This window comes from Schistocerca serialis, chromosome 3, assembly GCF_023864345.2.
Source record: "Schistocerca serialis cubense isolate TAMUIC-IGC-003099 chromosome 3, iqSchSeri2.2, whole genome shotgun sequence".
NCBI classification, from domain to species: domain Eukaryota; kingdom Metazoa; phylum Arthropoda; class Insecta; order Orthoptera; family Acrididae; genus Schistocerca; species Schistocerca serialis.
Genome location: NC_064640.1, coordinates 460,501,232 through 460,645,410, shown reverse-complemented (window position 1 = coordinate 460,645,410; position 144,179 = coordinate 460,501,232). Strand labels below are relative to the sequence as shown.

The 144,179-nt window shown below is 42.2% G+C and overlaps 1 protein-coding gene across 1 annotated transcript; it reads right to left on the bottom strand.

Moving 5' to 3' along the window:
* Positions 1 to 42,989: 42,989 nt before the first annotated feature.
* On the bottom strand, positions 42,990 to 141,224 carry LOC126470362 (U-scoloptoxin(01)-Er1a-like). Its single transcript, XM_050098160.1, has 3 exons — positions 141,089 to 141,224; positions 74,086 to 74,270; positions 42,990 to 43,916 (listed from the first exon to the last, which is right to left on the bottom strand). The coding sequence occupies exons 1-3, from the start codon at positions 141,120 to 141,122 to the stop codon at positions 43,782 to 43,784; spliced, it is 354 nt and encodes a 117-aa protein (XP_049954117.1). The 5' UTR covers positions 141,123 to 141,224; the 3' UTR covers positions 42,990 to 43,781.
* Between the last annotated feature and the right edge of the window lie 2,955 nt (positions 141,225 to 144,179).

Below are 144,179 nucleotides of genomic sequence, written 5' to 3'. Positions count from 1 at the left end.
AGCGAGCTGAGGCGTGGCCCATCGCTGGCTGGCTGCGGACCCCGCGTTGGCCTCAGAGGGTCGAACCAGCGACCTACCGTGGACTGGAACGCTGGCGCCCCATCTGCTGCTGCATGTAGCTGGTGGTGTGACGCGGCCCGCCGTCCAGGAGAGCTGTCACACTTGAATCCCCTTGTTAGAAATCCGGCACCTATTTATACACGGTTGTATGCCTCTGTTTTGCTAACACGCCGCTCTGAGTCATGCATCCATAACACCTGAGTTGGGCCAGTGGGCCCCTACTGCCTGTACCTTGCGCCATGCAAACCGTTGCATTTACTCTTTTCAGCGGTTCTACCGCCCTGTGGCTTCCATTCTACTTCGCAACCGCTGGTAGCGTAACTTACCGTCAACAGGCCCGCGCCTGGCTGTAATTTGTGCACTCAGAAATATTGCACCGAAGCTAACCTTTTCCTATTCTGAAACAGTGGTGCCGCTACACGGTATAGAGCACTTTCCTTCTTAGGTCATTTGCACGTGTGAATTGATATTTCTGTAACATGAATATTGTTAGTAACTTCTTTATGAACATGCAAAATGACCAAGCCATTGAATCTATTTTGTGTCATTGTTGACCGCAAAAACGTTTTCAGGAGTCTAAGTACTGAAAATGACCGCTGGAGCCGGCCGAAGTGGCCGTGCGGTTAAAGGCGCTGCAGTCTGGAACCGCAAGACCGCTACGGTCGCAGATTCGAATCCTGCCTCGGGCATGGATGTTTGTGATGTCCTTAGGTTAGTTAGGTTTAACTAGTTCTAAGTTCTAGGGGACTAATGACCTCAGCAGTTGAGTCCCATAGTGCTCAGAGCCATTTTTTTTTTTGACCGCTGGAAGGTTCAAAAAGTAACAGGTATAGTTAAAATCATCCAAACAATCTTCACAAATTCTGTATTTTACGCGTAGGACCACTGTTTTCTCTACTTAAAATATTTGTAATGTCTGACACGTTGGCCACTTCCTCTGCCTTCGTTCTGCACACATATAGAAATATGTCTCTAAGCAATGTTAACTTCCTTTATCAAAGTCTGCCCCATAGAACTGGAAGATTTGATCACCACCAATTTAACCGATAGCAAAAGCTTCAGATTGCGAAATAAGTTCCAAAACCTTTGAGTCAAATCTACGATTTAGCGAATCCACAGCCACATCAATTATTTCAAAGAAATGTTTGTCTGTACACCCCCACCGGCGTTTGATACGTATGAGGATGACTACCTTCGTCATAGTATTTTAGCACCTTCATTTTTCTAGGCGAAACTGGTTTATCAATGTTAAGTTGTTCCGCTTTCATAATGGTTTCATTCCACAACTCAAAAAAAACATACCCCTTTGAGAAGCTAAACATTCGGAGAAACTTTCCAGCAATGTTTTGATTTCTCGATATGTCAATGATTTATTCTGGAAAGAAGAATGAAATAGCTCAGTCCCGCAGAAAAATGAAATTAACATTTTCAGGGAAATAAGAAATCTGAATTGATGCAGGTTTGAAAGATATCCGCTAACCTTCCCACAGTCTTCACTTTTTTCCTCTGACAGATCTTCCAACAATTTCAACAGAACGTCATAATTACTTTCCACATACTTTAGTGATTGTACCTTGATACACCACTTCATAGGACAGAATGGTCGCAAAAACAGTCTGTGAACGTTTTTTACAACACCATCTTCGTTGTCTTCTTGTAGCGGTTGAACACCACTAGCCTCTTTGACGAATGTCTTACAATGATATTAATTCGCGAAGAATCACCAGAAAGTCTCGCACATAACAAATACCTTGCATCGCATCTTGTGCTACCAAATTCAGATTGTTCGCTAAACAATAAACAAATATAGCTCTCGGCTCCAAGTAGTTAATTCTACTTTGTAATTCACTTAAATGTCCACTGACATTGCTCGCGCCATAATAACGTTGACCATTACAGTATTTTATGTCGAGAGATGAACGTCTTATGACGTCCTGGACGATTTCAAACGATGTCCTAGTACTTGCTGAAGTTGCTTTATAGGAACCCATAAAAACTTCAACCTGAAGATTTTTATTGAAATATCTGAAACATAAAGATAGTTGTTTCTTCACTGATATGCTAGAAGTCTCATCTACAATAAGAGAAAAATGTAGTGCCTCCTTAATAGATTTCACAATATTTTGCTGTACGTCTCTGGATAATAACGAGACTATTCATTCAATATAGCTTGAGAAACCCACTAATATGAAGTTCGCTGCAGCCAGGATTTCAAGTCAGGAGCACCTTCTGCTCTAGGCAGCGGTAAAAGATGAATATTTGTTGCGTCATCGGTTTGACCACTAATTGCTACTCCTTGCTGACTATAAAAACTGGAGGGACTTTATTATCTTTAAAACCGTCTTGCATACATTTTTCATACCTTCCAATTTGTGTGTTGAGATAAAGGACGACAGACTGATACCTTGTTTCCTAGTTTGCCAGAGCGATCACGGAAGAACGGCGAAGTGTACATTTATCATGAAATCTGAAACGTTCAGTTGCCTTTCGGCACTGGGAAAATCCATTTCGAACAAACGCAGTATACGAATCCCTGTCTGCAGAAGTAGCAGTTGCCTACGGCAACACTATACTGGAACGAAAAGCGTTTTTACACACACCACGGACCACTTTCTCCAATTCTTTGTCGTAGTAAATCCAAGGAAATATGTTTTTCCATCCTTCGTGGTATGACTTGCCTAGCTATTTCGTAACACTTCATGCTGATGTACTACAAGAACTGACAGAAGACACATCCTCAGGTTCCTTATTTTTGGCTGCACATGCTTTTCACTATTGTCGGTGTTAGTAATATCCACCTGTTCAAAAATGGTTCAAATGGCTCTGAGCACTATGGGACTCAACATCTTAGGTCATAAGTCCCCTAGAACTTAGAACTACTTAAACCTAACTAACCTAAGGACATCACACACACCCATGCCCGAGGCAGGATTCGAACCTGCGACCGTAGCAGTCCCGCGGTTCCTGACTGCAGCGCCAGAACCGCTAGACCACCGCGGCCGGCTATCCACCTGTGATGATGACGATAAACATATGAAGGATGTGTCCATAGCGACTAGGAAACTATTCGAATTCGAAAGTATGTGAAGAAGCAATACTGAGTATTATGTTTCAGCTTTTCAAACGCGTCCAGTAATCGCGCAAAGTTTGAAAACTGCAAAAATTTTTGCCGGTGAAGAGCTTTCGCTCCCGCATCCCATCAACAGACCCTCTTCTTTGTACTAGCTACTAACTATACAACACACCTTAAGTCTACAGTAGAAGCTCCCGCGTCCTTCACAGCTGTTTTCTCAACAAACAGAACGGTAAGAGTCCAGATAACGTGAAAACAATTTCACTGAAATTTTAAACCAGAGCGCTTTATCTTTAGAAAAAAACAAAAAAAAAACATGACTTGAGGTAATCCGTAGTAATTGGCTTTCTTGTACCTCGAATTATTCTTTATTATTGCTCAATATTGGCAAGCAGATATTTTAAAACAATTGTTGATGAACGGAGTGAGCGGATTGTAGCGTGTCACTAGTAAGGAAACATGAAAGCAACCCAAAAACATGGGATTCCATTCACAATATAGTACGACTGTTGTTCTGGGAAGTTCCTTGACATGGACAGAGAGAGGGCAGGACGAGAGAGCTTGCTGCTTGGTTGCCTTAGCGCAAAGACATTTGAAACAAACAGATACGTTTTAGAGGTCATAAATTTTAATTTTCATTTAGTTGTTTTAATAGTTTATTTCATTTTGATAAATACGTGTGAAACGTATTTATTTTACTTTGTTTTTATCAAACTAAAAATTTTGTGGGTGCTTGATCCCCGGCACGAATGAGTAGCAGTATGTAACCTGCCTCACCAATGGAATTTCGCCTGCGCTCTCCTGCATAATGCTTTCCAGTTCTTTGTGATTTTGGAGATGTAACTTTCATCATATAAAATTTCTCTTCAGGCGACTGTCAACAGCATCAATATACTTGGAGAAATGCATGATACACACTGTGCTATCTTACTCACATCCGATTCCGATCACGGATCATCTTCACAGTGGAAAAATTTATATTGCAACAAGTTTACATGTTATATATGCTACTTAACCAGAAAATTATACGCCATTGCTGACATGAAACCGTTAAAATGATACTTAACGCCGTAATACAGGCTTAAGCAACCAGAAAGCATGGAAAACAGGAAAACTTGTAACAGTAGTAAATGCACAACACCATTGCTCAGGCACAACTATCAATAAAAGAGCCTGTGATAGTGTTCCATTTCGTTCGGTACTCTGTAAACTTTATTTTCTGCTTTCGCCAGATAGAATACTGGGATACTCCCACATTCTAATCTGTCTTCTTTGTAATTACAATACGGCTCAGAATTACTTAAAGGTAGACCTCAGTTGAAGACCTAAACTACAATGGTAAAGCTCAGTGCACAAAAACATGCATTTATGTAATTTTTCTCTCACGAATAATACACCGACATTCCAGATTTCACTTAGAATGATCATTCGTAAAATACTTCAGATGATATTACTCCCTGAGCTTCCTTTTCACCCTGTCTTTTAGCTTTCACAGCTATAATTCTCATTTTGCTTCCTTTCGATCGCTCTTCCATGGGTAAATAGTGCGCAGTCATGAAATTAGCACCATACTGTGAGCTACAAGATGAAAATATCAGGAACAGCCAACAAAAGAATGGGCTAATAACAAGGTTGGGAAACAGTCTCGAATGTGATGCGTCTTGAGCTGTTGGCTGCAGTATACATATTACAGCTTGATTCAACTCATGTTTTTCAGCACTATATTACTCTGAGAAAGAATAAGAAATGATCCAATCTGACCCTACAACGTTAAATAACAGGTAGTTGGGTGAAAAAGCAGAAGATTTATTTTGATCTCAGCTGAATTTAATATGTTTTGAAGCGACGATCCTTATATAACCACAACGGAATCATACTGCGTTGCATATATGCTACAGCAACGATCATAGACGGATACTTTTTCATCGCTCCTTGTATGCCCATCATAAAATGTTCAGTGTATAATTGATTCTCGTATCTTTAAATGATATAGATGTCTGACACTGTATTTTTCGATAATACAGAATATTACGCAAAGGAAAACTGCACTATATGTTCTCTGAACCGATTATGAAATGAGAAAGGAACATTATTTGAAAAAACAAAAAAGTTGCAGTGTCTGACAACATAAAAAAACATAAGATTTTGTGCTCATTGCACTGTTCAATAACGTGTAGGTCCTCCTCGAACCCACAGGCACTCTTTAATGCGACGGGCCACGCTCAGTACCGAGTCATTGCAGTCCTCTTGAGACATATTGTCCCACTCCTCAATGGAAGCATTCCTTAAGGCTTCAATTGTTAATGGAAGATGTTGACCACTAGAATTCGCTCTTTTGAGCAAGCTCCATGCATGTTCTACGCAGTTCATATCCGGTGAGCATGCTGGCCGTCCATTTTTAGGATCCCTCGTCCTGTCAGATGCGAGCACGATGAGGTCGGGCGTTATCATCCTTTAGAGTGAACCCTTCCACTACAGTCCCTGCAAAACCACTGACTATGGCTCGGAGACTATTGTTCTCATGCAATGCAACAATCATGTTGCCTTCATTTGGAACGAGTGGTGTGCGTTGGCCATACATGTTACCTGCCCAGAATAATACTAAGCCACCGTTTTGTTGGTGTCGTTCCACAGTCATTGAGAGATGACTGAGTTCCCCTGTTCGGCTCCATATGCGAACAGAGTTGTCATCAGGGTGCAAGCCTATTCGCATTTCATCTGTTAACAGCGTTTTGGTCCATTGGTCTCGTGTCCAATGTTCATGTGCTCTAGCCCATCTTACAGAGCACCCTTGTGCTGTGGACTGAGTGGTGGTGTCTTGAGAGGTCTTGGCTGTACAACCTCCCATCATGAAGCCTGTTGTGGAGATTTTAGGTACTTACGGTATCAACGAACGATATCGCATTATGTACAGAACTCCTTCCTACATAAACACAGAAGGAATGTCCATAGTGACTATTAGTAGATAATTTGGAAATATGCTTGACTTCTTTTTATGAGTGTATTTGGAGAGATGACCATATTTATAATGTAACTATTACAGCCCATGCATTCATAATAATTTTCTTTGTAGTAATAACTATTATAACTGGTGAGTTCGGTTTTGACTTGGACCATTAATAATATGTGCTTCACATACAGCATTTTCTCAACAAATTTCCTATTTTTGCCTTTATTATTGAGTCTCGGTCTTACAACCTCTCTAGTAAATAATTGAGCTGCTACTGAATCAATAGTTTATCTCCCCTAGCATGAGCTATTGCCCACAGTGGAGCTTTAGCGGATTAAGCTATTTTCTCATTAAACTTAGCAGGCATTTTATCTATTCTAGGAGTAGTAAATTTTGTTAAAGCTGCAATTAATATATGAGCAGAATGAATAGCTTCATATCAACACCGTCATTTGTATGATCATTCGGCACTGCAGCTCTCCTTGTAATTTTATCTCTTCCACTTATAACAGGTGCTATTATTATATTATTAACAACACTGGACTCGCATTCTGGAGGACGACGGTTCAATCCCGCGTCCGGCCATCCTGATTTAGGTTTTCCATGCTTTCCCCAAATCGCTCCGGGCAAATACCGGGATGGTTCCTTTGAAATGGCACGGCCGACTTCCTTCCCTAATCCTATGAGACCGATGACCTCGCTGCCTGGTCTCCTCCCCCAAAACAAACCAATTATATTATTAACAGACCAAAACTTCAATACTTCCATCTTTGAATTTGAAGCAGAAGGTAATCCTGTTCTATACCAACATCTGTTTTAATTCTTTGGTCAATCAGAGGTTTACATTTTAATTTCACCAGAATACAGTATTATCTCTCGTATTGTACGTCAAGAATGTGGAAAAATCGTTTGGAATATTAAGTATATTCTACATTGTATTACCAATTGGATTAATAAGATTTATCATGCAGGAACGCCATATATTTACAGTAGGAATGGACATGAGCATGTTTCACATCAACAACAGTAGTTATTGCTGTACCAACATCATTTAAGGTATTTAGACGATTTGCAACGTTATATGGAACAAAGTTCAAGTTGAATCCTTCATTATTATGAAGTCTTGGGTTTATTTTCTCATTCACAACTGGAGGATTAACAGGACTAGTATCAATGAATTCAGCACTTGATGTTGTTCCTTATTAGACTTACAATGTGGTTGCACATCCTGATTGTGTATTATCTATAGGAGCAGTATCTGATATCATCGAAGGTATTGTTCAACAATATCCTTTATTCACAGGATTAACTGTAAATGACAAATGCTTAAAAATTGAATTTCCAGTTATATTTACTGGAGTTAATCTTTTCTTTCCTCAGCACTTCCTAGGATTAACAGGTATACCACAACAATACTCTTGACTGTCTATATGCATATACAACATGAAATGTATTATCCAGAACTGGATATTATATGAAAAAATAATTACAAACTGAGTTATCACATTTTGACCTAATATGGGTTGATCAACAAAATGATTACGATATAGCTGTGCTGCAGAATACAATCATTCAGAATCACCATTAATTTCCGGAACCTAATATGGAAAAATAGTGGAATAGGTTTAAGCTCTCACAAATCGAAATATATATCATGGGCACTTAATTGAAACTACCTGAGAAGCCCTTCCTGTTACTGACTTAATTTTTATTGTGCTACCATACTACAACTACTTTATCTACTTGATGTCTCAGTAGATGCAGTAACTGCAATTAATACAGCATCCACATATTGTGGATGCTGAAATTGAGATTTACATAACGCCAAAAAGAGATTTATAAGTTGAGATATGTTGAGTATTAGATGCAGGTAATTAAACAATTTTACCTATAAATACATAAAATCATGTATTCACTAGAGCATCAGATATCCTACATTCATGAACAGTACTTGCATGTGGAGTCAAAACTTGTACTACAGCTGGACGACTAAAACAAGGACCATTCACACTAAACACACCTGGATAATTCTTTGGTCAATGTTCAGCATGACATGGGGCAAATCACATATTTATATCAAGTATAATTGAAAGAACTTCAGTAAATAAATCATTAAGCGATCATTTAAGGTAATCTAAGGAGTTACTCCCAATATAATGTAAGTGTGTCAAAATAAGTAAACCTTTAGTACAGCTTGAATATCAGATGACCAAAAGTATGTAAGGTTCTCTTAAACCAAAAAATAGTAAGTTAGGACCTCGTTCTGATGGGGAATAATTAATCCAAAGGCCTCAAATATCAACACTCATATGATTTTTACCTATTTAATATACTTTCCATTGTATTCGTTTTATTTAATCAAATGACCTTTTTTCATTTATACCAAATTATAAAAGAAGAACAGAGAAAGGAAATAAGAATATAACACAAATGTGATAACAAACCTACTTTCAACATTTGAACTATCAGTGGACATCTTCTGATTATCATTAAATTGAATTAAAACAGTGCTAAAACTAGTATTAATCTCTTCATTATTTTGACTAACCCCAGTATTATCTGAAATCAATTAAACTTAACTTTACTTACTATACGCAAAAACGTATTAGAGTGAAAATCATTTAGTGGTACAACATTTATCTTCAATAATTTTTTATTATAATGGTATTTAGAAACTTCATTGCATTATTTCCTAATATTTTTGCAAGAACTAGTCATCTCGGAATAACATTCACAACTGTTACCTATATGACTAAGATTTACATAATCAATGTAATATTTTGTGTCTTGTAGGTACATTCAGACCCTAACCCAGAATTAACCCAGAATTACTATGGGTAGATCCACACTAGAAGCCTATCCCGGATTTAAGGCCAGCTGATCCATGATGGACCCTACGCCTCATGTATTACATATGGATCCTCACCTAACCTAATGAATGTGGATCTACACGTGGGCAATACTCTGGACCCTGGACCAGTGATGTCTCTTTCCTTGTTTGGCCACATCATTTTAAAGACAGAAGCACCTCCATAGCACTTATTATCTCATTCGTCCAGTATAACTTGTCGAACTTTCAGCTTCCTAGGTTCAGCGCTGTTGATTCTGTGACAAAAAAGGAAAGCTTCTGTCAGTAGTTACCTGTTTGACAATTATTGCGAGAGACCAGGAGGAAGAAGTCTTTGGTTTTGTTTATGGCGTTAATACAATATCTGTAACATACTGCTCAGTTCAAATCTCAAACGCCACTGATTCCTTACCTAATATCTTGTAACAGATCGGAGATTGAGGCGGCAAAATTTCTAAACCTTTATTAATCGCAATTTCTTTTTGGGACAGTGTGTGGCAAACATAGCCTAGTGTAATTTTGTAAGTGGCTTCATTATGTTTGAACACCACGAATTATATCTTGCAAGTAACTAACCACTAATATTATTAAGGATTTTCTTACATACATGTCTACAGTGAGGTCTCTGTCACAGAAAATTTACTCAGACTGTATAAGGGCGGGAATTAGAAGAATCCTTTGCAGCTCCGACTTGCTAGCATTTGCTGATAACCCTAAGACGCCATGTGGACTGTAACGTAAGAAACGATAGCAGTAGCAATAAAAACCGAGTGGGATTTTTCTGTATAAATACAGGCAATTTCACTGAAATTATTCTTATGATGACACTTCATAATTATATCTACAAAGATTCGTTCGTTTGTAACATGAAGCAAAGTTGATATTGGCGGCAAATTATTGTAGCGTAAACAATTTGGATCTTTCTACTGTCAAATGCAAACATTCTTATATGGAGTTCTTTATGTGCTCCCTGTGAGTATCTCGGTCTGTGTTATAAGAGAGATGACATAGAAGCTCAAGTTGCTGACGAGGCATCACACTGCCACAGTTAGCTTGTTGTTTCGTTTAGACAGCTGAGCTTGTTGGCATACTTTTGCTCATGATGCCAAGATTGTGGCTCTGGGGTGGCTGTTTCGATTAAACAATACAGGTATCTCAGGTACTTTTAAACACGACATTAATTTACACCAAATTCAGGTCTTTCGCATACTTCTGAACATTTCGCTGTTTTACATAAAATTCAATTTGTTTGAATGCTTTTGAACACTGTACAAAATTCGGATCGTTTTAGTACTTTGAACTTCCTCAAGATGTGGCTGCATACTGATTGCTCATTTCATTTTAATGGCCGGCACAATACTGTGCTGTGATTGACTGTTTCATTTAATATTGGGATATAATTGGGAGATCAAAATGTGTGTGTGTGTGTGTGTGTGTGTGTGTGTGTGTGTGTGTGTGTGTGTGTGTGTGCACATATGGCAGCCCAGTCACCAAGAGCATAAGTTACGTCTGAAGTGTGTCGATAGTGCTGGGAACGTGCCTGGTGGGCGCGGACCTAATACGGAACGCATTGGCATGGCGGCCACCGGGGAAAACAGAGAAAACGGACGCGAACGGAAGACTGAACCCCTATAGATAAATAGCACCACCAGAAACGCCACTCACGCACCGTTAGTATTGATTTGACCGATAGATAGGTGTCGACCATCGTAAACCACCAATGGTGATACCTACTGTTGTTCGTCTTTATGTTACCTCTTGCCTGTAACCCAAGCTTCCACCGTCGGAGGGTGGTATGGGGCTTTAAGTCCCACCGCCACACCTTCAGAGTGAACTCCAGTGATGTCTTTGGAATGGCATCGTCGTATGGGACAGGTTTACCATCCACCAACACAGTAAGAACGTGATCAACCGGTGACGCTGTATTTCAACCTTCATTTTTGGAACATAGCCTTCGACCAGCTTAGAGACAGAATTTAACACCCCGTCGACGACGATGTCATTAGAGGTGGAAAGTAAACTCGGATGGAAGAAGGATGGGTAAGGAAATCGGTCATATTTTCTTCAAAGGAGCCATCCCGGCATTTTACTCAAGCGATTTGATCGGAAATCATGGGAAACAACAACCTGGATAGGGGGTAGCGATTTGAACTACCGTCTTCCCGAATGCGAGTTCAGTGTCTTACCACTTCCACATATCACTCCGTTTCTCTCTGAAACATGATCATGCGACGAACTATTTGACGAAATGAACATCTATGAAATATGGATCATTGAGTGTAAATTGCCTGACAAATGTATTAAGGTAGTAGAGAAACACTTACAAGGGAATATCACCAACCTGACATATATTAAGGAGGAAAAAGCACCAGCAATCAATTTCGGGGGGAAAACTTCGGCCATAATTCTGATATACACAGATATAACCTTTTGGATGTACAGCTTTTAAAGTTTCGCGCGCACCAGTTGTTTGTCACTCGCTCCGCCTCACTGCAGCCTCTTAATGCTCTAGCGGGGTGGTTTTAATTAAACTTTCACTACGTGAGAGAGCCCACATGAAAAACGAGTGATAAGTCGGCAATGAAACTATTTGGAAATGTTTTTAAGGACATGCGGAAGAGAAATATCGAATACGCCATTGAATGGAACACATTTTAATTTCCACATAAGAAGGTTCAAATGGTTCAAATGGCTCTGAGCACTATGGGACTCAACTGCTGTGGTCATTAGTCCCCTAGAACTTAGAACTACTTAAACCTAACTAACCTAAGGACATCACAAATATCCATGCCCGAGGCAGGATTCGAACCTGCGACCGTAGCAGTCGCACGGTTCCGGACTGCGCGCCTAGAACCGCGAGACCACCGCGGCCGGCACACATAAGAAGGTAACATTTGTTAACCGCATACCATGTTTCTGTTCCAGGTGACAAATGTTGCTCAATGTGACGATCATCTGCATCCACGACAGGCTGGAACGGCACTAGGTATACCATTCCACAGTTGTTCGAAGCACTTTTCGAACGGTACACACGAAATATTCACCTATCGTGACACGTCTCGTACATTGCGTCCAGAATTCTCAGCCAGGCCAACAGTGACTTCTTCAACAATTTGTGGCGCAATTGGCCGTCGGCCTCTCCCATGAGCAATTTCCAAATCACCAGTTAATTCGAACGTCCGAATCGTGTTCTTCAACGCCGGTTCTGAAAGAGAACCTCTCCATATTCCTTTAATGCGTAGTTTTGGTAAAACAGGCTTACGAGTTTTCCCAGAGCCATTTGACTGTATGCAATTGTAATGCGCACTGATACTTGAGTTGCAACGCCATGTCGCCGTACCAGTACTGGCTCCTAACAAGAAGCCATGACACTGCACTACTAAAACCGCAAATCCTGCAGCGCACCGAGCGAGGTGGCGCAGTGGTTAGACACTGGACTCGCATTCGGGAGGACGACGGTTCAATCCCACGTCCGGCCATCCTGATTTAGGTTTTCCGTGATTTCCCTAAATCACTCCAGGCAAATGCCGGGATGGTTCCTCTGAAAGGGCACGGCCGACATCCTTCCCTAATCCGATGAGACCGATGACCACGCTGTCTGGTCTCCTTCCCCAAAACAACCAACCAACCAACCTGCAGCGCACGGTCTGAACGTCATTCTTATAAACATGGGCACCCATACGGGAAATAGTTTCCGTCTACACCGGCTCAAGTAGCGAAAGTTTAATTTAACCACCCTGTGTTACACAGTGGAGAACGAGATTTGTGAATTACTATTTCGTAATTGTTAACATGTTTTGTTCATTGTTTAAAGAGTGGAGTTCGTAGCCTGCAGCTGATGCCAGAGATCTCTTTGCTTAGAAGAAGTTTGTAGTGCAATTCACAAATGTGGAGGAAATGAATGAAACGAATTATTTTGTAATTAAGGAAGTAGCATAGCGAAACATAATTATTGAATTTTTTTGGGCGCTATCTTCTTTTGATTTTAGAGTTGGAACTGTTAAAGTGAAGTACATTTTGAGAAGATGTGCTATTCTTCAACACGATTGGCATTATTAAATTGAAAATTGAAAAACATTAACTTCGTCTCGTAACAATTGTCATTTTCAGATATGTACAATAATACTGAATGTATACGTGCGTGAGGTTGTGTATTACTCTCTCATATTACTTACTATTTTTCGCGGAGGATAACATGTATTCTCGAACCGGATATTATCAAACCACTTTGGGCAGATGTGTCCGCCTCCCCTCCTCTTCTTCCGTCGCCATCAACATCCTGTGACCAGGAGGCCACTGTTGGTCACTCCGCTGTACAGTACTTCTCGCTCTGCCATTTGGCAGTTCCAAGGGGGCCGAGCGTGTGGCAAACAACCGGTGCGCGCGAAGTTCAAAAGTTATACTTTCAGAAGGTCGTGGCTGGCTACCATCAGAATTGTGGTCCAAATTTTCGATAGGAGACAGCTGTTGAGACTGCTATCTTTCAAGAGTGCTTTTTTCTCCTTGAAATATGAGGTCAAGTTGATGTTTCCTTGTTATACGTCCGGCCGGAGTGGCCGTGCGGTTCTAGGCGCTATGGTCTGGAACCGGGCGACCGCTACGGTCGCAGGTTCGAACCCTGCCTCGGGCATGGATGTGTTTGATGTCCTTAGGTTAGTTAGGTTTAAGTAGTTCTAAGTTCTAGGCGACTGATGACCTCAGAAGTTAAGTCGCATAGTGCTCAGAGCCATTTGAACCAAGCCTTGTTATACGATCTTTCCGAGGAAGAGAGGTTGAAAAAGTGCGTAACTGTGGTTAAAATAACACTTTTTTTATCCAATAATTGACAATAGTTATTGGTAACTAAGAAATTGGTTTCAATAAATGAAGTATGTTATAGACACACACGTAGAAATATAGTTTATCGAAATTCTGACGCCGATGACGAATATCTTAAAATTGAAGCATTTCAAATTTTCCATGACATTTTCTCATGACATTCCTCTTCTGTTTTCAAGAAATTCACTGTTGATAAGAATATTACTTAAAGACGTCTTCTTGTATAGACGTAACCCACGTTTGTTTCAAACGTTGAACTTTCTTTTTCTAAAATAAACATACACTGTTGTGCAAAACTTAAGGACTACAGTAACCTTCGCATGATGTATGTCTGCCAAGTAATATAGCTCAATGATACTTGGACTATTCATGTTTTTAAGATCTATTGCCACACTTTGTTACATATCTTACACTAACGAAGTATGTTCGTCAGAGCTTTGTGAACGTGAACGAATCTATAAGCGTATGTATGTTTCTTATCTGTCAGCCCACCACGTTGATTTAGTTGTCTTTAGTGTTACTATATCTTCACTGTTCATGCAGTAAAGCCGCCGCTTTAGGCATGACTTTTATGTTATTACTTCCTTACTACTCAGAAAGTTTGCAGACAGTATTCACATGCACCACTGAATGTACGTCGAAAATTATATCATTGTGCGACGCATAGTTCAGCAGATTTGACATCATAAACATTGAGGTTTGTGAAAACGAAACTGCAGGACGAAATTCGCTAGAGGGGTGAAATATGTATAGAAGCATCTGTGAAATATATTTAGTATATGTGATATATATGTGACATGTGCGTAGGCGGACACAACGGCAGGTAAAAATCTTTTCCTAAACTCCTTGACCGATTTCAGCCAAACTTGGTATATATATTACTTGTATCTGGAAAGAAATGCTGTGGGGCTAGGATAGTAGTCGAAAGACGATCTTCGGACTGATATTCACTTGTTTCAGGTCACTAACAACCTTATTTTTCAGTGTTTTGCGCAACACATATCAGTCTGCTTTTCTTAACGAATACGTAGGTGCACTGAACACAGTATCATCTTGTAGCTAAATCTGTCTAAATGACTGGCATATCTTTGTGTCAGAATGATTTCCAAAAGCGACTGTGATGATTTTAATGCAGGTAAAGACGTCACTTGACTGAGCTGTTCTACTAATTCTTTCTTTTTAGTTTTTCCTTGTTTCTCTTTTTCATTTCTTTCTTTCGGGCGACAGGGGTCCTTCATTCTTGGTGCTCCAGCCTAGTTATGCCCCTGGGTTATTTACTGAATAAGACGTTGTGCATGAATCGTTTTCAGGTACGTGAACATTGTACTGTCACGTGCTTTTGCTGAACCCGGATGCATCCCTATACGAGGTCTTTGGAGAATACTTCGTGAGTTTACTGTCACGTATCACTGCTTGATATTGATTCATTTTTGCCACCGTTTTGTGGTTAATTTTATTTATAGTGTACTGGGCATATTTGATAGGAGGAAGGCTTTCCGTTTTTCTCACAAGGAAGGTGTTTTGGCCGGCCACTGTGGCCGACCGGTTCTAGGTGCTTCAGTGCGAAATCGCGCGACCGCTACGGTCGCAGGTTCAAATCCTACCTCGGGCATGGATGTGTGTGATGTCCTTAGTTAGGTTTAAGTAATTCTAAGTCTAGGAGACTGATGATCTCAGATGTTAAGTCCCATAGTGCTCAGAGTCATTTGAACCATTCGAAGGCGTTTTCCTTGCGTGATCACTGGGTCCTCTTTGCTGGCAGGCGGCAGTCAGTGAATCTCATTAGGATAGACGAAGGTCTCTCAGAGCAGGGTTGATTTTATGGAAGTAAAGCTGCAGCCTTCTTTCTGCTTTTGTTGCCAGAGCTGGCACCTCTCCTAACCCCGAGTGGAGGAGGAGATTATGTTTTAACGTCCCGTCGACAACGAGGTCATTAGAGACGGAGCACAAGCTCGGATTAGGGAAGGATGGGGAAGGAAATCGGCCGTACCCTTTCACACGAACCATCCCGGCATTTGCCTGAAGCGATTTAGGGAAATCACGGAAAACCTTAATCAGGATGGCCGGACTTGGGTTTGAACCATCATCCTCCCGAATGCGAGTCCAGTGTTCTAACCACTGCGCACCTCGTTCGGTCCTAGCCCCGATCAGAAGGCCAATTCGTTTCGGACATCAAAAGGTGAGATGGTACATTGCTTTCGCTGCGAACTTTGGTGTACCCAATAGAACTGAGACGCCCTGCCACCATGTTTCGCGCGAAAATGCCAACCAATGGATGTGACGCTCCTGTATCCTAGTACCAACCACTTAATTGTTAAGGTGCTTTTGTTACACTATTAGTGGGAACAACATTGAGTCGTCCCCTCCATATAGAGATTTTTTTTAAAGTAGAGAGTTTTGGAGGGACATTTATGTTTCATGGCCATTTGATCGCCTCCCGCCCTGAGTGTCACTCGTGTTCCAGCCGCCGTTTGGTGCTGATGGGCACATGGTTTGCTGATTTTGGGGAAATATAACATTCGCAGTTGCAGTGGCATGATCAAAATTCTGAGCAGCTCGTTACTTGCTTACTTTGCCATGAAACTTGTCTTGTTCGGTTTCCGTATAATTTGTGGCGTCTTGTTGTGTCGTTAACTTTGATTTCATGAGCTACTCGGATGAGCAGGTCTTCTTGCGCTTCCTACATACAGTCTTCACATCTTTTGGTACCTCCGTAAAGTGTTAGCATTATTTTGTAAATTTATTTAAGCTTTAGAGAACTTTTTTTCTTTTAATGTTTACTGTGATTTTTCTCAGTCGTTAGAGCAAATAACTACCTTTTATTCTCAGTCTCTCCTTAGAGTCTAAGATTCTTTACGTTTTCCTACAACTCAAGTGTTTGGGATCCGCATCAGGTCGGATTAAAGTAAGACATCGAAGCAGTTCAGAGAAGGTCTACCAGATTTCTTACTGGTAGGTTTGAACGACATGAAAGTATTACAGAGCTGCTTTGGAAACTCATATGGGAAACTGTGTGGGGAAGGCGAAGTTCTGTTCAAGGAACACTATCGAGAATCGCTATCTGAAGCACTATGGAATTATTCTACTGCTGCCAATATGTATTTCGCGTAAGGACAACGAGGATAAGATAATAGAAATTAAGGCTTGTACGGAGGAAAACAGTCCTCTTTCCCTTCGTTTTTGCCTGTGACTGAAGAAATAATATTGATTACGAGCAAGTTCTGCGTAAGAATAATTCATAAGTACTAAATCTTGGATTGCGCTTTAGACGATGTCACCACGAGCGCAATGCTTTGGCATGATATTTTCACCATACTGGACTTGGTACGATATTTTCTAGATCGAGAAATACATTGTTCTACAAAGAGCAAGAAAAATACTGTTGAGGAATCTGAGACAGTAACGGCAGATATTTAACACAAAGCATAGAATTGTAGACTGTGTAACGTTAATGAACACTTGATATCCGGGAACAAGGTCATAGCACAAAGCCACCGGTGATTAAAGACTAAGTTTTAGGGATTTTATTTATTACAGCACTGTTTAATAAAAGCAAGTTGTTACGTATAGCTGTTTGGGTGTCCAGGCAAGGGCTTTCTTTCGGTCGCAATGCGCTCTGCCCGGGGGAAGGTCAGAAAGAACCAGATTATAGTCCACTGCAAGTTGTCAGCCGGCTGCCCTCTACGCAGGACACTGCCCCTGATAAATTATATGGCAGCTTCCCGAGTGTTAACACTCAGGGTCGACACAACAGGTTCCTGCTTAGCGTGAGTAATCTGTTGGCTGCTTGCTTCTGCGAGTTCGTAACTGTCATTCGGCGAGCGCTCGGCGATTTTTATCAACACAGATCGGGCTCTGAAAATTATTTATGAGACACTAATAAACGAACCAGCCATCACCGTTTAGTGGTGTCCGTGAAGATTTATGATTAGAGGTCGTCTGATATCTCAGAGACGTAGTACTTGTTGCTTTGGTAGTGACATCTTGTCCTCCTGGTAACATGGGAATTACTTGCGTGGCACTGTACCTGATCTGCATTTGGAACGAATCAGCGTTCCTACCTGGCCACTTAGATAAGTCTTTCTCCAAGTATTGAGGGATATTCCTGATAGTAGAGAAGGAAAGAAAACTTATTTTCCCTGGCACGGCAGATAATACGACCCTAATGGCTTCATTGTCAACATAGTGATAAACACCATTCTTCGTTCACATGAATTCATTCAGGAAAGCCTCGGAAATAGCAAATCAGGATAACGGCAGCTTTAATGACATAGAGAAACCTTAGTTCTTCCATATAGTGCTTAAACTGTTCTGAGTGTTATTCGTTTCGTCTAGTCTGATGAAAATTGTTTTGAAGAAAAACAACGGCAGATATTTAGACTTATGTGAACTTGATTTTTGTGGACCAGAAAGGAGCAAAAATCCACTGATGAATACTTCAAAAACTGAATAAGGTTGTTAGTCGTGCCATTAGGCCAATGGCGCTGTCTTTTTACCGTATGCTTCGAAGAATCCTATCTTCCCTTTTCTTGCATTAAACTAGGCGACTTAACAATTAATGTGCAGTGCCGAATAAATAGCAGCAAGAAACACCCAATAGCAGAAAATATGACAATTTCGCAGAACCCTGAGAGATGGAAGTCGTGTGAGCGCCAATTTCGACATATTGCCGTCATGATACTACGGAATTACACTGTACTCGCTTCATACTGTACTCACTTCATACAACGTCCTGTCAGATTATCAGGAGGTGATTGGTCACACATTTTGATAGCAAACATACAAAAATATTATCAGATTTTCCAGAAAGTCGTGTTTTGGAAACCTCTAGATTCGTTTCTAAAAGAGCCCTTTTTATTTAGTTTTCAGTTTTCTAACCTCACTTCGATAGAATTTCTTAGTTGTATAATGGAAGATTTTACTACCTTTCGGTCTCATTTGTACAGTTGCATAAGCTGTACACGTTAGGAAGTGAAAAGGTGAAGGGGTCTGATATTTTTTCGTTAAATTAATTTTAAAAATATTTGTATGTGCTCCTTTCATTCATTTTGTATGTGCTAGTAGTAGATTTTTATTCTGCAACACTACTTTATAGTAATTGCTGGGACTTGGGAAGAATACATAAAAGACCATTCACAATAATCTAGAATTTCATGAGAATTATTCGCATGCTTCTTAACAAACGGCAAAAGGAATTATGTTTTGTAGAGATCCTGTTATCAAAATCGTATAATTTTCGACCGGCAGCTAGAATGCCAGTGTTCCTTTTAGAACTTCCCTATTCTGGATATACTTTGCGATCTATAGCGTCGTCGTTTCTATGTCTGCCTATGCCTTTCTAAACTAAGCTTGGTTCTTCGGACATGATAGACTGGTCGTTCCAAACGCGCGTTAGGGCACACCGTAAATGTAAATGCATTGCTTTCCTGAAAACTGCCTGGTATCATTCACCTATCCTTTACTTACAATTACTAAACGAGTTAACATTAATGGGTAAGACACAGGATACTTATTCGGGAGGATTGCATTTAAATCGCCTTCCAGTCATCCAGATTCAATTTTTTTGTTTTTACACAAAATCTAAAGCCGCGAACTGTTGGTTAAAAACCAATGTTCCTTCTATGCACTCGAAGATAAATTTAGAGAACATCTTCTGTATTACGGATAGATGGGGGATAGACTTATGGTTCTTTAGGTCTCGCATGTCTCTTTCCTTGTCGAATGCTATAATTTAAATACGGTTCCAGGTTTGGGAAATCGTCATCTCCCGCAGACTTTTGTGAATAATTTTTCAGATTACTTTTGTGTAATTTTTCTTCCAGCTTTAATAATTTCTGTAGAAGCACCATCTCAGGCATCTTACCTTTCTTCTCACCTAGAATCACTCCATATTCGTCACCTGGTACTATTCTGGATTATCACCATCTTCCTTATTAATTCAGAGCCTTTTTTCCCTTTCACATTAGGCTATACAAAAGTTTAAAGAAAGCTTTGAATGCTTTTCACTCTTTTGCTGATTACTGTGCCTTAACTGGCACTTCGCTAATTATTCAACGTACGTTTCTAAGTGGTTTTCTGCTTACTCTTATTATTTTCAGTTCTTTCTCTTACAAAATTTTCATAGTGTATTACCACATCCTCTCTATGACATATCCTAATTGTTTTGTTTCATTAAGTTATATGGACTATTACAGTTATTTCGTTTTCCTTACCTTCTACCTATTTGCAGCATCTGCTGCTTTCATTGGTATCTTGTCTAAATACTAGCCCTTTCCCTCTACGTCTGCACAAGTTTCTTTTTATAAGTACTAGAACTTTCTGTTTACTGTACAGAACGAGACTAAGGCTTAAACACAGTTAGCAGGTTCAAATGGAAGTAGGTTGTAGTAGTCATGCAAAGGTGAAAAGGCGTGCACAAGACAGACTAGCGCAGAGATCTGCATCAAAGCAATCTTCGAACTGAGGATCAAAACAACCAAAGTCTATATTTATGATTTCTTTTCTGATAATTTTGCTTCTTTCTAGTCTATGATCACTCAGAATTTTAAATTGTTTTAGGATAGTCACATTTATACAATTTACTTCTTGTTTAATAAAATACTTTCAATGTCATATTTGGTTCCTTTGGTCCTTACTAAATCCCTTTTTCTATTTGTTTTTCTTCCTGGAAGAATACGTTAATGAAAAACATGCCGTTATTATCTGTAAATTCTTCCAATATGTGACCTCCATCATTTCTGATGTCATAGATAAAGTTTCTCATTGAAGAAACGTTTTTGTATTTTTTATTCTACATTTGCATAAAATTCTCTGTTATCATCTTGTACTGGAACTTGCTGTCATACGTCAGTTTCTTTAACTCATGACAGAGATCTACTTGCTGATCAGAATGTGAGAAAACTGCTGCATAAAATTTAATGCCCTCCGTGGAATTTTTTTGCTTGTTTTTAAAACAAATCTTGGTACGTGGATCAAGATTACTTCAGTTTCTGAAATATTGTTTGCTGGTACTGAATAAAACTCATGAAATATCTCATAAATTCACTGGAGAAATGTATCTGATGTGGTGGAAGGCATCGTACTTGATATGTTCTACGATACAGAGTAAAAGAAGTTACAACAAAGATAATTCGTGAAACTGTATGAAGTCAAAATTATGTCTCTTTGTCTGACAGTTCTCAAGTCTGGATTTGTTTTTTATCCGTAAGTAGGGAAAACCGAGGCAAGAAGAAGAGAGGGGTCAGAGGAATAATCACTTGATTTAGGTTATGTCAGCCCCAGTGCAAACAAATGAAAACTTAGACGGCTTGAGGGGTGAGGAGCAATGCGGGGGAACAAGCCCTATCTGCCACTCGCAGGGCTAGGAGTATATACTCGTGTTCTATGCTTCTGCAAAACAGAACGGACAAATTGTCGTAAGGGTCACCCAAAGGTGTAACTTGATTGGGTCCCTACTACTTGGGTCCACAAGGAGCCCAGACGAAAGAAGGAAAAATTAAAGGAGAAAGGAAACGTGGAAAAGTAGAAAATACGACATGCATCGAAATACACTGATGAGCGAAAACATTACGATCACATGTTTAATAGCTTGTTGGTCCACCACTGGAACGCAATGCAGCACCGATTCCGCGTAACATGGAATCGACTAGTCCTAGGTACGTATATGATACCAGATGTCTGTGATGGATACATACCACCGTCTTCGCGAAAGACATTCATGAAGTGATGCAGATGGTCTACAATAATGTTCTCATGGACTATAACTATCCTGGTGACTTCGATTACTACCACAGGTCATGTGGAACCCCAGGTGTATTTGCCCCATGGCATGATACTGACCCAACCAGCCTGTGTCGGTGTCACCCTGCATATTTCGAACAGCCGTCCGCCTCGATTGGGCTGTAACAAGAAGTACATTTCATCTGACTAGGCGGCAATTTTACGTTGATACTTGATCGAATCTCGATGATCCTGTGCCCACTGGAGTTGTAGTTGACGACGTCGTTGGGTTCACATAGTAAGAAGTAGATGTCGCTTTCTGTGGAGCCCTGTGTTCAACGACATGCGCAGAAACGGTGTGTTTCGAAACGTGTGCCTGCAACAGTACTGCACTCTGTCATCAGATCTGCCACAGATTGCCGCCTATCCCACTTTACAGAGTGGGCAAGCCTCCGTCTTCACCGTTCTGGGATGAGGCGTGGACGTCCAACACCTAGTCGGATACTCGCGGTTTCACAAGCCTTCAACCACTTTCCACAGATGCTCATGAGAATAGCATGCGAACAGTCGACCAGTTACGCCATTTTCGAGATGTTACTTCCCAGTTGCCGGTCGATAACTGTTTGCCCCTTGTCAAAGTTCCTTATGTCAGTGGATTTCCCGTGCGCGGTACGTATCGTCGCTAGGATGATTTTTCATTCGTCTCTGCTCAGCTTATATACTTCCATTGCCACGTTATGTGCCCGCATCGTCACTTCGTTAAGTCTCGCGATGGGCAGGGATCATGTCCACAAACTTCCATAGTTCATTGTTGGGAAACTGCTGTGTTCTGTTAACTAACCCGTTGAGTGCTTGCTAAATCGGTCAGATCAACTTGCGATGTAGCTCACAAATAACTGACAGGTACACGGGGCTTGACTTCCGCCAGTGCTCTGCCTCAGGAGATCAAAAATGGTTCAAATGGCTCTGAGCACTATGGGACTTAACTTCTGAGGTCATCAGTCCCCTAGAACTTAGAACTACTTAAACCTAACTAACCTAAGGACATCACACACATCCATGCCCGAGGCAGCATTCGAACCTGCGACCGTAGCGGTCGCACGGTTCCAGACTGTAGCGCCTAGAACCGCTCGGCCACTCCGGCCAGCTGCCTCAGGAGAAAAGAAGTACTCCGCCTCATGGAGGGGAAGTAAGTTCCCTGACGAAACGACTGTACTCGGCAACTACTGCAGTAGTTGGCGAGGGAGACTTGAAACAGAAGAGTGTTGTTAGTTTTGGACCGTGTGCTTAATAGGTGAGCTGCACTGCATCATACACCGCTTTCTATGGGAGATGCGCAGATGATGATGAATTTAAAAATGTACATGGAAACAAATTTAACTAGCGCGTTAGCAAAATATGCACGACTTATTATCATCAGGTGTCAAAACTAGACTTTCAGTAAAGTCTGTAGAGAGTCAGGCCAATCCAAGAGATTGTCCATGGACAGGGGGGGAGGGATGGGGGCTGTGAGAGACGAGTGTGGGTGACATCTTGGTGAGACTGGAAAGGAAGAGAGAGCGGTCATGATGGAAATGGAGGAGGCTCCACATTAGATATTTGCTCTGGGGCCTCCTTGACTGTTTTTATGCCTCTGATCGCCGATCACTTGTGGTGTTGTGAGAGTTGTACTCGACTCCAGTGATGGACCAGCGTTAGTCTCTCCATTTACCTCAAAAAAGATAAAAGAGTAAACAAAACAAACAGCCAAAAGCAAAGTAAAACAGAGAACACAAAGAATTTCGTAAAACCTACTGCGCAATCGCTCGCTGAAGGTGGCAGTGCCGTGAACAGGGTAGTTATGTCAACTTCTACCGTTATCTCACACAGCAAGTGTTCAAAACACCCCGCACGAAAACTGCCTCGTTGAAGTGTCCACATAAGAATTGGTCACGTACTGTTATATATGACTGACTTAGACAATATACGGTTCATGATCCCGATTATACATTGATCTGCCGGAATATTATGACCACCTACCTAATGGCCGGGTGTGTCCACTTCTGGTACGAATAACAGCGGCGACGCGTCGTAGCATGGGAGTAATGAGGCCTTGGTAGTTCGCTGGAGGGAGGTGAAACCACACCTGCAAGCACAAGTCACCCAGTTTCCTCAAATTCCGGGGATGGGAGCGATGAGCACCCAGATGTCACATCCCAGGTATCTGTTCGACTGGGTTCATATCTGGCGAACTGGGGGGGGGGGGGGCAGCACATCAATTGGTACTGGCAATTGTGTTCCTTCGTTCCTTGAATCACTTCATCAAATTCCTGTCCTTGTGACATGGCGCGTTATCTTTTTGAAAAATGCCCATACTGTCGGGAAACGTGATTGTCATGAAAGGGTGTACGTAGTCTGCAACCAGTCTACTATACTCCTTGACCGTCAAGCTGCCTTGTACGAGCCCCATTGGACCCATGGATCGCCACGTAAATGTTCCCCAGAGAATAATGGAGACGCCGGCAGCTTGTCGCCGTTCCGCAGTACAAGCGTCAAGGAGCTGTTCCCCTGGAAGACGACTGATTCGCGCCCTTACATCGGCATGATGAGAAAGGTATCGCGAGCTATCAGACCATGCAACGCTCTGCTACTGCGCCAACGTCCAGAGACGATGGTCACGAACCCATTTCAGTTGTAGTTGCCGATGTCGTGGTGTTAGCCTTAGGACATGTTTGTGTCGTCGGCTGAGGAGGACCATTGTTAGGAGTGTTCGGTGCACAGTACGTTGAGACACACTTGTACTTTGCCCGGCGTTAAAGCCTGATGTTAGTTCCGCCACAGTTCGCCGCCTGTCCTGTTTTACCTGTCTGCCCAGTCTACGATGTCCGAAACCTGCAATGAGGGCTGGCCGCCCAATCCTACAACGTCTGGACGTGGTTTCACCTCGGTTTCGTCACGTGTTGAAGACACTCACCACAGCCCTCGTCGAACATCTGATAAGTCGTGCAGTTTCCGAAATGCTCGTTCTGAGTCTCCGGGCCGTCACAAGCTGCCCTCAGTCAAACTCTGACAGATCGCGCGCCTTTCCAATTGTACACACGGACAGCACGCTCACTGATAACAGCATGCATCGTGCGTGTGTCAGACTAGCAGTTACTCCTCGCCAGGTGATGCTGCTGTCGCCTGGACGGGTTAATATCGACAGTAGGACGGTGGTCATAATATTCTGGCTGATAAGTGTGTATTTGTTATTCTTGTTGATTCTGCTTAAAAAAATTAAAGACTTTTGAGATAACCGATTTGAGCAAGTTGACGGTCACGTCGTCTGCATATTTCAAAGTAGTTACACCTGGTAATGCAGCTCATTGGTTCAAAGAACGTGAGATTTAATCTTATAAACCCCTTTGTCAAACGAACTTGATTTTACGGCGGCGAAAACCACATATTATGTCCTTGGTGCGGATCATGCCGAAACTAAAAATGTTCCTGCTCAGCCTGCTGCACCTAAATGTCCACTCACAGAATTTCCTGACGAATCTCCTGATGAACATGAGGGAGACCAAAATGAAGAACAGGACTTTCAAGGAATGGTGCTCCTATTTAGTCTAACCAGTGCTTAAGTATTTTTGAGTTTAAACTATTGCCTAAAGAAACACCATGTGCGAAAAAGAAAGTTATAGTATGCAAAGTGCCAGTGTTTCAGCAAGCTCACCTATGAGACGTTTGACAGTTGATAAGCAAATGCACAAGAAAGTTTAACGTAGCAACGAAATACTTGCAAGAATGATTAATACAATGTCCTTGATGTGATGAGATCGACTTTGACAATCAGGATAGGTACAGTGCTGCAAATGACACATATGGTGTTATGAGAACTGTTAAGACTTGGAAGAAGAAAAATCTGTGTGTGATTTATGTTAATGATAAACAATGAGTTTGAGTTATATTAATTTTCGATGCAATTTCATTAGGCCCTCCTCAAGAAGATATACATAACAATTTTTAATTATTTACTGCTTCACACTACACTTTATACAAATGAAAATGTTTTCAACTATTATCAGTATTTTTATATTTCCCTAGCATGATAAAACTAGTTTTTGAAAGTGGCAAAGAAACTTTGACCACATTACAATAAAAATTTGCACAACTATATATAGTACAATAAAAATCCAGTCAGTGAATACATATATAAATGAGTATATTAAAAACTGATGACTGTTAACGTCATCATCTTACCCCAGTACAACTATATATAGTACAATAAAAGATCACAATGAATACATATATAAATGAGTATATTAAAAATTTTTAACCCTTAAGGTCATCATCCTGCCCCAGTCTCCTCTAAGTCAGAAGCTAATAAGAGGAGAAATTAGCTAAATAATCACCAGTGATGATTCCTTTTGTGCAGTACGTAGGTTACCGTCAAAAACAGTCACTCGTAGCATAGTATTATAGTGGGTATTAAATGAAATTGCGATGTAGCTCCAGGGCAGCCATCTTGACTGTGCTCAAAAGCATCCAAATGATCTGAGCTTTTTTCCTCATCTTCAAAAGTATTTACCCAGAAAATTACTTAATGGTGTACCTTCTAGTATTTCCACATCTAACACACACACACACACACACACACACACACACACACACACACAGGCACACGTGCATGCACGCACACATGTACACAGAATAAGCAAGAGTTATTATAAGTCTCTGATCCCAAACAAAAATTTGAACTTATTTCTCAAAATGTGGAAGATTTCCTGCACAATATGCATGTGGCACTACTGTTCTAATTTAATTGTTCTGTAAGACTAAGAAAATACACACGGCTTTCATATTGGTACCACTGACAAATCTAGTACATTATGTAGCACTTGTGGTCGACCAAAGTTTGCTTTTTGTACCACACTTTGCAAGCACAATGGACTTTCAAAGTAAATTTTCCACATCTAAGTCGTCTATAATACTTATTAATTGTTGTACCGCACTCTGCAAGCACAATGAGCTTTCAAAGGGAATTGATGAATGGTGCGGACTCCTGCAGTTGACCCTGGACGTAAATAAATGTAACATATTGCGCATACATAGGAAAAGATATCCTCTACTGCACAGCTGCACTATTGATGACAAACAGCTGGAGACAGCGTCTGCCGTAAAATATCTAGGCGTAACTATCCAGAGCAACCTTAAGTGGAATGACCATATAAGACAGGTAGTGGGAAAAGCAGACACAAGACTCAGATTTATCGGAAGAATCTTAAGGAAACGTAACTCATCCACGAAAGAAGTGGCTTATAAGGCGCTTGTTCGCCCGATTCTTGAATATTGTTCATCTATCTGGGAACCCCATCAGGTAGGACTGATAGAGGAGATCCAACGAAGAGCGGCGCGTTTAATCACGGGATCGTTTAGCTGGCGAGAGATCATTACGGAGATGCTAAACAAACCCCACTGGCAGAAGTTACAAGAGAGACATTGTGCATCACGGAGAGATTTACTATTGAAATTTCGGGACAGCACTTTTCAAGAGAAGTCAGACAACATATTACTTCCCCCCACATACATCTCGCATATTGACCACGAGGAGAAAATTCCAGAAATTAGAGCCAGTACAGAGGGTTACCGACAATGATTCTTCCCACGCACTATTCGCGAGTGGAACAGGGTTGGAGGGATCAGATAGTGGTACTGAAAGTACCCTCCGCCACACACCATTAGATGGCTTGCGGAGTGTGATGTAGGTGTAGATTTTCACATCTAAGTCGTCTATATTACTTATTAAAATGCACGTGGCACGCTTATTGGTACTATTGAAATGCATAAAAATTAATTCTATAGCATTGTACATTACACATTAACAATACTGCTGATCTAACTTGCAACTTAAAATGTTTTTGTTGGTGAGTATTACCGAAGTAAACAGTGTTATTGCCATGCCTAAATTAGTCAGAAACAAGTCTCTAAAACCGGTATCAGAGTCATCTAAACATTAAAGTGCTCTCAGGCTAGGGAATTAACTATATACTGCAGTTCATAACGTTTGTCAGCTTCTGCTGTTACACAGTAGGAACTAAATGAAACAGCATACTGAATAGTAGTAAAACAAATTTCCTGGCAGATTAAAACTGAAGACCTTTGCCTTTCATGGGAAAGTGCTCTACCAACTGAACTCTCCAAGCACAACTCAAAGTATCCAAGCACAGTTTGCCCTGTGCCTGTATCAACTTGATCTGACACTCCCCCCCCCCCCCCCCAAAAAAAAAAACTGTAGTCTGTAGCAACTGGCTCCTAAAACTGTATGAACTTGCCCCCTGAAACTCTATCAACTTTCGTCAAAGCTGTAACAACTCGCCCTGAAACTTTATCTACATCTAGATCCATATTCTGCAAACCACCATGACGTGCGTCGAAGAGTCGTATACTCTGTATTGTACCAGCTATTAGCGCTTTTTCCTGGTCCACTGACTTTTTGAGTACGGAAAGATAATCGAATCTTGTCTTCTATCCCTACTGGAGCAATATGAAGGTTGTTCAAGTATATTCTTGGAGTCATTATTTAAAACCAGTTCTTGAAACTTTGGAAGCAGGCTTTCTTGGGATAATTCACATTTCTCTTCAAGAGTCTGCCAGTTCAGGTCTTTCAACATCTCTCTGACACTCTCCCATGGATGAAAAAGACTTGTAACCATTCGGTATACCCTGTTAGAACTATTTGGTACGAGACCCACACACTTTAGCAGTATTATAGGATGGATCTAGTAAGTGATCTGTAAGTAATCTCCGTTGCAGGCTGGCTGCAATTTCCCTAGTAATCTGCCAATAAATCAAAGGCTACTATCTGCTTTACCCATGACTGAGCTATGTCATCACCCCTTTTCATGTCCCTACAGTGTGCTACACCCAGGCATTTGTTTGAGTTTACTGATTCCACTTGTGAAACACTGATATTATAATCATAGGATACCATGTTTTTTCCGTTTCATGAAGTACATAATTTTACATTTCTGAATATTTAACGGAAGATACCAATCTTTGCGAAGCCCACGTCTATAGCAGTAGTACAGGTTGATATGCCAACTAGCTCTACAGATGACGAAGAGATTGAAGAAATGTATGGTGAGATAAAATAAATTATTTAGATAGTGAAGGGACACGAAAATTTAACAGTCATGGGGGAATGGAATTCGATAGTAGGAACAGGAAGAGAAGGAAAAGTAGTAGGTGAATATGGAATAGGGGTAAGGAATGAAAGAGGAAGCTGCCCGGTAGAATTCAGTAAAGAGCATTAGTTAATCACAGCTAACACTTGGCTTAAGAATCATGAAAGAATCCTGTATACATGGAAGAGGCCTGGAGTCACTGGAAGGTTTCAGATAGATTATATAATGGTAAGACAGATATTTAGGAACCAGATTTTAAATTGTAATACATTTCAAGGGGCAGATGTGGACTCTGTCCACAAGATATTGGTTATGAACTGCAGAATAAAACTGAAGAAACTGCAAGAACGTGGGAATTTAAGGAGATGGGGCCTGGATAAACTGAAAGAACTAGAGGTTGTAGAGAGTTTCAGAGAGATGATTAGGGAACAATTGACAAAAACGGGGGAAAGAAATGCATTAGATGAAAATGGGTAACTTTGAGAGATAAAGTAGTGAAGGCGGCAGAGGATCAAGTAGGTAAAAAGACGAAGGCTAGTAGAAAATCTTGGGTAACAGAAGAGATATGGAATTTAATTGATGAAAGGAGAAAATATAAAAATGCAGTAAACGGAGCAGGCAAAAAGGAATACAAATGTCTCAAAAATGAGATCGACAGGAAGTCCAAAATGGCTAAGCAGGGATGGCTAGAGGACAAATGTAAAGATGTAGAGACATATGTTACTAGGGGTAAGATAGAAACTGCCTAAAGGAAAATGGAAGATACGTTTGGAGAAAAGAGAACCACTTGCATGAATATCAAGAGCTCAGATGGAAAACCAGCAAAGAAGGCAGAAAGGTGGAAGGAATATATAGAGGGTCTATACAAGGGCGATGTACTTGAGGGCAGTATTATGGAAATGGTAGAGGACGTAGATGAAGATGAGATGGGAGATATGATACTGCGTGAAGAGTTCGATAGAGTACTGAACGACCTAAGTCGAAACAAGGCTCCGGGAGAAGACAACATTCCATGCGAACTACTGACAGCCTTGGGAGAGTGAGCCCTGACAAAACTCTACCATTTGGTGAGCAAGATGTGTGAGACAGGCGAAATACCCTGAGACTTCAAGAAGAGTACAATAATTCCAATCCTAAGGAAAGCAAGTATTGACAGCTGTGAAAATTACCGAACTATCAGTTTAATAAGTCACGGCTGCAAAATACTAATTCGAATTCTTTACAGACGAATGGAAATACGGGTAGAAGCCGGCCTAGGGGAAGATCAGTTTTGATTCCGTAGAAATGTTGGACCACATACTCGATGTCAAAGAAATAAGTACAAAAGCTCATACAATGTCCACGGTTAGCCATGCAATGCCTAAGAAAAACAGATGGATCATCACAGCTGAAGCAAAAACGCTGTGAAAGAAAAACATTTAGACCAGAAATAAGATATAGCTTATGAAATTGCCCAGCGAGATCAATGTCTACAGCCCTGAAAGATTCGTACACAGTGCCAATGTGCCGCAAACGGCGGCGATGGAAACTTCGACCAGGCATTGCAACGGTACGTTAACACACAGTGAATACTGACCCTATGACTTATCTCAGAAGATAGGTTAAGGAAAGACAAACCTACGTTTCTAGCATTTGTAGACTTAGAGAAAGTTTTTGACAATGTTGACTGGAATACTCTCTTTTAAATTCTGAAGGTTGCAGGGTCAAACACAAGGAGCGAAAGGCTATTTACAATTTGTACAGAGCCAGATGGTAGTTATAAGAGTCGAGAGACACGAAAGGGAAGCAGTGGTTGAGAAGGGTGAGAGACAGAGTTGTAGCCATCTCCCATGTTATTCAGCCTGTATATTGAGCAAGCAGTAACGGAAACAAAAGAAAAATTTGGAGTAGGTATTAAAATCCATGGAGAAGAAATAAAAACTTTGAGGCTTGTCGATCACATTGTAATTCTGTCAAATTCTGTCAGAGACAGTAAACGACCTGGTAAAGCAGTTGAACGGAATGGATAGTGTCTTGAAAGGAGGATATAAGATAGCATGAATAAAAGTAAAGCGAGGATAATGTAATGTAGTCAAATTAAATGAGATGATGCTGAGGGAATTAGATTAGGAAATGGACACTTAATGTAGTTGGTTTGTTTTGCTATTTGGGAAGAAAAATAACTGATGATGGTCGAAGTAGAGAGGATATGACAAGGAAAGCTATTCTGAAAGGGGAGAAATTTGTTAACATCGAGTATAGATTTAAGTGTCAGGAAGTCTTTTCTGAAAGTATTTGTGTGGAGTGTAACAATTTATGGAAGTGAAACATGGACGATAAGTAGTTTACACACGAAGAGAATACAAGCTTTCGAAATGTGGTGCTACAGAAGAATGCTGAAGATTAGATGGGTAGATCACGTAACTAATGAGGAGGTACTGAATAGAATTGCGGAAAGGAGGAATTTGTAGCACAACTTGACTAGTAGAAGGGATCGGTTCGTAGGACACGTTCCGAGGCGTCAAGGGATCATCAGTCTAGTACTCGTATTAGAGGGAAGCGTGGGGGTAAAAATCGTAGAGGGATATCAAGGCATGAATACACTAAACAGATTCAGAAGTATGTAGGGTGCAGTAGTTACTCGGAGATGAAGAAGACTGCACAGGATAGAGTAGTATGGAGAGCTGCATCAAACCAGTCTCTGGAGTGAAGACCACAATAACAAACAATCTTTGCACCACTTTGAAACCTTATCAAGTTCTTCTCAATAATTGTGTAGCTTCTTTCAGACTGTATTTAATTACAGATAACTGCAGAATCTGCAAAAAAGTGTGAGTTTACTATTGTCTGCAAGGGTCCCAACACACTTCCCTGGGGGAACACTATAGTTGTCTGGCGACAACTCTCCATCCAAGATAACTTGCTCTGTGCTCCCCACCAAAAAATCTTCAGTCCAATCACATCTTTCGCTTGATGCCTCATACGATTGTACTTTCGATAATAAGCATAACTGTGGTGCTGAGTCAAATGCTGTACGGAAATCGATAAATAATACATCCATATGTTGGTTGACGTTGTGGAGGCCATTCTGTTCGAGATACACTATGTGATCAAAAGTATCCGGACCCCACGAAAACATACGTTTCTCATCTGAGGTGCATTGTGCTGTCACCTACTGTCAGGTACTCCGTATCAGTGACCTCACAAGCGAACCTCCCCATCGCACCCCCCTCAGATTTAGTTATAAGTTGGCACAGTGGATAGGCCTTGAAAAACCGAACACAGATCAATCGAGAAAACAGGAAGAAGTTGTGTGGAACTATGAAAAAATAAACAAAATATACAAACTCAGTAGTGCATGCGGAGGATAGGCAACATCAAGCATAGTCTGATTTCAGGAGCGTCGTAGTCCCGTGGTTAGCGTGAGTAGCTGCAGAATGAGAGGTTTTTGGTTCAAGTCTTCCCTCGAGTGAAAAGTTTATGATCTTTATTTTCGCAAAGATATGATCTGTCTGTTCGTTCATTGACGCCTCTGTTCACTGTAATAAGTTTAGTGTTTCTGTTTTGCGACCGCACCGCAAAACCGTGCGATTAGTAGACGAAAGGACGTGCCTCCCCAATGGGAATCGAAAACATTTGATCACAAGGTCATAGGTCAACCGATTCCTCCACAGGAAAACACGTCTGATATATTCTATACGACACTGGTGACGAATGGGAAAAAGATTCCTCTACCTTGCCCGATTTAGGTTTTCTTGTGGATGTGATAATCACTCCCAAAAACGTGATGAAATCATAAAAGTTTGTCACATAGACTACTCTGTTTGTATATTTTGCTTATTTTTTCATAGTTCCACACTTCTTTCTGTTTTCTCGGTTGATTTGTGTTCAGTTTTTCAAGGCCTATCCACTTTGCCAACTTATAACTAAATCTGAGGGGGGTGCTATGGGGAGGTTCCCTTGTCAGTAGTCACTGGACATCGTAGGAGAGCAGAATGGGGAGCTCCGCGGAACTCACGGACTTCGAACGTGGTCAGGTGATTGGGTGTCACTTGTGTCATTCGACTGTACGCGAGACTTCCATACTCCTAAACAACCTTAGGTCCACTGTTTCCGATGTGATAGTGAAGTGAAAACGTGAAGGGACACGTACAGCACAAGAGTGTATAGGCCGACCTCGTCTGTTGACTGACAGAGACCGCCGACAGTGGAAGAGGGTCGTAATGTGTACTAGGCAGACATCTATTCACACCATCATACTGGAATTCAAAACTGCATCAGGATTCACTGCATGTACTATGAAAGTTAGGCGGGAGGTGAGAAAACTTGGATTTCATGGTAGAGAGGCTGCTCGTAAGCCACACATCACGCCCGTAAATGCCAAACGACGCCTCGCTTGGTGTAAGGAGCGTAAACATTGGACGACTGAACAGTGGAAAAAGTTGTGTGGAGTGACGAATCACTGTATACATTGTGGTGATCCGATGGCAGGGTGTGCGTATGGCGAATGCCCGGTGAACGTCATCTGCCAGCGTGTCTAGTGCCAACAGTAAAATTCGGAGGCGGTGGTCTAATGGTGTGGCCTTGTATTTCATGGAGGGGGCTTGCACCCCTTGTTGTTTTGGATGCCACTATCACTGCACAGGCCTACATTGACGTTTTAAGCACCTCCTTGCTGCCCACTGTTGAAGAGCAATTCGGGGATGGCGATTGCATCTTTCAAAACGATCGGCCTGTGGCGGAGTGGTTACATGACAATAACGTTTCTGTAATGGACTGGTCTGCACAGAGTCCTGACGTGAATCCTATACAACACCTCTGGAATGTTTTGGAATGGCGACTTCGTATCAGGTCTCATCCACCGACATCGATACGTCTCCTCAGTGCAGCACTCCTTGAAGAATGGGCTGCCATCCCCCAAGAAGCCTTGCAGCATCTGACTGAACGTATGCCTGCGAGAGTGGAAGCTAAGGGTGGGCCAAGATCATACTGAATTCCAGCATTACAGATGGAGGGCGCCACGAACTTGTAAGTCATTTTCAGCCATGTGTCCGTATACTTTTGATCACATAGTGTATCTCATCATGCTTCAGCCCAGAATGTGTTCTAATATTCTACAACAAATAGATGTCAAGGATGTTCGACTGTAGCGTTTTGGATCTCTTCTGCTAAACTTCTTGTAAACGGGGTGACCTGTACTTTCTTCCAACTACTGGGCACGATTTTCTTTTCCAAGGATCTACATAGATTATAGTTAACAGAAGGACTAATTCAGCTGCAAATTGGATATTGATTCAGATTGGATCCTGGGGCGTTGCTCAGTGTTGACGATTTCGACCATTTCTCAATGCCACTGACACTAATACTTATTTTGCTCATGTTTTCACTGGTACGAGAATTAATTTGGGTCAACACTTCTGTGGTTTCGTTTGTATAGAAACACTTGAAAGAAGAGTTAAGCAATTCTGATTTTGCTTTTCTACTCTTAATTTCAGTTTCTGTCTCGGCTGTGAGTGACTGGACACTAACTTTGGTGCCACTAAATGCCTTTACATACGACCTGCTCTTCCAGAACAGTATCATCATTCCCCAAAAGACTGTAACAGCTTGCCTCAAAACAGTATTTAGTCGTGGAAATATATAATATGGAGCTGAATAGTGTTTTATACCAAGTGTAAGCACAAATAATGGTATTAACTGCGTTATTCCATCCGTTAGCAATAATTCTGACCACCTTCTTATTTGCGTGCTTACCTCCTTAGCATAGCATTTTATCCAATAGGTGTTTTCTGCAGTTATAAACTTGGTAGGGTTAATTTTACTAAATTTACCTTATTTAAGCCTAAAAATGAAGTTTAATTACCTGTGTAGCATGTTATTTTTTAGCTACATGTGTTTATGCACAAATAGCATTGGGGCATTTAATTTGAGAGTTCGCAAGCATCTATTAGGCACCAGTAATAACGGTTTAAACATTTTCGATAAACCCTTTTAATGGCCTTTTTCCCACGCTGGGGTAGGTTTGGCATTGTTTTTAACGAATTTGGTATGGTTAGTTTATGGGTGGCTGGATGCCCTGAATGTCGGGATTCAATCAACCCCAGGGCGGAATATATGTATCCCAATTACCTGCGAGTGGTGTTATTCACGTGGAAGTGAGCAAAAGTTCTAATAAATTTGTACGAATCGTGTAACTGAGGTGGGACTTGGGTACCGGCCCAGTATTGACCTAGTGGTATGTCGCAAACCGCGTAAAAGCCACATCCACACTGGCTAGCACACCAACCCTCGTCGTTGATCCACCGGTGTATCCAGCCCTTGGCTTGCGCACCTTCTCTTGCCGAAAGCCGCACTTTCACATGGGTGACTATCTGCGTGGGTCAAATAAATACTTTTGAACCTGACAAAAAAGAAAAAGAGTTTCAGGAAGTAGGTGAGTACAGTCAAGAAGATGGCTCTGGGGCTACATTATGAGTTCATTTTAATATTCTCTAAAATACTATGCTGTGATTGGCTGTTTCGTGGATGACGGCGGGGGATTTGGAGGGGCAAAGTGGGCTGTGGGGGTGTGGCATGTCGCACGATGATGATGAATTCATTGATAAGGGGGTGGGGCTTACCACTATCTTGTATTGTCACGTCATTGCCCCTGTATGTAGGCAACGCGAACTAGTCCTTGCATTCGCAGTCAAATGTTCAATACTGCATTTAAGCGCAAAGCGAACAAGAGTCGGCATAGGTAAACTATTAATCCTGATGGTTATACGTAATTTTTGTCATAGTTTCCCCTTACGTTAGGCGTACTTTTTAGGGTGGAAGACCACTCGTCTGAACAGGGCTCTGGAGAAATTATTAGTTTTTATGGTACTGTCAAAGTTGAAGTAATAAGCGATTATCGCAGTTGTTAAGGGATGTGTAAAACAAAAATCCTCATTTGAATCGTAATTTTCAAAATAAATAACCTAATGCAAGAATGTGCGTGGCGCTAAATGTACAGGATATTTAAAAAATATATCCCATAATTTTACAGTAGGTAGTATTCATGATAGGCATAAAAACAATCTAGAAACATATGTTCAGAAACAAATTCTTGTTGATGTATGGAAAATTTTGTGTTGAGAAAGATGAGTAGTCAGTGGCGTCTGCTGTCTTACTGATGATCTTCATTGCTCACATATCTTATTGGTTGTGTTCGTGTCTGCACTTAAGCCTCCGACTTTAATGTTGTTGTCAGACATAGCGCTTACAGCTGTCTCCCACATAGCCAGTCTGTACTTATGTCTTTAGGCTATGTGGGCAACAGAACAATATTAATGATTTCACTGAGTGTGAAAAACGTAGGCGGTAAAATGGAGTATTACTCCATGCGGAAATGAAGAAAATGATAGACATGATATTCCGCTGCGGCGTTAATCGCCAGGCACGTGTCATGTACGCAAAACGACATCCTCACGTGGTATTAAATCTGAAAAAAAGTTTTGCAGATTGTTATAGTGACTTGCAGACACGGGATATTTCGCTCAAGGACAACATTACGTACGCCGGTGTGAGGAGCGAGTATCACAACGACTAAAATATGATCATGATTGAAGTGTGCGAACAACTGCAAATGTTGCTGAATTTATGAGAAAGAAACTCTTTTGATAGAGTTAGCAAAATCCTTTCTAAAGAAAATCAATTCCGCAGTACTTTGCAGTTCTAGAAAACTGTAAATATAAATACAATTTATAAGCAGGAAGATAGTAAGGTACGCGCTATGAGAATGACAAACGCAGACAGTTGTTGCACTGATCTGACACACGGTGCGGTATAGCGCGAGTCGGGATACAGGCGTTCCACTTCCTGACGGAGAGGCGTGTTGGAATAACTGTCAGATTTGAGCCAAAGTGAACTGAGTCGCTGCTACTGACTTACGTACCGCCCACGAAGTCACCGCTGTTGTCAGGTGGGTCTTAGGTAAACTGAAGGCTTACCGCAATTTATTTCATGGCTGCTGCAAGAATAAAATCAGAACTAATTAAGTTACGATCGAGGCAAGGTTGTAATTTTAGAGTTTGCAACCAGTAATAACGGTTTAAGCATTTTGGAAAAACCATTTTAATAGCTTTTTTCTTGTTCTTTCTCTTTTGCCATTTTCCCTCACTGGGATAGGATTGCAGGAGAAAACCGAAACAAGGAAGAGTGTTGAAAGAGTCGCTCTATAGGTGATTGGTATATTAACTATAGGTGAGTAAAGATGTGAACATACATATTTTCGTAGAAAATCAAAAGGGTCGTAACGCATTAGGCGATCGAAACGAAATGTCCACTAGCACCGTTTGATCAGCGCTACCGAAACGAGGATTAGAATTTTTTTGCTAAATGTAGTTTGAATAATGAGTTGGAATAGGGATTCTGAAAGTTACGCTAATTTAAAGAAACATGATTTCAAAATCAATAATATGACGGCTGTGTGTGATTAAAAACCAACATTGCAATCTATAGATGTGTAAAATTTTTTTGACTTAAGAAGTTAATTTTGAGTAACGCTAGTGTTGTTCGAATAATCACAATAAAATCCAAATTAATCCCAAAAATTAATTCCAAAAAACTAAGGACACTATATAAAAGCTGGTGACATTCTCGTCTCGGCTGATACACAGGGTGATTACGTGATGATGACACAATTTTTTAGGGTACATGGAAAAGGACAAATGTGTCAATTTGAGGTAAGGGACCCTGCTCCAGGAAGCGTTATAAGTGTTTTTGGTGCTAAGATTGTAGGATAGGCAATTTTCAGCAGAAATTGTAGTATGAACCAAAAGAAGAAGAAAAGTCTAGTAAACATGGGTTCTAAACTGTTTATCTTAGGAGCTATCAGTACTTGTGCATCTTCCCTATCGTGAAACATGTCTTCCACTAAACGGATGCGCATAGCTCTTAAAGTATGCACTTTACAGCCCATGTTTACCAGACAGTTTTTTCTTATTTTGCCCATAGCACCACCTCTAAAAGTTGTCTATCCTACAATCTTAGTAATAACATATACATGTATTCCATTGCCAGAAATACCAACACAATTTTCGCTTATAACTTTCGACTCGACCGTTCCTGCACCAAGGTCTCTTATCTCACATTCATACATTTACCCTTTTCCATCTTCCCTGAAAGTTTGTTTGATCATCACAGGGTCACCCTGAATAACACTTGTGGTGGCAATAAAGTTTTAAAACGGCATTTATTCATTAAGACGTCTGCAAACGATGGGTGAAAGATTATAACCAAAATTTTCGTAGTAATCTCAATTAAAATGTAATATGTCACAGAATCAGCACGTTAGCACAATTTGTGTGATCTATATGAACGGCTTGAATAGTAAGAACAACAATAAATATTGCTAATGCCAGAATGTCTCCTATGTAAAAGGTGCGGCCAAATAAGTTTTGGCAGTCTGTTAAGTCCGCTAAACGAGATACGTCCTGTGATAGCGAGTGATGGTTGCTATGTGTGTGACGCCTCAGTCACTTTAAAAGTGAAAATTTTCGTGTGACGGGCTTACGGACTTAGTAAATTACTCCGTGTGCTCGTGGGTAAAGACAATATTTCTGCACTATGTATTAAGAAATCTAACACTAAATTGCACTGTGGTGTAAATTCTTGCATCATTTCACATTCTCGTATTATGTTCTTCCGTGCGTTTAACGGACTTACGGTTGTTTCACGGGACGCCACGAGTAATCAGAACTAAATTTTCAACTATAACTCAAACTCTGAATCGTTGATAACAAGGAAAACTTGTCAATCTGTCGTTACAGTCCCAGTTCATACAAACGTGTGACATTAGAGATTTATTTACTAAACTATAGTCATACTGTGTCGAGATCGACAGCCAATCCAATTTATACAATTAACTGGAAATAAGAGAACAGAATGCGCTGGGTGAATGACCGTCTCTACATGGGAACGACAGCAGCAGACTATAAAACTAATCAAACACATTACTCAGCCCATTCATTACCTAATCTCACTGCGCATAAATACAGTAGACACAGTTATCGGATGTAAAAGTAGCTGACATGTGGATCCCTGCAGATAGTAAAGACGACAGAATACACTACCAGATCAAAAGTATCCGGACTTCCCTATGTAATGCGAAAATATCAGTGCTGTAGTGCCAGTACCGCCAGTACTTGCTTCACATCTCCTGTGCAGCGAGCTACGTAAATTTAAGTATTAAGTGTGTTTTTCTTACTTGTCACTTCTTTTTTCGTGTGTTTTTGCTTTTAGGAAGCTTTAATTTTCGAGTACTAGTAATAGTGTTCCACAGATTTCGTGTTTGTTTTGAATACAGTCCATGGAAAGTTAGTGCTTATTTTCATTGTTTCCAACAAGCAGTGTCTAGTAACCACAGTTAAGTCAGCTATCAGCCACCTTTAGTGAATTATCAGTCTGTTTAAAAGTTGATTACTTAACTCTCTACAGTAAATTATTGATTTCTTAGGATGGATAGGATGTGTGACTGCTGTGTACGGACGCAGGAGGAGCTGGCCACTGTTCGCGAACAGCTGAACGTGCTGATGGCCGCGGTCAGCCGTCTTCAGGCTGCTACTTCGGAGTGTAGCGGCAGTGGGGAGTCTGGTGCGTCGCATGGTACACCCCAGGTGTTACATGCTTCACCCACGGTCCCTGATGTCGAGACATCTTCGCGGGTACCGGGTAGTGGCGGGTTCAACGGCGTTCACGTCGCACGAGGCGGAGGGTCAATGTGGAAGATGGCCGTGTGGCATCACCCGCTCTGCCTGTGAGTGGAAATGTGGCTTCTCCTTCAGCAAGGTCCGAGCAGGCACATGGGGGGAGGGGTTTATTAGTGATTGGGAGCTCCAATGTTAGGTGGGTGATGGAGCCCCGTAGGGAAATAGCAGAAAGGTCGGGGAAGAAGGCCAGTTGTCTGCTTGCCGGGGGGTCCCATCCGAGATGTGGAGGAGGCCCTGCCGGCGGCGGTAGAGAGCACTTGGTGCACCCGACTGCAAATTGTTGCTCATGTCGGCACCAATGATTCCATACAGGCGGTTGGCGGAGTTGGTGAAGGCGGAAAGCCTCGCTCGCGGGGTCGAATATGAGCTAATTATTTTTAGTGTCGTTCCCAGAACCGATCGCGGTCCTCTGGTTTGAAGCCGAGTGGAAGGCTTAAACCAGAGCCTCAGACGATTCTGCGGAGATCTGGTGTTCAAATTTCTCGGCCTCCGCTATCGGGTGGAGAAATATAGGGTCCCCTGAATAGGTAGGCGTGCACTACACGCAGGAAGCGGCTACAAGGGTAGCGGAGTACGTGTGGAGTGCACATGTGGGTTTTCTAGGTTAGAGAATTCCCTCCCTAGGCCCGACAAGACGCCTCCTGAGACGCGACAAGGTAGCAGTAGGCAAAACGCAACAGGAAATGACAATATTAATATGGAAATAGTAAACTGCAGGAGCGTCTATAGAAAGGTCCCAGAACTACTCTCATTAATAAACGGTCACAATGCCCACGTAGTACTAGGGACGGAAAGTTGGCTGAAACCAGATGTAATCAGTAATGTAGATGTAGAAATGACCAGTAGCTGTCACGAGAGACGGAACCGTAACTCAAAAAGGAGGCGGGGGTGTTTTGTTGTCAATAGAGAGTCAGTAACAGGAGAAAGTGTCGGTCAGGAGACCTCAGGCAGTTCGCACGTGGGTTAGTCATTGGATGTCACCTGAGTAACAAATCCGTGAAGGACAGTTCTACCCTTCTAAAGCTACCCAAGTCGATATTTGGTATGTGAATGGGAAGAAGAAGCAACAGGTAAATGAAGACTAGTCAGACCTCCTTACTGACGGATAAGTACCACCGAGCATTTTGGGGGTGGCTGAAAAAAATCTCATGAAGTCAGCGGGAGGAATCATTTGTGAGTTCCAAAGCGCTACAACGAGTCCAGCTAGCACAGTGACTGTGCAGGAGTTAAAAAGATTGGGGTAAACCGGTCGACCAGCTCCTCATAAACCACAAATATCTGTAGACAGTGATAAGCGACGCTTGAGGTAGTGTAGGAAACGAGGTCACGGGGCGGTGAATAACTGGAAAAGAGTGATTTGAAGTGATGAATCGTTCTATACCTTGTGCTAATCTGTCTTGGGCTTGGCGAAGCCTGGAGAACGTTACCTACTATCATGTGTAGGGGAAACAGGAGGTGGTGTGACGGTATTTGTGTGTTTTTCGTGGTTAAGGTGTGAAGCTCTGACCGTGTTTAAGAAAACGCTCAATACTGAAAGGTATGTCATAGTTTACGGCACTGCGTGCTGCGTACAGTGGATGAACAGTTCGGAGACGATGAATGTTTGTGTCAGCATTACAATACACCCTGTCATAGAGCAGCACATGTGAGGCAATGGTATGTGGACAACAATATTCCTGACATGAACTGGCTCTCCAACAGTCTCGATCTGAATCCAATGGAACACTTTTGAGATGGATTTTAACGTCGACTCAACTCCAGACCCCAGCGTCCAACATCACTACCGTCTTTGGTTTGGCCTTTGAAGAAGAATGGACTGCCATTCCACCACAGACATTCAGGTACATCATTAAAACTGTCCGCAGCGGATTTCAAGCCGTCATAAAGTCGAAGGATTGACACCCGTAGCACTTATATCGACTAACAGGTGTTCGTATAATTTTGATTATGTACTACAAATGTTGTATGTTCTTAGACGTAATCAAATTATAAAATTTAAACAAGTGCAAAGCTCAAAATACGAAGGAAAGGTATAATTTTTTGTAGTACACAGTGACTTCTGCAAAAGAAAGTGTTGTGGATTGGCAAGAGAGCCAACCCACTATGAGAGGAAGCCGAAAGGCACGCGTTTTAGCTCACGCAGGCTGGCGTGAGGTCTGGAACAGGTCAAGGAAATGAGACTAACAAAAAACGTACGTAGCTGCTGGAATACTTAACTTTAATCCATAATTGGTGAACATCGCTCTTGACGGTACATGTTTTACAGCATCAATAGTAACTGGTAATGGCGCCTTGCTAGGTCGTAGCAAATGACGTAGCTGAAGGCTATGCTAACTATCGTCTAGGCAAATGAGAGCGTATTTTGTCAGTGAACCATCGCTAGCAAAGTCGGCTGTATAACTGGGGCGAGTGCTAGGAAGTCTCTCTAGACCTGCCGTGTGGCGGCGCTCGGTCTGCAATCACTGATAGTGGCGACACGCGGGTCCGACGTATACTAACAGACCGCGGCCGATTTAAAGGCTACCACCTAGCAAGTGTGGTGTCTGGCGGTGACACCAAAGAAAGAATGAAAATAAGTTAAATAAATGAGCTACAAATAATAACTGCATGCAGTTCGCTTAGATTTTTCTTTAAACCGTAAATAGAAACAATCATAAATATAATGCTAGAAAGAGAATTGACTTTCACTATTCATCCCTCGGCCTTAATGTAGAACAGAACGGGGAGAGGCACTCAGGCATAAAATTTTTTAACCATTTACCCAGTGATGTGAGTAATCTAACAGATAACAAAATTATCTACAAACACAAACTGAAGTATCTACTTGACAAATTTTTCTACTTCAAAGAAGGGTTCAGATTGTGTGACGATATAATGAGTGTGTACGCGATTAAAAATTGTTCAGTATAAATAACTGTACATAACCAGAACAAAGAACAGAAGTTTGATCACGATTAATGTAAAAGGCAATTTGTTGCCACGTTTTTCACTGTGAAAGTGTGTTGTATCTGCGAACACATAAAAACGGGAGAAAGCAATTACGATTCATGGAAAACACAAATAACTAGCTATTGAAGTAACTGAGTAAACATGGCAAATCTCAAAGTTGCACCAGTTCACTCCTGATTCTTATCACAATAAGGGAGATAGTTCGGATATTTGGATCATAGACTTTGGTGGAAACGCCTTTAGCTCTTGAAAGAGAGATGGTGTGTATACGACAAAGATGAGAATAAAATACGTTAAATGCTTTTCAAGAGCGGTATCACAGTATGTGACGGATATGAATTTCAGACGAAGGGTGAGATAGAAGAGTTCAAATAAAAAAAAGCCATGCAGCGCTTGTGATCTTAATTGTACTAGAGACAGGCTGTAGTTGCAAAAACAGTTCTACATTAACTTAACACATGTATCTCACATTCTGTCAATCGCTTTCTGGCTTTTTCTCAGGTGAATCTGTTGTGTACCATACGTAAGACGATACAACAAAAACTTGAAACCCATTCTCATGTAAGCTGTTGCTAATTCTAGTTATGAAATGACAATACAATACGTGCTCCAGTGATAGAACAGCCATGTTGCTCAGTGCTTGGTAAACTTTTGCAATGGCAATGCTCAGAACTTTCAGTTCTTATTCTCAGGTTACAATTATAGTAATAAAACTGAAGATTGTTGACTGGTTTTTATTTAGAATTTTCATACAACACACACGCAACCATTTTGTATTACACTACATTCTAATAAATTAAACAGATAAAAAGAAGAAGTACAAGTAAACTTACAAACAAAACCACATTTCTCTTTCGAACGCAATAAATATAGTGAATTTAACTACATAATGTTAATGAGCAATCTAATATGGACGTTGAAATTTAATAATAAAAAATTATTTCGATATAAGCATATTAAATTAGTGCATAACAGAGTGAAATGTCGTTTGAGAGAGAGAGAGGATAAACTTTTTTGGCAGCATATAGTTCCCATCATTAATTTTTTTCTTACTGATCCATAAATTGTTGTAACTAACGATATCATAGTATTTTATGTCTTATGTTATGTGACATACAGAAACATAAATACTTAGGAGGGTTCTGTTTTTATACATGAATGAATAGCTTCGATAATACGTTTCCATCGGTTAGTCCAAACTAATAATACGAAGAACTAGCAATAAATAGAAAGTTTTATTATTTACAGTTAAAATAAGGAATTCCAGTTTCCTACCGCTGACACTAAATCAGCGGTTGTTATTTACATTTTTACAGCTCATTGCATAGCAACATAGTACTTTATTCATTACTGATGAAATATAGAAACTCCTTTCCGCACCAGTTTTCCAAAAGAAAAAAAATATTTACAGGAAGATGACGCTCACAGGGGAGGCTTGTATTAATGTGAGTGGCCATACGAATTCATTACCATTACGTAATTCAGGATGTGAAGTGGCCCAAATGGATTTCTACAGATCCTCGAGTGGCACTCCACAGCGTACGTTGTAAAACTGGTCACACACTTGGAACTGCTGGTTGAAAAGGGTTCCGTTGGGACAAAGGAAGCTGCTGACCAAACTGTCTTGTCTGCACAAGTGGAAAGCCTGTAACATAGAATACCAATCATTCACATTCTTTCTTTAAACTGTTGCATTATATTGTAACATTTCGAAATAACTTTTTATTTTTGTGTAAGCAGTTTATTTAAATTATTTTCCTGAATTTACAGTGATAGTGTTGCTTTACGAAGACAGAAGACGTACAAGGGACACAGCACTTCATACAGATTAAAATTTTAGTTTGGGGAATAATAACTAAATTTGCTCATTTTCTTGGGATTAAAATTCTATATTTGCTTAAAGGACTAGATAAGTCTGTGTTTAGATTGTTGATAATTTTTCCAAACTGATGATCTTCTTTTAAAAGAGGCCATATGTAATTTACCTTACTGTTCGCTGTGACCATTCAGTACCCCCAACCCTCCAGAAACAGTTCCGCTATCCAACAATTAAACTTTCAGCGTGTAAGGAGCTGCCAGTGGATGCAGGTATCAATAGACACCGCTCCACTGAGTTTAATAGGATGAACACATAGTTAGCAATGACGATATATTCTTTGAAAAGATCGCGTTATGTGTAAAAATTATTTATAATCTTTTGAGATGAGCGTAACTGGCTTTGAAGTTAAGACTTCTGAGATGATTTAGGATCTCTACCCATTAAGTTGTTCTGCCGCGTCCCCTGGAAATAGATTCTCGTCATTTAAAAGTAAAGCGACAGCTACATAATTGGTGCTGGGTAGACCTTATACATCTGAAAAACGGAAACGCCTTCATAAACCATTTTCAGTCATGCGATCGAATAATAGAGGAAATAATTTCTGTCCCTTAGAGCTCACTGTATTAAAAAATTTCAGTTTTGTGCACCAAAAAATAAATTTTATATCTTCTGTTGTCGCTAGTTTTGTTACCATTAGTAGTAATAGTATCGCTAGTATTATTGTTATTAGTTCTAACTAAGTGTAGTTATTTCAAATGACATCACAAACATTCAAATCACGTTTAAAACTATTTTAACTGTTTAAATGATATCTTATGTTTCCAAGCATGACAGTTATTTGCACATATAAACAACGAATCCAGTTTCACGAGATTTATTTACATCTGTTACACATCGGTGGTTATATGACGTATGATGACATGAGCCACATGGTTTACATCATTGTTAATTATTATACAAATTTTGACAACTGCTGTGTTTTTAGCACCTTAACCACTTGCAAATGACTGAACAGTCAAAACTGTACTGTGTGAATTATAACAAATAGTACATTCGATGGAGAATATATCATTTATCAAATTCAACGAAACTGTACACCCAAAACAAACACAATTTTTTTTATTCTAATTCCCCACTATTTATCACATTAAAATTATCAGATTCTTTGTGTAACTACGATGTAAACGGTATTCTACGTGTAAAATCTTTGCGTGATTCAAGACAGCGCATGAAGGATCTAATTTGATCGGGTTAAAAAAATAAATAAAACATAATAAAATCAAAATAAGTAAAGAAAACGTACTGCGCGAATTTTACTTCCTTCTTGATTCACAGTCAAGCATGGGAGACCAGGAACTAAAAGCTACGAGTTTTGTAATGTTGAAAAGTAGTAAATTGTCTTGTCAAAAATCGCTGAGTATGACTAAACACAGGAAATAAGATATTTCTTTAGAGACTAACAACTGCCTTTGGGCAGTAACCTTCAGAGTGTTCTTACTTAGCAGCAATGTTAAGAAACATGAGAAATTCGGCTACTGCGCGTGAGCGCGGCAGTCGAAACCGGCAATTTAGCACTCACGGAGTGCGCCACCATAAATTTTATCGAACCTCCGGGCGACTTGCCATATATAAAGTGAGCCTGCTGAGCTGAGATATGTGATATTAGGCGCTGCCACTCGTGCGAACAAAACCGGCACCCATAAATCAGCCATCGCCAGCGGAGGCCGAACACGATTCAGGGCGGTGTTGCGTGTAGCTTACAGGTCGAAGACATGCCACCAGCACGCTGGAATGCCACGCAAAGGCCGAGGCGCGAAGAAAACGGGAGCGCGGTTCGTCCTCTCACACTCTCTTTGCATTTCTACACGCGATTACGTCAGATTTTTTGAAAGTACTACTTCCAACCTGTTTCTCACCCAGTGCTGATCACTTTGCGCAATACGTAAATTAGGCACGAGGAGAAATTCTGTGGAGCCATGGATTTTATCGGTACTCTAATTTAAACATGTTAAGCTCAACCAGTGTCGGATGCAGTCTGTATAACACTGTCGATTCTCATGCTATAGTTTCTGTCTGTCAGCCAGAGTTTGAGAACTATCCTTACCCACAAAAGGAAGATGGTGTTTAACGTCCATTCGATGACGAAGCCATTAAAGACGGAGCAAAAGTTTGAGTTGGGGAGGGATGGGGAACGAAACCGGCCGTGCATTAAAAGGAACTATTTCAGCACTCGCCTTAAGCGTTTTATGGAAATCACGGAAAACCTGAACTCGGGATGCCCTGAAGGGGATATGAACCTCCGTCCTACCAAAGCAGCACTGAATTCATTTCATGTCTACTCCTCAGAGCATCCTGATTCCTTGCGGTCTGGTTATTTTCGTTACTGAATTAACTGTATGACTTCGTATCTCAGAGAGAAACCATATTTTGCATGACCGTCTAACAGAAATACCAGACATAACATCTGATTTGCACTTATGTACGAGGGCGTGCATGCCTCCGAATTCTTTTGTAAACATTATTAAAGCTTTTTAAAGAAAACAAACGTTATTAATATTCTACATTTTTATTCTTCGTGTCTATATGTGTATTTCCCAACATAGTCACTCGTGACAAATATGTTTCTCCAAACGAGAGACCCGTTTGTTGATACCATCGCTGTAGAATGTTTGACTTTGTTGTCGACGGAGGTATAACCTCACCTCTGCTTGCACCACTTCATCACTATGAAAATAAAGTTCTCGAAGGTGTTCTCTAAGTTTTGGAAACTGATGAAAATCGGAAGGGGCCAAGTCGGGAATGGATGGAAGACTATCGATGACAGTGAACCCAAGGCGACGTAGTGCTGCCAGTGCTGCAGCGCTCGTGTGTGTCATGCTGAAGGAACGTGTATGGAAGAACTCTTCGAATTCGAAACTCGGTTACAGCACGTTGTTTCTCATGCACCGTCATAGTTACATTACATACTGCCATGTTACACACTACAATTAGAAACCCTCTAGCGGCAGAAGGCTGCAAAGACGTATACATAAAGAATAAAGGTGTACAATATTAGTAACGTTTGTTTAATTCCAAAAGTTGTAAGAGTTTTCACAGAACAAATCGGAGGCATTACTTTTGGGCACGCCCTCGTACATTCATAGAATAATCTAGCTGCTTATAATGTGTGCCCGATGGTTACGGTGGAGCTTTAGACCTCACACACTTACGATTAGTGAGTCCTGGTATTATAGACGAGTCACCAGACTGGACAAGTATTGTAAAGGAAATCAGCAGCGGCCTTACTTAAGAAACTATTCCGACATTTGCCTGTATAAGGCCTGTAACTGGCTGTGCCTTGTTGAAGTTACCAGCCCAGCATTCTCCTGAAGATACTTGGGAATTCACGGAATACATTGATGAAGAATGTTCGAAAAGTACATATACAATAAACTCGAGAAATACTTGACGCATTTCTCGCGAAGCATGCCTGATGTGACCGTCGGAGCAGGCCGCGGCGGCCGAGCGGTTCTAGGCGCTTCAGTCCGGAACCGCGCGACTGCTACGGTCGCAGGTTCGAATCCTGCCTCGGGCATGGATGTGTGTGATGTCTTTAGGTTAGTTAGGTTTAAATAGTTCTGAGTTCTAGGGGACTGATGACCTCAGATGTTAAGTCGCATAGTACTCAGAGCCATCTGAACCATTTGTGACTGTCGGGAATGTAAATACGCTTCTGCCATCACGATTCCACGACAGTCTAAGGTTCACAGCGAATAGCATACCTGCAGTCTGGCAGGCGTGCAACACCAGACTACACTCGAGGGAAATTCATTAATTTCATTTGAGTTATATCATTCATTTGGTGTGAGTAGACAAGAACTGTACTTATCATAAAATTTGTAGTATGTATTCACGATAACGTAGAGGTAATTATGGACCTGGGAAGATTTCGCGGATGCCACAGTATATAAAGTATTATGCCGTATTGGTTCCCTATGTTTTAGCGTTGAAAGGCAAAATACAAAGTTAATGATTGTCCGTTTGAAGTACCATGAATTACTTCAAGGCAGTCAGGAATCATCTAGTTCTTCTTCTTTGTTTGTTACTAGGGTAGATATGAGTAATCAGTACCGTATGTTAATCATTATACAGGTACAAAAATTTAGTTTTACGTTATCTTGGATACGTACCTATTTGATTGTATTGTCGTTAAGTATAGCATGCCTTAGTGAGGTTTTATTTTTAGCTGTCGTATGTAACTACTACCATACTACCCTGGTCCGTCTCCACATATACTAACAAGGAGATCACACCATAGGTCGTGCTCTGATGCAGTCTAAACTTGGCACTGCGAAAGGAGGCTGAAAATAAAGGGACACTTATGTTTGCTTGGGTGCCAAAAGTAAATAGTTTCCTGCAAAATGACGGCCAAAGTTTCTATGTCATTGTTTTTCTTTTGTATTGCCTTTCGTGTCGTGCTCATACAGCCATGTCAACAGTGGAAAGACGATACGACAGCGGGTTTGAGGCGACTCCCGTGTCAGCTGTGACGATGCGGATGTAACGACAATACAACACCCAATTCCCGAGCGGAGAAAATCTCCGATCCGGCGGGCAATCGAAAGCGGGCCCCTCCGATTAGTAAGCTTCTGCTTTAACCCAGCAGCTACTTAGGCGGACTCGCGCAGGCAGTATTCAAGTGAAATGGTGACGCAGTGGTTAGAAACAGAGTTTTGAATGAATTTTTGAGCTCTAAGTTCAGCCTTATGCATTTTTTCTGTCTTTTGTTGTCGCGGAAGTATGTGACATCAATATTTTTTGTGACACTGTGAAGCACAATAGACTTATTGACAAAAGAAATAAATATTTCAAGCCGCGCGGGATTAGCCGAGTGGTATGGGGCGCTGCAGTCATGGACTGTGCGGCTGATCCCGGCGGAGGTTTGAGTCCTCCCTCGGGCATGGGTGTGTGTGTGTGTTTGTCCTTAGGATAATTTAGGTTAAGTAGTGTGTAAGCTTAGGGACTGATGACCTTAGCAGTTAAGTCCCATAAGCTTTCACACACATTTGAACATTTTTAAATATTTCAAACTTTATTAAAATAGATTTTATCATCACAAATTCCATATAATCTTGTATAATTATGGTAACTGAAAACTTAAAACGTATAATTCTCGTACTTATTTTTTGCTTTGATTGTTATTTTTATGCTGCATTAGAACCAGTGCATCCCCCAGGGTGATATCTATTAAAAAAAATTCAGAGCATAAAAACTGAGAGTAGCGCGAGCAACGAGCTATGTCACTTATGCCAGTCATATTTTTTTAGTGCGAATTTAATTAGGAAAACATCCTTGTCAAAGTGGCTAAATAGCTCGTGATCTGGCGATAACTTGGCGACGAACTACGGATATCGACACATTTTCTCGACAGCTGTAGCCTGCAGTTGATTATGGATCAATCGCTTCTACTTGTTATGTCAGTTTTCTGTGCGATGAAATTAGGGCACATCTGTAATTGGCGAATGCCATGCTTCATCTCTCAATAAAAGTGTACGTGGTATCTGCCGGGAATCGAACCCGGGACCCCATGATCCAGAGGTAGCAACGCTATCCGCTAGACCACGAGCTGCGGACTACACCCCACCCGTCATTAAGATAGAGAAATGACTCCATTCTTATTTTAGGTCCCAAAACTTTGTCCAAAAACTGGTGACAGTTTTCTTTTCACGATTTTGTGGCTGTTGCGTACACATTCTGTTGCCATTCCAATATCTGGTTTACTCTTGTTGAACTCGAGGACCAAAAATTTGCCGCTAACTTAAATACTGTTGCTCACAGTTTTCTAGAAAGTTTTAATCCGTGTCACTGTGATGAGAAAAACTATTTTTAATAATATTTGAAATGCTTACTTCTTTTGCCGATAATTCCATTGTATTTCACGACGTCACAAAGAAACAGTGATGTCACGTACTTCTGCGCCAACAGAAGAGAGAAGAAAAGTAACAGAAAGTGGGATTTGAACACACGACACAAAAATTCGAAACCCTGCTCGTAGCCGCTGCGCTACCAACTCACTTGAACACAGCCTGCGTGAAAGGACTGATAAAGTGTCATTGAAACTTTGCCCGTCATTTTCTCGGAAACTATTTAGTCTTGGCACCTAAGTGAAAACATGTGTCCCTTTATTTTCAGCCTTCTTTCACCCCGCCAAGTTTCCACTATATTGGAGAGTGACCTCTGGCAGGTTCCCCTTGAAGTGTATATTCGAAACTTGATATTTCAACTTTGGAGCTTGTTTAGAAGAATTACTGTATTAACAAGAAATTGTGCTACGTATTGTAAATGTTGTATATTTTACTTCATATACGGAATACGCAAAATAATTCACAATGAAACTTTGCGTCCAATAATATCGAATTTTAAACGGTCAATCATTTTAGATGCAGAACAGGGGTTTGGAAACATAGGATTTTCTTTATTCCTTTTAATAGTTCCTGTCATCAAATTCTGTTAACATCGATTGAATTTAGCCGTAAACTCAAAAAAAGTGTTATGTCATGATGGCGATATGACGCTGAAGAACGATACTTCGATGGTATCATCATACAGAGAAGGCTGAAAATGAGAAAGTTTGATTTTTCTCTACAAGAGAGGACATATAAATCCTTAACGAAAGCAAACTGGGCATGCGGTCATATTAAGCCCCATCATAAACAGATATCTTGTTTATTCTGCGAAATTGTTCTCTGCAAGAATTTATTTATGCATTCTGTTACTTCGATGTCCCCACTGCCGATATTTTGCCCCAGGCTTCTAGAAGTGGCGTCATCATGTCGCTTATGTTTATGATATGATTGTTTTCAGTGCATGGTTCTAAAATGTTACACAAATTTTCACCGTATGTCAATCAGGAGAGTTTAGAGTCTTCAGCAGTCTTCGTGTTTTGGTTGGGAACCTCGTTATAGTATTTGTGGTGGTGCTCTTAGCTCACCTGATCTCTTGGAAGACAAATTTGTTCCCATGTACATTTATACCATGAAAGCCACCATATTTTCTGTGGTGGAGGGTACTTTATGTACCCTATTCCAAACGCTTAAGAATTGAGAAAAGAATGCATTAAAAACATGTCAAATAGAGAAACGGGGTTGTAAAGTTCATGGTAACCTTGCAGGGCCAGTGTGGCCGAGCGGTTCTAGGCGCTTCAGTCTGGAACCGCGCGACCGCTACGGTCGCAGGTTCGAATCCTGCCTCGGTCATCGATGTGTGCGATGTCCTTATGTTAGTTAGTTTTAAGTAGTTCTAAATTCTAGGGGACTGATGACCTTAGATGTTAAGTCCCATAGTGCTCAGAGCCATTTGAACCACTTTGAACCTTGCAGGTCGCTAGGGAGGTGCTCTCAGTGGGACTAAATGGAATTAATAATTGAAACCCTTCAGTTTCTCCCGGTGTCCTAGTTGTTCGAATTGTCTACAGGAGTATTGCTGGTTCATAGTGTCCAACGTGCGTAATATTTCGGTGCTGCAAACTCAACAGAATTGTGCAGTCCCTCCGAGGTGCTATGGAGTTTAAGCTTGTGTAGCTATTGTGGTGTCACCGCCAGACACCACACTTGCTAGGTGGTAGTCTTTAAATCGGCCGCGGTCCGTTAGTATACGTCGGGCCCGCGTGTCGCCGCTATCAGTGATTGCACACGGCAGGTCTAGAGAGACTTCCTAGCACTCGCCCCAGTTGTACAACCGACTTTGCTAGCGATGGATCACTGACAAATTACGCTCTCATTTGCCGAGACGATAGTTAGCACAGCCTTCAGCTACGTCATTTGCTACGACCTAGCAAGGCGCCATTACCAGTTACTATTGAGATTATGAATAATGTACCGTCAAGAGCGATGTTCACCAATTATGGATTAAAGTTAAGCATTCCAGCAGCTACGTACGTTTTTTGCTAAAGTCTAATTTCCTTGACCTGTTCCAGACCTTACGCTAGCCTGCGTGAGCTAAAACGCGAGCCTTTCGGCTTCCTCTCAAAACCGGTGTTGGCTCTCCTGCCAACCCACAACAGCTATCAGTTCAACTGAGTTTTGATCCATATGCACGGTGGTCCACTGATCGTGACCGGGCCAAACATCTCACGAAATAAGCGACAAACGAAAAAAACTACAAAGAACGAAACTTGCCTAGCTTGAAGGGGGAAACCAGATGGCGCTATGGTTGGCCCGCTAGATGGCGCTGCCGTAGGTCAAACGGATATCAACTGAGTTTTTTTAAAAAGTAGGAACCCCTATTTTTATTACATATTCGTGTAGTAGGTAAACAAATATGAATGTTTTAGTTGGACCACTTTTTTTGCTTTGTGATTGATCGCGCTGTAATAGTCACAAACATATGGCTCACAATTTTAGACGAACAGTTGGTAACAGGTAGGTTTTTTAAATTACAATACAGAAAGTAGGTACGTTTGAACATGTTATTTCGGTTGTTCCAATGTAATACATGAACCTTTGTGAACTTATCATTTCTGAGAACGCATGCGTGGTCGAGCGGATCTAGGCGCTACAGCCTGGAACCGCGCGACCGGTACGGTGGCAGGTTCGAATCCTGCCTCGGGCATGGATGTGTGTGATGTCTTTGGGTTAGTTAGGTTTAAGTAGTTCTAAGTTCTAGGGGACTGATGACCTTAGAAGTTAAGTCCCATAGTGCTCAGAGCCATTTGAACCATTTTTGAGAACGCATGCTGTTACAGCGTGATTACCTGTAAATACCACATTGATGCAATAAATGATCAAAATGATGTCCGTCAACCTCAATGCATTTGGCAATACGTGTAACGACATTCCTCTCAACAGCGAGTGCTTCGCCTTTCGTAGTGTTCGCACATGCATTGACAATGCGCTGACGCATGTTACCAGGCTCTGTCGGTGGATCACGAGAACAAATATCCTTCAACTTTCCCCACAGAAAGAAATCCGGGGACGTCAGATCCGGTGAACGTGCAGGCCATGGTATGGTGCTTCGACTACCAATCCACCTGTCATGAAATATGCTATTCAATACCGCTTCAACCACACGTGCGCTATGTGCCGGACATCTATCATGTTGGGAGTAGATCGCCATTCTGTCATGCAGTGAAACATCTTGTAGTAACATCGGTGAAACATTACGTAGGAAATTAGCATACATTGCACCATTTAGATTGCCATCGATAAAATGGGGACCAATTATCCTTCCTCCCATAAGGCCGCACCATACATTAACCCGCCATGGTCGCTGATGTTCCACTTGTCGCAGCCATCGTGGATTTTCCGTTGCTCAATAGTGCATATTATGCCGGTTTAAGTTACCGCTGTTGGTGAATGACGCTTCGTCGCTAAATAGAACGCGTGCAAAAAATCTGTCATCGTCCCGTAATTTCTCTTGTGCCCAGTGGTAGAACTGTACACGACGTTCAAAGTCGTCGCCATGCAATTCCTGGTGCATAGAAATATGGTACGGGTGCAATCGATGTTGATGTAGCATTCTCAGCACCGACATTTTTGAGATTCCCGATTCTCGTGCAATTTTTCTGCTGCTGATGTGCGGATTAGCCGCGACAGCTTCTAAAACACCTACTTGGGCATCATCATTTGTTGCAGGTCGTGGTTGACGTTTCACATGTGGCTGAACACTTCCTGTTTCCTTAAATAACGAAACTATCCGGCGAACGGTCCGGACATTTGGATAATGTCGTCCAGGATACCGAGCAGCATACATAGCACGCGCCCGTTGGAAATTTTGATCACAATAGCCATAGATCAACACGATATCGACATTTTCCGCAATTGGTAAACGCTCCATTTTAACATGGGTAATGTATCACGAAGCAAATACCGTCCGCACTGGCGGAGTGTTACCTGATACCATGTACTTATAAGTTTGTGACTATTAAGCACCATCTATCACAAAGCGAAAAAAGTGGTCCAACGAAAACATTCATATTTCTTTACGTACTATACGAATATGTAATAAAAAATGGGGGTTCCTATTTAAAAAAAAACGCAGTTGATATCCGTTTGACCTATGGCAGCGCCATCTAGCGGGCCAACCATAGCGCCATCTGGTTTCCTGTTTCAAGCTAGACGAGTTTCGTTCTTTGTAGTTTTTTCGTTTGATGCTTATTTCGTGAGATATTTGGCCCGGTCACTATCAGTAGACCACCCTGTATACTTCTGTTGGTTATCCCTACGTTGTTGAGTTTCGTTATTTGTTTTTATCCCCAGGACCGCTGCTTCAGAAATCTCAGTTATGAATTATGTAAAGCTATCTGACGCAGTTCATTCACTGCTCGCTGGTTCCAAGTGTGAGTTTTTATCCCCAGGACCGCTGCTTCAGAAATCTCAGTTATGAATTATGTAAAGCTATCTGACGCAGTTCATTCACTGTTCGCGGGTTCCAAGTGTGAGAGGGTGACGGGTAGTAGACTGGGCTGTCTACCAAAAATCCCATGCTGGGGCTTGTCCAGCCAAGTTATATATCATACTCTCGTAAATCTCTTAGTACGCGATCTGCGGTCGAGGGCGCATGTTGGCAACCGAAGATGCGATTGCGTAGGCATATGTGACCGGTGACACCCGGCGGAGAGCACCAGTTCCTGTAGTGTGGATGTAGGCGCTCTTTTGAGAACATAACCAGAATTCCGGTTGATGAGATTTTCTCTGATGTGTATTTCAAACTATAACGATGCTGTCCCAGTATTACGTCGTTTGTGCTAAAATCCTGGTGCTTTCATATATCACTGCTATTATCTGCAGAAGACAAAGGCTGTGTTTAGCGTGGTGCAGTGACCAGGAAGCATGAACGTCTTATGATACTGTTGCTGTTTATTTTAATCTTGGCCAACTCCTTTGTAAAAGAAACTCAATAATATGTTTATGCATGAGTCCAGACTTTTGTCTTTTCTAATTGTATGTTATGTCCCTTTGCCAGGCAGCGATCAGCTATGGCCGGCTTGACAAGCTTAATATGTCGCTTGTGCTCAGTACAACACTCGGCAAGTGTGTGAATTGTTTGGCCTATATAGGTGCTGCTATATTTGCAAGGAACACCATACACACTGGGCATATGAATAGCCATGTCATCTTTATCTGGGTGCACCATGTCTCAGTGTCTCATAACTCCAGGTTGGGGGGGGGGGGGGTTAAGGAGGGCGGGGACAGAACACTGGTCTCATTCCATGTCCCTGCAGCACTCATTCTAACTTGCTGCTCGTTGCCCCACAATCCACTAAGCGTCCTTCATTGGTTAGACCTGAGAGCATTTGCTGTGTCCCTTGCTGAACAATTCTGTGTAAACGAGCATCTTCAATGCTGCAATTCAGACTATAGGTGGTGGTCGTCGGAAGCAATCTTTGCTGTGTGTACTAACGTGTTCAGGACCGTTTTCTTGTGTGCTGTTTGGTGGAAACTATTTGCATTCTAGTATCGATTAGTGTACATTGGTTTCCTGTGCACTGAATGACCAAGCTGACGTCCTGTCTTCTGCTCAACAAAAACATCCAAGAACGGTAGCTTACCGTCGTTCACTATCTCATCTACATCTACATCAACATGGGCACTCTGCAAATCACACTTAAATGCTGGAAGAGGGTGTTTCGAACCACTTTCACTATAATTCTCTATCATTCTACTTTCGAACAGCGAGCAGAAAAAGCTAGTACCTATATCGTGCTGTGCGAACTCGGATTTCCCTTATTTTTTATGACGATCGTTTGCCTATGCACGTCGGTGTCAGCAAAATATTTTCACATTCGTGAGAAGAGAAACGCGCATTTGTTTTAATGATGCCCACTGCAAATCCTGTATCATTTCCGTGACACTCTCTTCCCTGTTTCACGACAATAAAAAACAGGCCGTTCCTCTTTGAATTTTCTCGATCTACTCAGTTAATTCTATCTGGTTAAGATGCCACATCGCGCAGCGGTACTCCAAAAGAGGGCGGACAAGCGTAGTTTGGGAATTCTCTTTAGCAATTCTGCTAATAAATCGCAGTCTTTGTTTCGCTTTCCGAACAACATTCTCTATGTTTTCTTTCCAATTTAAGTTGTTCGTAATTGTAATTCCTAGATATTTTAGCCGAAGTTTAACGGATTCGTTTCAGTTCTCATGTGGATGATCTCACACTTTTCATTATTTGGGGTCAATTGCTAATTTTCGCACCATAAAGATATCTGAATCGTTTTGCATTTGGTTTGATGTTCTGATGACATTACTAGAAAAAAAGACAGCATCATTTGCAAACAACCAAAGGCGGCTGCTCAAATTTTCTCCTAAATCGTTGATATAGATCAGGAACAGCAGAGGGTCTCTACCACAACCTTGGAGAACGCCAGAAATCACTTCTGTTTTACTCGATGACTTTCCGTCAGTTATTACGAACTGTCGCATAACTGAGAAGATATTCCATAAGCACGCTATTTCATTAAAATCACTTGTAGGTGTCAAAAGCCTTCTGGGAATCTAGAAATACGGAATTAATTTGAAATCCCTTCCTAATAGCACTCAACACTCCATGTGAGTAAAGGACTAGTTGTGTTTCACAACAACGATGTTTTCTGAATCCGTGTTGACTGTGTGTCAATAGACCGTTGTCTTCGAGGTAATTCATAATGTTCGAACACAATGTATGTTCCAAAATCGTGCTGCATATCGACATTAATGATATGAACCTGTAATTCAGTGGATTACTCCTACTACCGTTCTTGAATATTGGTGTGATCTGTGCAACTTTCCAGTCTTTCGGTACGGATCTTTCGTCTAGCGATCGGTTGTATGTGATTGTTAAGTACGGAGCTATTGTATCAGCATACTCTGAAAGGAACCTTACTGGTATATAGCCTGGACCGGAAGACTTGCTTTTGTTAAGTGATTTAAGCTGCTTCACAACTCCGAGGATATCTACTTCTATCTTCGGCAGCTGTTCGAATTCTGGAATATATACTTCGTATTCTTTGGTGAAGGAATATCAGAAGGCTGTATTTAGTAACTATGCTTTAGCAGCACTGTCATCGATAGTATCTCCATTGCTATCCCACAGAGAAGTCATTGATTGTGTCTTGCCGCTAGTATGCTTTACATACGACCAGAATCGCTGTGGATTTTCTGCCAGATTTCGAGACAATGTTTTATTGTGGAAACTATTATAAGCATCTCGCATTGAAGTCCGGGATAAATTACGAGCTTCTGTAAAGGATCGCCAATCTAGGGGACTTTGCGTTCGTTTAAATTTAATGTGCTTTTTTAGTTGTTTCTGCGACAGTATTGTGACTTTTGTTGTGTACCAAGGGGGATCAGCTCCGTTGTTGATTAATTTATTTGTAATAAATCTTTCAATTGCTGTTGACACTGTTTCTCTGAATTCAAGCCACACCAGGTCTACACTCATATTATTAATTTGGAAGGCGTGGAGATTGTCTCTCAAGAATGCGTCAAGTCAATTTTTATCTGTCTTTTTGAACAGGTATATTTTTCGTTTATTTTTGGAGTATTTGGGAATTACGGTATTCAGGCTCGTTCTCGATAGTAAATTTAATTTTGGGCTGACACTGTCAGTGTAATTGATGATCATCTGCAGTACACTTTCACCATGAGGCCGTATCAGGAAGGTGTTACCAACATATCGTAGGAAGAAAGACGGCAGAAACGTCACAGAGTTTAGAGCCAGTTCCTCAAAGTGCTACACGAACGAATTCGCGACTGACAGAGACAGTTGTGATCCCTTCGCTGTGCCATCCGTCATCTCATAACATCGGTCGTGGTACAAGAAGTACGTACTCATTAGAATATGAAGGGACAACTTGATGATTCCAGATGTAAGCTATGGGAGCAAAAGTTCCAGCGTTTCTTATACTAGCACCCTCACATACACGCGCAGCTCGCTTTCCACACATGCGTACCTTTGGCCCTCTCTGATCGGTGCCACATGCTGCAACGTGCCCATACAAGAAGAAGACCGTACCAGGACCGCACAGTGGCGGAGATAGCCATCCAAAGCTCCAGTGTTTTATTTGAAATGACGTGGCTTGTAAACCGAGAAGATTTTATTCAGGCATGCCATTGAGAATGGCCCTGAATACACACATAAGAGAAATGAATGTACTTATTCAATTGTTTTTATATCTCGCAAACGATGTCCAAAGGCGAAGACTCGTACCATACGGGCTAAAACGGTTGATGAAGAAGCCATCTGCTCTTTTATAAATAATACACTGAAGAGCAAAAGAAACTAGTACACCTGCCTAATATCGCGTAGGGCCCCCGCGAGTGGGCAGAAGAGCCGCAACATGACGTGGCATGGACTCGATTAATGTCTGAAGTAGTGCTTGAGGGAAATGTCACCATGACTGCAGCAGGGCTGCCCACAAATCCGTAAGGGTACGGGGCGGTGAAGATCAATTCTTAACAGCATGTTGCAAGGCATCCCAGATATGCTCAAAATGATCATGTCTAGGAAGCTTGGTGGCCAGCGGAAATGTTTAAACTCAGAGAAGTGTTCCTGGAGTCACTCTGTAGCAATTATGGACGTGTGGGGTGTCGCACTGTCCTGCTAGAATTGCCCAAGTCCGTCGGAATGCACAATGGACATGAATGGATGCAGGTGATCAGACAGGATGCTTACGTACGTGTCACCTGTCAGAGTCGTATGTAGACGTATCAGAGGTCCCATATCATTACAACGGCACACGCCCCACACCATTACAGAGCCTCCACCAGCTTGAACAGTCCCCTGCTGACATGCAGGGTCCATGGATTCATGAGGTTGTCTCCTTGCCCATGCACGTCCATCTACTTGAAACAATTTGAAACGAGACTCGTCCGACCAGGCAAGATGTTTCCAGTCATCAACAGTCCAATGTCGGTGTTGACAAGGCGTAAACCTTTGTGTCGTGCAGTCATTAAGAGTACACGAGTGAGGCTTCCGTTCCGAAAGCCCATATCGATGATATGGGCGGCCAACACTTGTTGATGGCCCAGCACTGAAATCTGCAGCAATTAGTGGAAGGGTTCCACTTCCGTCACGTCGAATGATTCTCTTCAGTCGTCGTTGATCCCATTCTCGTAGGATATTTTCCCGGCCGCAGCGATGTCGGAGATCTTATGTTTTACCGGATTCCTGATATTCACAGTAAGCTCGTGAAATGGTCGTGCGGGGAAATCTCCACTTCATCGCTACCCCGGAGATGCTCTGTCCCAGTGCTCGTGCGCTGAGTATGACACCACTTTCAAACTCACTTAAATCTTGACAACCTGACATTGTAGCAGCATTAACCGATCTAACAACTGCGTCAGACACTTGTGTCATATAGGCGTTTCCGACTGCAGCGCCGTATTCTGCCTGTTTATATATCTATATTTCAATACGCAAGTCTATACCTGTTTCTTTGGCGCTTCAGTGAATGTGACGAATACAGGTGTGATTCCCTCAAAAAGAGCGGTTTAGTGTCACTCATTTACAGCTAAGTGACAGCATACGCCACCATTATAGATGCGAGAGCGCTTGTCATACATGTCAATAGAATGGGATCTTGAGCAGCTGAATCTTACGTATCGCTGGAAAAAGCTTATGGCGTGGTCGGAAACACCCAAATGGTAGTATCGTGAATTGAGGCGGCAATCATTAAAACAAAAACGTTTCCGTAGAGGCAGAATCTTCTCACGAAATTTCAGTCACCAACTTTCTCCTCAGAGTGTAAAAATATTTTGTTGGGGCGTAGGAGTGATCATCATAATGAAATAAGAGAAGTTAGAGCTCGGATAGAAAGATTTAAGTGTTCGTTTTTCTCAAGCGCTCTTCGAGAGCGGAATGATAGAGAAACTACTTGAAGGTGATTTGATGAACCTGTCGGGAATTGCAGAGTAATCATGTAGACGTAGATGTAGATCGCTTTGTGCGCATTGTACTGCTGGCAAGATGTGTTTTTAGGAGGATTAGATGTTTACACAAGATTTGTAAATCATCTTGACGAATGTTGGAAATTGCAGACATCCTACAGCGTCCCAGATCTGTTCAGATTAGACGAATTTATCGGTTATATCATTGTGGTTCCTTGAAGAAGGTCACTACAGATGTATACCCTTGTCAGCGTGAGCCACCCTTTTGTCTCTAATGATATCGATGTAAACGATATTTTAAACTCCAGTCATCCTCCTAATAAACAAAAAATGACCTGGTATTATGGATAGTAGTGTATTTTTAAGTGATTTTTTAGCTATTCCTTACACAAATTTTTAAATGTTTTACGTTGCAAATAGGAGCTCTAACACTTATAGCGGAGTTTTTATGGTACTGCGTTCTGAAGCTGAAAATCAGGTTCACCTGTGAGTTATGGATTTCAATGTCACGGTAAGGAAGATGAACATAGGTACTTTATGGAGAGACCTTTGAGAGTAGATCTTGATATTGTCTTGTTTATGACAGTGAATGCAACGTGCTGTTCATGATTTTGGTCACTTGATTTTTCTAAGATCCAAGTAGTGTGGAAGTCTTGTACCCTCATGAGCTGCAAATAGCCCTAGACATGGTAGAGTAGGCCTTTCAATTGATAAGTGTTACAGGCTTGCAATTGAAGATAATCGGCAACCCAGTACACCCATTTGGAAATGTCGCGTAAGTTGTGCAGTGAGTTAACTGCCAACCATAGGCACTGCATGTTTCCATAGGATTACTAAATCATTTCTGATAAATTCAAGTATGGTTCCCTCAATAACCCGCTTGCTTTGGATGTCTTTTGCTGGCCAAGGTTACAGAGGACTGTGATAAACGAGGGTCTGCTGCTACGGCCTATACAACACTCCACATAACAGCTTAGGATTGTCGGTATATCATGCACGCTGTTCTGGAGCAGTTCCACAGCGGGTTCTTCCGAAGGTATGTGGCGTTGTCGTTTACATATAACTCCCGTAAATTACAGGTGCAGAGCTCACGTTCAATAACGTCCATGATGCGTTCAGATCAGAGGAATTTGATAACTACAACATCAATGTGAATGCTCCTCAACACTTTGCAGCACGATTTAAGCCTTATGCCACAGAAAATTATCATGACGCTTGTTGAGGAGGTCCTCACAATAGTAGAATATTTAATGTGAAATGACTGTATGTGGGGACTTGAGAAATTCTACAAGCGTGCTAGGTTGTAGGACATTGTGTTCTGCACTTCTTGTCAGACAGTCGAGCAGCATGAATTGTGACGCATGGATGCTCTGTGTTAAGAGGCAACTTGCGTATAGGACTGGCACCAGAAAGCACCCGAAGTGCGGACGCGTGTGTCATCAGCACAGTGTTTTGCGGTGACCATGTCCGGCTGGCAGGAGCCAGTGGTGCGGAAACTCTCTGAAAGACGGGGCAGCCTGGAAGCACTCTTCGGTGCAGTGTTTGTTACAGTAAAGCCACGGTTGTTCACATGCTATCTCAGCAATGGTGACAGTTGTTTAAACATTAAGTATGAGCATAGCAAAGGTGGACTTAAATTTAGAGCAAGTCAACTCTGACTTTCGAACGTAGGGTAACTGGTATGGGGTAAAGTGTTTAAATGTGACGTCAGATGGTAGGGGAATTTTTGAAACACACCTGCCGCGCTGTTTTTAAACTAAGTCAAGTGAACTGGAACGTCATAGGGAAACACATGATATTTGAATTTCTCGTCATTTTCAAATTAACACAAGCGACCTGGCGACCATGCAGCCTGCCCTCATATCCTCTGGTCTGCCATTTTGGATTGTGATATTACTGCGCTGAGGAAAACGCAGGAAATCTGAAACCCATGCCACCTGCACCCGAATCCACAACTTCATTATCTTCGTTCGCCATGTAGTGTTTTTATGAATTTCACACCAACAGGACAATGCCTATACTGGCTTTTTTGAATTTCGGCCATCTTACACTGGACTCGTAGAGGTGACATCATAGGAGTGGGGAAAACGCTATATTGTTTGAAAACTACGACAAATTATGAATATCCTGCCATTTTATACATAGGGTAATAGGCACATTTCGAATTTCTGTCCTCATTTTTTTCTATTTTCCACCATTTTACGTACAGAGCGATTTTCCTATATCAGAGAGATGGACGGGAGAAATCTGGCAACAGCACATGATGTCATAGGGGTGAGGAGGAAATCGGGCAACAATACAGACTGAAAACTTACCGATATAGCCCGACAACTCATTTTTCTAATGCTTTGGAGAGGTACAACGGTGTTACTACTGACATTATTGTGCAGATTGGGTACGATTTTCGGTCATATCTGGTAGTAATTGAGGGAATTCTGACTGCATGACAGCACATCAGGGACATCCTGTGTCCTGATGTGCTACCTCTGATGGGACAGTATAGTGGTGCCATTTTTGAACAAGACAATGCTCGTCCACTCATGGCATCTATCCCTATGAACTGTCTGCGTGATTCTGAGGTGCTCCTGTGGCCACCAGTATCCCTAGATCAGTCGTCGATAGAACATGTGTGGTACCAGCTTGGAGGCCATCTCGATCCCAGTGCCATTGCTCACAATATCAAGAACCATTTACAACAGTTGATGCCCACTTGTCTCAGGAGAGAAAACAACGGCTTTATGTCACCATTCGCAACCGAATCAGTGTAGACATTCACGCCAAGTGGAGTGCAATGTCATACTGATAAGCAGACTCACACTCTCAAGGTCATTGTAAATTTGACTCGATTTTGTAACCACTGAAATGACATTACATATTCCCTAGACCGGAAAAGTTTAATTTCGTTTCCCCTTTCCTTTTTGGGTGCTTCATTATTTTTGTCAGGCAGTGTATGTTTTGCCACGTAGGCACGGAATTTGCTATAGCCCGCCATTCCATAAAGAGAGGTCATCTTTTATGGTCCCCTGTAATGCCCGTGTTTTATTAGGAGCGCAAAAGACAGGTTTTATTCAGTGCTTTTCCAGTATGTGCCTGATGTTTTCCAGTAGGATGCCGGTGTACAGTATAAAGAAAATGGGTCTGCCTCTTTCTCCATAACTTCGTCTATTCTACAGGTTCTACTGTAGTGGTAGGGGCACAGAGAGCATCTGATCTGTCATCTCGATTAGTCGTATTTCCACAACACTGAAGATGCTGTTTATACATCCATTTATAAAATATTACAAGCCTTAAATAATAAAATATCGCCGTTGGAAATTTTTGTGGTCTTTATGAGGCATTTAATTGTACAGGTCATAGAATGAAATTTTCACTCTACAGCGGAGTGGAAGGCAGGAGACGAGGTACTGGCGGAATTAAGGCTGTGAGGACGGGGCGTGAGTCGTGCTTGGGTAGCTCAGTCGGTAGAGCACTTGCGCGTGAAAGGCAAAGGTGCCGAGTTCGAGTCTCGGTCCGGCACACAGTTTTTATCCGCCAGGAAGTTTTGTATAGGTCATGTTACACTCTTAGAGAAATTCAAGTATCATGGAAGCACTGGTTTTACACACAACTGATTTGAATTGTACTTAAAAACAGAATGCAAAACGTTGTGCTGGATAATTAAAACAATGTTGGAAGGTTAGAATTTCCTTTTATTGGCCGAGAAAAACCAAAATCAGAAAGTGAGTCCCACAGCGTTCAATTAGGGGTCCGCTCGTTTTCTTCATATATGTGAATGACCTTCCACTTAAGTTTCAAAAAACGGAATTGTTACTTTTTGCAGACGATGCTAATGTTGCAGTAGATACCATACTACCATAGCCAGGGCACCATGATGGGGTCACCGGCGACAGATGCAGCGCCTCTTCGACCGCCAATGCAGGCCCTCAGGCTCGGACCATATACGGAGCGGCCTGGGAGAGGAAAGTGTGTAAGTCGGCCGTGCGCCCCCTAGAGGTCAGTTATTCAGCACACCTGATGATGAAGACATATCTGATAGCCGAAATATTGTGCCTAATGGACACTATAAACTTGAAGTACACTCTTGGACTGTTCGATGAATTAATAATTACTTTCCCTGTTGAATATGCTGAAGTATTGAAGTGGTGGAACGAAGGCCAGTTTTTCTCTTTAGTACAGCTCTGACAAATATCGGTACGCCGTATCGAATGGATCATTCACATTGTACAAAGTAAACATGCTGAATCCATTCTATGGTGGGTAATGTCAGACATATATTAAAACTCAGATTGGACCATTACATTATCTAGAAATAAGTTACATGTCCGATACTCCATCAACGATTGATGGTTTATATCTGCCTGAATGACTTATTAGGATCCTGTGTGTAGATGACGCTCCATGATTCAAAAGCTTGACATGACTCGTTGTGGTACACCAGCAACCCTCCACACCAACTTCAAAATCTATGGCATGGTGGGCAAGCTAGCTGTCTAGGGAATCCAGCTGCCAGGATTGGAATAATGTCGATAGATCGTTGAGTGCATGAGTACAGTCCACTGCAGAGGTGAAATGGATTATCCCATGTCATAACAAAACCAGACTATAAGAACTTGTCGCTTGAGCCTAGCAGTATCTTGTTTTCAAGTGCTGCCTTCAGCAAGGCCTACTCTGTGCCATTCAGTGGTCCTATTTAGGCCATTCGGCTTTGTCTACATCTAGCTGCATCATCTGCCAGCTGCTGGCCTATGAGTCGCTGCTACATCTGATGCTACGGGGCATGAGCTGGGACCAATAAGAGGGGCCACCTTGTGGGATGACCTCAGCTGGTTTCTGGGCATCTTCAAGAGGTCCTGGGTTTGGGTCCAGTACACCAGTGCACCTTGCGACTAGTCAACTGCCGGGACAGTATGGCCGTTTTATACCTGAGCCTGCTGATTCTGTAACCCTGATGTCAGCCTGACCGCTGCGAGGAAGTCAGCCATCCTTCGCTTTCGCCTGATGTGATCCAAGCACGTGGATGGTTACTTTGCTGAGGTAGTCTCTGTTGGCTGGGGGTCAAAGGACGCCACCGAGTCACCACCTTCAAGTCAGCCTACTAGCGTCTCATTAAATAAACTGGTGGTCCATGTTCCCATCTGGCGAAGCAGCAGACTCTTGTGTCCATCTCAGCAAAAAAAAAAAAAAAAAAAAAAAAAAAAAAAAAAAAAAAAAAAAAAAAAAAAAAAAAAAGAGCCATAAGCCAGGTGATGAAAAACACCTCAATATCTAGGTGATCTTGCACTAGAAGACGTATTGAGTTCGGTGTATCGGAGAAGACGCCACCTTGGACCTCTGCGAGGAGAAGTTGCCTTACTGTTAGAACACGGCCAGGGCTGTGAAGGTGCTGACACGACGGGTAAGATGGACCAATGCTGTCAACAGTCATGCGTTATGCCTTGATCCTGTTGTTTCAGAAACGGTAGCGGACCAGGCTTTCGTACACACAGTGTAACAGAGTGACGCTTTCAAAATTTGGGATATTGTAGAGGTGACATTCAGAACGTTTTGATATAAGGAACCTATAGCGAGAATTGCGAAATTAAGTTTTTACAGCAGTAGGAGATATTTGACCTATCACTTTGTTAAGTACCCTTCCATCCACGGACGTTATGTTATTGCTGCGAATGGAAGATTGTAATCACATAACTACAGTGGTCTGTCTAAAGCCAGTGTACCGGAAGTTGTGTCTGTTGTAGTTTTCGTCCTCCAGTCCACTCACTTCACCCACTGGCGCTGTGTTGCAAACATACAGTTAGTCAATGTGATACAGTGTACAGTTGTCTGCTTATGTGGTTATGGTCCGTACTGTAGTTAATTTCCGACTTCATGGAGGGTAGGTAATTTACACATTTGGAGAGCTTGCTAATCTGCATTTTTGTTATGGCGAATCTCTCGGGAATGCCCGTGCAGCTTTTAGGTTGTACACAGGAAGGTACCCAAACATACGACTTCCTAGCATCCCATTATTCGTTAGAGTTGATCGTCGACTGAGGAAGAGAGGAGCCGTGTCAGGTGATACACAACAGGAAGGCACTAGGGGGACACGATCCGCTGAATTTGAGGAAGACGTGATGGAACATTTAGCTACCACTTCACGCGGAAGCACACGTTTAATTGCCCACGCAATGCACGTAGATTACATGAGTGTCTGTTGGGTTTTTCATGATGCGCTTCTACATCCATTCCCTTGATCACCCAGTCTAAACTATGGATCAGCCTGAGTTTGAACCTTGGCAGCAATTCTCACAGTTGTTCCTTCGATAGTGTGCCGCTGCCCCACTTTCCCAGACCTCGTGCTGTTTAGCGATGAGTCAAGGAAGGGTATTTTTAATTCCCACAATATCCAGCAATGGACTGTTGATAATCCACGCACTATCCTTATGAGAAGTTACCCGGTGTGATTATCAGTAAACAATTGAGCTGTAGTTCTTGAGGATCACCTTCTTGAGCCACACGTCTTACCAGATCGTTTGAATGGTTCACATTATTTGCACTTTCTGGAGTATGCCTTCCCTGAATTCCTGGAGGACGTTCCCTTTGCAATTACGTGGCAATTTGGTCGTCAGGCCAGAGCATACCCAACACACAACTTCAGACAGAGAGTAACTAGAAGCGGACGTGCAATTCCTTGGCCTTCGTGCTCCCCTACAACGAACCCCCCGCCCGTGTCACGCCATCTCTAGAATATATCCTCTGGGGTATTAAGTGCCTTGTGTATTCAACATTAATAGGAAAAGTTAGTGAGCTTATTGAGCATCTTTACACCATCTGATACCATCAGAGGGGAGTGTGGAATCTGACAGAGAATCAGACAAAACGTAGTTCGTCATTGCACACTAGGTAAGGAAGTTGATCAGCACATTGAACATTTACTCTAAAGTAGTGAAGCCAATGATTTACAGTATCTGATTGTACTGTACTGTTTCGCCAGTAAAATTTTTCCAAACCACAGTAGTCTGGTTTTTCATTTAGCTTACTAAGTGTATAGTAAGTGCATAGTTATGCAGAAACTTTTATTTCACATTTATGGCTATAGGTTCCTTATACAAACGTTTCGAATTATATCTACAATTTTTAAAACATCATTTTGTTAAACCTTGTATACCGCTAGCTTTAGTCAAGCATCAGGGAGTCACGACCAGGGCCCAGCTATGAGTGGAGGTCTTACGCTAGTCTATGGTTCAAGATGGGTCAGCAAGCTGCCACCACCGACCATTGCCTCCATTTGCTGCAGCCTTTCTATCAGCATTAAGTCTAAATGTTGCTGACTTTGTGCCTTCCGACCTGTGCGCCACATGCTGGCTAGCCTCCAACTGCTGTTGGCCGCAAATTCGAGGTCCAGGGTTCAGCGTAAACCATCAAACCGTTCCTGTCCGTCACTGCCTGTATGAGCAAACGTTGTATCCGTTGTCACCGCGTATGACATATAACGTTGTTTCTGTCAGTAACCGCCAGTGTCGTCAAACACTTCCTGGTTGTTTTCTCTTGTGCCGGCACACATCACCACTGTGAGCCACTGCCATCCGCACTGGGATCCAAAGTTTGATTTTGCACGCACAGCGTGTCCTGAACCGAGTTGTGCATGCGTGCCAGACGGTGAAGCTAACTACACCGGCTGACTTCCGCTGCCTTGCGTTTGGTCCTGTCAGCGACATGGCGGACTGCTGACCACGCTGCTTTCCCAAGCCGCTGTCCGTTGCTCAGGGCGGCGCCGCACTCTGACATGACAAGAGCCTGCTTGATAACCTAAGAACGCCGGTGCCTTGGAAGGAGCTGATCGCCGCCCTGCACTATCACGATTGTTGTAGTTTGCTATGGAATAAAGATAATACTAATAATACTTAACATTACTCTTTTCATAGCGGAACACTGGTCGACCACCTGATCCACGTGCCACACCACCACAACCACGCCTCGCGTGGAGAGCTACAGGCCTGCCTGACTGCTAGCAGTCCAGTTTCACCAGCGTCTATAGAGGTCTCAGAAGTATTGCTGCCATGGACGACTGGATCAAGTATAACATCACCAGCTCTAGCTTGCAGCATCAAGAATGCTTGGGGAGAGTGAATTCATTGTTTCTCCCTATCCTGTTTCGTGTCTGGTGACGAATAACAAGACATCATAGAAACACGATGGTGGAATCTATGAATTCAGAAGAAACTGCCCATCTGTCACTATTCCGTGGAATGAAAAGGAATACTTAAAACTTCTGTTTTCATGACGAAATGATGCTCAATCATGTGGTAACCACCTGCATACCACTGCAATCTTGTGTAGGGCTGCGAGCTATACGCCTATCTCACCACTAGCAGTCCAGCTGCAGTCACCCACCGTAGAGGTCATCCACCCTGACCTATATAAAAAATGATGTTTTTAATGAACCACTTCTGATTCCACAACAGCTAAGGAATTGGTAGTATGCACTCATCGACTTGGGTATCATCCTAAAAATAATAGTTCTGCATTTACTGAACTGCGGCAGGCTAATCTGTATGCCAATTTCATTTCCTTTTTCATTTAATGTTGTGCTGAACTCACTCGTTGTTGGAAGGTTTTCGTGTGCATGAGAAAGCACAGTGCGTAGGATGTGATACGACCGGATACGGAATGTGGAGATAAAAACGAATCTTTGGTGAGAGAGCAGGCTGGTAGCTGAGATGCTGCCTTCATGGAAGTGAGGATGTCAGAGAACAGCATGGGGTAGGGGTTATTGTGTATCTTTTGCCCCGGCATGCCCAGTGGCTGAAATAAGGCTAGGGAGCAGCAGGAGAGCGCAGCTTTTTCGTGTTTTTCAAGTGGTCTTTGCAGATAGCCATACGACGCTTTTTGGAAGAAAACACAGCCTACAGAAATGATGGCCTAGCTTCGTGCATTGCTCTCTGAATTTCAGGGGGCTTTTAATGCAAGGCTAGTTGCTGCTCACGAAAATGTGCCATTGGTACTTTACTCAGTGACATCACGGAGACACCGCTGAAGCAGAAATTTTTTAGTTATAGGAGGGAGTTTTGTGGTGTGATTGGCAACAAATGCGACGCATGCAGGATTCAAAACATAGAAAATGCCTCGCTATTGGACCACTATTTTCTGCATCTTACACCACTGGCGAGCAGGCACAGTTTCGCGGGAAAAGAAAGCTGGGCGTTAGAATCCATGAAAAAGTCTAGGGGATTACTTCTGAAGACGTGGAGGAGCGCACTGCTTAAGATTTTTTCAGAAGACGTGCAAGTATTCTTCATGTAGACGGACTTCTTCGGAGAACGCAGTAGTGTTCGGACTTTTTAGAAGATGTGGTAGAGTTCGCACAGAGATTTTCATACACAGACGTTACAAGTGCGGATATTGAGTTATCACGGATGTGTACCTGTGCGCATCTTGTGCATGTCAGCTGCGTACGTGGGAGAGAGAGATCAGCGCCACATAGCAAACGAGCCGGCAATGCAGCTGGACCAGTAACAACACACCCTCGTCTTCAAAAAATGGCTCTGAGCACTATGGGACTTAACATCTGAGGTCATCAGTCCCCTAGACTTAGAACTACTTAAACCTAACTAACCTAAGGACATCACACACATCCACGCCCGAAGCAGGATTCGAACCTGCGACCGTAGCAGCAGCGCGGTTCCGGACTGAAACACCTAGAACCACTCGGTCACAGCGGCCGACACCCTCGTCTTCAAACAAGAGCCATGCGCACGACGGCAGTGTTTATCGCGGCGTTCGTGCATCATTATGGTGAGCAAAAATAGCAGCACCGATAGCTAGGGCATTCGTGGACCTCACTTGCATTTCTGTCTCAAATTCACCTTGGTATGTCCGTTTTGCAATTAGTCACCTGGTCTAGAGTCACTGTCATGTAGAATTCACAAGCCTTGCAGTTCACCTTTTTATCGATATTACAGTCAGGAAGGCTTACTTTCTCGTTCAATCGAGTAACACTGCTACTCAATTAAAGCCATTAATTAGATTTCTAGCTTTTGTGTTTTAAATCAGCGCACATTTTCTCATAGTTTGTGCATACGATTGATGGTTTTGGTGAATAAATCATCGTATTTAAATGATATACTATTTCTGTTACACTCGTTTCACTTAATTATTGTTTGCATAAGTGTCCACTTTAGAGATCTACAGCTTGGGCCATTAAAAATTAGCGTCATCTAGTAAAATTGAGCACATTAAACTCACAGCTTAGATCTTAAAAGCACGGACCTACTCACAATCAATTTTCTGGGTTAGGATAACCTTCCACGCGTGGGGATTTCGCTCCATGATTCTGTTTCGCTGGAGCCAGAAGTGCTGCCAGTGTCATCGAGCGACTTCACGGGTCAGCATCGTCAACGCAGCGTGGTGAGTGACAACAGTGTTTTGGCTGTATTCATTACAGTGGTTGACACTGTCTGGTCGATTAGCTTGGCGAGTTGGGCTGAAGGTTCAATTCGTGAAAGTGGACTCAGGCGACGATTTCAGGGAGTTTAGGGGGAAAACTAAAGAAACAAATGCTAGCTTGCACCCATTTAGTTGTGTGCAGTGTAATTTTCAGGGGCGTAGTGCTCCAAACACTTAAACTACAGTGGAGACCTGTGTTATATATAAAAAGGCCTGAGCTTTCTTCCAGAGAATGTAGAGAGTTTGCAAGGTTGTCATTCAGGCGTAAGGATTAAGAATGGTTTGTGGAGTTTCTAAGTGTTGTTAATATTAAGTCCTTTATTGTGGTATTTTTTGCTATTGATGTAGCTGTATGAGGTGGTGATGTAGCACACTGTACTCGCATTGGAAGGATGACTGTTAAAACCTTGCCCGGCCATCCATATTTGTGTTTTCCATGATTTCCCTTATTTGCCCCAGATAAATACCGAAAACGTTCCTTTGAAAAAGGCACAACTGATTTCCTTCTCCATCCTGTCATTATGCCAGGCTGTCGACGGGATGTTAAACTCTAATCGCTCTTCCTTCATTTCTTCCTATTGATGTAGACACAGGCTTCATAATGAGTAATGGGAAACAAGGGATTACCACTACAGAGGTGTTCCGTGTTTTCTAGGACAAGTGGCGTTTGTGAACAATCCGTTGACAGTTGCAAAGCTGGCTTGTTTGTCAGAGGGGCAATTGTTGGATGTGGGCACGTTATGTTGAGTTGGAGACGCGCGAACGGTTGTGCTGTATTATGAGGAATTAAGAATTGCTCAGACATTTGAAGTGCTGAGGAAAGGCTCGTTGCAGCGTTATAGGAGACAAAATAGTTGTAGATTTTATCGGGAGCAATTAACTACTGCATAACAAAGAGTGGGCGAATCTACAGAAAGTTTCGCGGATAGAATAAGGAAAATCAGTGTCAATAGATATGAGTCGACTGTAAGTGATCACACGAGTAAGATACTTCTGCAGGAAGCAGAACAAAGAGCGTTTGACACATACTATGGGTGTTACCTTCCGATGTATCGATGAAGGTAGGAGCTGAATTTTCGGAAGACTGCGGGTGCATTAGAAACGGCAACAGCCATAGTAGAAATAGACACAGTGACTCGTGTCCGCGATAGAAGTGTTTCCTTCCGCTGACGTCAGATGTTACCATCGTCGCTACATACTACGGGCTTCCCATTAGTCAATGAGTAGAAAATGTGCAAAGGTGCCCAGACGATAGTTTTTAAGGTGGGAGGACTAGATATGGGGTACAGAGTATTTTCGATTGAAAGACTAATGGTGACTTTGTGATTGGAATGTACCCGTACGTAAAGTGCTGTTCCAACACTTAAAAACCTGCGTCATACCGTGTTTTAAAACATTTTGTTGAAAAATAAAATATTTTTTTCCTTTCTCTGAGAGCTAAGAGGGTGCCTCCTCCCCTCACCCCCACCCTTGTCCCAAGGCGCCCTTGAAAATGTGGAAGGGCAGGATATCGAGAATGGGACTGTAGGCAGTATAGGGGACATGAGGGGACATGACAGGACGACACGGAATGGGAATAACCTGGCATTAGACCATACTGAGGTCTCTTGGGCCAGAGTGACGCTCCCAGTAAATTCTAGCATAACTGAATCGAGTGCAGAGGAGGAATTTTGCTTAAATTGCGTAATGGATGGAAGGAAACACAACTTTTTATTGGAAACAGGTGCGAACATGTCTGTGGTAAGACCGTATTTGATGGGAAAGAGAAGATTAGACCCACCATGGTATAATTTATGAGGAGTGGGTGGTAATGATGTGCATTCGCTGGGATCGGCGATATTCGGTTTCCTTTTGGGGGCAACATTAATGGGAGTGTTCCAAGTTTTGTCTCGTATAGGTGATGGCAACAACATGATATTACGGTTAGAGTCGTCTTACATCAGCAGTGATAGGTGTCAGTAAGTCACATTCATGTACGACATTCCTAAACATGGGCCATGGGTAAAATTTGAGTCGAATTGTATGGGGACTAGATCGATATGTTGTGGGTCCGCTCACATGTCGCTAAGGTTGTTTCGAGAACGCTGCTGAAGTTTAGCCCAATATGGTCCAGGTTGGACAGCTGGAGCATGGTCTACACTTTGGCCTCCAGGATCAGGTAGCCTCTGTCCTCTGTTTTTTCTACGTGGAGTCCTATCAGAAGAGAACAGTACAGTACTACCGTTGATGAGGTTGAAGTGGAGCAGCGAACTTGTTAATCTATACGAGATGATCCAAGGGTGCTTGGAAGGGCCGGCCGGTGTGGCCTTGCAGTTCTAGGCGCTTCAGTCTGGAACCGCGTGACCGCTACGGTCGCAGGTTCGAATCCTGCCTCGGGCATGGATGTGTGTGATGTCCTTAGGTTGGTTAGGTTTAAGTAGATCTAAGTTCTAGGGGACTGATGACCTCAGATGTTAAGTCCCATAGTACTCAGAGCCATTTGAACCCATTTTTTTGCTTGGAAGGTTTCACAATTCACTGTAGAGACGACTGGGGTATTGCATCTAAATACGAGGACGACATACAATAGCACAGTAAACTGTAACGCGTAACGGGCTAAAGGAGTATTTCATTTCTTGTTAACGTAGCCCGCGGCTGAAATTTGAACACAATTGATCTAAAAGTTCACATTTCAAACACACTTATACTAACTAGGACAATATTTCATACTCAAATCAGTATCGGATCATAACCATACATTCAAAATTACCTCCCAAATAGCTCGTTTGCGGGGCCACGTTTGTTGGAACGTTTTGTTTTCTATTACCGTGTTATTTATCCTGTGTTAATTTTTGCTATTAATTATGATACACCTGGCAACGAAATAAGCATTCAACTTTGTCCAATAATTTAAAACTTTCGTGTGTCAAATACAAGGATAAGAGTGATCCGAGATTGTCAGGCAACATACGAGGAGCGTTGAATAACTAATGCTACAATTTTTTTCCCTCTGCCAATTTCGGTTGAAAAAATACTGAATCTGTATCTGAGATCGAGGAATATACCCACTTCAGTCTCTGTTGCTTCATGAAGTTACGATAGATGGCAGCGCTACACGTAGCCCTCAAATTGGCGTCCGTAACTTAGGTGCGTTCCAAGCAGAGAGCTGCTGTCTCTGAGATTTTATTTATTTTTTAATCGGAAACAAGAGTATCATATATAATCACAAGCGCTTGCAGAATGTCTACGGAGACTTGGCAGTGAACAAAAGCACGATAAGTCTTTGGGCGACGCGTCCGTGACCATCGCAACAAGGTCGCGCTAACTTGTCCGATCTCCCGCATGCAGGTCGGTCGCACACATCTGTGACTCCTGCAGTGTCAGGACGTGCGGACACTCTCATTGGAGACGATCGACGGATGACAATCAAACACCTCATTGCTCAACTGGATGTCTCTGTTGGTAGTGCTGACACATTCGTCCACCAGTTGGGGTACTGAAAGCAACGTAAGAGCATCGGTGCAGAATTGCTTGCGTCTTACGAGGCTGAAACGGAGGTTATGTTGATAAATAGGTGTTTGCAGCCAAAAGAGTGCGGAATACTACAGTATATTGGAATCGTGAATAAAACCAACCTGCTTTCAGAAAAAAATAAATGTGGTGCATTAGTTACTGAACGCCCCTCATAAGACTGAGGTGGCAGGATTTCTTTGGATACAAAACTAGGCAAAGTGGATCAGCGTCTCGTTTACCTGGCAGGCAGCATCGACGTCTGCATAGAGCCCCCAGGAGCGGCCGGCGCAGGAGAAGGCGGTGTGCGGCGGCGAGTGCAGCTGCGGGTAGAGTGGCGGGTCGCGCGGCAGGTGCAGCTCGTGGTAGGGGTCGCGCGGGGCCGGCAGCGGGAACAGGATCGACACGCCGCCCAGCACCGCCGGCGCTGCACACAGACGTTAGCACTCAGCCACTAGCGTGGTAGGTCATGTGCATTGCTAACTGTAGTAATGTAAACTTGGGAACGTCAAAAGAAAAACGCCAGCAACGATAGTAAATCACGAAATTTTACTTGCTGTGCGTATGCAATATAGCAATAAGAATACTTGATTGAATTTGTAAGTGGTTTAGGGGTATACAGTGTGAGAAATGTAGAGCACACAGCTACCAGCTCTGGTAGCAACAGTGAAATGGCAGGGCATGAGCTTGGACGACAGATATAACTACACTACTGGCCATTAAAATTGCTCCACCACGAAGATGACGTGCTATAGACGCGAAATTTAACCGACAGGAAAAATATGCTGTGATATGCAAATGATTAGCTTTTCAGAACATTCACACAAGGTTGGTGCCGGTGGCGACACCTACAACGTGCTGACATGAGGAAAGTTTCCAACCGATTTCTCATACACAAACAGCAGTTGACCGGCGTTGCCTGGTGAAACGTTGTTGTGATGCCTCGTGTAAGGAGGAGAAACGCGTACCATCACGTTTCCGACTTTGATAAACGTCGGATTGTAGCCTATCGCGATTGCGGTTTATCGTATCGCGACATTGCTGCTCGCGTTGGTCGAGATTCAATGACTGATAGCAGAATATGGAATCGGTGGGTTCCGGAGGGTAATACGGAACGCCGTGCTGGATCCCAACGGCCTCGTATCATTACAACAGTCGAGATGACAGGCATCTTATCCGCATGGTTGTAACGGATCGTGCAGCCACGTCTCGATCCCTGAGTCAACAGATGGGGACGTTTGCCAGACAACAACCATCTACACGAACAGTTCGACGACGTGTGCAGCAGCATGGACTATCAGCTCGGAGACCATGACTGTGGTTACCCTTGACGATAAATCACAGACAGGAGCGCATGCGATGGTGTACTCGACGACGAACCTGGGTGCATGACCGAGCGAGGTGGCGCAGTGGTTAGACACTGGACTCGCATTCGGGAGGACGACGGTTCAATCCCGCGTCCGGCCATCCTGATTTAGGTTTTCCATGATTTCCTTAAATCGGTCCAGGCAAATGCCGGGATGGTTCCTTTGAAAGGGCACGGCCGACTTCCTTTCCCATCCTTCCCTAATCCGATAAGACCGATGACTTCGCTGTCTGGTCTCCTTCCCCAAACAACCCAACCCAACCCAACCCTGGGTGCACGAATGGCAAAACGTCATTTTTTCTGATGAATCCAGGTTCTGTTTACAGCATCATGATGGTCGCATCCGTGTTTGGTGACATCGCGGTGAACGCACATTGGAAGCGTGTATTCGTCATCGCCATACTGGCGTATCACCCGGCGTGATGGTATGGGGTGCCATTGGTTACAGGTCTCGGTCACCTCTTGTTCGCATTGACGGCACTTTGAACAGTGGACGTTACATTTCAGATGTGTTACGACCCGTGGCTCTATCCTTCATTCGCCCGCATCTCGTGGTCGTGCGGTAGCGTTCTCGCTTCCCACGCCCGGGTTCCCCGGTTCGATTCCCGGCGGGGTCAGGGATTTTCTCTACCTCGTGATGGCTGGGTGTTGTGTGCTGTCCTTAGGTTAGTTAGGTTTAAGTAGTTCTAAGTTCTAGGGGACTTATGACCACAGCAGTTGAGTCCCATAGTGCTCAGAGCCATTTGAACCATATCCTTCATTCGATACCTGCAAAACCCTACATTTCAGTAGGATAATGCACGACCGCATGTTGCAGGTCCTGTACGGGCCTCTCTGGATACAGAAAATGTTTGACTGCTGCCCTGGCCAGCACATTCTCCAGATCTCTCACCAATTGAAAACGTCTGGTCAATGGTGGCAGAGCAACTAGCTCCTCACAATATGCCAGTCACTACTCTTGATGAACTGTGGTATCGTATTGGAGCTGCATGGGCAGCTGTATCTGTACACGTCATCCAAGCTGTGTTTGACTCAATGCCCAGGCGTATCAAGGCCGTTATTACGGCCAGAGGTGGTTGTTCTGGGTACTGATTTCTCAGGATTTGTGCACCCAAATTGCGTGAAAATGTAATCACATGTCAGTTGTAGTATAATATATTTGTCCAATGAATACCCGTTTATCATCTGCATTTCTTCTTAGTGTAGCTACTTTAATGGCCAGTAGTGTATCATTCCATGCTATGACCGTACACAGTGACACCCACAGCATCAGGCCAAGGCTCAGGGCCTGCATGTTGACGATGATCGCAATCTGACGACGTTCGTTCTCCTTTGATACATCGATAGATACATTCACCGTGATGTAGTGCAGAAAACCGGAACTCGTCTGAAAATACGGCCTGGTGCCATGTGTTGTCTTTGGTAACAATGGTTCGTGCCCGATCATCGAAGGTAAGTAATGCTGGGCCTGACTAGTACTTGGATGGGTGACCGTACGAGGAAAACCGGGTACTATTGGTTTTAAAGACATGCAAATCGCCCAGGTGGCATCCATTTGAAAGAGTTGCACCAGAGCGTGGTACCACACGCTTTTTTTTGGGGGGGGGGGGGAATGGCGGGGTGCACCGGTCAGCGAGCCTCGCTTTGCTGCCGCATGGTCGTCTGATGCACCAGACGTCACTGCACTGTCTGTGTGGATACTTGTCTCGCTGCAAACAAGCCCAATGCCTGACAAAATGTGCTGACATGGCTGTACTACTCCACTCGTCCGAGCATAAAAATTATCTGTTCTCCCGGGTGTTAGTCGTGTAAGGCCACTGAGATTATACATGGCGTTAAGTACGGCCTTCCTGAGCCCATCGATTCATTATTCTCATTATTCGCATGCCATCTGTAGGATCCCTTCAAACGCGAGCAGCAATACTGCAGAACTATAAACCAGTCTCGACAGGTCTCAATCCTGCCGCTATCGATTTCCGAAACGTGCTGGTAGACTACCAACATTCAAATGCGATTACTATATGAGAAACCAGCAGCGTAATTTTCCTTATGTACAGACTGACTTTACGCCTGCCTACTGTGTGCGGTTGCTTTTAAAGGTTCATCACTTACATATACAGGGTGGGGCAAATAAAAGTGGTCTGGATGAGTGGATACAAGTGGACGTGAATGTATGCATATAACCAACCGAAAAGTGCACACTACGTATACGCCCGCCATGTGATCTACAGCGGTTCAGGGCGTTGTGAGGGCTGTGGCAGTGTGAGTGGAGCAGTGCAAAGGGGACGATCGTACTCACAGTGGAGTAGCGGGTGTTAATTGTGGAAAGTTACGTGACAACAATGTCGTGAGAATGGTGTGGTCAACTGTTTGCTGAGAAGTTTAATCGTGTCAAAGTTCCAGCAAAGAGTGCCGTACAACGCTTAGTCCAAAAATGGCATCAGACAGGATCTGTTTTGAACAAGCCAAAAAGCATTCCGAAACTTGCCCGAAAACCAGAAAACGTGGCTGCAGTTCACCAGAAAATGCTTCAGAGTCCTACCAAATTAACTCAACGTCTGTTGTAACAGACCACCATATCACGCCGATTGTGTGGACGAATACTCCAACTGGACTTGCACTTGCATCCCTACCGAGAGTCTGTTGCTGATGCAATAAAACCAGCGGATGCTCCTCGGCGCTTCCGCTTTTGTGAGTGGCTGTTCACTAAGATAACAATGAATAGCTTGGACATGGATTTGGTCTTTATGTCTGATGAAGCCTGGTTTCACCTGAGTGGTTATATCAACTCACAGAATCACAGGTTATGTGGAGTGGAGGAGGAAGAAACTACAATTACTTCCAACAGGACGAAGCAGTTGCCCATACAGCCGGCCGCGGTGGTCTAGCGGTTCAGGCGCTCAGTCCGGAACCGCACGACTGCTACGGTCGCAGGTTCGAATCCTGCCTCGGGCATGGATGTGTGTGATGTCCTTAGGTTAGTTAGGTTTAAGTAGTTGTAAGTTCTAGGGGACCGATGACCACAGATGTTAAGTCCCATAGTGCTCAGAGCCATTTGAACCATTTTTGAGTTGCCCATACAGCCGGCCGAACCTTGGAGCACATTCACATAATTCTGACGCCTGACAGAGTTGTTAGAAGTCAGTCTTGTCGCGGCCCTAGCTGGCCATCCAGGTTACCTGATCTGTCAGTGTTCGATTACTTTGCGTGGGGAGCCCTCAAGTCCAAGGTTTACCGCAACAGTCCTCATAGTCTCTAACAACTGCTGCAGAACATTTGGGATGAGACTGCTGCGATTCTAGCAGTCCACCTTCGATCCGCATTCAGCACATTGCTGACCAGCACCAAAATGTGCCAACAGATGAGTGGTGATCTCTTCCAACATCTGCTGTGTAGTCAGGTTGATACTGTATTTCCTTCCCTCTGTTGTGTTTCTTTCTACCCTGGTACTCCGTTCTTTGCGCCACTTTTATTTGCCCCATACAGTACAAGCATGTTGTACGCTTCACGCCAATTTGACGTTTGTTGCAGGTCGCTTCTATGGTATTGCAATTTTAATGGTTAGCCGTAGAGTAGCCCACGAATACAACATCATTAAGTGACAACTGCAATCCGTCAGCTCATACAGATAACTGGGTATAACAGCTTGTGGGGACATGAAATGAAATGATGACATAGGCTCAATATGGTAAGGGAGGTTCATTGGCAGGGTACTGGGAAATTCACTCGTTCTACAAAGGCGACAACTATTGAAACACTTGTGCGTCCCACATAAGAATATTGCTCAAGTGTCTGGGACCCATAAAAAATAGGACTAATGAGGATATTGAACGTATACAAAGAACGGCAGCACTAATGGTCACAGATTTGTTCGACTCAGGGGAAGCGTCGCGGAAATGCCTTGAATTGACTGTTTCTTCAAGACAGATGGAACTTATTCCACGAAAACCTACTTACAAAGATTGAAAAACCAACATTAAGTGAAGAACCTAGGAACATTTTCAACACCATAGGTTTCGCTCTTGTAGGGACCACTAAAATAAGATTAGACTAATTGCGCAGAGAGGCAGGTATGCAGTCACTCATCCCGTGATCAATACGGGAATAAAACGGAAACAAATTCTGACATCTGATACAAAATTAAATATGTCCTGCTATTTACTACACAATGTTTGAAGAAAATTATTTATATTTAGTAGAAAATGAACCAAAACTACGAAATATGCCATCATGCAATAAAGTGAACAGATGAAGTAGTTCTGTCATTTCAACAATCTCCATTCGCCAAAATGTGTCTTTCTTGACATAAGTGGAAATCTCTTTTTTTGGTACGATCAAAAAGTTGATGGGACATAGTTGGACGTCCATTAAAATGTGATGCAGAGCATGATGGCTCCTTATTCTGTTGGAGATCGTGATTTTAGTATCTGAACTCATTCTCTGTGATGATACTCTGCAAAAAATATGGGATTGAGTCACACGCATTATTAGGTGACCAGTGGGTCACGAGAGCAGTGCTGCTAAGCCTCAATAAACCAAGTCGTATGCCTCTGCTCGAAGGTAGACACTGAGAGTTTCTTCAGCCGCCTAGCTGGAAAGGGATTTTTTGCTCCGTAGAAAATGGCTTCTTTTGACAGTGTGTATGAGAGTTGTGCCTGAAGTGTATCTGTTCAGTTTATTTCATTGTAATGGGTATGTGCGTAGTGTAGTCTGACGTTTGTGTTGTATTATAATGGGAGAAAGGACATTGTGGAACACAGTTGTGGCACATGCGCTACTTCTCTTGATTAACACCGAGTGCCCCGTCGTGCTTAATGTTCGGATCCGACTGACGGATCACCATGAACAGTGTCTTATGTCTCTACTCTATAGGAAACTCTGAATCTAATCCAGGTTAAATTTTGATGCGAAAATTTCTTCCAGCAGCAGGTTTTGAACCGGCTACCTCCGACAGGCATGTGATAGCGGAGTCGGCTACGGAGGCGAATTGCTAAGCTGAAGGGGACGACAGAAAGACACTGCCACTTCTTAATGGGTTGGCAAAGGAACCATTACCAAGCGAAGAGCCAACCTGCAGAGAATTGAAGGGTTATTTTGCGTGGCCAATACTTGGTTGGTACCTGAGGCAGGTAGTAGCAGTGTGAGGTGGGTGCGAAAGTTCCACATTTGTCGGCATCGCGGACGCTGTAAATGATGGGACTGCTATGTGCTTTATGGGATATTTTACAGAAAATGAGAGACTTGGAAGACATGTACACTCCAACGTACCATCGCCACTGATTGTCAGTGACCTTCCCTCCCTCTCCCCTCCCATCCTGCGTGACCATTTCCAGGAAGCAGTATTTCCACTAGCAGAGAGTATTAACTTTTTAAACTAGCCGCAATTCATGGGCACACTGTTAGCTCACATTGCGTTACTGTGAGGAGCAATCAAAAAGTTTCCGTTTGAGGGCGTTGCTGCCGTGTGTATGCAACACAGCGTTACTCGGTTGCGGATATACACGCACCGACATGTAGGTAAGGAATCAGTGAGGCAGTCTATCTTTACGACGAGCGTGCAGTAAATAGAGAACGTGAACTATGACGACGTTATTACCATATGTGTCCAGACAGGACTGACGTGCTCTTATTCTTTCCTTGGCTGCTACTACTGAGAACCGGAGTCGAAAGCGTCGGCGATGCAGTGGTATCTCCGTCGTCTCCCCGTCCCAAGAAGTTCAAGAGACAGTCATCTGCTGGAACAGTGATGCTCACCCTATTCATTGATTACCGGGGCCCATTGGTTATTGATATCAAGGATCATGGTGCCTCCATTACTGGACAACGGTAATGAGGAATTCTGGAGAAATTACGGCATGCAATTAAGATGAAACGTCAGGGAAAACTGGGACAACGAGTGATGCTGCTTCATTATAAGGCACGTCCCCGTAAGGCAAATATCGTAACACAAAAGTTACGCCGACTCAAGTTGGAGACACTCTAGCATCAGTATTGTACTCCCGATCTCCCCCCCCCCCATGCCATTATAACGCCTTCGATTCCTTAAAAAAGGTCTTGAAGGGTCGAAGATTCTTGTCGGACTAGGATGTGCCGCAGGCGGTTTCGGACGTCTTCACGAAGCAGGATACGGTGTTTTATCAGACGGCTATCATCAATCTGGTGCGTCGGTTGGATGATTCTCTCGATGCTCACGGCTTTTTTGCCTGACTAGAATACCGATCCTAGACTGTACGGCATTCAAAAAGAAACATTTTGATCGCTGACCGACTACAAGAGATTCTGCGAGTTGTTGACACCAGCTTATGACCCGCGACGTACTCTGACTTTACTCAATTGTATACATTTTGAGTAGCTAACAAGACGTAATTTGCCACCGCCAGCCAACAGTGTAGGTAGGGAACGGACGGTATAGAAGTGTGTCTGCATGAAGAACTATGTACACTATGTTATCAAAAGTATCCGGACAGCCCCAAGAAAATACGTTTTTCATATTTGGTACATTGTGATGCCACCTACTGACAGTTAATCCATATCAGTGACCACAGTAGTAATTAGAAATCGTAAGACAGCAGAATGGGGCGCTCCACGGAACTCACGAACTTCGAACGTGGTCAGGTGATTGGGTGTCACTTGTGTCATACGTCTGTACGTGAGATTCGCGAGATTTCCATACTCCTAAACATACCTAGGTCCACTGTTTCAGATGTGATAGTGAAGTAGAAACGTGAAGCGGCACAAAAGCGTACAGGCCGACCTCGACTGTTGACTGACAGAGACCGTCGATAGTTGAAGAGGATCGTAATGTGTAATAGGCAGACATCTATCCAGACCATCACACAGGAATTCCAAACTGCATCAGGATCCACTGCAAGTACTATGACAGTTAGGCGGGAGCTGAGAAAACTTGGATTTCATGTTAGAGCTGGTAAATGCCAAACGATGCCTCGCTTGGTGTAAGGAGGGTAAACATTGGACGATTGAACAGTCGAAAAACGTTGTGTGGAGTGACGAATCACGGTACACAATGTGGCGATACGATGGCAAGGTGTGGGTATGGCGAATGCCGGTGAACGTCATCTGCCAGCGTGTGTAGTGCCAACTGTAAAATTCTGAGGCGGTGGTGTTATGGTGTCATGGTGTGATCGTGTTTTTCATGGAGGGGGCTTGCACCCCTTTTTGTTTTGCGTGGCACTATCACAGTACAGGTCTACATTGATGTTTTAAGCAACTCCTTGCTTCCCAATATTGAAGAGCAATTCGGTGATGAGGATTGCATCTTTCAACACGATCGAGTCCCTGTTCATAATGCACGGCCTGTGGCGGAGTGGTTACACGACTATAACATCCCTGTAATGTACTGGTCTGCACAGAGTCCTGACCTGAATCCTACAGAACACCTTTAGGATGTTTTGGAACGCCGACTTTGCGCCAGGCCTCACCGACCGACATCGGTACGTCTCCTCAGTGTAGCACTCTGTGAAGAATGGGCTGCCATTCTACAAGAAACTTTCCAGAATCTGATTGAATATATGCCTGCGAGGGTGGAACCCGTCATCAAGGCTAAGGTTGGGCCAACACCATACTGAATTCCAGCATTACCGATGGAGGGCGCCACTAACACGTAAGTCATTTTCACCCAGGTGTCCGAATATTTTGATCACATATTGTACTTGGTGCGCTTACGCAGCCCCTTCTTATGGCGGACAGACGTAATCGAAAGGAACCTTGATGATGAGTATGCCTGCACTCACATTCCCGTGCAGTCCAACATCGGACTACTGTCACATCCGAATGCCCCAGAAATCTGGATATTGGTTGATTTGACCAGTATCCCGAATGGAGACCCACAACGAGCCGCCTTTAAACTGTGTCGTGTTGATAACGCAGGCTCATACGAGTACGCGGCATCTCCGTGTCCTATATATTGATAACACAGTACCTCACGTTGTTCACGCCCCTTATATACCCTACAGGCATGGTAACAACATTAAATACAAATAGCACTAATGTAATCTGATAACCGTTCTACCTGTCACAGAGAATGTCAACTCTAGCCGTTCGCATGTACGTCAGTGGTATATTTGTCTAAGAAGTTACATTGACATCCGACCATGTTTTATGTGTGTTTCAGGTTTTTTTCAGGCAGTGTATATTCTCTGAACACCTAGACAACGGTAATTCTGTAATAACACTGTAAGACAATGGCAGAGGCGGAACGGCATGGGAGATACGTCATTAGATACCGTAGCGGCAGCAAAAATTCTTCTGTCCCAATAACTTTTTTCACCGGCGTCCAAGAATGTCTTGTTGTTACCTGGAAAGGACGACTAGAGTTAAACGTCTCGCTGACGACGAGTTAGTTAGAAACGGACCACAAGATTGAGGAATAATGGGGAGGGAAATCGGTCGTTTCCTCTACAAAAGAAAAAATCCGGGAATTGTCTTTAATTGTGGTTTTAGAAAAACCACAGAAAACCTAAATCCTGGTGGCTGGGCAGTGATATGAATTTTATTCACCCCATCTACTGTTCATCAGACGCACAATGAAAAAAATAAATACATCCAGAATCAGTATTTTCCCGAAAAATGACAAATTATTTCTCGACCCTACAACTTTGTGAATGTAGGACCACAGCTCACTTTATGTTGAAAAAAATGTGCCTTGAAATAGCTATTAATTCTGACTCATTTCAAAATACACACACCAAAAACAGTTTTACATCACCCTGGTTCCAAGAATTCCTGAACATAGAAGTTGACTGTGGATATTTTATCACAGACACAGTCCCTTTGACTGTTCAGAGATGTCACTAAACCCGCCCAAAGATGTAAACAACCACGTATGAACAGCGCCTATTAGGCGGAGGGGGTCCAACAGCCGATCAGTTCCAGTCATTCCACCAGTAAGGAGATACACGGCTCGTGTTATCTGTGGTTCAACCATGCCTAGACGGTTAATGTCGCGGTTCGATCCGTCCCTCAGTGTTAGTTTTTGCCAGGAGGGGCTCTCAATAATGGAAGTGTCCAGGCGTCTCAGAGGAACCAAAGCGATGTTGTTCGGACATGGAGGAGATACAGAGAGATAGGATCTGTCGATGACATGCCTCGCTCAGGCAGCCCAACCCTTAGACGCACTGTCCAGCGAGTGCAGAAAGGTGGAGGTTCCCTGATGTTTTGGGGTGCATTATGTGGGACCGACGTACGCCGCTGGTGGTCATGTAAGGCGACGTAACGGCTGTATGATACGTGAATGACATCCTCCGACAGCATATTGGTGAGGCATTCGTCTTCATGGACGACAATTCGCGCCACCATCGTGAACATTTTGTGAATGACGTCCTACAGGATAACGACATCGCTCGGCTAGAGTGGCCAGCACATTCTCTAGACATGAACCCTATCGAACATACCTGGGATAGACTGAAAATGGCTGTTTATGGACGACGTGACCCTCCAACCACTCTGAGGGATCTACGTCAAATTGCTGTTGAGGAGTGGGACAATCTGGACCAACAGTGCCTTCAAATGGCTCAAATGGCTCTGAACACTATGGGAATTAATATCTGAGGTCATCAGTCCCTTAGAACTTAGAACTACTTAAACCTAACTAACCTAAGGACATCACACACATCCATGCCCGAGGCAGGATTCGAACCTGCGACCGTAGTGGTCGTGCGGTTCCAGACTGAAGCGCCTGGAATCGCTCGGCCACACCGGCCGGCCAACAGTGCCTTGATGAACTTCTTGACAGCACGCCACGACGAATACAGGCATGCATCAATGCAAGAGGACGTGCTACTGGGTATTAGAGGTACTGGTGTATACAGCCATCTGGACCACCACATCTGAAGGTCTCGCTGTATGGTGGTATAACATGCAACATGTGATTTTCATGAGCAATAAAAAGGGCGGAAGTGGTGTTTATGTTGATCTCTATTCCAGTTTTCTGTACAGCTTCCAGAACTCTCGGAACCAAGGTGATGCAAAACTCTTTTTGATGTGTGTAGTTTATTTGCTGTGTATATGAACTGCACTGCAGTTGCATGTTATCATGTGGTCTACTTAATGACATTGTCTACTCGGAACACAAATATTTGTGAAGTTAGCAGAACCATGCAACAATCATCAGAAATGAGTGACATTACATCCACCTACCGCCAACAGAGAAAAAAAGAATGGTTCAACCATTCAGAGATGTGCATCAAACCACACGCTGAAAATCAAAATTCGGTGAAGCCACGACAGCTTGTAGCATCGAAGAAAACAGGCCCTGAACGTTTGCTAGATGAATAACGTGCCTGACAGCACCTATAAAAGTGTAAATTATAGCTGTGGTATTAATGAGACGAACGTTGTTAGTGTTTCGCCAGCCGATAATATCACAGGAATGAACGGTGGTGGTGTGTTAGATGAATGAGAAGTCCAAGTGATGTGTATCCCGCATAAAAACACACACACACACACACACACACACACACACACACACACACACACACACACACAAACATTTCTTGTAACACGTGGATAAGTTTCGTCTGGTTAGAATATAACGACTAGAATACGGGAAGACAGGGCGCCTCTTTGGGTTTTAAAACTTCCCTGACGCAGCGGTCGCTACTGAAAGTACACACAGTTTGGAGCAAGATGAGACACTGCGATATGCTGGAGCAACACGTTCAGCGTTACACCAGGTTAGCGATAGGTCTACTTAATGACAGTATTGTTGCACAGTAACAATTATACCATTCTACTAAATGCTCTCCTTCAGTTTTTAACCATATTTCTTAAGCTTTCGACCTTAGCAATCGTCCACGATTTACCAGATGCGGTGTCCACAAATCAGAGAAGCTGTTCCAGCTTCGATGACATGCCGCACTTAAAAGTTACCTCTTCATATCAGTTTCAAGGCAGTACCCACTGTATACGAATGGCAAATCATAGGTCACGTATGGTTCAATGGTTCAAAGGGCTCTGAGCACTATGCGGCTTAACTTCTGAGGTCATCAGTCGCCTAGAACTTAGAACTAATTAAACCTAAGGACATCACACACATCCATGTCCGAGGCAGGATTCGAACCTGCGGCCGTAGCGGTCACGCCGTTCCAGACTGAAGCGCCTTTAACCGCACGGCCACACCGGCCGGCGCCACGTATGTTTTGAAGGTAACACTACAGAAGATGCAAGTGTACTAAGTTTTCAAAATGTGTGCGATTCTTAAGCACTGGACGAATATAGGGAATATTCAGCTCAATAATAGATATAACATAGTAAAAACGCTCGTATTCAACCGGCATAGATATCCATTATAGATAAAGCTTTCTGCGAAGAAACATTTGAAAGAAATAACATATGGATTATGTACAGTACCGCTAGATGTTTGATTTACTATTTTTGTCATACCTCCCATTTTATTCATTAATGCCATGTTAGACTTACGAAAGGAAAGATGTTAACAAACAACTGTTTACCTGCGTTCAGCCACCGGACTTTTTCTTAAAATGGTAAACGGGGCTGTTGTCTATGTAATGGACTCTGACACGTAATAACTAAGAAGGAATAATAAGCTAGTGCTGCACTTTAGTTGAAGCACAGCAACTCCTTTTGTTTCAAACAAACAAACACCGTCCGAACAGGCTCTGAAGGCCCAACGGTACCGAGAGGCCGCCGTGTCATCCTCAGCCCGTATGTGTCATCGGATGCAGATACGGAGGATAATGTGGTCAGCACACCACTCTCCCATCCGTTGTCAGTTTCCATGACCGGTATTGCTACTTCTCAATCAAGTAGCTCCTCAATTGGCCTCGCAAGGGCTTGTCAACAGCGCTCGGCAGACCCAGACAGTGACCCATCCAAGTGCTACCCAAGCCCGACAGTGCTTAACTTCTGCGACCTGACGGGAACCGGTTTTACCACTGTGGCAAGGCCGCTGATCCTTTTGCTGCAAAACCTTATGAAATTGAAGATGCCCCTTCGAACAAGTGCTCTTTTTGCATCATGAAGATCCTCAAATATACAAAGACCTTTTTTGTTTCGTACGACATTGTAACGTGTACATATGAAATCAGGTATACTAGCTATGGTTGCATAAACACTGTGATCTCCAGATGTTTGTTTCGCAATCTATCTTGAGTTCTGCATTATACTCTGTTTAGTGCACACTTGGTAAATCTGAAGTCAAGATCGTAAAAACGGAAATAACTTTTACCTGCTGTGTCGCTGCCAAATAACATAGCCAGAGGAAATTAGGACTATACATAGAAAGACCTGCTACAGTAAGGAGCAAAAGGTAACTGAAAGAAGTACGCAATGAGACGAACAGAAATAGTACCTTTATTCAATCATCCTAATTTCGCTGAAGCCACCACGGTTCATAATGGTCCCCTGGACATTATAAACTGCGAGAGGTGACTCTTAACAGGATGTGTGATCACCACCGACGGCAGTGGATGCCCTGGAACATGCTCCCTTGATATTCACAAGGCTGGTAAGGAGTTCTTGTGGTAGACGCTCCATTCCTGCACCGGCGCGGTTGACAACTGCTGTTAGTCGTTGGTGCACTTGGACGTGTTGCATTACTTCTTCCCAACCCATTCCACACTTGTACTCTATGGCATTTAGTTCGGGGAAACGGGCAGGACAGTCCATTCGCCAAGAGCTTCTCCACTTGCACTGTTCTGTGTGATCACACATTGTCATCCGTAAAAATGAAGTCAGGGTCGAAAGCACTTCCAAATAGAGGTGAGTGTACCGTATTCAAAGATTTCGAAGTCAGTACGTTCATGCCACATTATGACGCCTCACACCATAATACCTGGACGACCAAAACGGTCATGGATATCAAATTAAACACGTTTCAGGGGTCTAGTTTCCAACCTTATTTTATTTGACAACCAGTTTCAGCGTTTTACTACGCCATCTTCAGGCCCTGACCAACGTGTAGGAAGATTCTACCTCGATTGTGATCTAAACAGGGGCCAGCAATACTGATATTAGTAGATTTTTGCTATAGCGATCACTTCATCCGTACAGAGACAAAACGGTCATGTTCGACAATGCTGAACGCACCCTCATATGCCGAGAGGTGGGATAATGTAATGCACCCAGAAACATTGTCGAACATGGTCGTTCCATACACTCCCGATCTCTCCCCATGCGATTGTAATTGTATTTTGTAGCCCTGTAGAAAGACATTCGTGGCCGTTGATTTCCTTCAGACGAAGAAATGCACGCCTGGCTACAATCGCGGTTCCGTGTGCAAACACGAACATTTTTCCTTGAAGGCATTGACCGTCTTACCCCACAGTAGAATACATGGGTTAACAGTTATGGCGTTTACTTTTAAAATAATAAACTGTTTACTTACACCTGTCTCGTTTCAATCTGACTGCCCTTATATCTTCGTGTTTTATTTGGATGAGGAATGTGTGCACTATTTCCTTCTGCAGTTCACCCAAAATCTTACTCGTATTGAAGTTCCTTTCATTTCGGATTTTTTACAGAATTCCATCTGTGATTTTAAGAGTACCAGTAATATACTGGGTGTCCATGGGTGAGCTCTACTTCTTATGGTAACTCCCTGTGCGATCTTCAATAGTCAATAGACTTGACTGACTTGTTGGTTATTTCAAGGATTTAGTAGGATTACGCTAGCGACCTCAGCGCTAGAGGCGGGTACTTCGTTGTTATATGAAACGACACCCTTTCATAGCTCCTTAGACATACGCCTTAAAAATCCTGCACATTTACATGCCATGATAGCGACTGTATAGAAACAAACTAAACCGCGATAACTCCTATCATAGCGATGAAATAGGCGCAATTAACGTTTCTCAGAATGTGCCCACGTCGTTGAGTGACGTCCGACAGTCTCTCTAACTCGATAAATCCATGAACTGCTCAAGTCAGTAATTTGTTGTTTGAGACTACTTCGACGTATTTGAGTATGATGTCAGATATTTGGTTTCAAGTAAACGTACGTCTCATTAGAACAGAGTGTAGAAGGCAAATCTTTGTTTCTATAGTTATACGTACTGTCGATTATAACTATGACTAGTGAACCCAGCACTGCTTCACAGTATTGTTGTTAAATAAGTATGGGAATTGGATATGTATCCTAAACCCCTCCCCTCCCCCAACATGTGTCCATCTCTTCCCCCCCCCCCCCCCCTCTTCTCTTTGTCTATCATTGCAGATACATATGAAGAGAAAACATATATGTGGGAGAAAGAAATTGTCCAATGATTTACATGCCCTTCTATGGTAATTGAAACTGACTTCGTGAAAGAAAACGAAACCCTACACTTTCACAGAACAGCACAACGCACAATTTTCTATCTCAAAGTCAGAATTAAAAGAAAACCTGTATATATCAATTTTCTGTTACCAGTCACTTTTTATTTATATTTAATTTAACAAACTGCAAAGCGTTTCGAGCATGTTCTACTCATCTTCATCCGATTAAACATACAGAAAATTGTCACTTAAAAATAAAGTTTCTTACGTTAAATAATATAGGACATTTTGTCTATTGTTCGCTGGTGGCGAGGTTGTTGGCGTATTTGGAGGGGGGTGGGGGGGGGGGGGGCAGTGGTTGGTCAAAAACTGATGTCCAGTAATGTCTTCTACTGGTGTGGAACTATGTCTCATTGTTTTTTTGTAATATACACCACAGCTTGCGTGGGATGCAGATAGTTTTGGATCAGTTGTTATGCTGCAAAAATCGTGTGATACATTTTCTTATTCGGCTGTTGTTCCCTATCGATTTTGGTGTCCCAAATTTTCGTTTGCATCATTTTTACACTGGCGGAGCTGTTGTGAGACGTTACACTACTGCACTATTTATTTTTGCTCTCTTTGTCGATGTAATTCACTACACAAATTTTTGGTTCAAATGGTTCAAATGGCTCTGAGCACTATGGGACTAAACATCTGTGGTCATCAGTCCCCTAGAACTTAGAACTACATAAACCTAACTAACCTAAAGACATCACACACATCCATGCCCGAGGCAGGATTCGAACCTGCGACCGTAGCAGTCGCGCGGTTCCGGACTGAGCGCCTAGAACCGCTAGACCACCGCGGCCGGCCACAAATTTTTCTGCGTTCTTTTAAACACTATAAACTTAGTACAATATGGCGGCCTTGCGGTGACTGAGTGAATGTCAACTCTCACATTTTACATCGGTATTCGCGATACTGACGGCCTAGTAGTCGTTTTTTTTACATTGACTCATCTTAAATCTATTGCATTAGAAATGGGTTAAGACTACACAAGAATTTTGAGTTCTTGAACCTGGTTATTTCATTAAGAACATTGTCTCCATATTTCGTATTCTGAATGAAAATTTTCATTTCTTCCATCGTATGCATTCTTTTGCATTTTTCTAATTTTGTGCAAAATTTCGAGATTCTCTTCGGTTTTCAAAGATTTGGCCTATATAATATTCGTTGCATTGGTTGCAGGTAATTTTGTAAATGCCAGATTCATCAAAATCTGTATCTGGCGGTTTTGTATTGTGAATAAGTTTCCTACTTAAACCTCACCAACAACAACAACCTAAGTGTCAAAATAAATAGTACAAGAGTGCAACGTTTCACAAGAGCTTTGCCAGTGTACCAATGATGCAAATGAAGCTTTGGGACGCCTAAATCGTAAGTGAACATTTGACAAATAAGAAACTGTGTCACACGTTTTTCACGCCATAACAACTGATGCAAAACCATCTGCACCCAAAACAGGGTGGTGCATCATAATAAACAACGAGACACAGTTCCACACCAGCAGACTCAGTTTCTGGCCAACCACTGCCCATCCCCATCTCCAAATACCCCAACAGCCACGTCAGCAGCGAACAACAGACAAAAATTCCTATGTTAATTTAGTCTCAGTCATTTTATTTTTAAGTAAAAATTTCGTTATGTATAAACGCCTGAAGACGAACAGAACACGCTCAAAACTCATAGCAGTATGTTAAATTAAATATAAAACAAACGAAAGTGACTGGCAGCTGAAAATACAAATAAGTAATTATTCTACACAGTCACGAAGCCCAGAAGCAGCAACCATAGCAAAAAGTAAATATATAGCTTGTGTACATCTAAATGTTTATTAGTATATCGTTTAATTACTTGAAGTAAATCGGTCTCTTGCTAAGAATATTTCCCTGTTATACATATCGTACAAATTTACCTGTATATATCATATATATTAAAATGTTATAGCCTATGTCTGTCCAAATATAATTTGAAGTGAATCGGTCAAGAACTTTCCAATACTTTTGCTAGCAACTTTTCCCAATTTATAAATATATTAAAAGAATATGTAGCCTATATCCGTTCAAACTTTCATTAGAATATTGAGGAAAAATTTGAAGTAAATTGGTCAAGAAGTTTACGAACAATTCGCCAACAACGTTTCCGCATTATGCATTAATTATATATTTATATAACATATATGTTTTAAAAATGTGTAATGTGTCTTCGTCCGAACGTTTATTAGCATATCGTGTAAGAACGTGAAATAAATCGGCCAAGTACTTTTCGAGAATTTTGCTAACAACTTTCCCCCTCATGTATTACATATGTATTTAAACACCTTACACATTTAAAACAAATTTGTGGCACATGTCCGTCCAAACGTTTATTGGAGTGTCGTGTAAAATTGTGATTTAAATCGGTCAAGAGGTTTTCGAGATTTTTGCTAACAACGTTTTCCCTTCATAAATTACATGTGTATATTTACATACGAGTATTGTATGTATTAAAAATATGTAGCCTATGTCCGTTCGAACGTTTATTAGAGTATCATTTAAAAATCTGAAGTAAATCGGTCAGTAATTTGTAAGATTTGTGGTAACAACGTTAAACAACGATTTGTCTTTATGCACGGTGGTCAGAAACAGTTTGAAAAGCTTGTAAGGGTGTCGCAGGGTACGTTCTGATGAAAAATATTTGTTCTGAAAAAACTTCGTTATGTCACGTCGTTTCAGATTTAATTGGCGACCAAGTTAGCCAATTAAGTCGCTGCACGCGCAAATTCAAGCAATTGCACGAGCTAAAACACGGTAATGATAAGACATTTGTTGGTCCATTAACTACAACTTGAACACATGATCATTACCAGTTACAATGTGCATTTTTCGGATGTGATAAATTTAAGCTATGTAAGAAAAAGCAACATTTGTTCTGCTAGAAGACGACCTGATTGGCCAACTTCAATGCTAGTTAAATTGGAAACGGCGCAACTTACCCAGATTTTTTCTAAACAATTATTTCTCAGTACAACCTACTCTGCAACACCCTGCCGAGGTGATATTGAATTGGTTAAGACACTGGCTTTTCATCCTGAAGGAGCACGATTCAAATTCCCATTTATTCATCCACATTTAGGCTTCCTATTGTTTCCCTAAGTCACTTAAGTTGGTAGACCACGGAGACGCTCGATTTGGGAAGCGATATTCATGAATTTTTTCACTAGAATAACAAACAAATTACAAAACTGACTTTAGGCCTTTACTGTACACTTCTAAGATTGTTTTACATATTTTTTTAAGTAAAAAGTTTGCACCCAGAGGACACTACACGACATCGACGAAAGGCCTTCGCGGAGTGCGAGGGCGATTAGTAGGAGTTCTGAACGCCACAATTTTCAACCTAGAACAAAATTTCAAAAACAGCTTTGAAACTGAGATGATATTGTCTAACACGTTACGTAGAGCTACTTAAAAGAATGTTTTTCAACAAAATGGCGGCGCTCTTGAATAAAAGTCAAATTTTTGACAAAAATGAAGTCATGAAAAGTGTACCAAAACTCGAAATTAAAAAATCGCAAAAAGCCTACGTACTACAGTAGAGAAAACAGAGACTCACAAGTTACAAAGTGGTGTAATGTAAGTGCACGTACATTTCACGAGTTACAGCTCCTGCCAGCTTGAAAAATGATGTTTTGAAAAAAAAAACGCTTAAAATTTCAACTTGTGTTTTTTTAATATTGAAACTGTACAAACTTTCGATCGGCAATGCACCGTACAGTTGGCCTTTTATCGTCGATGTAGAAACACAGTCATTTTGAATAAGTTATACCGATTAACTGGCTTCTGCTTCCCAATCGAAGCGTTGTTTGCAAGATTGGGGTTACTTTTAGAACCTTTTATATACGTACATGGGCTGTCCAGAAAGTAAGTTACGATCGGTCGCGAAATGGAAACGACTATGAAAATCCGATAAAGCTTTGCAAAGATGTGTTGGGCAGTGTCTCTAGTATGACTCTAGGTAGAATTATGTCGCTCTTTTCATTCCTCAGCTCTTAGTGAGCGCCTAAAGATGTTATAGAAAATAGTGTCTCCCGCCAAGTACGAGGGCCTGGCGAGAATTTTCCCCTGAAGCTATGCAACCAACATTACATAACTGTCGTGCGGTTTCTTCTTCAAGACAATTCTCAGCCTCATTCTGCAGGGGCAATGAAGATGTTCCTGCATCGTTTCAATTGGAAATGTTTGGTTACCCACAATACAGCCCGTAATTGTCTCCCACTGAGTTTCATCTCTGCTCAAACGAACCGCTGGCTATGAAGACAACATTTTGGCACAGGCAACGAGCTTTAGGCCAGTGTAGCGAATTGGCGGAAAGCACTGGCGGCTGCCTTCTATGATGAGGGTATTGGAAAGTTGGTACAACGCTACGACGAATGTCTGAGTCAGAACGGCGACTACGTACAGAAGTAGCTGAAAGGTGTAGCTAACTGTTACAAATGAAACGTTTCCGATTTTCACTGTGATTTTCGTTTCGCGATCAATCGTAACTTAGTTTCTGCACAGCCCTCGTGTAAATACGTTTGTTTGCCATTTCCAAGGATTCACATTCTACTTCGCATAAAAAACAAGCGAAATGACAAGTTAAGTGAAAGTGAGATAAGTACGCGCTTTCAGACTATTTACCATAAGCTAAGCATGTTAAGAAGGGAAATCCTGTTGAGAATAGTATTTTAGTTGATACTATCCGAAACTAACAGGACCCATATGCCGTAGGTTAACTATTACAGTATTACATCGGTTGCGTTCGAGTGCTCGGATGCGCCAGACCCCCATACATTAAATCGCGGTTTCAACGTATTTTAACATTTGTAGAACACTTTATATGAATGAATCTGAAAAATAGACTCTCTAAGGAACATTTTAAGCCAATACAATATTTGGTTAAAAAAATTCTGCCCTTGTCGACTTTCTTGAGGCGAAAGCTTCCTTGTTTCATTAGAATAGGATAAGACAGTTACCTTACTCAATCTTGTCCCATCCGAAATTGCACTTCGACTTCAGAAACTTCATCTGCGGAGAGATGCTGCGTTTGACCTCTATTGGAGTATGATATCCATGTCTCCTCCAGCGTTGTTCACTCCTCCCCCCCCCCCTCTCCCCCCCACACTCCTCCCCCATATTCAACATATAACTGTTTCTATGGTTGTGGCTAAATAAATATTTAAACAGGACGCCCATGGTTTTATGCAGATCCATGCCATGTTCAAGTAACGTGTGATGGTACACGATCGTGACTGAGTTGTAGCTACCAAAGACTATCATAGCACATCACACAGAAAAAACGCATGGGTAAACACTCTGCTAATAACCAAAATTTCAATATAAGTCCTAAATGCTCATCGCATTCGGAAAATGTCGATTATAGAACATGTGCGGTTATGCCTTTCAGTCTGCTTTATTCATTTTAATGAAGCGAAAGAAGAAAATAAACAGCAGGGACTCAATTATTTGTTAAGAATATGCGACATTGCAGATTAAGTGATTGTACACTCACAGTTTTCATGTTGTGTTCGTTCCCAGTCTCTGTGAATTAGTAAGAACCGGATAGGGATGCAAAGCCCATAAACTATGTTAATTATTACGGCGCTGTAATGACTATACTGTCTGATACTATGTAAGCACGAATGCCACAAGAAGAAAAATAATTAAAGTCTGGCATCCTGCTGTGCGGACACACGTGAGACACACATTGCGCGAGACACTGGGCATTACTAATGTCAGATTTCAGTCACTGATAAAGTGGTTACAGGCGTAACCAGTGTTAACACAGGACTTGCCTATGAATATCTTGCTTCACCGCTAACACTGATGATATGACCGTTGTTAATAAGGTATAAATTTGGTAACAAGATCATAGGTGTACGGGTCTTTTGTAATCTTCCACAGCGAAACACGACAGACGCCTCTTTCTGTTCTGCTGCGTGTAGAACAAAAAATATTGCTTAATTGAAGCATTTCATTGTAGTATAGCGTTCCAAGAGGATGAATGTTCCCGAGCATACCGATTATAGCCTTGGCTTGTTTAATGCGCCGGTTTTGTGGCGATGTACGTTAACGATGTTCGTTTGAACGCAGAGTGTAACGTCCATTTGTTTCATTTTATATTACGAAGCATTTTTTGTGGAATGCTACGTATGAGGAATTGACAGATTTACAGAAGCACTTCAGATTATATTTCCTAACGTTACTGGGATCGAAATGTATAACAGTTCAAATTTGAAACTCACCCTCCAGTACGAGGGAAATATGATCAGCTATGGAAATATATTATTATACAAACATTTCTCAATTTGTTAATCTGTAGTAAATTCTGTGACTCCATAAGTACAAGTAGGGTAAAGTCTTATACATTTTACCGCGTTTTAAATTATACCACTACCTTATCGAGCAAAATATCTGCATGGTGATGCTGCATGTTGGGGAGAATGTGTATTACGTTGTATCTAGCTGTTGTACGTGACTAGTTCGAGAGGCCATTGATAATTAGGGCGCGGGATGGTTCTAGTTTATTTTGTGCTCTGATAAAGTAAATGTCTTTTTACGAAGCTAAGCATTTGTCTCTTACAGTTATGTAAAATCCATTTATAGTTTATGTGTCATATAACTACACTGAGGTAACAAGTCATGGGATACCTTCTAATATCTTGTCGGACCTCCTTTTCCCGGGCGTTGTGCAGAAACTCGACGTGGCATGGACTCCACAACTCGTTGGAAGTTCCCTGCAGAAATATATAGCAATACTGCCTCTATAGCCGTCCATAATTGTGAAAGTGTTGACGGTGAAGAATTCTGAGCAATTGCTGTTATTTCGAGCAGTGTTGTTTGTCTGTTAGTACTGACAACTTTATGCAAACGCCACTGCTCTCGGTCCCTAAGTGGAGGTCGTCAGCCATTGCATTATCCATGGCGAAAGGTAAAGCCCGAAATGCGGTATTCTCGGCACACTCTTGACACTGTGGATCTCGGAATATTGAATTTCCTAACGATTTCCGCATCTGAATGTTGCATGCGTCTAGCTCCAACTACCATTCCGCTTTCAGGGTGTGTGGCCTTAATCACGTCGGAAATATTTTCACATGAATCACCTGAGTACAAATGACATCTTGGCCAATTTACTGCCCTTTTATAGCTTGTGTACGTGGCACTAACGCTGTCTGTATCCGTTCATATCACTATCACATGACTTTTGTCACCTGATTATATACTTATTTAAAATCCCCCCCCCCTCCCCCTCAGTCACTGTGCAGTAAAAAGTAAGTTTTAAAAACATATGGTACCCCCTTATAAATTTACCAATATTTTACTTTGGTATTGTATCGGTATATTTAAAGTAATGTTCACTGCATATCTTTAACAGTTGATTTGATCTAATAACTGATCAAACAATGTCACTACTGAATCTGTTGTCTACTTTGTCGGACTTCACACACCACTCACAGGCTACAGCCACTAGACGTTTCATTTCTTAAGTCACTTGCAGGTCATTACAACTAAGCAGCTGACAAATGGCATCTCACAAACCCTAACAGCAATATTAGTCAATGATATCTCAGCTGTTAGGAGAGTCATATGGCAGGTCTGCGACCGCACTAAATGTTGTCAATTGCTTCTTCAGAACTGGAATCTGGCCATTGGATCCACACATTTTTCGAGAGTCGGACTTCGTGGCTACAAAACCCAATCCATAATCAGAAGCTAGGAATGCGGAAGAAAAAAAGAGTGAACTGACAAGTGAAGAACTCCCAGAAAAATTAAACGAACGTAATGAAAATTATGCACTCCTGAATCTTCAACTCCCACAAAAAAACCTAAAGTAAGAGAGCGTCAGTAGTCACAAAAGATGACTCCTCTGTCCCATCCCTACAAAAGAGAATAAGAAGCAGAGCAACATCATCTGGAGCTGCGATCATGGGTAGTCATTATAGGAGGCTCCTCCTTAACAAAGAATTTGAGGAAAACAAAAGTAGACCTAAACCGGCAAAACCAAAAGTGGCAATACTCTTTTACTCTAGTTCTAAAAGCTCTACTAAGTTGACCAGCAGAAAGAGTTCCTAAAATTCTGTGTACAATTCCATACCAGGCGTGCAAAAGTAAGTAGGAAGAGAAAAGTATTTTATTTGACAGCTGCTTATCGGAATGAGTAGCTAATGTTGATACTGCTCAGCATGGATCCAAAACTAACTAAATATTTTAGATAATAAATATGTATTAAGGCTTCAAATTTGCTTGCTGATGTCTTAAAAAAATAAATACTGGTCACACTCAGCAAATTTCTCTATTTATTGTTATAGTTGATAAAAATTTTAATGGTACAGTTGAAAATAGCAGTAGTACAAGTTAGAAGATCTGCTAATAAATTGTACCGTTTCGCTCCTCCCCATCTATTGTGTTACATCTTTTAAATTGTAGAAATTTTATTTTAGAATTTCTGGCATATATGTTTGACAAAATGGGCTACATACTACTAGCATTATATTTAGATAATGTACGACTATATTAGGTTTCAGTAAAATCAGAAAAATGCTGAAAGGGTACAATTTATGAGACTTTACCCAGTCACCTTCACTACACATTAGGAGCAATTCGTGGGACCTATGTTTTTGGGGAAAAAAAATTGCTGAGGAACGATTTCGTAGTCAACACATCACTATCTGATCAACAGTATCCGGACACCTATTAGTGGAAATTAATATGGGATGTGCCCGCCCTTCGCCTTTGTGACAGCTCGAACTCTGCTACGGACGCTTGCAGTGAAATGACTGTTACACTCATAGTCTCCGAACTGTTCCTCTACAGTACGCAGTACACAACACTGCAAAATGTGTTCGTATCTTCCCATATTTAGCGTTTCCTTAAGTGCAGTAAAAGGGGACCACACCCTAACCATGAAACACACCGACATACCGTAACACCTCCTCCTTCGTACTTCACTGTTGGCGCTACAAGTGAGGACAGGTAACTTTCTCCAGGCGTTTGCCAAACACAAACCCTTACCTCAGGGTACGGCGTGTTCATGACTCCAAATCACTCGTCTCCAGTCATCCACTGTCCAGTGACGTCAGTCTTTGCACCACCTCAAGCGCCACTTAGTTCCGACTACAGAAAGTGTGCCTTCTGAGGAGCTGTTCATGTACTATAACCCATTCGTTTTAACTCCCTGCACGCAGTCATTGTACTAGCTGGACTGCTGGTAGCACTATGGAATTCACGAGTGATTTCTTGCGCTAATTTTATGAGAATTTTTTTAGAACCACCCTTAGCAGTGCAGTCCGTCAGTGCAAGAGGTCTGTCTGGCCTTGGTTTAGGTGAGGTTGTTCCTTCACGTTTGCGCTTCACAATCTAATCACCTACAGTCGAATTGGGCATCTTTATAAGGGCTGAAATGTGCCTGATGGATCAGTTACTCAGGCGACATACAGTGACTAAATCACAGTCTAAGTCACCGAGGTCTTCTAATCAACCCTTTCTGCTGTTATTGCTTCCGTACCGTCAACACACTACTTCCCGCCACCTTTTATACTGACGGGTCAGCCTTTCGTGACATCTAGTGGCCCATTCCACATTGCATGTGGGTGTCCAGTTACGTTTGATCAGCTAGTGCATATGCTACTCTAAACGTGTAAAAGGAACCAGTACGCTGATAAACGACAGAATTTAATCGATTCTGATAACGTTGAAACGACCTAAAAACAAACGACTTCGGGAAAAATCCAATTTTTTGAAACTCCTAACTGATTGAAACTATGCGTCGAGCCGGGACACGAGCCACATTTTTCTTCTATCGACTGAGTTAATCTAGAACTCCAGAAGGCCGTCTCCAAGTTTTGACCCGATAGTGACTCTCCCCTGCTCACACAAGGGATATGCAGACACCCCTGCATGCCCTTCTGAACTCACTTCTCCGAGGCTACGTAATGATGGAGAACGTATTAGCCACAACTACAGAAAAGTTGCACAATGAGTGTACGCTAGTTAAGAGAGAGAAAATTCCACAAAATCGAGGCAAAAACAGAAGTGGAGACATATGGATGGAACACTTCAGAAAATACGGACGAATTCCATTAGATAAATGTGTAGTCTTTGTACACTACACTAAAATGTTACAGACTATATTTTGCAATACTAATATCCAATCTGTAAAGGAATTCGGAAGTGATACGTTTCGCTCTGGCGGCGGTACAATGGAAGGAGTTGGCGTCTGGCACCGCTACAGCCACACCCAGACGCCCTTGAAAGGACAACGCTCGGTAGCTGGCTGTCGGAACACGTCGCTGATAGCATCATATAGCTACATTATGTAACTCACCGTAACTTGAATTGACATAAACAATTACATTTTGTTGCCTCACTGCTCGAACTGGTCTCTAGAGAGATTGTGCAGTGCTGTAGGATACTGGACTGGGGTTCCGAAGAGTATGGTTTTGATTCAGTATCAGGTATTAAATTCTGAATTAATATTCTCTGTGACTAGTGGGCTATTTTCCAATTAAAGCACGAAAATATAATTCATATATTTATTCCAGTTACGAAACTAAAAATTTTTGTACCTGGTTATTAACGATTAGTAATGACCATCTTCAGAAGTGAGTGCACAGAATTTTCTGATTACACTGACTCAGCATAAGTGAAAATGGTATAGTCAAAGTAATAAGCAAAACAAGCTTCATCTTATTTATAGAAGTACCACACACAAACTTTTAACGGAAATGTTTACTTATTAGATTGCAGTGTAGCGACGACTGGCATGCTTGCAGCACTACCAGTGTGCAACGTATTACTTCCGAATTCCTCCGCAGATTAAATATTAGTATTCTAAATATTTTTCTGTAACATTTTAGTATAGTGGACAGAGCCTGCAACGAGTAGTGCAAGCAAATCAGTAGTCGCCGGACGGCATTCTAATATGACACTTCACTGAGTCAACATACCTCCTAGAACATTGTATGTCGAACAAGCAAGCTTGTGTGACTTACTACTTGAATGTAATTCGAAAATTGTGTTAACCGCGGTATGAAGGTGGTCTTTAGTGTACGAAATCAATATCCTGGTAAAACATTCTTTTATCTGTAACTGGAACAAAGATGTAAATACCTTCCTGGATCACTGTGGATTTTTGCTGCGACTACGTCGTAGCTCGCGAGAATGTATAGTAGCAGAGTGTGTGATATACTGTAGACACAATGTCGATTACTATTTTTCTGAAGGCCACTGAAATACCAGGACCATAAATGAAAGTGCAGGATAAAATATAATAAGTGTTTGACGTTTCTTAGATAATGTGGCTCGCCCATCCTGTATTGTTTCTCAGCTGTTCTCTCTCCTTTTTACTTTTCATTTATAGTATTCGTTACAAAATTCAAACCTGCAAATCATTTTAGCAGGTGTTGAGATAAAGTAGTCGGTGTCAAAGCATGATTAGAATGTGATGAGAAATGTCGAATCTTGTGCAAGTAGAGAACCGGATGCAATGTTTCTGCTGAACAGCTGTTACGTTTCGTTGTAATTTTTACATGGAAGTGGTCGCATAGGAATATATATCCAAGTAACTATGAGTAAAGTATTTGAAGTTTTCTATCAAAGCCAAAAGGTATCAATAGCTACAAAAATCCAAATTAAAATGATCGTTACAACAGTCTTTATCAATGATAAAGCGTATTTAATTTTTTAACTGTACAGAAATGTGTTCAAAATGTGTTAGTATAATGTACAAATTAGCTAACAGTAGTTCATAGTTAAAGTGTGAGTCTAAAATGTCGTGGGAATCAGTAGTAATTACCGTGCCTAAAAACTTCAATAAATCGTGTATCGAACGGAGAGCCGAAATGTTTACGGAGCAAGACAAAAAAATTATATTCAAGAAAACGATTTGCGTTGTAATAGCAATGGAAAAGTATTCGGGAAAGCGACGGTTCAATCCCGTATCCGGCCATCCTGATTGAGATTTTCTGTGATTTCCACAAATCGTTTAAGGCAAATGCCGGGATGGTTCCATTGAAAGGGCACAGCCGCTTTCCTTCTCAATCCTTCTCCAACCTGAGATTGTGGTCCGTCCCTAATGACCTCGTTGTCGAAGGGACGTTAAACACTTGTCTCCTCCTCCTCCACTAACTCCGTAAATGTGTGTACTTGTAATAAGGACGCCTTTTTTTAATATATCAGCGATACTACTCATTTGATAAGTATTAATGATTTTGCAAATTTCTCGTGTCGGCTTACAACTAAAATTATCAACGATAGTCAACGTTTTACAGAAACCGATTCATTTGCCTGGCGCATTGGCAGTACTCTCACAGTTTTGAGTACAAGAGCGTTTCCTAAGGACTGATAAACTGAAATTACAGATTTCGAAGAAATTTGACAGAAGATATGTAAATCAAGAGAACGTTCATTTAAAATAGCGCAAATTAACTGCAAAACTTATCAATGTGGAGAAATTAAACTTACATGCTACATGGTCAAGTCACATTAATGTGACCGCCGCCTATGTTCGACTACAATGTGCAATAACCACTCACAAAAAGCAGGTGGGAGCAGTAGCAGTGGAGGATACATAAAGTGTGTCGGGAGGGGGGGGGGGGGGACCCGGAAAACTGTGCAGACGTTATCGTAATGCGGAAACGGGGAGATTTATCTGATGACCGAAAGGGCTTGATCATCGGGTTTCAAGCCAAGGTGGATGCATTTCCGAAACGGCTAAGTTCGATTGCCACCGTGATTAAAGTCTACAGTGCATGACAAAACTGCACTATCCGAAACAGGCGCTGAGGCAACTGTGGAGCAACACGGGTCATAGATGACACGAGTAATCGACGGCTGAGGAGATGTGTACGGGTGAATAGACGTGCATCTGTTGAGTAACTGACAGCTCAGATGAACCAAGGGGATAACAACAGTGACTCCTCAACGACCACTCAGTGAAAGTTGCTGCGTATGGGTCTCAGCAGAATGCACCCATGCTGCCTGTTATTCATCGGCGACGAAGCCTGGAATCTGAGCACAAGTAAGACAACTGGACGTCCATCCTTGTGGCGACAGGTGGCCTTTTCAGATGAATCACGTTTTATGCTCCACCGGACAGATGGCCGTTGGTGTGTACGACGTGAAACGTCTGAAATCAAACACCCTGCAACAATCGTCTAAAAGATCCAGGCTGTAGGAGGGAGCGTTATGATATAGGAAATTTTTGCTTTGCATTCACTGGGTGGTATCGTCATTCTAGAAGGCACAATCGATCAACACAAGCATGTATCTATTCTTGGAGACCATGTCCACCCGTACATTAAGTTTGTTTATCATCGGCGTGGTGGCATCTATCAGCAGGACAATGCAACATGTCGCACAGTTCGCAATGAACATGCGTGGTTTGAAGAGCACCAGATGAGTTTATCGTACCCCTCTGGCCACCAAACTTTCCGGATTTAAACCCAATCCAGAATGTGTGGAACCACCTCGATTGGAGTGTTCGCACCATGGATCCTCCCACGAGAAACCTAGCGCTGGCCACGGCACTGAACTCAGCATGGCTCTACGATCCTGTTGGTAACTTCTAAAACTGTGTTGACTCCCTTCCTGTACGTCTCGCAATGGTCCGCGCTGCAAAATTCAGGCTTTTGACAGGTGGTCACTTTAATGTGACTGGACAGGATACGTTAAGTAAGAGTTGCCAGTTTACCGAAACCTGAAAGATTTAATTAGTCGATAGATGTCGTTACATGAAGATTACAATAAAAATAATAACAAAGTTTCGTAATTACCCGTGGAGCAAGTTGCTAATACTACTGGTGATGTAATGTCCTAAGTAAATGTAATACACTCCTGGAAATGGAAAAAAGAACACATTGACACCGGTGTGTCAGACCCACCATACTTGCTCCGGACACTGCGAGAGGGCTGTACAAGCAATGATCACACGCACGGCACAGCGGACACACCAGGAACCGCGGTGTTGGCCGTCGAATGGCGCTAGCTGCGCAGCATTTGTGCACCGCCGCCGTCAGTGTCAGCCAGTTTCCGTGGCATACGGAGCTCCATCGCAGTCTTTAACACTGGTAGCATGCCGCGACAGCGTGGACGTGAACCGTATGTGCAGTTGACGGACTTTGAGCGAGGGCGTATAGTGGGCATGCGGGAGGCCGGGTGGACGTACCGCAGAATTGCTCAACACGTGGGGTGTGAGGTCTCCACAGTACATCGATGTTGTCGCCAGTGGTCGGCGGAAGGTGAACGTGCCCGTCGACCTGGGACCGGACCGCAGCGACGCACGGATGCACGCCAAGACCGTAGGATCCTACGCAGTGGCGTAGGGGACCGCACCGCCACTTCCCAGCAAATTAGGGACACTGTTGCTCCTGGAGTATCGGCGAGGACCATTCGCAACCGTCTCCATGAAGCTGGGCTACGGTCCCGCACACCGTTAGGCCGTCTTCCGCTCACGCCCCAACATCGTGCAGCCCGCCTCCAGTGGTGTCGCGACAGGCGTGAATGGAGGGACGAATGGAGACGTGTCGTCTTCAGCGATGAGAGTCGCTTCTGCCTTGGTGCCAATGATGGTCGTATGCGTGTTTGGCGCCGTGCAGGTGAGCGCCACAATCAGGACTGCATACGACCGAGGCACACAGGGCCAACACCCGGCATCATGGTGTGGGGAACGATCTCCTACACTGGCCGTTCACCACTGGTGATCGTCGAGGGGACACTGAATAGTGCACGGTACATCCAAACCGTCATCGAACCCATCGTTCTACCATTCCTAGACCGGCAAGGGAACTTGCTGTTCCAACAGGACAATGCACGTCCGCATGTATCCCGTGCCACCCAACGTGCTCTAGAAGGTGTACGTCAACTACCCTGGCCAGCAAGATCTCCGGATCTGTCCCCCATTGAGCATGTTTGGGACTGGATGAAGCGTCGTCTCACGCGGTCTGCACGTCCAGCACGAACGCTGGTCCAACTGAGGCGCCAGGTGGAAATGGCATGGCAAGCCGTTCCACAGGACTACATCCAGCATCTCTACGATCGTCTCCATGGGAGAATAGCAGCCTGCATTGCTGCGAAAGGTGGATATACACTGTACTAGTGCCGACATTGTGCATGCTCTGTTGCCTGTGTCTATGTGCCTGTGGTTCTGTCAGTGTGATCATGTGATGTATCTGACCCCAGGAATGTGTCAATAAAGTTTCCCCTTCCTGGGACAATGAATTCATGGTGTTCTTATTTCAATTTCCAGGAGTGTAGATATGAAGATGGTTAGCATGGTAGATGGTATTAATCGGTGGAACGAATGGGTTCCAGTGTATTTCATGGAGTAGTGCGGAATAATACGCTAAGTCTATGTGAGTGTGTGATTTATATGGTTACAGGAAAACTATCGACGATAAAGGTGGCGGTGATAGGGTAAGAGAGAGGTGGGATCTATTTCTTATATCTCTAGTAGAAGAAGTATAACTGATGAAAAAGCTAGAAATTCTAACAATGGACCGGAAAGCATGGTGTGTGAGGCGTGGAAGAGGACAGAGGAAACGCTTAAAGGCAAAATACGTTTTTTGAAAGTAGAATAATAAAAACGATTGGACACTCATTTTTGTGTTGGTGTTAAACAATTGCCAGTGTTTTGCGTAGCACCTACTTTATTTGCTGTTTAATGATTAAGAAGCCGGTCTACAATTAGAGAAAGAAAGACATCTAGACTCTGATCTATCTAGTATTCTGACACAAAACTCTGGCTACTACACTGGTTGAACAGCATAGCTTTACGAAATTGAATGGAGATACTTTGAGTATATATGATTACAGTGCTGCCAAATTGCTTTCCTTTGATATCCGTTTTGTACAGAAAACAAGCACGGGACGAAATGTTAGAGACATTTGTGTACTATTAGTATGCAAGGAATCGCGCTGTGGCGTCAGATTGACTCTATATGTTGATTGACTCTATATATGAACATAAGTTCAATGAAAAGTATTTTTTTTTTTATTTCTCCACAAAAATGTGAAATCAGGATGGAAAGTATTACAGCTCGAGCAAACACTCTGCTCGACAGTCAGCCACTATAGAGTAAGCCCGTTGCGTGAAATGAAGGTTATAAGAAAATGGGATATCGTTGTCAGTGTGTTATATGAAAGTGCTGACTGTGCGTGAGTTACGGTTTTCCCAGATGCACTTGTCCGACAAGACGCTGTACCTGTGAGTTGTTTCGTTACCCCGCATTCGAGCGCCATGACTTGGAGCAGTGTCATCTAACGCACGCCATAAAGCTCTCAGCCATTTTTCTACCTAGCTCATTGCAGTAACAAATGGTGACAGCTGTCCAAGGAAATAGTACTCCAACAAATGAAAAAGCAGATCACTGTCTGTTGATGGCAAGCCTTATGTCCAAAACGAGGTCATCGGAAATGAGCACAAGATTTTGTTAAGCAAGGATGGTAAGGACTCAAGCACAACCAATGCATGCGCCTTAAATGGTTCATGGAAACCGTGGGAAACCTTAATCTCATTGGCCCAACAAAGAACTGAACGCTGCTTTTCCGGATGCACGACCTTTCTCAGTTTCATTAATAATCTCGCTGTCAGTGGAGCACTAAACTGTAACCTTCCTTTTTCTTCCTTCACTTTTACTTTATCTTTGTTTAGCTCACGGAGGGGCAATCGCCCCGCGATTCGTTTCAATCTGGCCCGCGGAAGAAATTCATGGAAGAGAGAGCGAGGTGCTCACATTGCACTCCGCCGGGAGGCATTTCAGTTATTCACCATTTTATTGTTCGCATTTTTCCAGTTTACCTTCTGGATAATACCGTCGATGTGTACTAAGTTCAAGCAATTAAATTTTAATTATTTTAATAAACAAATAAATGACGGTTTAATTAATTTAGTGTTACAGAAACAGCCCATGCCTATGCGATCAGTCATCAAAAGCATTTTTGGACAAATATTTTAAAGAAAACGCTTGCTGATAGTGTCTGTGGATTTTAAGACGCTGAATTTTCCTCTAATGACCGGCCTGGGGTCAAAAATCGCGAAGTTACTCCTAACTACTTGCCATATTTTGTTTCTCTATCCTTTCTCGTATTAACACAGTAAATAATTATTGGTCATAGCGGACGTAACAGAGAACTGCAACTGTTGAAATTGAATGCAATTTATAATGAATTAGCTGCAAGCAGCTGCTTTATAGGCGTTTATTTTTCCGTGCTGGGGTGGATGTAAAATAAAAATACTCTCAAAAATGGATGTTTTGTTGGCGAGTAGTATCAGAAAAGTTGAGACATTCATATTGGTGCATTACTCCATAGTAGAATTGTAAAACTACCGTAGGCTACCACAGACTTTCATACACTGAGGTGACAAAAGTTACGGGATGCCTCCTAATATCGTGTCCTACCTCCTTTTGCCCGGCGTAGTGCAGCAGCTCGACATGGAACAAGTCGTTCGAAGTCCCTGCAGACATATTGATCCATACCGCCCTTGTAGCTGTCCATAATTGCGAAATGTTGCCGGTACAGAATTTTGTGCACGAACTGACCTCTCGATTATGTCCCAAAAATGTTCGATGATATTCATGTCCGGCGATCTGGGTGACTAAAACATTCGCTCGAATTGTCCAAAATGTTCTTCAGACCAGTCACTAACAGTTGTACCACGGTAACATGAGCATTTTCATCGATAAAAATACCATCTTTGTTTGGAAAAGTCTATGAATGGCTGCAAATGGTCTTCAAGTAGCCGAACATTATAGTTACCATACTATAGTTAAACAAAGATGGTTAAGGACACAGGCTGTGGTCTCTTCGAAAGCACGATCCAAACGTTCTCCTGGTAAGTAGTGTGTGTCATTGGCTCTTCACGAAATGCTTCCATTCCATTTCTTCATTTTCTGTCTGTGTTATGACCACTTACTGTTCATAAACGGCCGGCCGCTGTGGCCAAGCGGTTCTAGGCGCTTCGGTCCGGAACCGCGCTGCTGCTACAGTGGCAGGTTCGAATCCTGCCTCGGGCATGGATGTGTGTGACGTCCTTAGGTTAGTTAATTTTAAGTAGTTCTAAGTCTAGGGGACTGATAACCTCATATGTGAAGTCCCATAGTGCCTGGAGCAATTTTTTTGTTCATAAACATCGGTAAGCTGCAAATCTAATTGCATATTAAGTGAAGCAGAAAACAAGAAGCCCGATTGAGGCTTCCTTTTATTAGTTGTCCAGACACACCAATGTAGTTACAAAGTAGATTAGGAGTGTGGTGCAGACATCACGAAGCCGGGGCACTGTACAAGCTGGTGGTGGCTCCATAATGGGGTGGGCTGTTTTTACAGGGAATGGATAGGGCTCTCTGGTCCAATTGAACCGATCATTGACTAGAAACGGTTTTTTCGCCTTGCCGTTTTATAGAAAAATAAAAACAATAATTATATAGCTGCTTTTATGTTTGTGCATGTAAACTGTACTTGCGTCGAAAGTAGCTGCTTTGATTACATGAAGCGCTGAAGTTGCTCGATCAACTAACTTTTACCACTTATAAAATTCAACGAATGCTGTATAGAACAAAAAACAAAGAGAAGTCATCGCTCCCAGTTTCTTTTCATACATTCATTTATGTTTCGTTCCCTACCTGTGCTACCAAAACTACCGGTAATCCTATCATATACTATGTCACTTATGCACTGTACCAAAACTACCGAACTGTAGTTTTGATAGAGCGCAACTCTACCTCATAGACTTTAACTATTAATACCTCTCAATTACTCACCAATATAGCCATCAGTTTTCACGAGAAAGAGAATGTGGTCGCCCGACAAGAACGTTGTTTTGCCCTTCCGTTGATTTTTTTCTCGTCTGAATCTATCATTAACCTTTTTTTCTTTCCATACACAAATCAAGCAATAAAGGTGATAAACAAGACGTGTGTCACACTGGATATCTCGAAATGTTTTCATTTCTTCATTTTCCGTTTGTGGTATGGCCATTTACTGTTCATAAACATCAATATGTTGCAAATATAATTGCGTATTAGGTGAAGCAAAAAACAAGAAGACCGGTTGAGGCTTTCTTTTGGTAGTTGTAGAGACATACCAAAAACCTGTTAACAGATCTGCATCGCATGGGTACTGAAACGTTGTTCGGCTGCACACTCACACCTGGATGCGAATTAAGAAACTGTAGCAACTCTGTAGGTACATTCACTCCAACGAAACAGTGTAGGTATTTATAAAGCAGGGAAAGTGCGATGATGGATGGCGCACGAACTAGAACAGCACGCCGCTGACAGCCGCCACCCCCGCTGCCGCTGCTGACACCGTTTCCCGCACACGACGGCCGCTGAACACAGTTGCTCTGGACCGCTCCAAAAGCGGCCGCGGTCCGTACCGGCTTCGCTGCTCCACTTGACCGATATTGAGGACGAAGCGCTAGGATGCTTGACTCTTATTCGGGCGAACTTAGTTCGATTTATAATACGGTTCTCAGTGATGAATAAGCGGTCCGAAGAATCTACTCAGCTTTGTTTGTAAGCCCTGATGCCTTCAGGTGAAGGGGACACAGAGATCTGTACAGTTTACTGTAAATTTTATTGGCCTTAATCGCAATTAAATTAATAACAACTAGATGTTAACTGGTTCCGACTGACTACCAACCATCTCAGATCTACTGAAACAAACAAAACTATTGTCTTTCAGTTAATGTGAAAACTTGACAATTTTTTAAAATGGTTCAAATGGCTTTGAGCACTACGGGACTTAACTTCTGAGGTCATCAGTCCCCTAAAACTTGGAACTACTTAAACTTAACTAACCTAAGGACATCACACACATCCATGCCAGAGAAAGGATTCGAACCTGCGACCGTAGCGGTCGCGCGGACAATTTTTTAGACATACAATTTTTATATATCTTTGAAGAGTCATCATAAAGTATTTTTCTGTACGTTTGTTTCTCAATATTGTAACGGTGTGTCCTTGTGTGCTACCTGTTAGTTATAACGAGCAAACCACGGTGGCCACGGACGAGTACGCGTCTCCTACCGGTTTTGTGCAGCCTTGTAACAATGTTTGTACGGTTAGCACTGTATTTAGATATCAATTATTGTGTAACCATGGTAGGATTTTTATTATTTTTAATTTTTTAGTTTTTTTCTTAAAAAGTTACACCTTTTAAAATCTTCTGTGCCTCTAAATTAACTGAAAAGATATGTTTTTTGTTTGTTTCTGTAGATCTGAGAATGGTTGCTAGTCCATTGAAACAGTTGATCACATAATTGTTATTATATCGTATTTCGATCAAGACTATTAAGATTTATTATCAGTTTCATTCGTACAAATGTGGACTATCAGACTTCCTTCAGCGTTCGTGACATAAATTATGGATTGCTGGAACTATCAGTTGAAAAAGTAGTTTGTGGTTGCTGGAATGTATTACTACTGTCATCTTAATTTTGTACAACAAGAATTACGTTGTTGGATATAGTTAAGTCTACTCTGGGTAACTTGCAGCTTTCTCAGGAGTAGGTCTAGTGTCTCAAGTAATTCCACAACGCTTGACTCAAGATACCGGTGGTTTCGAAGAGCACTAAATCTTGTGTTCCACGGTCTTCACTACATTCTACAATACTAGACTGAGTGATCTTCAAGTTACATGGTATTGATCCCACTGCACCAGTAATGATAGGAATGACATTAGTTTTAAAATTTCACATTCGACTGACTCTATGCTCTGATACTTGCATTTCAATTTATTCTGTACCACCGTATCATTACCGTTCTCACCACATGGCGCTGAGATATCGGTTACAAGGCATGTTCTTTTACCTGTTTAACGTGTAACGATGTCAGGGTTAACTGCAACCATACGGTCGGTATGTAAAGGTTGATCGTACAGGATAACGTTACACCCAGCTGTCGTGGTAGCTTTAGGTGTGTTGTCGCACCATTCGTTGGAGAGATCTGATACTCCTAGAGATCTGCGTGTTTTCCAGTGATGGTATGAACATAAGTTATTTTGCCTCTTCAGGTGTTCATTTTTCGCCAAAATGGGACAGCCCAATTCTATGTGGTCCATGATATCAGAGTGTACGCCACGAAGTAGATATCTACTGTCTTTGGTAGTTTTCATTACAATTTTTTAATAGTTCGTTCTCAAAGCCGGAGCTCGTGCAAGCACTATTAAAAGTTCTGACTCCGCTTTCATTCTTCTTTTAAGCCACAGATGCGTCTAACCTCCGTCAATATTTACGTTCTCCAGGCAACCTAGGTATTGTACATACAGAGATTTGTCTCAAGGTTTCTTCCGGCTTGTTGTGAATTATCATTTTGATATTATTTTGCAGAAATGAGTCAGTATCAATACCTTCTGAATTCTCTTAGAATTTTTTTGGAAACTTCTTAGCCTGGACAATAATTCCTCCGTTTACATTTGGCATCTCATAATGCATTATTTAGCGCTTCATTGTATTATTCACGTGTCGGGTCACATACGTGCCAACTTCAACTACGGCATTATAATATGCTGCCTCTATTTGTCTAAGATCTCATCCTACTTCCTTAGGTGTCACGTATAGCGACACTTAAGGACGTGTACAACATCATGCGTGATATACATCTTCCTTGTGTGACGATCTGTAGATAAAAATATCTTGTTGGGGCAATGTACCAGTCAATTACAAGCACTGCAAAGTGATCCTACAGGCATTATTTTTGTTAATGGAATTTTATTCACTTATTAGCACCTGTTTCTCCCTCCTACTGTATCTTCGGAGAATACTTTCTTTCTCCCCAGGTTCTAGATTTCTGATACTGGTTTCTACATCCAAGCGAATGTGCTCTGCTTTCCACAGCCACGGTTATTTTCTTACATTGTTCAATACCATGATGTATGAAAATGTCATCAACGAATGTTTTAACAATAACTACCAATTTACTTAGGATCAGTAGAAAGTCTATTTAGTTGCTTTGAGAAACTAATCAGCGAAGAAACTCTAGTCCGGAAAGACATACCGGCAATGATGATTGTCAAATGGTCATCTGTGAGTAGATCTTGCATTCACAGGTGGTATTAGATTGTAAATATTGTCAAATGTCACCATCGTGCCTGTAATTATAATCATCAACCAATCGACACCCCACACGGCGTAAAGGCCCTGTTTAGGGTCTCCCCTGTATTGCGGACTTCGGATATATGAATATAATTTCTAGTGCCATCTACACATATTCCATTAGGCCCCAGTCTTTTCTTATCGCTTTCAGTCCAGCAAAGAACTGACACATCTGTTCAGTTACATGCCCATCCCAACTCACTTTCATTTTCATTACGATTGTAATTACGTGTTCTACTCAATTCTGTTCATTGATCCCTTTGTGAGTCAGCAATTATGACATGGAAGTTTCCGGTAAAATATGACTAGCTGGTGTTTGAGAAGCGTTACGCTCGTGATGGAAAAACAGGAGTCCGTTACTGACACAACTGATAACTAATAAAACCGGACGACGTAGCACAGTGATTGAAACACTAGATTCGTATTTGGGAAGAGTGGACTTCAAATATCCTTCCAGCCATCTAGGTTTAGGCTTCCAATGGTTTATCTAGATCAGTTCACACCAATACCAGGATTGATCAGTCAAAAAAGTCACTGGCGATAGCCTTGCCAAGCGTTGTCCAATCAACAATATCACTTCGTCCTTAATCCCCTGGAAATCGACATGGACATTAATCTCTAACATTCCCATCTTTTTTCCACTATGATGCACCATGTACGTCACACTACTACAAAATGTCAAAGAATAAGTAGTATATCCCCAGCAATATCTGAAACCATTCATCTAGCAAAGAATACATACCTTTTCAAAAGTTGTAAGCAAATTTAAGAAGTGATAAGAAACCAAACGGCTTGTTCACCACCACAAAGCATTATTGCAGCGATGTCAAGTGAAATGCATCAGACACATTTATTGAGCACGTTTTATAGGCATGTGAATGCCATCACTGCCTTCTTGAGTGACAAAATGCAGGTTTTCCAGACATATCCAAGTTCAAAAGCTCTACAGAGTATATGAGCTATACAGTACAGTGGTGGCCACAGGGTGGCAACTCCCATTGCTGAGTGGTAAAAACGGGCCTACACCTAATTTCATGCTTTGTAGTGTTCTTGTTGATGATATGTGATCTTATTTCCTAAGTGGTGAAGGCAACCTAGTCAGTAAATCATATGGGTATACTGGACTATCAAGTAGGCTTATCAAGACCAGAACCACAGCCACCTGCGAAATGTGTTTTTGAGGTACAGTCAGTCTAAATACAAGGTGAACCAAATATCCGTTAAAATTTGAAAATTCAATACTTCGAGGAATAATGCGAGGAGGGAGATGAAAACTGACACGCATGCTTGAAATGACATGGGATTTCATTGAAACCAAAAACATGCCAAAATGACCACCAGATGACACTTCATATGATGCAGAAGTAATAATTAGCGTAACAATTGATTTTTAGCAGAGACTATGTTCTTAATGACAACTGCTCAACACGTCGGCCGTTTTTCATCGACAGTACCTGTGTGGACAATGTTGCGAACGACAACATAATTAGAATGCTGGTGAGAATTTGCAGTTAGATGCTGTCCTTCAGCATTCCTAATTAGGTCAGACGATCGCGGTAGACTTGCGACTTAAGGTAACTCCACAACCAATAATCACACGGACTGAGGTCTGGAGACATGGAAAGCCAAGCGTGACGGACTTGGCGACTCAGCACGCGATTCTCACCAAGCGATGTGTGCAACAGATCTTACACATGTGTAGCAGTATGGGGTGGAGTGCCATCCTGCATAAAATAGTACCTTCCAGCGGGTGTCTATCACCCAGGCTTGGGATGAACTGATTCCCTCTCTCGTAAAAAGCTCATTTTATACCCGAGTCTCATGCAGTGTCACTGACCTGTTGCTGTTCAGCACCATCTGTCGCCTAGATTTTGGCACTCGCTTTTGGGTTCAAATAAAACCTCATGTCATTTCAGGCACGTTTGTCAATTTTTACATCTATACCTACACTATTCCTTGAATCTGTGCATTTTCAAATGTTAACGGACTTTTTGGTAACCCTGTAGATTAATATAATTGTTTGTACTACGAAATTATACACTATGTGATCAAAAGTGTCCGGACACCCCCAAAGGCATACGTTTTTCGTATTAGGTGGATTGTGCTGCAACATACTGCCAGGTACTCCATATCAGCGACCTCAGTAATCATTAGACATCGTGAGAGAGCAGAATGGGGGGCTCCGTGGAACTCACTGACTTCGAACGTGGTCAAGTGATTGGGTGTCACTTGTGTCATACGTCTGTACGCGAGATTTCCACACTCCTAAACATCCCTAGGTCCACTTTTTCCGATGTGATAGTGAAGTGGAAATGTGAAGGGACACGTACAGCACAAAAGCGTACAGGCCGACCTCGTCTGTTGACTGACAGAGACCGCCGACAGTTGAAGAGGGTCGTAATGTGTATTAGGCAGACATCTATCCAGACCATCACACAGGAATTCCAAACTGCATCAGGATCCACTGCAAATACTATGACAGGTTGGCGGGAGATGAGAAAACTTGGATTTCATAGTCGAGATGCTGCTCATAAGCCAAACGACGTCTCACTTGGTGTAAGGAGTGTAAACATAGGACGATTGAAAAGTGGAAAAACGTTGTGTGGAGTTACGAATCACGGTAAACAATGTGGTGACCCGATGACAGGGTGTGGGTATGACGCATGCCCGGTGAACGTCATCTGCCAGCATGTGTAGTGCCAACAGTAAAATTCGGAGGCGGTGGTGTTATGGTGTCGTCGTGTTTTTCATGGAGGGGGCTTGCACCCATTGTTGTTTTGCATGACACTATCATTGCACAGGCCTACATTGATGTTTTAAGCACCTCCTTGCTTCCCACTGTTGAAGAGCAATCCGGGGATGGCTATTGCATCTTTCAACACGATCTATCACCTGCTCATAATGCATGGCCTGTGGCGGATTGGTTACACGACAATAATATCCCTGTAAGGGACTGGCCTGTACAGAGTGCTGACCTGATTTCTATAGAAAGCCTTTGGGGGGTTTTGGGCCGGCCGCGGTGGTCTCGCGGTTCTAGGCGCGCAGTCCGGAACCGCGCGACTTCTACGGTCGCAGGTTCGAATCCTGCCTCTGGCATGGATGTGTGTGATGTCCTTAGGTTAGTTAGGTTTAAGTAGTTCTAAGTTCTAGGGGACTGATGACCACAGCTGTTAAGTCCCATAGTGCTCAGAGTCATTTGAAACATTTTTTTTTTGAGGTTTTGGAACGCCGACTTCGTGCCGGGCCTCACCGACCGACATCGATACCTCTCCCAGTGCAGTACTCCGTGAAGAATGGGCTGCCATTCCCCAAGAAACCTTCCAGCACCAGATTGAAGATATGTCTGCGAGAGTGGAATCTGTCGTCAAGGCTAAGGTTGGGCCAACACCATACTAAATTCCAGCACTACCGATGGAAGGCGCCACGAATTTGTAAGTCATTTTCAGCCAGGTGTCCGGATACTTTTGATTACATGGTGTAGAAATGGAGGAGAATGTGTTGTAGGCAGTCACAGGCGTATTTCTTTTTGGGAAAGAAATATGTAAGAGAACAGTAACACATTCCAGTTAAATTAATTTATTGTCAGGCTCTTAGTGTAATAGCATGAGGGTGTAACGTTACGCGTATATAGGCGAGCTAATCGGCCTCCTAGCACTGCAACTAGGTAAGGTGAATTTGACGCATGGCTGATCGATAGCAGGTCCACGGTTTAGGGAGCGCCGCGCCCTGCCCGGGTAGTTTGAACGTTTCCGGCCAGCAATGTGCAGAGACAATGAGCGCGTCGCCGGGCACGGGTAAATCCCCGAGCTGGAAATTTGGATGGCTGATGTTCTCATTGCCTTTGTGTAGAATATACTCCATGAAATAGTGGATTTTCAGACACTTTCAAAGACTGACAACTTACAGATCTTTGAGGTTCAACAATAACTCACATCAAATATTAACATAGATCTGAATATTTTTCGAGATCTTTGAAAAATGAGGCGGATCCAGTGACACAACAATATCTCAATATCTTTAAAACTATAGAAGCTAATACCTGACAGTGAATAAGCATTTTCACTATGACCCTCTGAACGAACAACTTTTAATCGCTTAATGCGAGTTCAACAAACATTAACTCAGATGACAGCATTGCACTATAGTTATCATCCCTGAAAGTTTCGCATCTGTATCTATTTTATTTATTAATTTACGACGTCTTTTTCATTTTCTCGTTGTGAAAATGTTTGTGAGAACAACGTATTCCTCACATATACACAGCAAATGAATGCAGCAGGAATACCTGTGTTTTATTTAATGAACAGTTTGCTATTTTGCCAGTAACTTTATTTAAATGTTGATTGTAAGTGCTATTAAAAACTGTGCTAATTTAAAAGTGGTCAATCGCATATGTTAGCGAACACCACAATTCATAAGACAATCAAAAGACACTTCTATGAAGAAGGTATAAATAATTTTTTGAATAATATTTAACAACAACTCATTGTCATTTAACGTCAGCCCACTTGGGCACGAATGCTGGCCTATTTATTTATGATCCAACTATTACTTGTATTTATTGTAAATGATCTCAATGTAAACGAATGTTTATGACATTTCTTTGATGAAATATTGTTGTGATATATTAATTTAGCCCGGGATGTGGTCATGTTCAATAAAATCATATTTATTGAGCTTGAGAACGATGTATTTTTTGTGGGAAGGCCTTCAGCCAATAAGAGTTGGACAGTGGAGGAACACTGTCAAGTGGAGACTTGGATTTTCGAGTGAAGAGCTCAAGGGAGCGATTCTGAACACTACGTCGGGAGCTGGAAGAAGGCAGATCTGCCTGTGGTAACGAGCGTGATTCGATCGTGGAAGTGTTTGATTCTGGGCGGTGAACGGTCGCTACCACACTTTAATTCTGAAGGGGCTTAATATTGCGAGAGTTTTGAATGTGCTCCAGAGTAGAACTCTGACTTACTGCGCTCGCGTAAGGAACTGAGGAGAGACAGAACATGAGTCACTGTTCTTTGTATCGCGTGTGTCCATTTGTGAATCCTCACGTTGAACTCTGAACTGTTTTGAGCTGATGAATATTTCGTGTATTATGATTACAAAACGGAATTAGTTTCGCATATCTTCTATGATTATTTAGTTCGGGGATTTTGCTACCATTCTCGTAACGCTATGAGCGTAACTTTGATAAGGGTATTTTCTGTCTGTATTTCAAATGAATAACGTAGGAACACTTCCATTTTATTTCAGATGTCCTTTCTTGAATAAAAATTATTCTTGAAATGCGAACATTTTAGGTTAGGCTATACCGTGACTCTTACTGACATTAAATGAAACAACAAGTTTACTGTTACCAGTCACTGTTTATTTATCTCCACGACGCGTTTCAAACGTTTAAACCTCCATCAGCAGGTGGATTTACATTTGTTAGTATGACATTTGTGTGTGTGTTGTGTTACGATATTTTGGAGGAACTTGTGGCACTGTCTCCAGTGGTCACAGTGCCACAAGCGACCACTGGAGACGGTGCCACAAGTTCCTCCAAAAAGTCGTAGCACAACACACACACAAATGACATAGCAACAAACGTAAATCCACCTCATGATGGAGGTTTAAACCTTTGAAACGCGTCGTGGAAATAAATAAACAGTGACTGGTAATAGTAAACTTGTTGTCTCATTTAATAAAAAATGTTCACCATAATTCTATGTCGTATACATCAATTACAGATGTTAGAATAGAACCCTTGTTATTAAGTTATTCATTTAATTTTTATTTTATAGTTTTGGGTACTTTATTAACTCGCAATTGTAGCCAATGCTTAGGCTATTTGAGTGCAGGCTCACAGTTACAGGTTATTATTTGCAGCGAATTAGCTGCGGGGCATGAAAATAGACGGGCTCGGCGCGACACCATCTACATGTACATCTACGTGATTAATTTGCAGTTCACAATAAAGTGCCAGGAAGAGGGTTCAATGAACCACCTTCAAGCTGTCTCTCTACCGTTTCACTGTCGAACGGTGCACGGGAAAAATGAGCACTTAAATTTTTCTTTACGAGCTCTGATTTCTCTTATTTTATAGTGATGATCGTTTCTCCCTATGTAAGGAGGTGCCAACAGAATGTTTTCACAATTGGAGGAGAAATCTGGTCATTCAAATTACATGAGAAGATCCCGTCGCAAAGAAAAACGCCTTTGTTTCAATTATTGTCACTCCAATTCACGTATCATATATGTGGCACTCTCTCCCATATTTCGCGATAATACAAAACGAGCTGACCTTCTTCGAACTTTTTCGATGTCATCCGTCAGTCCCACCTGATGCGGATCCCACACCGCACGGTAATACTCCAGAATAGGGCGGACAAGCGTGGTGTAAGCAGCCTCCTTAGTAGACCCGTTGCACCTTCTAAGTGTTCTGTCAATGAATCGCAGTCTTTGGTTTGCTCTATCCACAACATTATCTATGTGATCATTCTAATTTAGGTTATTTTTAATTGTAATCCCTAATTATTTAGTTTAATTTACAGCCTTCAGATTTGTGTGACTTATCGCATAATCGAAATTAAGCGGATTTCTTTTAGTACTCATATGAATAACTTCGCTCTTTTCTTTATTCAGGGTCAATTGCCACTTTTCGCACCATACAGAAACTTTACTTAAATCATTTTCCAATTCGTTTTGGTCAAATGGCTCTGAGCACTTTGAGACTTAACATCTGAGGTCATCAGTCCCCTAGAACTTAGAACTACTTAAACCTAACTAACCTAAGGACATCGCACACATCCATGCCCGAGGCAGGATTCGAACCGGCGACCGTAGTAGTCGTGCGGTTCCGGACTGAAGCGCCTAGAACCACTCGGCCACCGCTCGTTTTGGTCATCTGATGACTTTACAAGACGGTAAATGACAGCATTATCTGCAAACAATCTAAGACGGCTACTCAGATTGTCTCCTATGTCGCTAATATAGATCAGCAACAACAGAGGGCCTGTAACACTTCCTTGGGGAACGCTGGATATTACTTCTGTTTTACTCGATGACTTTCCGTCTATTACTACGAACTGTGATCTTTCTGACAGGAAATCACGAATCCAGTCACACAATTGAGGTGATATTCCATAGGCACGCAGTTTGGTTAGAAGACGCTTGTGAGGAACGGTGTCGAAAGCCTTCTGGAAATCTAAAAATATGGAATCAATTTGACGTCTCCTGTCGATAGCACTTATTACTTCATGAGTATAAAGAGCTAGTTGTGTTTCGCAAGAACGATATTTTCTGAATCTGTGCTGACTATGTGTCAATAAATCGTTTACTTCGAGGTACTTCATGGTGTTCTAATACAGTATATGTTCCAAAGTCCTACTGCAAATCGACGTTCGTGATATGGGCCTGTATTTCAACGGTTTACTCCGAGTTCCCTTTTTGGGTATTGGTGTGACTTGAAAAATTTTCCAGTCTTTAGGTACGGATCTTTCTATGAGACAGCGGTTGTACATAATTGCTAAATGTGGAGCTATTGTATCAGCATAATCTGAAAGGAACCTGACTGGTATACAATCTGGACCGGAGGCTTTGCCTTTATTAAGTAGTTTAAGCTGCTTTTTTACACCAAGGATATCTACTATGTTTCTGATCTTGGCAGTTGTTCTTCATTGGGATTCAGGAATATTTACTTCGTCTTTACTATGACTACATCCAGCTGTTCTTTTTAAATAGGGCCGTGCGTAGCCCCAGTACCTAGCCGGCCGGGGTGGCCAGCGGTTCTAGGCGCTACAGTCTGGTACCGCGCGACCGTTACGGTCGCAGGTTCGAATCCTGCCTCGGGCATGGATGTGTGTGATGTCCTTAGGTTAGTTAGATTTAACTAATTCCAAGTTCTAGGGGACTGATGACCTCAGAAGTAAAGTCCCATCGTGCTAGAAGCCATTTGAACCCAGTACCTAAAGTACTAGTAACCACATACAAAGATGCAACGGGTTTGCTCGTATGGCCTGCTGTTTGTAAGGGCAGCTACACCCAGCATGAATCGTTAACCGCCGCAAAAGAAACATTAACAAGAAATACAATTTATTGTTTTGTATGTCAGGCACGTGCAAGTCAAATGATAAGTGGAGGAAGATACGAAGCTTCCTTAGTTTAACAGTTTCCTTTGATTATGTGCACCATCCCAAGTTTTTGCATAAGGAGGAGCATTACGGACATATGAGGACTGTCATTGTGAAAGATTTGGAGTCTAATGGAAATAATAGAGCAAATAGGGTAGTAGGTAGCATCAGGTCATGACATGCAGAGAACAAACTGATGATTAACTGCAACAAAATACCATGCATACAGGTAATAAATAAAGGAGAAGGGTCCTGGATAAATTGAAAGAACCACTGATTGTTGAGAGTTTCAAAGAAAAAAATGGTTCAAATGGCTCTGAGCACTATGAGACTTAACAGCTGAGGTCATCAGTCCCCTAGAACTTAGAACTACTTAAACCTAACTAACCTAAGGACATCTCACATCCATGCCCGAGGCAGGATTCGAACTTGCGACCGTAGCGGTCACGCGGTTCCAGACTGAAGCACCTAGAACCGCTCGGCCACCACGGCCGGCTTCAAAGAAAATTTGAGACAACCATTGACTGCAACTGGGGAAAGAAACGCAACAGAGGACGACTGAGTAGTTTTAAGAGATGAAGTAGAGAAACTGACATAGGATTGTATGGGCAAAAAGACAATGTCCTGTAAAAATCCTCGTATAACAACCAAATATTGAATTTAATCGATGACAGGAGAAAATATTTACACCTTCACATATTGTCGTTTCATTGCAAGAAGCGTTAATAAAACCAGAAGTTGTCTGCTAAATCTCTGCACACTACATCGTTATCATTCGATCATTCATTCATTATGTGACACGCAAATCGTTTAAGATGTACCCTGTGATAGTTGTCTGCCTCCTAAATTATCAGTTAATGAAAGCTCTTACGAACATTTATTTAATATAATGGATAATTTTTCTCAATGGGGACAAACCACAGGAAACGATACCTGAGCATAAAGAGTAAGAATAGTCAAACGGACGGACAGCAGGAAATGCGTTGCATGGGAGCTACACGCACTTGAAGGTGGGCATAAAAGATCTTTGGCAGAATAGTTTTCAGTGACTGAAAACACACATAGGAACACACCAGAGAAGTGGGAATGTTCTGTCTGTACTAGTGTCTCAGCTCCACACTCAAAAGGGCAGCGACCTGATGTACCATAATATAGTAGCCACATTACTCTTCGAACCATTAAAGGAACGAATACCAGCAAGAAGCCAGTGTCACTCTCAAGAAGTACCGATATGCTTCGCATGTGAAGCGTCGCGGAAAGATGACTGGTCCCTCGAGGCGGCGCCAATGAGCCTTGGCCACACATTGAGGCTGAACCTGTGCTGATGCTTTGCTGCCACTATAGAATGGGGATTCTTCGGATCCCACAGGTGGGTGTTACGAGGACTGAAAACACCACCCCTCATAGAGGTAGCCTGACCGAAGAGTAGGATGGAAGACAGAAATCCTGTGCAACGAACAAAACCGTCGCTGCAGGGGCAAGTCCTATTGTAATAAGGCTTGCACACGTTGTAAGTCATACAGAAAGTCTCAGTTGTGGCGAATGTTTTACACGGTCGTTTGCTTTACCTGATGCAGGCGGACCCTCTGCCCAGTACTGATATCGGGATCGCTGTCAAAGATCTTTTCTCTTCACATACAAACGGATGAATCTCCCTAGGAACGCATTTCCGGCCATATGTCCAAATGACCTCTTTTGTTCCTTATTCTCTCATGGATCACTTCCTGCAGTTTGTTCCAAAGTTGTAAACTTACCCAGTATACGCTGAGAACAGAACAACAGAATTACGCGTTACTGGAGGCAACTGCGGAGGGCGGTGGCGGGGGCGGGGGGGGGGGGGGGGTGTTGATTCAGAAAATTCGCAACTGTCTCCAGTCTCCATACAATCAGTTTGGTCTCTAAATGTCCATTGCAAACAACAGTAAAACGCGCATAGCACAGTGGTGCATGAAGAGGGTGGGTTCAGGAACTTTTGGAATAGAAACTATATCAAAGGCGTCGAATTCTCTTCACCAAGAAGTGCAGATTTTGTATGACACCTGGTGATCCTCGTAGAAGAGTGTGAAGCCTGTCTGTTACGCAGTCCCATAAGTTCAGCACGTTTTGGGCCGATATCATACACGTAGGTCTGACGCGTATCATTCCTGTAGAGGGTAATTTAATAGCTGTGCAGTATTGGGGTAAGATCCCTCAACATATTGTTCAGCCGTACAGTCAACATTTCGGTTTGACGTTAGTCAGCGGGTCAGCTGGTCAGGTAGTGGCAGCCGGCCAAGACAGAAACAGCAACAGGGAAGTAATCGATTTTGTGACTTTTACGAGTTCCTAACCAGAAGCGAATTGTATAATTTCATATGGGTAATTTGATAATTTAGTTTCTTGAGTTTCCGGGTGTTAATTTAATATCTAATAGACACAGTTCTCGCGATTTCGTTTGCGTCCGAAAGTAAACCGATTTTGTGACATACTACAAATTCCTAATCAGGGGCGAATTATTTGGTCTCACTTGAGTGCTTCGGTAGTTCGGTTTTTGAATCTCTGCGTATTAATCCAGTTTATTAGATACAGTTCTTGCGTTTTCGTCAGGGTCTATAGTGGAGTTCTGCAGCACGTATCGATAGGTCATTTGTCTTAGTAATGTAGTTTTCCACGGTCTTTAGAGTGGATAAGACTGTGACTGTTGTGTGCAGATGCGACCTGAGTTGGTGACACTTCGCTCTCAGCTTCAGGCTGTGATGGCTTCGGTTATACGGTTTGAAACTGCAGTGAATTGAAATCACTAGTGTGGGCCGACCGTGGGGATCCGGCAGACGTCCAGCACGTCCGAGTCCTCCGATCAGTCCTCACCGGTGACCAGCCTGGTTACTGCTCACACTAAGGCTGACCCCTCACCCGTGGTCGAGTGGGAGGTCGCCTCGGGGCGTGGCAGGCGGCGAAAGACTTCCCAGGGGGCCTCATTTAAGGCCTCCCCAGTTAGTCTGACGGACAGGTTCCAGGTGCTGTCTGTGGCTGACACTGTCGCTCAGCCAGATGCTGTCGCCCGTCCTGTTTCTGAGTAAACCTCTCAGCCTGCAAGATCTGGGGCAATTACAGAGGGTAGGATTACTGGTAGTTAGAAGCTCCAATGTTAGGTGCGCTATGGGGACCCTTATGGACATGGCTACCAAGAAGGGGAAGAAAGCCAATGTGCACCCCGTGTGCGTACCAGATGGAGTCATTACAGACGAATAATGGGTCCTTCCGGGTGCCATGAAGAGCACAGGGTGCAGCCAACTGCAGGTGGCGGCTCACATCCATACCAGTGAACTGAAGCGCCTAGAACCGCTCGGTCACACCGGCAAGCCCGAAGGCCAATCATTATGCCCTTTAGAACATGAGATAAGTCGCTTTGTTTCCGCATTACGATAACGACTGCACTGTTTCTGTGTACCTCCGACAAGCTGTATGCATCCTCCACTGATAGAGCTGCCATCTGCCGTCTGTGAGTGGTTATTGCACATTGACATTGAACATAGGCGATGGTCACATTGATATGACTGGACTGTGTAATGTTGAGCGAGCTGTAGTGCATGCAGTGTGGTGCACAGGTAAGCGTCGCTGGCTGGCATGTTGTAGGTTTGCCAATTCAAACCCGACAACCAGTAGTTATTTGTTATTTAATATCTATCATTTCTAAAGCTTCTTGAAATACCTTATGATCGTAAGGTTTGTATATTCTGGAATATTCTCGTTTATTCTATGTTTGTATAAACATCTGCACTATCAGTACAGGAGATCAGTTCAGTTCTCAGTGTACGTTGGTGTTAATAAACGTTCTTTCAATGTTGAGTGTTGAACACCATTGACAACCTTGCCTTCGGACTAGAATTTGATTGTGTCTTATACGTGATAATAATACACGTTCTCATATTCCCGTGACCGGTATCACTAACGGATGCCAGTGCAGTAGAGTTTGACTCGGAGGAAGCCCGTTCGTATCCCAATGACGGGAGAAAATGTCATCGTCAGGATTTCGCTATCAAGGAGATAGCGAATGATGAAGTCAGACTTTTTTTGTGGGACTTAACTGCTAAGGTCATCAGTCCCTAAGCTTACACACCGCTTAACCTAAATTGTTGCAAGGACAAACACACACACCCATGCCCGAGGGAGGACTCGAACCTCCGCCGGGACCAGCCGCACAGGCCATGACTGCAGCGCCCCAGACCGCTCGGCTAATCCCGCGCGGTGAAGTCAGACTGTGAGCCTATGTTTTCGCTCATATCACCACGTAATTCGTATCCTTTCATGAAATGAGGCAATATGACAATGTGAATATTAATCCATCTGTCAAGCGACAAATATAAATTCTGCAGCTCCTTTGGTGCTACTGAAGAGGAGTAGGGCATCTTTTGACACTCTTCTTGATCCACACCTTTCTTCAGTGTAACACACCCACGTCATTACACTCTATGCTTATTCACCACGGTCATTTTCACTAAACAGATACACTTAATACAAAGCATTCCTGCATGGAAAAGGATGAGTAGAAATTAGTGCTGATGAAGAAATTCTTTCCGATTCTGTGTCAGAACAGTCCCCTTTCATCTCGCAGACAGCAATGCGATTAAGACCTTTTCTGCACAAGATATTATGAAAACGAGGGGTTAACGCAAACTGCGATCGCAGTTGGAGAAGAAGTTTTGGTTTGTATGTAACAGATCTACATACAAATTACAAATATACACACGATGTATGCCATCTTCAGTTGCAGTCCACTTCACGGTGGTGGGCATGATCAGTCATCGAATTCAAAAAGTTATTTTTGGTAGCTCTTGGCAAAAACTTTCGAGGAGGAACATGTTCACAGAATATAAAGTGCGGAAAACAGAGTTGCTTAACACAGAATGCGTACTTCATTACTGCCTGCATCAAGCAATCTTCCAATTCACTCTGCTTTTCAACATTAAAAATACGTTCGGAACATGTTTTACACCTCTCATGTATGAAGTTATCACATTTATCTGCAGTCGAAGACTGCTGGACTACGTCTGCAAAAAACGGAGAACATAACTGATTGTGTAGAACACACATCAACTGAAACCGATGAGGTAGTGCGATCTTCAAGCCACTTCATAATCACCTTGAATTTTCGAAAAAATAACACATCAAATAGAAGTCACAATATCTCCCAGCAAATCAAAAGAAGAAGGCTCTTTCACGGTATATGGGAAGTAAACACTTTAAAAGAATTGAGACAGGATTTGTTTCGTGAGTACGCCACATTTTGAGACTACTTAAACCAGATTTAGTGGTTTCACCATATATTGCACTACTCAAGCTCCAAACTGACCTGTCGGTTCCTGATAAATTATAATTATCCTTAGAAACACGTATCTACTTGCTAAAGTAATGTGTTGGTGGATGAAGAGTAAATTGTCGCATGGGCGCTCCAGACTACAATCCTTAGGGACGTCTGTCCCTTGAAATGCACACTTCGCGATGAGCGAGATTCTTTAGGTGTACCACTTCAATCGGTTTTATAAATCTGCTCACTTTCCATCGTGTTCATAGGGTATAACTTTACTGTGAAACGCGTCACACCTTTCATTCAAGTCACTAACTTTTGCCCAAGTTCTAGTGGTTACACATTACATTACTGCTCTTTAGCCAAGATGGCACCGCTGTTTAAATCTTGCAACCCATCTATGGATACATCCAGTGCATCAAGTGAGTCGTAATTAACGTCCTTTCCAAAACCCAACCACAAATATCCCTGTCGTGAACATTTGCATCTAACAGGTTTCGCCAACCTGTATTGTTCAGCTATCAGGGGCAGTCGAATGAAAACGAGAGAAATGGAAAAAAGTAAGTAAACTGTTTTCTATTTTACAAGTAATCGTCATAACTGTTAAAACATTTATTCCTCTGTGAGAGAAGACGGTCAAAGACTTCATCGAAAAATGTTTGCTGCTGCCTACAAACCATGACTACGCAGGGGTGCACCTTTTCGAACCAAGCAAATCTTCCTTCAAGGTTCCTAAAATATGAAAAGCGCATAAGGAGAAATCGAAACTAAGTAGAAGGTGTGTGAGGGCTTCCCAGCGAATCTTCTCTCTCCAGCGTACTTGAAACAACATTAGCAAAATGTGGGTTAGGTCAGACAAGAAAAATTTCGCTAACATAATCACGACTGTTACGTTCGCAACGAGAGAAAGCTGGCGCGGAACAGAGCCTGCTAAGGACGTGCATTTCTTGCCACTATTGTAACTGTTGCCCGGGGAGTCACGAAATCAACATTTGGTGCGAGTGCAGATGATACTGTTGAGTAAGTACGTGCACCACGCTCGGCCTTTTAACTACTGGAAATACGACGCCACTTTCCGCATAGCCGCAAGCTTGACCCAGTTGTTTGCAGAGGCCCCCGCCAGAGCACGAAAAGTGTATCTAATTACAGATCCCGAAGAGGCTTTCTAGCTGCACGTGGGGCTGGCGCCGTACTGGCGCTCGAACAGACCGGCCTTTCTCCGCGAATCCTTGACCCGGAATGCGCTCGCGGGAGGTCGCTCGCAAGGTCGCCGCCTCCACGCCTCCCCCGCCGAATTCCGCTACTGCTGCTAGCTTCACGATCCCATTTTTCATACACCCAAATAAGACGGCACATTTACTCCAGGAAATGAGCGACACGTCTTCGGGTAGGAATCTGGAGAAAATTCTTCGAGGAGAAATGTAGATGATGCTCTGTTACGGGCATTTCAAGGTAGCATAAGGACCCACTAACCCTGAGATTATTAGAGACGTAATACCAACGATTAATGCATCCAGTCGCGACACTTTATCTCAGTTTGGTTATACGACGCGACAGCAGCGCTCCATGGGGCCAGTAAGCTACATTGTTGAATATGATATCCGATGAATGCGAATGATGTCATTTAATTTGAGTGTAACATGGGTTTCACAAAAAGGGGCGTATTTAGTGCAATAAATTGTAAAAGTAACAAAAAGAAAACTTCATGTTTATCATTCTTAACTCTTCTAAGAGTCCTCAGATGCATGAAACAGCGTATGACATTATTGTTTGGATGTGATTCTCTTGTAACCTACAGAAATTAATTGCAGAATAACGTTTCTTTTTAACAACAGAAAATAGGTAGTAATTAGCACAAGACAGAAGTTACTACAGAAAGACGTCTTACATCCACACAATGATGTGAAGTTTAGTTTTCTACACTTCGAACCAAATACGTTTATGAATGCGGAGGATAGGTACCTGATATGGAATGCAGCATCTACATAACTTAAGGTGTCAAATAAGCCACCAAAACTGTAGATGAAGTTAAAACTACCACCCGAGCGTGATAATAAAATGTCAAAAACAAACTATTTTAACACATATAAGAAACCAATTTCACAATGGTTGCTGCGTAAGAGCCAGAAACATCACAGCCACAAAACTCAGAATCTTCCACATAGTCTGCTTTTGAAGTGGAAGGATGTGATAAGTAAGAAAACCATAACAGATATTGCAAAATTTTTGCTTGTCAAGGAAAGTACCTATCACAATAATAGCAGGGAACAACAGAAATACAAACTTCCTATGCATGAATTACGTGTGGTCGGCAAACATATGGAAACACCGCGAGAAATGCATAATTGACCATAAATGAATATGTTAGTCAAGTGCGCAGTTTGCACTATTGTATTTGAGTACGACGGTACCTGTGCGATGCCATCAGTGCGTTACGAGTGTCAGTCGCTGTCAGAACAGTGTGCTGTGTAGTTGTGAGTGAATTGTGTCGAAAATAAGTGAATTCGAACGTGGGCAAATTGTTGGAGCTCGTATGCTGGGTGCTTCCGTAACCAAGAAAGCCGAAGTGTTTGGTTTTTCAATAGGCATCGTATCGAAGATTCATACCGCACACATGGAGAGCAGAAAAACGCTGTCTAATAAGTCACAACGCGGACGAAATTGTACGTTGAGTGATTGTAACAAGATGGTCACTAAAGACAAACACTGACAAAAACAAGAGGACGATAGTTGCAAAAGTCACTGCAGAACTGAATGTCGCACTCGCTAACCCAGTCAGCACCAAAACAACACGAAGGGAGCACCACAAGCAGGGAATACAGAGCGAGATGGAATTCCGAAACAACTTATCAGTGATGTAAATGCCCGATGAGTCCTTATGCACACTGTGTCAAACTGCTGGCCGAGTTTACCTCCCAAGTGTGAGTATGGCGGGTGCTGGGTGATCATCTGGGCAGCCATATCGAGGTATTCTATGGGCTCCATGGTTGTTTTGCAAGGTCGCACTATTGCCAAGCATTATGTGACCATTTTGGCTGATCAGGTCCATCCCACGGTACAAAATTTGTAACCAAATGGTGATGCTGTGTTCCAAGACAGCAGGACCTCTTTTCACACAGCTCGCACCTTCAAGGACTGTTTTTGTGAGTACGCCGGTGAGTTGTCGCATTTCCCCTGGCCATCGCAGTCACCCAGATTTCAATATTATTGAGGCTTTGGAGAGAAAGGTGCATGATAGCTATCAAAAAATGGTTCAAATGGCTCTAAGCACTATGGGACTTAACATCTGAGATCATCAGTCCCCTAGAGTTAGAACTACTTAAACCTCACTAACCTAAGGACATCACACACATCCATGCCCGACGCAGGATTCGAACCTGTGACCGTAGCAGCAGCGCATTTTCAGACTGAAGCGCCTAGAACCGCTCGGCCACAGCGGCCGGCTGATAGCTATCCACTTCCATCATCGTTACCTGGACTTGCCACTATTTTGCAGGAAGGCTTGTGTAATATTACCCAGAAAACCGTACAAAATCTGTATTTATCAATTACGAGACTCCTGGAAGGTTTTTTTTTCTGCATCTACATCTACATCCATACTCCGCAAGCCATCTGACGGTGTGTGGCGGAGGGTACCTTGAGTACCTCTATCGGTTCTCCCTTCTATTCCAGTCTCGTATTATTCGTGGAAAGAAGAATTGTCAGTATGCCTCTGTGTGGGATCTAATCTCTCTGATTTTAGCCTCATGGCCTCTTTGCGAGATATACGTAGGAGAGAGCAATATACTGCTTGACTCCTCGGTGAATGTATGTTCTCGAAACTTCAACAAAAGCCCGTACCGAGCTACTGAGCGTCTCTCCTGCAGAGTCTTCCACTGGAGTTTATTATCTATCATCTCCGTAACGCTCTTGCGATTAGTAAATGATCCTGTAACGAAGCGTGCTGCTCTCCGTTGGATCTTCTCTATCTCTTCTATCAACCCTATATGGTACGGATCCCACACTGCTGAGCAGTATTCAAGCAGTGCAGTTATTTTGAATGCCAACAGTTTTCCACACCGTATTAGGCATGGTTTGGGGTGTTTCCATATTTTTGCTCACCCCCTCTACTGTGCTCACATTCTATTGCTTTTAGCAGGGCAAGTTCCAATTACATGCAATTTTAGAAAGCATTTCTTCATGAAGACGTTGTAGCGTAGGTAATTTCATCCGAGCGTTTTGGCTCTGTTTGCACTTTTCTCTCTTCCTCTTTTACGAACATTTGGAACATATAAATATGATAACTGTTTCGTAAATATAGTAGAAAAGAAATTACGAGCAAACAATCGTACGTCGCGTATGACGTTAAGAGAGTACTGACTTTCTCGCGACTTGAGGCGCTGGTGTCTCTCCTGCTGCAAGTTAGGGATATTCGTATATTTTTGGCAGACGAGATACATTTTTTTTGTATTACCTTTTGATGATTCTTTGACCAGCTACGGTTACAACTTCCATGACATAAAGTGCAATTAAGTGCCTCACCAAAAGCCTTTACAAAAAGCAACTTGTCGACATCGAAGTAACTCGCAAAGGAGCACAGCCTCAGTTGGGGAGGGACGAGGATCGGAATAAGTCGGGGCCTTGATAAAGAAACCATCCCGACACTTTCCGTAGGTGACTTAGAAAAAGCACAGCTCTCTTCGTAAAAAGAATGATCGAGGATTTGAATGCACTAGAATTTTGAATTATGAGGGATTTTGAGATTTGTGTTCATATTGAATTAAATTATTATCTATTTTATTTAGAAAAACGTTTTTTTTTTCGCGCCGCAAACTCTTCGCTTATAAACAGCTTATTACTATGGGATCAGGTTTTTAATCGCAATAAATATCCATTGCAGTACATGTTTCATATATTAACTGCTCCTTTAGTGGCAGGTCTTACCTTAATTAGTGTGTCAGCGAGTTGCCATTGCGTGTCACGTTCGTGCCGTGTAGTGCTAATATGCTACTGTTCTCGCTGCATGACAGCTTTCGAACGAATGTACTACCGGATAATTTCCAGGCAGTTAAGTACAGAACGAGATTTCGTGCGACACATTCCTACCAGTTACCTTTCGCAATGTTCTGCCTCATTAAGCTCGCTCGCTGAAATCCGTTCAGCCGGCTGCTCTATTTTTACATAATTTGTGAAGCTCGAAGCAGCACAGTTTTTGCGTCATCGTCTGATATGTGAGTTTCGAACAGCTTTTTAGACATGATAATCGTCTGAACCAATTACTGAACAAGTTTAATGCGTTTACGTCCTCTGTGGCTATTACTATGTGTGTATGGCAAATACTGACAGTCTGACTATGCTCATTAATAATCTTTGCAGGCTCATGCATGCTTTAAGTTTGTGTTGACAAAAATATGTTGTCTTATGAAAGCGGAAACGCCATCTGTGAAACTGACGCTCGATGGAGATTTTTCATTTAAGCGAACCAGAAGACTTATTAATCCAAGTTGAATGCTGTTAGTCAAGAAGAAACGGATACTGTTTTTTTCTTCAGTACTAACAGGAATTCAGAAGCTTAGAATGCAACGTTCGTCGATGTTATTAATGACGCGTCTTTGGACAGATAAGGGAGCCGCTGTAGCATTACCATAGTAGCATCCATACATTATTATCTGGAGTGATATAGGTAAACCACGGGAAACAAATCAAGATGGAATGACGAGGATTTGAAAACTACCTTTACGAAAGACGAATCTAGAGCTTTATCCAGTGCCACACGTTGCAGAGTGCTCTTCTTTACTGTTCGTATTGAACTGTTACTAAGACACTATATGTATACATCGAACGCATTCGAGGAAATAATGCTTAATGATGCTTCCTTCTCCGTCGTCATTGTAGCAGCTGACTTGCGTTGCCTTAGTAAACAAGGTTTCATGGGAGAGAGTCTGAAATTTGTAACATTTTATGTGTTTGTGAAGTACAAGAACATGAAAAAATTCATGATGTACTGTAATAATACTGTGTGACTGTCGACTGAAAAATAGGCATGATGAAATCCAGTCTGTAAGTTAGTCGAAATTCTTTGATTACAGCAAGGTGTGACAGTCTTGAATAGCAATGATTGCCAAGTACGGTGATTGGAAACATTAAAGGCTCTTGAGAAATGAAGCGTGAAGAAACACGGTCGGCTACAAGTAAGGTGTGCTGTTGTGTCGTAACGCTGTACGTTGCGATATAGAAGGAGCTTAAGACAGCAACTCTTGGACATAACTTCACATTTACGTAACTTGAAAGTTCTGGGGCTGCGACTTGATAGAACCTTCTCGGAACAATGAAGAGAACTGACAAGAGTCAATCAAAAAAGGAAATAAAAATAAAAACTATGTTACACGAACTTCGTCGGCTCACTTTCATACCAATCACACAAGTTAGCACAAGAAAAACGTATCTCCACTGCTCACGAACAGCAGTAAGTTAAAACCTTTCACGTGGCGCCAAAACGCAAACACATCAGGGGCCACATCCGGTTTGAGAAACCTGTATACTCCATAGTTGTTCGTGTGAAGCAAATTGATCTCATATCTCAACCATTTAAAACTCTCAGTGGTTTAGGTAGGCCATTTGATAGCCAGCCTTTTAAGAGATGACGGGAGGGAAGCTGTCCTAACAAGTTGTCACCTAAGCAGAAACTGAAAGCATACTCAAATCTGTGTGTGGAAACTTCTACCAATAATTGAAGTAATAAGTTGGTCACAAATAAAACTCGTACAGTTTGTCAAGTAATACCACAACCGCACAGTGTTCTAAATTACAACAAATTTGTTGTAGCGTGCAAATATATTATGGATATGAGCACTGCAGCGCTCTTATAAAAGTGGAAGATGCCACTGACTTGATTAATATAACGCGATGGGTAAAAGGAGAGCAAGGAAAGACCAGTGCGTGTATCTGAGCATTTGATTCGCTAATGTAAACTCATTATATTAATGTAAACCTTTTATGCCTCAAATTCTTTGCTTCAACACGCAGTACTGAAGTGCTCCAACGCAGACCCAGCCATTAGACGCGAGAGTTCCCACTAACTCAAGCAAGTGTGTATATAAGAAGGCGGTTCTTGCAAATGATCCCATTACAAAATATGAGGGGGCGAGCAAGAAGTTTCCGTTCTGAGGCTGTGAACTCCAGAATTGGTATGCCAATCACGAAAAATGGCCGTGAGCATCAAGGCAATCATTCCACAGACCCACCAAGTTAAAGACACCCGTTTGGTAAAATATTGTGTCCTGCTCCGCGAAGAAGTCCTCGTCCGACGGGAATCGTCGACCTTTCAGGGCGTTTTTTAAGGGGACGAAGGCGTGATAATCGCATGTGGAGAGATCAGAACTGTAAAGTGGATCCTCGAGTGTCTTCCACTTCGGCTTGCATGACTTCTGTATTACGAAGTTTGCGATAGGTGAACGTGCGTTATCATGATTCAGGAGTACTACTCCACAACGGTGGTTTTCGACGGACATGGTAAATCATACACACTCTCCATTCTACGATGGATGTCTACCGGTTTGGACGCATTTGGTAATAACGTCACCATAGTTCACGTTTCCACGTTTACCGCACTCTCGTTGGAAAGACGCGAATGCCACACTAGCCCACACAAATCGGAGTCGCGCTATGTTACATATACGCTGAAGTAACGCCCTCAAATGCAAACTATTTGATTGCCCCTGATATCTACAAGAACTGTGTCCTATGCGCCATCCAGTGCATCATTTCTTTCAAAAGCCGGACGAAAAAATAACACCCCTAACATGAAGAGGAAGATATACATCTAATGTTTCATTGTATCTGCGACATCTCACACATCGAAGCAGTGCTCAACATTGAAGACATGATAAGTGAGCCTTCCAGTTTCACTATTCTCCCATTCTACATGGTCCTTTCATCTTCACTCTGCAGAAAGGAGAAGAAAACACGTCCTCTTTAACTGGTTTCCACCCTACAATAGAATATAAGAACTTCAGTATTCAGGGGAAGGCTCGTTGCTCATCTGTACAAGCCTCCAAAACAACCGTGTCAGAAGACCTATCTCTCTTGAAAACAACCTTCACAGTCGATCTCTGACGTCGACTTTCCATTCTAATCTCCACCTCTCGCTGATTGATTATAATGGAAATGAGCCAGGACCCCGATGACCACTGCGCTATACAGCTGTCTCTCCCTGAAAGAGTAACACCCGACACTGGATCACCAAATGGATGCTCAGTAAGGTAAATTAGACACTGTGTAACAAACTGGGCGTATTCTAACAATAAGACAGTGTCCTACAAAACTGCCGAGGCGTTCATGCCAAAATCTTCAGCACATTTGAACAGAAAGCTTGTTCCATGTTAGAAGGAGCAGTGTCGCTCTTCAATAAGACAATCTGATGCAGCACGAATGTTCAAGACAAATCCTTCTGCAGAGAACTTCGCGGAAGTTCGAATAGCGAGCCACGCGATGTGGGCGTGTGATTTGAGGCGTCATGTCGTGGATTGTGCGGCCCCTCCCGCCGGAGATTTGATTCCTCCTTCGGGCATGGGTGTGTGTGTTGTTTTTAGCATAGGTTAGTTTAAGTAGTGTGTAAGTATAGGGACCGATGACCTAAGCAGTTTGGTCCCTTATGAATTCACACACATTTGAACATTCGAATAGCGAAAGACAAAGCCTGGGGAGTTGATTAAAGAGAAAGAAAATAGAAAGGCAGGAATTTCTGGTTGCCATTAACAGCTGCACCTCATCCACTAAAATACTGGAGTCAGTAAGGAGGATTTTAGGAAAAGCTAGCACAGTTAAAATGATGGCTATAGTGGGGAATGGGGTGCTCACAAGGACACAACACGAAGTACCCCCAGGCAATGACAATATTTTCACAACTTAACATCTTCTCAGAACCAGAGATTAGATTTTCGCATCCACTTGCAAACTATGGAGAAGTTGAAACCAAAATTTAGTTCGAGAAACGATGGGGTCTACAAATGATCCTGCCTTATATGGAAGCTTCATGCTATATTGACTGCCTCGCTTCACATCACCTCAGAACATGACGTCGTACGCTATGACATACTGGAAATTCTACGTGCTCCATCCATGGAAAGTCTCCTTCACATTTTTAACAAAATTTGGTCTTTTGGAACGATGAATGATCGATCCGCACCCAAGTAGTTATGGTAGCAAGGCCCTCACATGCTGCTCCAGGAAGACCCTAGAACGAACGGTCAAAAATCGTCTTATTTGGATCCTTGAAAGAAGAACGCTTACGAGTCTCTTCCAGTATGGATTCAGGAAAGACCGATCTGTCCTAGGCAATTCCCCACAACTAGAGGCTTCTGCACATGACTCATTCCTGCATAAACATAATCTTCAAGGGGTTTATTTTGATATTCTTCGACATACGACATTACTTGAAAGCATCACCTCATGACTGTTGCTTCCGTGGTCACGTCTCTAACATACTGCAATCATTGATTGCGGAAAATAATTCCTATACAGTCATTAATAAGCGGACACATATCAGAAGGTTTCAACATGTAACAGCTTAGCTAGTTTTTCAGTTTTTTTGTATTAAGAGTGAACTAGCCACAGGTTTTTGTCTTATGACAATTTCTAATGTTGTAACGCATTCAAAATAAAGTCTTCTTTACTCTAAACTGTGCATGGGCGCCAATAACCTCGACAATGAGAGCTCTAAACTCAAACATCGAAGTAACGAAGGAACAGTTTTAGACATAGCTAACTGCCTAAGGAGATATACAATAATCTATTTCTAAGAACGGCTTTCAGGAAGACTTTTCTGGATTCATTTTCCGTGCTGCACCACTTAAATAGAGCATCGCCTTTTTGAAGATTTGCATCTCTGTATCGTCATATTTTCTAATTTCTTATAACATTCATTCCCACTGCTGAAGTCTTCGTATATAAATGCAATGTCTTGAGAAAATCGTGTTAATTCCAGCGTGCGACTGAAATAATTTTGATACAAAGACATTATTATCCTTATATGACCATTCAGCTTTCCATCTACATTGTAGTGAGTAGTAAGTTTTATAAGTTTAATTTTAATGCAGGATCGCATTTATTCCATGAAGTTTCAGGGTTGTAGCCGGATAACGTCGATTCCCTTCCCCGATATTACGGCTGAGAACCATTTAGCCATCTTTAGGTGAATTTTTTGCAGTGGAGGTTGCTAGTTCTATCCGCTACTTTTGTACCAAAAAACGGCGCGAAGACGCATGCGTAAAGGCAGTTGCTACGTGAGCGACCTCTGTCGAGTTCGCGCTCTCTTCGAATACTGCTCTATCTACGGCGCGCAGGCACATGCGTAATGTGATACTACATGCACTCTCTCTGTCGGAATGCGCACTCGCAGAGTGAAAATGAAAATGTCAAAATTGATGAAATTAAATGGCGCTAGACGTTCATTGGTCAAAAATGATTTCTTTCGTAAATCCGATGACTTTATTAATAGACAGAAGGCACTTTGACTCAACTAGTCGGACTTACTCGTAAGCTTCGACGTTGTCTCACTCTTCACATGGATACCCCTTATGGATTCATTGTCATTCATCAGCAGTAAGTTCACGTTCTTTGAGCATCTGAATTCTATCCACGGGAATGGGAAATTTACGATGAAAGTGGAGAATGGCGGCTGTCTGCAATTTATGGACGTCTTGGTCAGACGGAAAGTGGATGGATCATAGGGGCATCCCCGTAAGCCCACACATACAGACCTGTATTTTCAGGCGTCTAGCTGCCAACACTCGTCACAATCTAAGGGCGTCCTTCAGACGTTGGTGCACAAGGCACATGTTGTGTCTGATGGAGACAGCCTTGAAAATGAGCTGGAACACATACAATCAGTGTTCAAAGATAATGGATATTCGCCGCATCAGATCAGCACAGTTTTAAGGAAGAAGAAGCGAGAACACCCTAAAGAGCAAGACGAGAAGGAGTGAATTAAGTCCAGGGCGTTCTTCACGTACGTCGTCAATGTTCCGTCGAAATTAGGCAGAATCTTAAGAAACCATCATGTCTAAATAATCTTTTGTCCACCCACAAAGACTTGTACTCCTCTCGGTTCGGCAGGTTGGAATCTACGGAATAATTTGTCAGCATGGCAAAGCCTACATTGGTCAGACGACGTGCGCAATTCGTGAAAGATGCGTTGGACATGATCGCCACACTCGCCTTTCGCAGCCCAGTAAGTCAGACATGGCCGAGCATTATATTTCCACAGGACGTTCCATGGATTACTCTGCCACGAGCATCTTGGCCTCGACGAGATCTTTCTGGGATTCAATTATTAAGAAACCTGTGGAAATACATTTAGCGCAAGATGGAGCAGTATTCGAAGAGAGCGCGTATCTCAACAGAGATAGTTCATGGACAGGCTGCCATTTCGCATGAGTTTTCGCGCCTATTTTTGGTACAAAGTTAGCGACATCAACTAGCTACCTCCACTGCAAAACACTCACTATAAGATGGTTGAATGGTTGTCAGCTGAAATATCGTGGCAGGAAGTCGACGTTATCCGACTGCGATCGAGAAACTTTATGGAATACTCTTTACACGCGAAAAATGTCAAGAATAGCAGGATCTCATTTACCAGCTCGATTGTATTCCCACTCTAGAGCTGAACAGCAGTATTATAAAGTTATTACCAAAATGGCAACTGTTTTCTTTTTTGACTCTCCGTCTGAACATTTTGATCAACGATTTGTGGTTTTACTGAATCACCTCTGACTTCCTTTGCTCGTCCTTCTTCGAATGAGTTAGATCTTTCCTCTAGTGACCTAAGTTCTCATTCTCTTTTTTTTTATCTGGTGGTAACATGCCAGCGACTTCGAGGTTGGAAGACCCACGGAAAATTAGTTCGAGTCTTATACTGTTGAGCTCATCCAAAACCAGGAAAGAGATCAGAGCAGTTTCTATCAATGATGCGTAGAACACTGCTTAAAATGAATCTCGCTCTAAGGCTCTATGAAGTGAGTAGACGAATCAGAATGTGAAGGCCATGGCTCTGGACAGAGTGGCTAGAGCCAGTAGCACGTATCGGACAGACTAACACTGAAGATAGTTTCTAGAAGTTCATCCTGTCAATAACATTTTTCTTGGATTCATCATGTGGGGTAGTGATGTTGAAACCACAGTTCGGCCGTTGTGATTAAAATTTTTGACTGCTTTTGTAAACCACTGTTCGTGTAATGTGACCGTTTTCATAAAAAGAGGCCATGGTATTTTCTTCTATCCTCTATAATGAAACTGAGTTCGATGTTTTAGAACAAAAATCTTCTGTTTCTGGGATTTTAAAAGTTCTATAATACCACATTCATGCCTAGCGATATCGGAATTTAACAACACAGCCCAGTTTAACGTAAAATTATATTTCTTTCCCTCTCATAAGTGGAAACTGGTTAGTTAGATAGGCGTGAACGATTCAGTCTTGCTTTGAAATTTGATAAGTTTCTAGACGAAATAAAATTACGTAAATTAATTAGAGATATGTGTTAAGCAAAAATTATTCTCGTAAATGGTTCGTTTAGCAGCTCCTGTATGTATAATACAGTCACTCATTAAGGAAGGAAGATTAGTGTTTAAGGTCCCGTCGACATCTATGTCGTTACAGACGCAGCACAAGCTCGGATTGTTTCAAGGATGGAAAAGAAAATTAGCAGAGCCCTTTGAACGGAACCATCCCGATAGTGGCCTGAAGCGATTTAAGGAAATCGCGATAAAACTAAATTTGGATGGCCGTAGGCGGATTTGAATCATTGTCCTCCAAAATGCGAGTCCAATGTGCTAATTATTAATGAACAGGTAGACTTCAGCTGCATTAACATGTTCCGATTCAATCGCAACTCGATGTAGGATGATCAAGAAGAATGGTATCTAGCGTAGGAAAAGTGACATAGAGAAACTGATTAAACAGCACAGCATATACAAGTGAGGTGATCATAGTAATTATCATCCTTGAAAATGGTGCAAACTGAATAAAACCTTTCAGTTCTAAGAAATAAACATGATGTTAGACGCATCAAACGTGACCTAGAACATAAGAATGATTAACTTAGATTCCGAAGCGTTGTGTACCCTGTTATTAACAAAACTAAACTGCATGAAAATTCACTACGAAACATTTATGCATTTAATTTGTTTTGTTGACTGTAAGTCATATGACTTTCTATAATATTGAGATGAGATGTGATGGTCCATATTGAAAAATATTCCATCATGTCAAGCTTCAACAATAAATTTAAACTCAGATATGGGAGTGGAGCGTTAATGTTGCTGATATAGTAAGGGTACATTATCTATTAACATCACAATCTACAGTACGTGCCACCGAACATAAATAAAAAGATAATGTTGATGAAGTCTTCGCCGATTAATTAAAAGCTGCAGAATTACTATATAGCCACCACGTTTCCATCAACATGCCCAGAATGAGCACAGCACTGCAGTCGGTGAAATAAATATCCGTATGCTAATAACGCATATACTGAAATCAACGGTAAGCAATAGCTAAAAGAAAGCTGTTGATTTTAACTTCAATCATTGCCAGAAAGAATTTCTTCTTTGATATGATATTTACGATGCTACAGAAGAGTGATAATGCTCTGAAACGCAAGAAACTTTATAAAAATTAGATACATCGGAAAGTATGCGAAAAAACAGCTTGGATGGTTTTAAAGACCACAGAAGCTTTTTCCAGAGGTGTTCTGTGTTATAAATACCGTTGTAAACCTGTGAATAAAATTGCTGGTGGTACAAGTGTAACAAATTCAATTGGCCCGAACCGATACGATCTGTCAAAATTGATTATAGGCTATCTCCGACAAACTTTTTCGAAAAGTGGACAGTCTTCATTCTTCAATGTATTTGAAGTATGTTATTTACACATTAACATTTTAGTTCTCTTCTTTTATAAATACAGTACATTTACAAACATTAATTATATGAGATGAATTTTAGTCAGTTCTTTGTACGTTGTTCCAAGGAAGACGCTCCAGCCTGTCAAGTTTGGACTTTTTCTGTTGCCAGAAAGCTCTGTAGACGATTTTTTCGGTCACTGATTCAACAACATAATGACTAATTGCTTCTTACATCTTAATAAAGTCTCGTCTGTCAGATGTGAAATCGAACGAGAGGTGCATATAGCCCACTGCGATGACAGTTTTTCAAAATTCATTTTCCACATGATATCAGATTTGTGATTTATATCATTATTTGCCTTATTTTATTTTCAGAGTTTAACATCTTCCTGATGGCAAGGTCATTACGATTGGGGGAAAACGGAGAAGAAAGCAGTAGTGGTTTGATTAAGGAAACGTCTCACCCTTCCTGTTCTTGTGATTTAGGAACTTCGCATAAAACCTAAATCAGAATGGCCAGATGAGGCTCGAACGCCATGGACATGAGTCGCCTGGACATGAGTCGAACGTCTCAAGCACTGAATTCTTATCTTTTATTTGCAGATAATATGCTGTTGTTGGTTTCTATTGGCTTTCTTAAGTCTCTTCGTTTCTGAGTAAAACAATAACTAATTTTGTTTTAAAGTTCTTCAAAGATTATATAAGCGTTCACAAGAGCGCAGCTAAAAATTAAGTTGCGCAGGCTTTTCAGAGACACACTTGTATGTTTATTAGTATTAAGAAAGGGACACAATTAGGTAGAGGCAAATTGTTACCATACTTCAGTTTGAAAATCGCCTTTGGCCTGTGAAATACACTTCTCATTATGAACATCTTTCTTTAGCATTTCACCGCGCCTGTTGTTAATATTTCTGGTACATCTCATCTTGAAGAGTTATCGCTAGAGTCTACCGCTGAAGATTGTTGGACATCTTTCTAATGCTCTTTTGTAGATTAAATACGCCTCTCATGAATCAAAAAGTTCATCTTTCAATCTTTCCATCATTTAAGTGCAATGAAGTAATAAAATTATAATATATTTTCTAGAAGCAAGTTACAAGTAATTAGCAGTTTAGGAATGACTCATATCGTTAAACCGGCCATTATTAGTCTTGGTTCAGTCAGTTTCACAAAACTATGAATCTCTGAACTTAAATGCATTGGCGACTACTATGCCTTCAAGGCAATGCAGAGACGTCATGAAGGACCACATTTTTATGACAGTAAAACGTTACACAGAAACCAATGAAAATGGTTGTTTCATCTGTACTGTTCTTAGATTTTCTTGGCACCAAACAACAGTCAAATGATTTCATATAGTGTCTTAATTTATAGCTATCAGAATTAAATTAATAGGTAAAAGCCTATAAAGCTGGTAACGTGGTAAGAGAGTTTAACTTCGATCCAAAACTTACATATCATATAAAAATTTTGCAGTTATCTAAACCAAACTAAGCTCCTGCTGAAACGGATGTCCGAAACCTTGCCATGCATACAGCCGTTATATGCAAAGTTAGAATAGTGTTTACACTGTACAATAACATATTCCTAAACTGCTGTAGACGAGTAGAAAACTACCGAGTGTTATCTCTTACTTAACGAAAATTCTGTCACGTGTGAACTATGTACCCCATTTACACGGTGTAAAGGGTTCCAAAGAGTAACAACTTCCTTGAGAAGAAGTCTCGGCCGCAATACGATATACAGAGTATTCTCACTACAGATTAAGCCATTAACTCGAAGCACGCTTCAAAGGATTGCTGCAGAGAACTGTATAGATATTCCAATTCATAATTACTTTTTCCAAGTTAATTCTTACAAAAAAAAAAAAAACAGTAAAAGTAGCAGCCAGACACTGTTAATAATTTAGTTTGTTAAAGGTGTATGATTGCTGTTTACTACTGATTTTAGTAAATAGCGTTATTCGCAATGTGTAACTGCCGTGTTTACGTTTTTGTGAGAATTAACCTGTATTCGTGTGCATCCAAAGCCTCACCATGTCTGTTTTCGACAAAATAGCATTACATTCTCCTCTTTTTGTAGTCTCGTTCCTTGCGTATTTCTTGAGGAAATTCAAAATTACGATAGAAAGAAGTTAGTTATTTCGTTAATCGAGAGCATGAGCCAGCAGAAGACAAGGCGCGGTGCTGGAACGCCGACAACGCGCCGGGTACTCACCTAGGAGAAGAGCGAGGAGCAAGACGGAGTTCATGTTGGTGTCAGGCGCGCACTGCAACGTTAGCCAGTGTCCAGTCCCAGAAGCTGACTACGGACCAGGCCGAAGAGGTGGAGGGAGCTAGTATTTCGAGCGGTTCCCGCATATTTGGGGCAAGCTGAGCCTCGGAGAGAGAGACGGCGGCCGAGAGAGAGCGCCACCACCCCACCCCGCCCCCACGCTTTCTGCCGATGGGAACCTTCGTGCATTTTCATTCGCTACGCTTACAAAAATAGCAGTATAGAGAAAACTTGCCGTTTCTTGACCTTCAAGGACGCGTTCCCGCTCCCCCACATTAAAGCCAGCATTTTTAAATGAAATGTAGGTAAGTGGAGCGTACTCGACAAACAAGTCTAGAGTGAAAAAATTACTTACCTGTTCCAGTCTTCACTGAAATACGGTGTTCGCTATCCGAGGAGTGTAATAGTTGCTTAATATGTTAATCGACATGGAAAATATGTTTCATTGTTTGATGAATGCGTCATAGTTATTTCTTGATCTACATAGTGTAGTTTCAACTCTTCTGCTATGGTTGCCGTATGTACAATGATAAATTATTGTGTATCTGAGGCAACACAGGAATAATTCTCAATACTAATGTAAATTAATGGGAGTGACTCGTATATATTTCCAAATAACGCTTAACGTCATATAGAGTAAATTAGAATAAAATTTCATTATTTTATGCAGAGAATTTGTTGAGCTACACTATTTTAGTCCAGATAGTTACGACGTCGTGTCCTCGAACAGCATAACATGCTAATTATTTTGCGTGAATTATTTTTAAATGTCACGATAGTGTGGCCATAATGTCCCCTGTATAAAGTTTAAAGTTTTTGCTACATTTTCATCACAGCTTTCGAAGAGCACTTCAACAATTAGAGAAGCATAAAGGTAAATATCTGTACGTTACGAATGCACCGTGATAAAAGGAATTTGTATTTTAACTGAAATGTGAATGTAAGCTCCTGGGGAACAACCTGGTGCTTTCAGTGGAGGTCCCTCTCATAATTTAAGAGTGAAACTGGAAAATTATCAAATGATATGCAACAGGGTACTGTTATAAGACAGTAGACACGTATTTACCAGACTATTGCAATGTACAAAAGGTTTATGAACAAAAACTTTAAATATCTGCGAGAGGACACTGAACTCATCAACGAAAGTGAATGGTCTCTGTGATATTACTGATTAACTGATGTACGACTTACTCAGAATCAGGGACTTCATGCTTTTGGACAGCCTCCCATTATTTTATTTTATGACATGTTTCTATTCTCACGGCTCAATATATCTTCGAAATAAATTTCTGACTTCAAATAACAGGCGACATTCTTTAGAATAAGCTTTAGAGAAAAGATAGTAACTCAAAATTCCTGTAATTGTAGTAGATGGCTTTAGCACACCCCGAATTTCCGGGTGAAGGTATCATATGTTGGCACTGCGACCTGTACCTGTTACGCTACTGAACTTCCTAACTTTAGAAGCTGTGCAGGTATCAGTACTCTTGGACAAATTACTTTCTTGCAATAGCTGGCCGGAGACTGATCCATATCCAGGACTGTAACTGTGTATTAGTATAAGTAATTAAACTGATGGTGCCGACTTACGGTAGCAGTCAGGTCACGACCGGTCTGCTGATTTGATGAAATAGAGTTAAAGTTTTATTCGATTTTGCAAATGTAAATTGCAGACTAGAAAGTGGTCGTACTAGATCTAAACATGTGCTGGAAAATGATACTTAGCGCGAATGCGTCTATATCAAGATGTCACACGGAGTAATGTGGCACTGCCGATACCACCACTTTTTTTTTTTTTTCCTCGCAGCCAAACCAGCGGGACCATTTACAACACAAGATCGACACAATTACTCACGTCTGCCAACATGATTGCATCTTGCAGTAGCAAAGTAATTTCACGACAGCCGTCAGGGCTCTTCACATGTCATATCAGTGACCCGGACTGCTTTCAGTGAGGGGTACTCTATTAACATAATAGAAACTGATAGGTGATTAATCAGTCTCAACTACAGGTGAGTAAAAGGTTGAATACTTAGCGCAGATCAACTCATAAAAGGACTTGTCCTCTCCCATTGGTATTCGACTTAGGATTTTTTAGTACACGTTGTGGCATGAAAGGGTAATGTTGTTTTCAACTCCGTCATAAACAGATCTTTCGCACGTAGAGCTGAGTGACAACTAATGTGTTACGTCCCACACATGTACACGCATTCAATCTCAGCATCAGCAGTTGCAGCTGCCACTGCGAGCGCAACTACCTTCGACATTTGCCGCCTTAGGTAATGTTCTCATTAATCTGGAACTCTGGCGATATAGCAAAGGTTTCTACACACACACACACACACACACACACACACACACACACACACACACAATCGTGCACCAAAGTTTGTATAGGTGCCAGAGTGCTCCGGTGAAATTCTTAGAACACACGTTCAACTATTTCCGGGAAGATTTCTGTAAAATTTCCTAATGACTCTCATAATTTGCAGCTGGATTTAGTAAACCAGACCTAATTCTATATTTTAATGTTGTACACTCTGTTTCCTCGAAATACATCTTGTGAAATTTGAGGAATGTCACAAAATAGTCTGGATTTTTTGCTTTCGATTTTGTACATACAGTCACACTACCGTGAGATTACGATTTCTTTACATAGCTGACGTCTAACTGAAACAAAAGCGAAGTGTTCGGTTGGTCATGATGATTCGGGGGTGCATGTGTAATAGTTACCTACTTCTCTAACACAACTGTTTTGTGTTTTCTAATAATAATCTGTATTTGTGAATTTGCAGTCATCACACACCATATATTTCCTACATGTTCGCAAATCTTCTGTGTTTATTATAGCGCACATGTCTCTGACAATCTTCTTTGACCTTTGTGCAACAATAAAATGATAATTTGGGGTTTTTTATCGTCCGCTACACCCTAGTAGAAGTGGAAGTGCAGCCAGTTATTACATCTACCGCACGTATAATAATACCTGAACTTATGAAGCAATATACGTGATTATTTTTGGTGATGTGTGCTC

What these genes read in the sequence shown, in the direction of transcription:
- LOC126470362 (XM_050098160.1), bottom strand. Translation starts at nt 141,122, where the DNA reads ATGAACTCCGTCTTGCTCCTCGCTCTTCTCCTAG. An exon ending in GCTCCTCGCTCTTCTCCTAG is followed by an intron (nt 74,271 to 141,088) that starts GTGAGTACCCGG and finishes GTCTGTGTGCAG; the next exon opens with CGCCGGCGGTGCTGGGCGGC. An exon ending in ACGTCGATGCTGCCTGCCAG is followed by an intron (nt 43,917 to 74,085) that starts GTAAACGAGACG and finishes TCTATGTTACAG; the next exon opens with GCTTTCCACTTGTGCAGACA.